At 40.2% G+C, this 144,179-nt stretch overlaps 1 protein-coding gene and 1 long non-coding RNA gene across 3 annotated transcripts; both read left to right on the top strand.

Moving 5' to 3' along the window:
- The first annotated feature begins 19,307 nt into the window (after positions 1-19,307).
- On the top strand, positions 19,308-27,639 carry LOC119657861. Of its 2 annotated transcripts, XR_005250178.1 has the most exons (4): positions 19,308-19,606; positions 19,680-19,757; positions 26,947-27,279; positions 27,345-27,639. It is a non-coding gene; the product is annotated as an uncharacterized LOC119657861 (long non-coding RNA). The 2 variants fall into 2 exon arrangements; XR_005250177.1 differs by having other exon boundaries at positions 19,308-19,757.
- A 13,227-nt stretch (positions 27,640-40,866) lies between these two features.
- Positions 40,867-128,566, top strand: LOC119656605 (dorsal-ventral patterning protein Sog). The gene is made up of 6 exons (XM_038063039.1): positions 40,867-43,740; positions 92,717-92,826; positions 110,970-111,102; positions 124,363-124,428; positions 124,517-126,777; positions 126,873-128,566. The coding sequence occupies exons 1-6, from the start codon at positions 43,581-43,583 to the stop codon at positions 127,089-127,091; spliced, it is 2,949 nt and encodes a 982-aa protein (XP_037918967.1). The 5' UTR covers positions 40,867-43,580; the 3' UTR covers positions 127,092-128,566.
- Positions 128,567-144,179: the final 15,613 nt, after the last annotated feature.

Genomic DNA, 144,179 nt, shown 5'->3' with positions numbered 1-144,179 from the left:
CCAGACAGCTTTTAGGGATATCGAATTGATGGACCTCGGCGCAAAACCGGGATGTCTGGAGTTCCTTATTAAGGCAGGTCTAGACCGGATGCCGGTTGTTGCGCCGTTGATGATGATGATCCATACAATTAGACAAAAAAAAGAAAGAAAGAAAATCGGCATTTAACTATTGTGAAAACAATATATTGATTTTTGAAAAAAACATTTTAGAATGGAAACTAACAATAAGGAATCAAATCTTAGAGCTTAATTTCAGATGTATTCCTCGCCAGCGCCACAGAATACATTATTCAAAAAGTCAGATTATATTGTGTCTACATACCCAAAGTTTTGTTACATTCGAAAATGTCCATTTTTTAAGGTTTTGTGTAAAGCAAAAGGTTTAAGGTTTTGTGCAAAACAAACATCTCCATAACTGACAACTTAAGGTTTTTGTGTAAAACAAAACCTTATTAGAATCGATTTGATGTCTATCTGTCTGTCTGTCTGGCACACCCCATTCATTCGGAAACGAAAAAAAAAATTCACGAAAGGGGGTGTACATTTTTATCTCACAATATGGTCGCGGTCGTCAAATGAAAGGGCTCAATTGGTACTTTTCGAAACAAATAATATTTTTATACTGAGTTAAGTGAGGGCTTAAAATGCTTGACCCAAAAGCGTAACAGGTTTCGTTCTCAGAACCTGTCCAGCAGAAAAATTCGCACAATGGTGCATCCACGTCACATTTCTTAGAGATGCATTGTGTAACATAGAGAGCTTTTTCCGTGGGGCCGCCAATCCTATTAAGAGGGTCATCCCGTGTGTCGGATCCGCGCAATCGATTTTTTTTGGCATGAATTGTATCTAGATATATTGTAGAATATATGGGCAAAGTGATTTTTTGATATTCGGAATCGTTCGGAAATTATAGTGTTAAACACGAGATAAGTCACATGCTAGATTTATGTCGAACGCCGTAATAAAGCTCGTATTTATTGATCCGAATGACGTTGGAATGACTTCGCTAAAAGGACAAGAATTCAAGCCAAGGCCGTACATATGTTTCTTCAAGAAACCTAAGGTTTATGGACCAAGTATAGCGGTTTAATGGTCAGTTGAGGTTTTATGACGAAAAATCGCATTCTACTTCTTAAATGCGTTTTTCTCGAAACTGCATGTTGAAAATCGGCTGCCACCATAGCGCGAAATCTATCCAACGAAATTCTTTGAAATTTTCACAACTTATTCAGGATATATTTCTACGGTCCGCAAACTAGGATAATTGCTATTCATTCAGTAGTTTTTTTTTATTCATTGAAGAAGCCGTAAGAAAACACCAAAATTCAAAAAAAAGTTCAACAAGGCATCAAAAATTTAGTTTTTAATATTTTTTAGTTTAATATTTTTGCGGACCGTAGTTAAGTCTGGACGTTAAAATGCCGTTTACTTTTTTCTTTAAGATGATCGCAGTGCCCTCTAACGTGGCAGCAGAAAAACACCTTTTTTGGAGATGGGTGTATAAATTGCTCTGTATTTCAATAACGAACTATGTGATCAGGCTGCAATTACTATGCACGCTCAAGATATTAATAAATCTATGGTAAAAAATTCGTATTTGTATCTTTCTCCAGTTCTTCACAAAAAATTTCTAAAAAAAGCCAAAAAAACGGCCTTCACACTGGATGACCCCCTTAAGTTGGTCCAGTCACTCTTCCATGAAGGTCTGCTCATCCAATGTCATTTCGCAGACCAGCCATATGTCCCCCTCGGCGTTGGGTATGTTAGTTGCCTACCGTGTGACTGTCTCCTTAGTTCGAAGATAATTGAGTGTAATTTTCGCTAACGTGCCAGGTCATACAACGTATCAGTGCAAGGCTAACAAAGGTCAGGATTGCGTATCAGTGCAAGGCTAACAAAGGTCAGGTCTACGATTGAAGCAGACCCTTCTTTCCGAAAGATACCTACGTTACCTTCGTTGATCAGAACAAAAGAAGTCCCATTGATTTACTGGACAGTATGGAGAAGTTATTGGAGGGCATTATATGCAACAGACTCCTGTCAGTTGTAAAGCAAGCAGGATGCATATCACCACAGCAGTACGGCTTTCGCGCCGGCCGATTAGCAGTGTACACTATCAACACAATGGTCAATCTGTCAGAGGAAACAATTGCAAGTACATGTGCTATCATTATCTTCGATGTGAGAAATGTTGCGCAGGCTGCATATCGTTTGAGCGCGAATAGTGCTCATTGATATTTTGGCCGAGGAGATGCAAAGACTGTACGACTGTAAGGAAAACGGTGACCACAATGCCAAAGAACGACAACTGGAGAAAAAAAGGCCCACAATCAGTGTGCGGCAGGAACATTGGGACAATTCTCATGAACATCAAACCATGGGGATGTCCATTACTACTTAACCCAGTTTCTGACCGGGCAGCGCGTATTTCGCCGATATTTACATTTTGGACATGACGTTTCGCCTTCTATACTGAATGCGTAAGTAGATTTGAGGAACCGGAGAGCATTCTCTACGATTTGTAAGTGAGAAAGAGCAGGTTGAATTTCTCTTGAGGAGACCCTTAAAAGTGGAGACGATCATTCCGCAAATGCTCGAATCCCAAGAAGCATGGAATGCTGTTAGTGGCACCATAAGCTGTATTTAGGAGGAGCAAGGAAAGGAAAGGTGGCAAGGAAAGAACAACTTTCACCCCAGGAGTAAGCCGGTAGGACTTTAACACCCTGCCCATGATGTAATGTCTATAGATACTTCCATGGGGCGGAACCGGTGAAGAGAGGTAGTTTTAATGGGTTAAAGTGCCACACTGTCGCTTTCCGTGCTTTTCACCTCTGTAAAAAAAATAAACAATAAACCGTTTTTAATAAGGTGTTGTATTCAATAAAAGCTTAAAAAATCATATAGCAAAAAACGTAATGCTCGCTACCGATTAAGTGCATTCTGCAGTGACGAAAAAGGAGCACATGCAAACATTAGAAATAACCTGGGATTTGGTGGAAAAAATCACGAAAGCAATCTGTAATGACAAAATTCCGATTGGCGATGGTAAAAAAAATAGCCAAAGTACCAAAGGACCAAAGGGCAGGACCTATGCCAAAAACCTAAAACGATGGCGAAAATGACCATGAAAGTCCGCCCGCAAATATTGAACCTCCATCGAAGTGCACGCCTCTGTGCTAGCCGAGCTCGCGAATGTGGGGGAGGGTCGCTCGACATTTCGATCCCTCACGTGTTATTTCACAAAATTTCACATGGCGTTTCCGGTGTGACGGGGGGATTCGTGCGACCGATCAAAATATTATCACGCGATCTAAATCTGAAAATGAAAATAAAAAAAATAACGGTATAATTGCCTTGACTTCCTCAGGTCATTATATTCGAGGACGCCCCTCTAATACTTACACAGCTCACGAAACGTACTAGCCTGAAAATAGAAAAGTTGCCTTTGAATATCGGGTCTAAATCCACGCTAAGAAATTTTCTAGCTTATTGGCTAGCATACGCACAACTTTATAGTTATTTGTGAGATCTTCGGGTTGACCTTACGTGCGGTCTCGCATCAGCTCAAGGATGTCCCAATCATCTAGAGAGTCCTTAAACTGCTGGCGAAGAGCCCCAAGAAAATAGGTTCACTCGATTTTTTCATTTGCAAAATAAAGAGAAGTTAAAGAAATTAAAATAAGAAGCAAACTTAAAAAGCAGAGATAAAAATAAAGATAATCGATAACAGCCTGAAAGCATGAAAAATCAAACAAACTAAAAAATAGCATGTGAAAGCTCAGATAAACTGAAATTACCCAACGAAAGTAAAGAATTAAAAAGAAAAAGAAAAAAAGCAACGAGAATAACCTGAAAAAAGTAAAAAAACATCAAAATAAATAATCAATAATCAAAAACAAACCAAATATCATCGAAGAGTCCTCTTTCCCTAACATTTTTGACTTAGTAAATCAAATCAAAACAAAAAGGCTCGCCGAGAATTTAGACTTCTTCGTTGGGCGTCAATTCCAATTTGTTATTACAAATAGTGTCCAACATGGGGGCCAAAACTTTCTAGGTTTCGAATACTCCCGTTGCTTTACTTACAGGGCATTAGAACTCAGTTGAGCTTGAGCACACTGCGACGGCTAACGATGGTATAAGGCCACGAAAAGAGATCATGTGGGTTGGATTGATTCTTCCACGCAGGATGCAAGGGCAACGGATGATTCACGGGTTGGAGAATTGTTTCCAAAGCGATTGTCTGCGCTTCGAGCCTCGAACCCGCAGACACACTCAGCGCATCTGGCACCACAACATCAGCCTACTTTAACTCGTATTGGGCACATAACAGACAGACGTAACGATTGTTTTTTGGGTTGGGAGCGCCGCACACAGCGCCGCATTCTTGTCTCAGACAAACTACTGACTAAAACACCCACTGGAAAGTCTAGGATTTTGACCTGAAACTGTTTGACACATTATCTCAGGCCATGCCAGTATAACAGGGACCCTCAGCTACCTTGGAATCTTCCCTATCCATCTTCCTTTTTTTTACCTTGGTATGCCTTAAGCGTAACGTGCCACTCGGTTCCAAATGTCTTCGCTCTGAAGCGGGGGCCCAAGACAGCCTTTCATCGAAAGGTGGTGGTGAAGGCGTTCCCACCTTTTGCAAAAGCATCATCCATCACATCTTTGCAATTAATACTGTTGGGCGACCGTGATTTGCCAATTGTTTGCAGGTTAGATTGAAAATATCCTTGTCGGTTGAGCAGCTGGGTTAAGTATAATAATAGTCAACCTCACCGTGCTTTCGGTTGAACCACGGCCGCAGGTTTTTTCGCGATCCATCTGCCTCTCGATTCTTTTTCCCTAGATTGCTGCCATGCGCATTACAGATGGCTCCAAAACGGTACAATAGGCGAACACAACTCAAAGAGCCCCTTGCTTTTGTAATTGTGCTAGGCACTTACGGTACAAAGTTTTGTACTGATGCTCACTCGTCCCATCACCATTCCCAGTGTAAGCTGAGCTTGCTGAACTGTGCGTGCGGTAAATAGTTCCGCAACATCGTCGTTTTTTACATTGAGACCACAGTAGATCTACTATAGGCAGTACCCTTACAAAAATGACCCCACTTGCAAATGTGCTTCCAGAAGCTTATCTGTACACATCAGAGATGCTAAACAAGGAAAAGGCATAATCTTCGTCAAATCGTATTGGTAAGAGAGAGATCGGTGAGCTTTTGCTATTCTGGTACTACGGCGTGCTCACCCATATAGCAAAAAGTTGTTTCACGTATTCACTTATACATAAGCAAAAACTTGCCAATCTCACCAATACATTGGCAAGTCCGGGCGGTATGTCAAACACAGCTGATCGGGTTTTCGGTACATCACGCTCATGCTCAAGAGCAAAACAGTTTGAAATCGTGTGTACTCGCAGCTGTCGTAGCTGTCTAGTATCTAACTGTGATTGAGACTAACAAGGAGCACCACTCACCGAGAGTGGTGACTGTGTGCCTCAGCCAATTCTACCGCTTGAACTACCTCCTCAATGGCTCAGTGGATCGCCCCGCTTTAAAACCATATTGTGTTGGTGAATAGTTTTCCGCAGCATGTATTGCGTCAGTAAGTCGTGGTTTGATGAGCTTCTCAGGCAGCTTCCACGCTATGTCCAACATACTGAACGGGCATACGCTGGCGGCGTCTCGCGTCTCTTGCCCTCGCTTATCAGCACAAGTCTCGCAACCTTTCAACGGGAAGGAAAAACATGCGTTGAATGCAACGAGTAGCAAGTCTGGCTTGTATTTACTATTTTCAACACTTTGCTAGGAATACCGTCCCGTCCTGTTGCGTTTTTGTCCTTCATGAACAGGGCCGTCTCCCCTAGTTCCTCTGCAGTGAAGAGTGGGCATTCTTCAGTACTCTCTCCTCCATCGACAGCGTCAGTTCGGATGGGGTGGTGGCCTCCACGATTTCTTCCATCTTCGCTCGTTCCATAGAACACGGCGACCGATGGGCACGGTTCTAATCGCCACTTCGTCTTGGCCCCTTGGACGCTGGGCAATCCGCTAAAGTCTGAGGCAGTTCCTTCGCAGGCCTGCAATTTCGGCCTTCCACCAGTCGAAGGAAATGTACTGATGATTGCTTACTGTGAAATATTCTAGAACCTTCCATCGTTAGACCGTTGACACTAAGGACTCCGTAGCAAAAGTTACGTCAGGGATAATGTCCTCACAACGAGTGCTGTCGGTATTTAGAACAATGAGTCCTGTCCTGGGGGCAATCACGAAAATTTGTGCGCCCCGAGAATCTGGTTGAGGCATACTCCATTCGAGGGCTCGGACGTTAAAATCTTCTCCGACTTCTGTGTTTCTAACTAACTAAGTAACTATTCTGACATATACAAAAAAAAAATCATAATCAGGGAAAAATTGTCCACCCAAGAGGGGCGTTCGCCTATTAGGGGTGCCTGCTAAAAGACTTTTCACTGTACTATGACCACTATGGTGGCCAAAAGGTAGTATAAGTCCCAGGGCGAAATGTGGATTGGTACTCACGATAGAGCATAAAACCTGCGAAAGGCCTGCTGAACCAACACCAACAGCTCTACTACCAAACCCTATCTCCACCTCCACGTGGTGACCGCTGGAAGCTCTTTCTTAACGAAAAGTTGCAGACGGAGAAGGATGAAGGCGAGTCTCCTCCGGGACAAATTGTACAAACTGGTCCTCCAGGTTAGGGGTTGGGTGGAGCTGACAACCCTACACGGAAAACCAAAGTTACGAAGCCACAGAAGGAGCCTCGGACAGGAAGGATTTCAAAACGACGAACTCGGCCACGACAACAGAATAACAATTTCCACATTTTCTCATGGAAGGTGTGGGACAGCGCATCAATGACTGACGACTGGCAAAGAGGCGTTATCTATCTCATACACAAAAAGGGAGATATCACGCAGTGCAGCAATTACAGAGGTGCCACGTTGCTGAGTATCCATTATCTTGGTAGGCCGGATAGCCCCATATGCCCAGAACATCATTGGCCCATACCAAAGAGGCTTCACTTCACGCAAGTCAGCAACAGACCAGATTTTCTCTCTGCGGCAAGCAATGGAAAAACTGTTGGAATATGGAGATCAGTTGCACCATCTTTTCATTGACTTTAAAGCCGCCTATGATAGCATAGCCAGGGTAAAACTGTACACGTCCATGAGAGAATTTGGAATCCCGACAAAATTGATAAGACTGACTAGGCTGACCCTGACCAATGTGCGAGGCCAGATAAAAGCAGCAGGATCACTCTCAAGGTCATTCGACATCAACAACGGTCTAAGACAAGGGGATGCCCTATCTTGCATCCTCTCTTTAACCTGGCCCTCGAAAAAGTGATCCGTGATGCTGAGGTAAATGCAAAAGGGGTACGATCCTCTTTAAGTTCCCCCTACAACTGGCCTATGCTGACGATAGCGAAATCATGGCTTCCCATGATGACGTATAAACTGCCTTCATCCAGATCGAGTAGGCGGCGCGAGATCTTGGGCTATATGGTGGCAACGTTAGCATCGAAAACCCACCAACCTATAACATCAAACCGCACTGGTCAAACGAAAAAATAAAGATAGAACTACAACTTTGAGACCGTTGATACTTCTCCTATTTAGGGTCAAAAATCACGACCGATAAAAGCTACGATAATGAAATTCGCGCACAGCTGCTGGCAGCTAGCAGAGTTTATTTCAGCTTTCAAAAACTGTTTCGCACGAAAGGTCTCCCCATAGGGTCAAAGCTCTTACTGTACAAGACTATGATGTTCCCAGTCCGTATGTATTCCTCGGAGACCTGAGTTCTTAGCAAGAAAAATTGCGAACTCTTGGCCGCGTTCGAGAGAAGAATCCTCCAAAGAATTTTTGGCCTCCTACATGAGGATGGACGATCCCGTAGCCTACATAACGACAAAATCTATGAGCGATACCATTACCGTCTGGTTGTGGATAAAATCCGGGTTAATAGATTACGGTGGGCGGGTCACTTAATCCGTATGGATGAAGATGATCCCACCCGGAAAATCTATAAGGGCAATATCTATGGTAGGAAAAGAAGGCAAAGCAGACCCTGCCTGAGATGGAGCGATCGCGAAGGTCAGGACGCCAAACAGCTTTTAGGGCTATCGAATTGGTGGACCTCGACGCAAAACGGGGATGTCTGGAGTTCGTTATTAAGGCAGGCCTAGACCGAATACCGGTTGTTGCGCCGTTGATGATGATGATGAAAAAAGTTCCTTAACGGAAGATAAATTGGAAGAGTTGCTACGTCGTGAACTTAAACTCAACTTTCCAGATGTAAAGCGAAGTTTTGGAGGGGCCTTCTCAATATAATGGCCAGAAGATGTCAAGCCAAGTTTCACTCACGCGATCGAATGGTTATTTTTTTTTATTTTCATTGTCATCTTTAGATGGTGTGATAATATGTCTATAGATCGCGCGAGGGATCAGAGTGTTCGAAGGACCCTCTCCCCCCCTCACATTTCCGAGCGTGACTAGCACAGGCATACAAGCCCGTGTCAAAAGAGCACTTCGTTGGAGCTTCAATATTTGCGGTCAATTCCGCCATGGTTTTAGGTTTTTGGGATAGCTATCCCCTCTTGGTTGTCGCCGGTCACTTAGAATGGTCTTTTGATCATCCGCAATCGCAATTTTGTCATTACAAAACTACAATGTACTGAGGAAAGAGGAGTTTTGAAAGAAAGATAGTAAATTACAACACGAGCTGCAGTTAATTCCTGATCCTGTCGCGCGGCGTGATAGCGCAATTTTAAATATGCTTAGCAAACGGTTGAGAAGGAGGTAGTTTTTAGGGAGTAGAAATCTTGCTTAACCATATGGCAGGAGCCAGCGGTATGTTTTGAATCTTTTCACTTCACAACGATTTAAACAAAAGTAGACGAAAAATCGATTGTAAGAAAGCTTTACATCAAGCCGTAAAAAAATTATTTCGTTCTTAATATTCTATATTAAGAATGTATGTTTGCTGCATAATTTTCAACTCGGGTCGTGATGGCAGACACTAGCGCAAGGTTATTCCCAGTTCAGTACTTTCCAGAGCAAACTCTGCATATAAATGGGTTTTGAAAAAAAATGTTGGCAATTGAATTTGTTGCTATGTGCTCATGGAACGATCGAGGGTCCAAAGTTTCTTCCATAAAAACATCGCTACACCTAAAGGACTGGGCTTGTAATTTCGGACATGTTTTAGTTCAATACTTCCTGAGACATCGCAGTACTCGTAATTCACCGGCTAAAAGAAATAACTCCTCCAAGTTATCATATTAACAAGCTGCGTCAATGCATCACAAATTCCGTTCTGACAGTCATAATAAAGTCCAGGCATAGGTTACCAGTTCAATTGATTAGAAGTTGGAACTTTAGATTTCCATTGCGGAGCAGGACTGCATCACAATAGTATTAATATTCATTCTGTCATCTATTAAGTATGTGGAACCTTTTTCAGCAAGTGATTTAATCTTTCCTCCTTCTAACGAATTCTTCGCAGTTGGGCCCAGCTCCATAATTCACTGTCTTGGAAGTAAATGATTTATTTGCTGGACACTAAATGCCATCAATGAAATTGTTTTAGCATCACGTAGAAGGTCATTTTAATTGTTTGCTTTTAAACAATGTGAAAAAATCTTGTGCATTTGCACAGTCGGAACAGAACAAAGTACATTAAAAACTGCGTTAGTCAGAGGCTCGCGGTAGAGGATCACGTCAAATTTTGGTCGAAATTTATTTCCTCTTACACCAGCTTCAGATAGATTAGCGTATTTACTATTAATACTACTGTCATAGGAAGAGAAATCTTAGAATTGTTGTGATTTTCAGTCTGAGGAAACTTGCCCATAATTCTATGACAAATATTTACTTACAATTTCAGGGGAATTATCTTAATAATGTTGTTGATTCAGTCACATATCACAGCGGTAGTGTTTGTCCACTTTTGATTACTCGATATTTCCACCCCTTATCGTTCTATTGCCAATGCCTGCTATGAGTAAATCTCAAGAAATCCATGAGCAACACGAACTTACGAATGGCCCAAATGCATCACCCTCCCCTACAATCATCAAATACCGCTTCAAATTATGTAGTGCCAAAGGCGTCAATATGTCTCGTAAGCACTCCAGTCGGAGGTTGAATTTATGGAAGCTTTCCGAGCAATTAGGCGATGCGGTAGTTGCAATTATTGCCATTACTCACTGCTTTTAATAGAACAAACTTTTGACCCAAGATTATCAAAGTTACCCAGTCATTGTGGCACGATATCATGCTTACGTCGACTATGAGCAGTTTTTGCAGCCTACTCCTTCCCATCATGACTTGTAGGTTCCATAGCGATGTTTGCAAGTTTCTTTTCAATTCAGCAGAGATCAACTACTGCGGATATCTTTTTTCCACGAAGTTTATTCTGTGATACTTTGATTACTCGGCACCGAGGAAAATTTCCATTAAAACTATGCCTAGTTAAAGACTGGAGAAACGATGATGATGGAACCTTGCTATCTCATCATTTTACAGGATTTTCCCAATAAAAATGTCGTCACTCCAACTTTTTATTTTTTTTCCGTGCAGCTGAGGGATGTGCGCAACCAGATCGTACCATGAGTATGAAGTACAGATCCATCACAGAGCTTACTTTATTAGTTAGGAAATTGAACCCCATCCCCGGAGGGCTGGAGAATTAAAGAAAGCGGGAAAGGGGGAGGTCCTTTCTCTTCAAATCCCCTGGTCACCCCCGTTTAAAAGTGTTGATGCCCCTCAAAGTGTTTTTTATAATGCCAGGGAGAGAGGATGGGGAGAGTATGTAGAAGGGAGAGGAAAGTAGCTTCCTTATAACTCGGTAAAGAATTGGGCCGGATACCCCCCCTCTCAAAAATCCCCTTAAAAAGTTATGTCCCTGCAAATGGAAAGTATTTTGATATCATGATGGTTATGTTGAATTTGTCAACCTCGGGCTAAAGGGACATGTAAGAGGAAGAAAAAGTTCCCCCTTTTTATCCACGCTAAAAACCAATAGCGATTACTATTTCTCAAAACACCTTTCAATCAAAAATGAAGAGGGGAAAGGTGTTGATCTCCACGACATTTCAATGCTTTTGTAAGAGAGATCCTTCCGCTTCTCCTTTTATTTCCTCCTTTATCCCTGCCGGAAAGGAGTTCAAAGTTGAATCCGATCATTAAGATATGAAAATACATTACGACACCTTGGGGGCCAAAACTTTGTATTACAGAATTTTCACCGAAATTCTTAACAAATTGGGAAACCGTGGGTGGGAACCGCTGGTTGCTTCAAGTATGGAAGGTTTTGTGTATTTCCTATATAAAAATATTAAAGTAGACATTTGGCCCATTAGTATCTAGTACATAATGTATTGCATATATTATGTCAGAATATTTATTTTTGCGTGTTACTGACATTCAAAGTTAGAATTTGCACTGGAGTAGCAATTTTACCGTATTATAACTTTGTTAGTAACATTGGGATTTCCACCAAACTGGATCATACTTTATATTATACCCTACATTACTGAAAAATTGTATGATTCTAGGATGAACTTAAGAGGGGATTTGCAGTAAATTATTAAAAATTATACTATAATATTTCGGAGCTCAGACACTGTATAGTGGCAGCTGGGTGACCCCCCCTCATTGAAGTTAGAATAATGTTACTCACTGTATATGTTCACAGTTCCAGCTTTCCCACCAAATTTAGGGTCAATCTATATAACCGTTTCTGAGGAAAATGTGTGTAACAGCTAAACAGAAACCCGCATGTTTAAACCAACCTAATAAAGCAGGCACCTCAGAAAGAGCTTTCCATTTGGCACAATGCATCGCCAAAGCATGCGATGAATCCATGCCTAAGAGGTGCACATTCTTTACTCAAAGGCGGACGTAAACCCGTGGGGTAAAGCTTATGAGACGGCTTAGAGGCGTTCATCTTCGCAGATCACGTACCCTCCTCTCTTATTGAAATTCATCAAGGGGTTATTCTCCCAGCTAGAGAGGGGCACCGATAACTTCCAGCGATTTCTGCACATGACGACGATTCTAACAGCCACTAGAGAGGACTTACTGAAGATTTGCAATAGAAAAGGCGAGCCCCTGTTCTGAATGGAGTACCGAATAAGGCCGCTAAGAGGCCGTGAAATCCGATTGTCGAGAGCCAGGAGTCATTGCAGATCGACAGTACGGGTTCGGTGGAGCCAGATCAACCATTGATGTCTAATTGGTGTCTAGCTTGGCCGAAGGTGCAATTCATAGAAAGGGCAGTATCCGCCAATATTGCGTGGTGGTGACACTAGGCGTGAGAAATGCATTCATTTCGGCCAATTGGAACCTGGGAGGGCCAAGGCATACCTCTAGGTTGCCTGAGCTCCATTTTGCTCAATACAGCCCCAGTTTAAGGAAATGCATTGCAGGTCGCAGCGAATGCTCGTAAACTGAGTGCAGTCTACTGGATGAGAGCGCTAAGGGTGTGTTCCGCCCTTAGGACTGCCTCAAATTATGTTGCGTTCGTCATCTCGGGAATGATGCCCATTAACATCTTGGCAGATGAGATGACGAACATACACAACGCGAAGTCTATCCTTCCATTGTCGCAGATGGCAAGAGCATTGGAAACGGTAGGGAAACGATCGGTGGACACAGAGGCTCATCCCTGCCTTCAAGGAGTGGTTGGAGAGACGACACGGTAAGGTTAATTGTAAACTTAACCAGTTTCTCACGGGGAATGGAGGATATGGCCAGTACTTGTACAGGTTTAAACTGGATACCTGATTGTCCACACTGCGATGAAGCCTCAAAAGACTCAGAACACATATTTTTCCACTGTCCAAGATTTGTGGAAGAAAGGAAAAGGAGACTCTAGGATAGGTGCTGGTGCCAGAAAATCTGGCGCAGAGAATGTCAGCACTTGGGGAAGATTGGGATGCGGTGAAGTCTATGATAGAATCTACCCACTGCAAACCACGAAAAACAGAGGAGACAAGAAAAAAGCGGTTACGTATCCCGTGTAAAGAAGATAGGTGATAAAGCTAGAATAAAGTGACTCCACCCCGTGATGTAATCGTATGGTGGTTCCGCGGGGCATGGAGGGGGTTGAGGTGGTTTTAGTGGGTAAAAATCCGACACGCCGGTGTGTCCAGGCCAATGTTTTCTGAAAGTTTCTACCTCATCCAAAACAAAAAGACAGACAAACGGACGGACAGTATACCGATTTTGATAAAGTTTTGTTTTAGACAAAACCTTAAAAAGGGATTAGAAGTGGAATCTTCCTCTCCCTAACTTTACAATGATGATTTAAAAAAAAAATTCACTTTGAAGGGCCATAGTTTTGAAAGGGGAGGATAACCAACAAGAGTTTTCTTCAGAGTTGAAGAAGGGGACGTCCCCCTCCTCCTCTATAATCCCCGAGGAATGGTGTTGAAAATTCAACCTTTACCACTTGCAATCTTGCATTCCGCAAATATTTCTTCGTATAATTTTTTATATTTCTAGGATAGCGGGCAGAAATTCAAACAGGTTTACAGCTTTTATTGCTTCAGCCGTTTTCACATAGTCCTCACATACTCGATTGGAACAGTCGTATGGTTTCCATCTGGCATGTCCCTTGTCCCTTGTTGTGTGCGGATAAAGAAAGGCTCGGCCAATGTTTTATGGGCGTGCACACATCTGAAGATGTACGTGTATGGATACTTATGCGTATCCCGAGTAGGTGGGAACAGCACACCCTTAAATGAAAATTGGCTACGGGAAAGATACCTAGAAATAAAACTGAAAATGGTGGAGAAGAGGAGAACAAATTTCAGTGCAGTGCTTCGGAAACCCAGTATCTGCGGTTTCTGGGAATGGGCAACCGGCTACCGATATCAAACACAGTCTCAGTAGTAGGAACCTTGGCTACTATGTCATCAAATATTACAAGTGCACGGGAGAGAGTCGACGAATCCGTTCAGCTAAATTGCGAACTGTACAAAAGGAAGGAACCGTCGGCATTTAGCGGAAAGCCGCAGGTGCTCAGAATAGCGGAAAGTGGCGTCCCCTCAACACAAATCGCAGGACTCGCTCTAGCGCACCATCCGTCAGAAAGATTTCAACGCGACCATAATTAGTGAGCCATATTGAATTAACGATAGTAGCACTTGAGACAAGGATTAAATAAGCCTTGCGATGAGCAAGCCGTAAACGAAATAATGGTGCACCCAGATGAGGCATTCATCAGAGCGAAAGTGAGAGGAAACCACATTTACAGTTGCTTTGCTCCACCCAGCGCCATATTTGCCAAGTATGAGCAAACACTGAGCGCTCTGTTTCCGGCCACGAGAGGATGTGAGCCGAGAACTATAGCAGAAGAAAACGAATGTGAGGAGACGTATGTTGCTCCAAACAGTCGCAGAGCTAGACATAATATTCGCGAATGTTGGGATCTCATACACTTCAACAGGATTTGAAAAAGGGGAATCGTGCTACAAAAAAAGCTCTGGTAGAGTGGTCAGTAACCGACCCATTTTCTGCGGCGCTCAAGCGCGACATATCCCAGAATGGTACGGACATAGAAAATGTTACCCAGATCATCCAATGGATTACGGAAGCGTGCGATACTTCTACCAGATATTCTACCCTCGATCCAGACCACGGCCCCTCAAGTTTTTCGAGGTGTTTATGGCTCTACGAGCCTCCTCTTCGGTAAGTTTCGTATAATGCATGCCCGGCATAATCGCATGGCGGGTGCCTTCAGCAGTAATTCACTTAGCGCGCTCAGTATGGTGGGCGGGTAACCACCAAAGTCCACCTCAATATTCCTTTGCTTCAGTCACCGAGAATTGAACTGTCTCGTCGATCTGTTGGGATTCATTGAGTCAAATGAAAAACTTCGCTAATGCCTCGCGTACGTTCTACCGTGAACATGTTTGGAGTGACCTTTGCCATATCGTCGTAATCGACTGCAAACGACAGAGAGTTTCTGCTTTAGTGTGTCCAGAATTTCAACTACCGAAAATTGTGTGGCTGATCGGTTTCGAGGCGATTTTATCAGACGCCGCTGCGCACAGTCAGTATACAATCTCATCATTGATTTGAAATAGCTAATCAAAGGATCTATTTACGAAAATTATGTACACGCTCTTTGAAATTCGTTCTGAACTTCAGCTAAGAATTTAACCGGACGTTGAACAAGAGTGCTTCGACGAGTACTGAAAATGTTGCGGGGTAATTGATGCCACCGCTTCTGCGCCCATCGACTCTTGGTCTACAGTTTCCACGATGATCCCAAGCCGAACGCGTTCCCTGATGACGGTTGGGATTGGTCTGCAACTTGTTACAGTCATGTACACGTATTGCGGGAAACGCTCGTCAAATCTCTTGTGGAACAGGGAGCGATTAGATTTTGCACCTGCCCCTGCTGTTGTTATTTCATAGTATGATAAAGATAAAGAAGTTCATTTCTTCAGCCCACTCCATCCGCTGCCTACGTGAACAGCTGCAGCAGGCGGCCTCATGCTCCTGGTCATCGTGGCGCCTAGAAGTTTAGCCGCCCCACGATTAGCGGTTTCGACGCCGTGCTGTTCATTATGGGAGCCTGACTCAGCCACCAAATCAGACGATTCCCGCCGGTTATCCATACCGGATCTCAAATTTCTCCTTCTTCTCATTCAATGGATTTGCTGCATCTTACACCTAACTGCCGGCTGTGGTAATAGTTTCCCCAGTGTGTAATCTGCAAGATTACAAAGTTCCTGCACTTTCCTCACCTACCCCGTGAAACGCTGCTGTGGTTTACAGCCTCCTTTCACAAGTGGCCTTGCGACCAGCTACGGCAGAATTATTCTTATTCTGACAACGTTACTAAAAATATGCAAAACGTCATCTGGACTATTTGACGAGTAGTTCGAAATGTTCGCCATCCTTCGATATTCCACCCATGCATACTCATACTTTAGGTAGCCGAGCATGCAGATTGATTCATTCATTGCTGCTGGTGCTCATCAATGATGACGAAACGAACACTGTATGCTGTACACTGGAGGTATTATGGCTAGCGCTAGTCAAATCACTTGCAATATTTAGATTACTATTAAGGAGCTACTACTCAAAACGGTGGAGAAAATCATAGACAACTACATTAGAACTAACGTTCTAAAGCATAATCCCTTACATCACTGTCAACACGCTTACCGGGCAGGACGGTCAACTGAAACTGTTCTGTATCAGCTGACAGAGGTATTACGGGATGCCATGGAAACAAAAGAAATTGCGCTGTGCGCGTTTTTGGATATCGAAGGAGCATTCGACAACACATCGCACACAGAGATACAAGATGCCCTGAGCCGGAAGGGAGTGGGAAACACCCTGGCACTCTGGATGGGCAAAATGCTAGAAAGCAGGCAAATAGAGGTACCGATAGGTACAAATTCTATTATCATGAACACCACTCAAGGCTGTCCACAGGGTGGGGTACTATCGCCGCTGATATGAATTATGGTAGTGGATGAACTCCTAGACTCGTTAACAAATACTGGAATACAAGTCCAGCGTTACACAGACGACATTGTTTTAATCTGTAGGGGCAAATATGAAGATACCCTATGTGATAGAATCCAAACTGGACTAATGGTTATTAGTGCCTGGTGCAGGAAGGTGGGACTGCGGAGCAACCCAGCGAAAACCACCATAGTACGATTCACTAGGAGGCGTAAGCTTGATCACCTGAGAGCCATAACACAACATGACATGGAGGTGAGACGAGAAACAGAGGTCAAATATTTGGGAGTTACGCTAGACCAAAAATCACTCTGGAAGACACATGTCGGAGACACTTGTCGGAAAGCCACGAGGGCTCTTATGACTTGCAGATCCATAGCAGGAAAAAAATTGGGTTGCATCCCGAAGAAACTACTTTGGATATATACTACAATAGTAAGACCAATGATTACCTATGGAGCGGTAATCTGGGCAGAAAGAACCGAACACAGTACACAAGCCAGGGAATTACATAAGCTCCAAAGGCTGGCTTGCGTGTGCATCAGTGGGGCAATGAGGACATGCCCAACGGCATCACTGGAGGTCTTTCTGGCATTAACCCCTCGCCATCTGCACATACAAATGCAGGCAAGGAGGGCAATATTCAGGATGGCTGGGAGTATGAGTGAGGCGGGGAGCTGCCTAAATCGAAGGAAAATTGATATTCTTTCTAGGCGGTATCCCGAATTACTGATACCAAGGGATAACATGTCAACGAGGCAAAGTGGGAGAGCGTGGTTGCGACTTACGGCTTAAACCAGCAACTGATTACTTGGTACATTGATGGATCTCTCATAGCAGAGGGAGCGGGTGCCGGTGTCATTGGTCCAAGGAAAATGTACTTTGAGCCAATGGGCAGGTACACTAGCATATTCCAGGCGGAAAGATACGCCATAGACAAATGTGCCTTCTTTAATCTGCAAAGGAACTATAGGGGGCAACTAGGCAAGGCACTTAGGTCCAACCAGGTGAACTCTAAACTGGTATGGGAATGCCTTGAGAGACTGAATACACTCGGCTCGTCAAGCAAGGACTGGATACTTTGGGTTCGAGGCCGTGCTGAGTTGGAAGGCAACGAGGCAGCGGATGAACTAGCCAAGAAGGAAGCAGGGACGCCTTTACACGGCCCAGAACCCTTCTGTGGAATCGGAAACGGTTTCATGGCTATGAATCTAAGAAATGAAGAGGAACGGTTGAGGAAACTATACTGGGCGGACCTACCAGGGATGGAGCAGTCCAGGGTGCTTATTGGGGGATACGAACCCATACGCACAAAGGATTGCTTAAACCTCACCAAAAAGAACCTCCAAATCATAGTGGGGATTCTCACTGGTCATTGTTGGCTGAACTATCACCTACGGAAGCTAGGGATATCTACGGACACTGCCTGCAGATTTTGTGAGAAGGAGGACGAAACCTCTACACACGTCCTGGGATAGTGTCCGGCAATTGTGCAAAGTAGGTCGAGGCATCTGGGAGAACACTTAATACCAGATGCAAAGCTGAAAGATCTGAAAGTAGGGAACATAGTAAAGTTTCTGACGGATATAGGCCTGTTTGAGATACTATGATCAAAAGGTACACTATAACCAGTAAAAGACGCACAATAGTTTTTTAAGGACGCAGTGCGACTTTCCCTTAACAAAATAATAATAATAAGGAGCTACTATTGCAAACCATTGACCGAACAGTCCAAGGTCAGGTTATCCTGACTATCAAAACCATATCTGAAATTGGCTTCCGTTACATAAGGGAGCAGCTGGGGATCGATAGAAGTATTACTATATTTCTGGAAGTAATGGAATTCAGCAACAGTTCCACGATCTGAAATAGTTTGGTAAATTATTTGAGCACGTGTTATGTGATCCTCCGATTTCTTTGAATTTAATATTGTCCAGAAGATGCTGGTCGGCTCTCGGAAAAGCATTGCAACAGTCCAACAAACTGTTCTGTGACCCGGCCAGCGTTCCTTCTTTGCTGCTGTTAATTGAAATATTATGCGCTCTTCTATAAATTGTAGCGCATTTGACTGGACGCAGATGTGTTAACGTCAATGGATGATCTTCGTCAAGTCGGTGCCATTTTATTACAAACGAATGCGAATGAATCATTAGCTAAGAATCTCATGTACAGTGCCGAATTGTCTATACCCCGTGCGGCCGAGTACATGTGTTTAATAGGCATGCATGCCTCCTCGTATGATCTTCAATTAAGATCGCCAGATAAATTCAGATGAATAGGAGTATTCCGGTAAAATACGAGCTGAAAGCAAAACTGGCTCGCAATGGAGGAAGATGCAAGATTTTAAACGGAGCTGACTGAGATATGAGTTGAATATATCATAAAAGCCGTACACTCGATTCCCGACCCGTACTCACATATGTACGTACATTCATTGCGGACGCTCAAGGGATTTTGCATTACGGCTGCCAAAGAAAACCAGAAAAAAATTAATGGAAATTATGCTGCTGCCGGCGGCCAGTCCGACATACGTCCCAACATGCAACTGTGAAAAGTATCAACTGAAGCCATTAATTCGTTTCGTAACCGACTTGGCTCCAATATTCCAGTATCGGATGTGTTGTCAGCAAGCATAATAATTGCAACCGCAAATAAAATCAAAATGCAAGGCAGAAGCCAGGGATCCGAGAACCAGCACGTATGTAGGTGACTTACCTGGCTGCAACGAAAACCAGTGACGTCAGGCAAGTATTCCGAATTTCTGCAGCACCCAACGAGACACATGTTAGCAATCACTCCCGGGGTTTCCCACCAATTAAGCTAATCACACCAAGCAACCAATTTAGACGGTCAGGTACCTTCCGAGGACGCAGGCTACAGGACGATTGTTTAGAGTCGTAAAGTCATCAGCTTAATCCTAGTGCTTAAGCTGATGGGTTTCTAAGACAAGCATATGGCGTTAATAAGATTTTTCAACTTCAAGAAAGTCAATAAAAGGGATCACGGTAGCCTTCTCAAACAGATCAGGCTGGAGAATGTTGAGGTGCATAAATGCACATAACTGTTGCCATCCTGGAGGGATGTGTATGTATGTAAATCGCCTTCCTTGAAGGCTTTGTTTTAAAAATATTGAATTAGCCTAATCAGTTTATTACAAGCAGAACCCCGATGTGGTTAGGTACTTGGAAAACAAATAGAAGGACTATGAATTGATACCATTGAATTTTCCAAGGACTCAGGTTCGTATATATTTTTTGTTTCAGTGTTTGTACTCTGGATGTAGATTTCCATATGTTAATTTAGTTTACTTTGTATTTGTGAACTTACTGATGCATACGTGACTTGATGATGACTATTTCTAATAAAACTTTCAACAGTTTGAATACATTGTACACATAATGGATGCAGTTATACATATATACATGTAGAAGACTCCACCCCGTCCATGATTGAGAATGGGTTGGTAGTTGAGAATGGAAAGGACTGAGAAGGATTTACTGCCAACAGATGGAAGTGGAAGGAATTCTGGACTTTTGATTGGGTCAAGTCTTAAGAATAACTTTAATAGAGAACCAATACGAAGCTAAAACGATCTCGTGTTAAGGACGAGTGGGACAAACTCCTTCGAATTAAGTTGATGAATGAAGATAGTTAGCATTCTAGTCTTCATAGAGTGGAATTAAAAGAATTATGTAAAGCGATGAAAGAAAGCTTATTAGCTTCTAGAAAAATAGGATCGCATACTATACAATCAAAGAGCGTAAAAATTAGTTGACTATTAAAGTAGACAAGGATTGACGCTTACCACGCACTAGTGAGACTATCTAAACTAACACTAATTTCTTTGCCGGTTATCTATTTATCATTCACTTTCGGCGATTCTAACCCTGTTCGAAACAGCAGAAGTCCAAAGTTTATACATTCTGAATCGCCGAGGAAAATGTAGATGTCTCAGGGAATAGATGGCGAAAATTACATATGTTTTTAATAATAAACAAATAAACCAGAACGAAAAGGGATGATTGTTAAGATACTTAGTGTCGGCATAATAAATAGAGTTCTTGTCCGTGCCCGTCGTCATCAACCACGACACAATAACCGGTGTCCAGTCTATGCCTCCCTTCCTAAAGAACTCCAAACTTCTCGGTCTTGCGTCGAGGTGCACTAATTCGATATCCCTTGTAGCTACCCGGTGGTTTGGTTTCCGGCATTGCTCCATCCAAGTTAGAGTCTGCCACGTTTTCCACCGCTTTCCGGATGGGATCTTCCTCACTCATATGAATTATGCTGCCCGCCCACCGCAGGATTTTATCTAAGTCTAAACAGTCGCGATTTTGCTCATACGTTTCTTCGTCTGTAGGGTAAAGAATCGTCCATCCTCCTGTAGGCGGCTATAGATTCTTCAAGATCTCACAACTTTGCTTGTTAAAAACCCAAGTTTTCAAGGATTATATACATGAAAACTGACAAGATCATTATCTTGCACAATAGGATCTTCGACCTTATAACGAAACGTTTCAGGGGAAGAATTTGTATTGGTTAAGTTAGGTTCTATTACTTGCCAAAAACAGTGTGAAGATTTTATCCCTATCATCATCAATAATAATAACAAGTCGGGAAACAAGAAGCTCGGCACTTCAGGTATAAAGGCTTCCATCATCAACGGCGCAACAACCGGTATCCGGTCTAGGCCTGCCTTAATAAGGAATTCCAGACATCCTGGTTTTGTTCCGAGGTCCACCAATTCGACATCCCTAAAAGCTGCCTGGCGTCTTAGGCAGGGTCTGCCTCGTCTTCTTTTTCTACCATAGATACTGCCCTTATAGACTTTTTGGGCTGGATCATCCTCATCCATACGGATTAAGTGATCCACCCACCGTAACCTATTGAGCCGGATTTTATCCACAACCTGACGGTCATGATATCGCTCATAGATTTCGTCATTGTGTAGGCTACGGAATCGTCCATCCTCATTCTTCTCTCGAACGCGGCCAAGAGTTCGCAATTTTTCTTGCTAAGTCTCCCAGGAATACATAAGGACTGGCAAGATCATAGTCTTGGACAGTAAGAGCTTTGACCCTATGGTGAGACGTTTCGAGCGGAACAGTTTTTGTATGCTGAAATAGGCTCTGTTGGCTGACAACAACCGTGCGCGCATTTCATCATCGTAGCTGTTATCGGTTGTGATTTTCGACCCTAGATGAGAAATTATCAACGGTCTCAAAGTTGTAGTCTTCTATCATTATTCTTCCCGTTTTACCAGTGCGGTTTGATGTTGTTGGTTCGTTGGTTTTCGGTGCTCACGTTGCCACAATATATTTTGTATTGCCTTCATTGATATGCACGCGAAGATCTCACGCCCATCGCCGCCTGCTCGATCTGGATGAAGACAGTTTGTACGTCTCGGGTCGTTCTTCCCACGATGTCAATATCGTCAGCATAGGCCAGTAGTTGGGTGGACTTAAAGAGCATCGTACCTCTTCCATTTACCTCATCATCACGGATCACTTTCTCGAGGGCCAGGTTAAAGAGAATGCAAGATAGGGCATCCACTTGTCGTAGACCGTTGTTGATGTCGAATGGTCTTGAGAGTGATCCTGCTGCTTTTATCTGGCCTCGCACATTGGTCAGGGTCAGCCTAGTCAGTCTTATTAATTTCGTCGGGATACCGAATTCTCTCATGGCCGTGTACAGTTTTACCCTGGCTATGCTATCATAGGCGGCTTTAAAGTCGATGAACAGATGGTGCAACTGTTGTCCATATTCCAACAGTTTCTCCATCGCCTGCCGCAGAGAGAAAATCTGATCTGTTGCTGATTTGCCTGGAGTGAAGCCTCTTTGGTAAGGGCCAATGTTGTTCTGGGCGTATGGGGCTATCCGGCCTAGCAAGATAGTGGAAAATATCTTATAGATGGTACTTAGCAACGTGATACCTCTATAATTGCTTCACTGTCGCCAAGTATTGATTTGCTGTCCCACGCCTTGAGCACAAGGTGATGAACCACTTGGTGTAATTCGTCGCCCCCATATTTAACCAATTCGGCTGTAATTTCATCGGCTCCTGCAGACTTCTGATTTTTAAACCGATGAAGTGCACGGATAGTTTCTTCCATTCTTGGTGGTGGCAATATTTCTCCATCGTGTTCAGTTGGGGGGACCTCCATCTCGCAGGCTTCCTTTTTCCGTCTGTGAAGTCACTTCTCCGCTCGCCGGAGTTCGTAATAAGTCTCCGCGAGTGCCACGTCGTTTGAAAATGCAGTATTACTCGGTATGCAGCATTCTTCTGTTCCGTTGCTAACTTACATTCATCGTCAAGTATGTTTGTGTCCGTATTTATGATAACGTCTACGTACTGAAGAAGGGAGTAAGTTGCTCCCGAAATATATATATACATAATAAAATAAAATTGTAGTTTGGAGTAAGCTACTGGTCTATCAATTTTAGTTCTTCAGGTGATTGTGAAGATCATTTGTTGATGCTTCATCTCCATGATCTCTGTTGACTGCTCGGAGCACCATGCCAAAGAGATAGTGATCCGAGTCTATATTGGCCCCCTATATGTTCTGACATTCATCAAGGCTGAGAGGTGGCGGCGTTCGATCAACACGTGGTCAATTTGTTTGAAAGTGGACCCGTCTGGAGAGGCCCACGTATGTTTGTGGACCACTTTCCGCGCAAACCAGGTACTTCCAACAACCATTTCGTGTGACACTTCTAATTGAATAATCCGCAGTCCGCTATCATTTGTATTTTGGTGTAAGCTATGGGAGCCCACGTATCGCCTGAATACAGGCTCCTTCGCTACTTAGCTGTTAAAATCCCCAAGTATGATTTTGATATTATATCTGGGGCGGGCTTCGAGGGTTCGTTCTACTGCCTCGTATTAGGTATCCGTCTCCGACTCTGCAATCTCCTCTGTAGGGGCGTGAACATTAATGAGGCTTATATTTCTAAATTTACCTCCTTGATTGTGATTTTGGATTCTAAACACGAGATCTTGGAAGGTATCAAGATTGACTCGGTTGCTTTTGTCTGGCTTCATACATTGGTCAGGATCAGCCTAGTAAACGATACTACTTTTGTCGAAATACAAAACTCTCCCATAGTCGCCTAAAGTTTTGCGCTGCCTATGTTATCATATATGGTTTTAAAGTCAATGAAAAGGTAATGCAAATGATGCCCATATATAAGTAGCCACATCTGATCTGTTATTATTTTGCCTGGAGGGCTCTGAGCATATGGAACTACCTGATTTATCAAGATGACTAATATCTTCTTTTTATCTATGCATCGTTGCCAATCTTCAGGCATTGGCTCGCTATTCCAAACCTTGAGCATAACTTGGCGAATTCCTTGGTAAGCTATGGGCTTCCATATTTAGCCAGCTTTAGAATTAAAATTCAATGGGCTCCTAGCGATTTACAACCGATAAATTGCATGAACCATTTCCTCCATGCTTGGTGGTGGCAGTATTGTCCGTCGTCTTCGGTTGATAGAACCTCAAATTCGCCGTTTTCTGGTCGGCAGTTTACCAAAATATTCAACCTATCGCTCCAATATGCCCATATGGTAGGAAATCGAATTTTCATTTTTGTCTCGACAATATAAGCTTTGAGGTATCTATATATGTACATATGACTTCATTTTACTAGCTTGTTGGTAAAGTTTTCGATCCTGGTGGGGGTTTTCTCAAAACTCCTCGAGTTCACAGGCCTTTTGCTTTCCTCAGCCTTGCTTCTTCTGCCCGTCAAGTCTCTGTTCCCCTCAACGGAGTTCAGGATAGGTCTCTACGCATGCACACATTCATTGAGATTCTGGCAATGCTCGTTAAGAAGCATTCTGACGTTCCGTTGTTAGCTTACAATTATTACCAAATTAGTTGTTCCGACTTTTCTTGTGACTGAGACAAAATATGTTTGCAGCCGTACCAATGATAATAATAATGATCGTTGGCTTAACAATCCAATTGGATCACTCATTCACAGCTGAGTCGACTCGTGTCCTCAAAGCCGTTCCCAATGCGATCATCGCACCTTAACATAGGCCGTTGATTGTTCCCTTTGCGAATCAAGCAACAGATAAAACGACGTGGCGAACGCACCTTCTCCTCACGCATTAAATGGTGGCGATTTCATGAGAAAAAAGTAGGAATAATGTCACTTACGTAATTACCCGTAATGTTTGGTAATTAGAACCAGATGGTATTCCAGCAGAGGTATACAAATTGGTATTCCAACGCCGGTCAGACATACTGCTCGGCGCATTCAACGCTTGCCTAAAAGAGGGCACTTTCCCTGCTCGTTGGAAGTTGGCGAAGCTTGCGCTGATCCATAAAGGGAAAGGCGACCCCGAGTTGCCGTCTTCATACCGCCCAGGTGCTGAAGGTACTCGAAAAGCTCATCAGAAGTAGACTAGCTGAAGCGATACGCGCTGCCGGAGAGATGGTCAAAGGAGAATGGAGGTCACGTCGGGGGTAGCACAGGGATCCATCCATCTGCAACGCTACTTATGATAGTATACTTAAACTCGACATGCAAGAAGAGTCGCGCCTGGTCGGCTATGCAGATTATGTCGCAGCGCTTGTTGCTGAACGCACTGTCGAACAGGCGTAAAGCAGACTCGGCATATTGATGCGACGGGTAAGCGGATGGATGCCTATTCATGGTTTCAACCTTGCACTTGCAATCGACGTAGTCATCCTGACTAAAAATTCCCACCCTGCGAGTCGATAATCGAGTCAAAATCAGCGGTAAAATACCTCGGGTTGACTCTTGACTCAAAGATGAGCTTTTTTGAGCAAATCAAAGCAGCAGCAAACAAGGCTACAGTTGGAGTTTCGGCGTTAAGTAGGTTAATGGCAAACATTGGGGGTCCAACGTCTAGCAGGCGACGTCTCCTAATGAGTTCAACGCAGTTTGTCCTGCTCCACGGCGCAAAGGTATGGGCTGACGCTCTTAACAAGGAGGTATATGGTAAACGTCTCGCGCAAGTACAGAGACGGGGAGTTTTGCGGGTAGCGTCTCCGTGCCGAACTGTCTCTGGGCCGGTCATGATGATGATCGCAGTGGTGATCCCCGTTGCCCATCTTGCTAAGAAGCGTCAAACCATATACAAGCGCAAGGAAGATGAGCCAAGGGAGGTGGTTGCTCGCGAAGAACGGCAACGCACTATAGACGAGTGGCAGCTCTCGTGGCAAAATAAAACTAAAGGCAGATGGACTGCGCGGCTCATTTGCAACTTAGGTGCGTGGCAGAATCGGAAGCATGGTGAGACTGACTATTTCCTTGCCCAATTTTTAAGTGGGCATGGAAGTTTTCCGTCTTACCTGTACAAGATTGGAAAGGCGCGATCTCCGGATTGTGTGTTTTGCAATGGAGTTGTGGACGTCGGTCGTCCACCACACTTTTTTTTCTTGTGGAAGGTGGGATGGGGTTTGGCAGCAGCTCTATTTATACACAGGGAATCTCTCTCCAGACAACATTGTCGAAGAGTGCTGTCAGGTGGAGCCGTGTTGTCCATTACGTTCGGGCCCTTCTTGTTGCTAAGAAGATAAAGCTCGAACAGTGGAGGAGCCGGATAGCAGGGGTTCCTTGAACTGACAGTTCCCTTTCTCCTCCCCCCTGTTGGTGAAAAGAATTCCCCGATTTGAAGGTTCCGCAAGGCGGGAGAGTTCGGGGACTACCCCGAAGTAATGCGACAAACGGTTCCAGGCTAGCTCTCTGGCGATGAGGAGAGAACCGGGAGTCCAACACTGTGTGCGTAAATGCATTCACCTACCCTACTCAAAAAAAAAAATATCTGCCTCCACCGATTGTTGAAAACGTACAATCTGAGAAATTAAATTCATGTAATTTCTCCACATATTGCTACATAATTGATTTGAAAGTCCAAACATAAAAGTTATGGAGACAATGCAGCGGGGAGAATTAATACACAAGGACAATGTTTGAACGGTTTTAGCGAAAATAACAATCGAAGACAAGGTGCACAAGAAATTAGATTCCTATCTTTACCTGGATGACGATAGAACGTACTTTCTTGGAGGATTCTTGGGCCGCAAAAAAAATCGGAAATACAGTGGGGGGGGGGGGGGTGAGTGTTCTAAGGAACTTCCTCCAACTTAAGCGTGGAAAATGAATACCAATGCAACCAAATCTAGCGCAGTCATATGTTATTAATTAAGCTTGTTCAAGTTTATAAAATGTTAACTCACATTCAAATGATCCTCACAACAAAATAAACCTGCCTTGAAAGAACGTTAAATTCCCTCCGACGATGGCGATGCACTAACACAGCTATAAAAGCTCTCACCGGGGTTTTACAGAATTATTTGTGCAGCAAGGGACGAAACAATATTTTACCAACTTTCTCGACATTTCACACCCAAAATTAACTTTGACACTTTCATGTTTTTCAAGGAACTGGCAGTTGCCGGTCTATCGAAGTCACTTGACTTGACTTGTGATATCGCACAACATTGCGCGGATTTTCAGTGCCTTTGAATTTGGTGATTGTCGTCATTATTAAAAATAAAGCGGGGAGTCTATTAATCAGATATTTTCAGTAGACCGATTGACCAGATATTAGCAATCAAACAAATTCTGGGGAAATGTTAGGAATATTATATTGGTGTCCATCAAGGTTTCGTTGACTTCAAACAAGCATACGACAGTATCGATCGTCGGGTAACTGTACAAAATACTGTCTGTCTGAGTTCCAGCGAGACTCATCAAAATGACAATGAGCTAGTCAGGTATTCAAGTAAGTATACAAAACCAGCTAACAAGATGTTTCGACATAAACTCCAAATAAAAACTTAACGATAGGTTGGTCCCAACATGGCCAGTGGATCTAAATGGCACATTACTGTACAAATCATCATGCATAGTGACCTATACTAATGATATAGATAAATATCCTAACACGATCAAATGGGAACGCAAAGGAATCCTTGATGAAGCTGAAGCGAGCCTAAAAGTGAAGAAGAGAAGACCAAAATCATGACACAAACCACAAGAAAGGAGGTTACCGGACAAAACGCCAAATTAAACTATCACAACTTTGAACAAGTCGACAGTTTTGTGTATTTAGCCGCAATTTTCACAAAGCACAACAATGAAGTGGACAAAATCAATAAACGGATCATGCCTGCCAGAGAAATATTTTACCTCCTGTTATCAATTGTTAAAAATAAAAATATGCATAGAAAAAAAAATTTGAGCAAATATAAAAATTGGTCCTTTGTTACGGCAGCGAGACGATGGATGATGAACCAGGTCGAACTTCGAAACTTTGGGAGGATCTTAGTCTCAGTAAGGGTGAATGGTGACTTCTACCTATTATGCGATGAACCAGAAGCCGGAAGCAGAGGACAGGCCATATGCAGTGAAAAATTACGAAGCGCCTAGTAAAAGGCAAAGTGGAAGGTAGACAACCACCTGGAAGATCTTGAAACAGATGGAAGCACTCAAAACAACGGAAAGTACACGCTGCCCGGTTTTCGAAATTGGAGGTAGTTTTAAGCGGGCGTGGAACTTTGGGTATACCACCCATTTTCTGTAAATCTTCTTCAATAGCCTACACTGAGAGAGTTGAAACCGTTAACAAGTTATCTTTTATATTTCATTGTGTTTATTCCTTAATTGCTCTATGAGATTTATAGTAGTACATCATGGTGGATTTTGTACAGATTTTTCCGATCATTCACTTTGCAATATTTGAATTGCATTTCTAAATTATGTGAGCGAATCAGCGGCCTATTGAACACATTATTACAATGTATACTATCTTGAGCAGCATAAAAATACGATTCACAGGACTCCAATGAGCAGTAATCCATAAGTGCCGATTGCAAACCCAGAAAATAACACCTCGCCTCAGTGAAGATGAGCGCTCGGCAATTCCCAGCATTGTCGGTGAAGCAGCAATAGGTTGTTGGTTCGTAATGTAATTTGAACTTTCCCAGGTACTACGCATGTAGATGGCTCCGCTGATAATAATTATATCCCAGGGCGCTAGGCCCACGAAGTACAGTTATCAACGATAAGATCAGATCCCATGTACCCATCCGTTCCTATGGACATCATTGAAATTGGACCCGGTGCTGTCTCTCAAAGAACACGCTGCGGTTTGAGACGTGGCCTCACCAATAATTCAGGGCTAGGCTTCACTTATGCACTGTTTGCTACATTGTGCATAATACTCAAACCTCATATGTGGTGCTGGGCATATAAGCATAAAAGTGACAGTTACCAAGTTACCAAGCATATACATAATTGCGTTCAGTGGTCTGATGATGGCCTGGCGGTATAATTAAAAGAGAAAATCTGCCTCGACGCACACCTCTTCTTCGCTGGCGTGGAAGGAGCTGGAGAACCGCAGCCTTCGCTCGATGGAGCGGTACCACGATATGGTGACCCAAGCACCCAGTGCAGCCCCTCGAAGCGCAGGCAGTGTAAATAGCATAACCAACGTAGATGGAAAACCGACGCTCACAAACGACCCAGTGGAGTGGTGCCTGCAATGGGGCTCCTTGGACTCTTTGCTGGTCATTATAATACGCACATTATTCGTTATGGAAGTTGCATTCTATCGATCGCACCAAATCAGTACCATGCCAATGACGGAGCCCATTTCCACACATCGACTCGGATCCGAAAGTTTGTGGGGCTTACGCCTAACTTCCATTTGAGGCGGTGGAGCTGCGTTGCTGTCTTCTTACCTCGAATGCTAAACGTCGAGCAATTTGGTGCCGTCTTCGCATATAGCATCGAAGCTATGCAGAATTGCAACTGCAAGTGGAAAATGGAAGAAAATGCTACAATCAACGGAGCCGCGCCATCTAAGAATAAATAAGAGAAGTAAGTGTCGAGAAAATCCATTTTAGACATGTTCAAAATAAATTGCAATAACAATAAATAATAAAAGTAAAGTACGGGGGGTTGAGTGCTCCATGTCTGTCTGAATGGCTAGTGAGCAACTGATTGCCCAGGTGCAGTAGAGATCAACTCCACTCGACTCACGGACGCCACTCTGGTTTTATCACCAGAAGGGCATATCCACGGACGCAGCATTTCAGGGCATCCTGAGAAAATTGGAAAGATAGCATCCAAGAAGCGATTCGTTCCGGAAACATTCATGAATATGGCAGGCGCTTTCAATTGCAGCTCATTCACAGCTATCTGTGAAGCAGCAAGACCGCGTGGAATCGATTCGTTGTTGATCATTTAAATTCTCCATATCCTAAAAGGGAGGAAGATCTACGTCGACATTGGATGGCATTCTATTTGAGCTCCGTATCCCAAGAGATATACACAGAAAGAATCCTCCTTTTTTGCAATGACTTCTGGTTATTAGTATCTTATTAGGACGAAGAAAGCTTTGTATTTATTAGTGAATTCGTCGACGTTAACACTTTGCTGCCTGCAAGAACCTATTCGAAAGAAGTTAACCGCTATGTTGCTTCTGGATTAGACCGATGTAAGCCCGTTTGGGGTTTGGACCGAACACATCGATACAGGAGCACAGAAATACCCGATCGGAGATGGGCACTTTCTCTGCTATGAGCCGTTTCGGTGTTTAATGACGAACGGGAATCCCTGAAGCTTCAATGCCTGACTGGTTCATCAGCCATTTGAGTGAATCGTGGCCAATTACCACTTCGAATATTGTGCCTTCAATGTACGCTCTTAATTTGCGCATTTCCCCCACCGCTGCCAATTATTCCTGTTCAATGGCACTGTAGATTCGTTGAGACTGAGTAAGTTCCTTTAACATGTACGCTATCGGAAATTCATCTCCTCCCTCATTGACTTGCGTCACAAAGGATGGCGAATGGTGTGGAGAAGTCGGGGTTGTGCAAGAGCGGAGCCAAAGAGAGACTGGTATTCGCCGAATTCCGAGACGGCTGCTTCAGACCAATAAAGCTGATGTTGCTTCTGAAGCAGGTCTGTCAACTGTACAGTTGGCGAAGCGTAATTTGGCACGATATCACCCACACATTCCCAGAAACCTCCGCAGCGGCAGAAAATTTTTAATGGCGCGCACCTTGCCGAGATTGGTACCAATCGTCCCATTTCCGATGAAGTGCCACAAGTATCGAACCTCCTTCATGACAAATTTGCTCTTCCGGATGGGAAATCTCAAGCCAGCGCGACACCAACGGTGTCTATGATAAGGAGCAAGTCATCTAAATATATGAAAACTTAATGGTGTAAGAAGTCAGAGCCCAAACGGCATGGTTACTAATTGATGAAGTGATCGCCTTATAATTGTGAAGGCATGGACGTTTTATCCATGTGGAATTTACCAGCACGGATCCTTCAGATTTAGACTCCTAATAAATTTAGCCTTGGGGGGACCGCTGAAAATCCTTTCGATAAGAACTAAAGGGTAAACGTCCTTCAGGGTAACGCTGTTCACCCTACGCGCAATAAAGCCAAAGACGCTTTTTACCAGGTTTCACCACAAGCATGACCGGCGAAGACCAGGCGCTTTTCGTTTCCTCGATGATCCACATCCAAAGACTTCTGGAAGGCAATCACCTACAATACTCTCAAAGTCAATAGTCTCAAAGGCAAAAACAAGAAACGATCAGCTTTTGTGTTATACTACCAAGGATAGGGCAGGGAACTCTACTCTACCAGGTGGGAAGGGAAATTGAGGCATAGGAATACTTAATTCTGGGGAAAGAGGCGTGAAACCCAACACTTGAAAAACGAAGTCAAGTGCACATGGAGCCTAGCCGGCAACAAATTTGAGAAACTTTTGCTTCTCTATCCCGCACAACAAAACGAAATTCCGAGCAACCAGAACCTAGGAAGGGCGCCATTTGTAATGACTTAATGGGATTACGGTTCTCAAAAGAGCTTCCCTCACATTCTCGAGCACAGCGGAGTGCAAACACGTGTTGACGGAACGCTTCAATATTTGCGGACGGTCACGTTCCATTTCGCCATCTTTTTAGGTTTTTGGGATATCTCTCCCCTCTTGGTCGTCTCCGGCCACTCAGGATGGTCCTCTGACCACCGTAATCCCATTAAGTCATTACAAAACCCAAAACACTAGATGCATGCTCTCTCCACATCGTCTTATGTGTCTGTTAGGCACCATGCGAAATATGTTGGAGAGGATGGTATATAACAAGCACAGGAATGGCAATATGGGTTTCAGTGAACCTGATCTACGGTCGACGCGGTTGTGATGATGGTAGATTTTTCTCAGTAGACATTGGCGGTTGATAAGCCCTGCGCGAAGGGTGGGATTAAGGGAACCTTCTCTAAACTTTGGGATTACTTATCTTGGAGAACTACCTCTCGCAGGAGCTTACCTGACACGACACGGACGACGGGCCAACATAATACGTTATGACAGCACTTATTCTCCGTGCTATGGAGCATTGTATATATGGCCCGCGCGTGACATTGATTAGTCTGGCAGATGACCTATAGGTGGTGTGAATTGCGACGTTCCTTGAAGATATGGAAATTTATAGAAGTGAAACCATTCACGCCACCAAATCATGGTTATAAATGATAAAACTGGACTTGGCTGACGAAAAAACGGAAGTGGTCCTTATGAACAACCGCAGGAAAAACAAAACTGTCACAATCTGAGTTAGCAATAACGAGGTCATTTCAAAATCTATAATTAAATACCTGGGGATAATGATCGATGCTAAAGGCAATTGGACTATGTACAAGGGAAAGCAGCAACGGCTAGTTCATGTCTAGTAAGGGTTATTACTAATACCGAAGGGCCAAAATATAGCTACTAGCTGCTTATAGTAGGGATAGTGAAATCTAACCGCACATACAGGTGCGGTTAATATCTGAGTAAGATAATACCCCACAGTAAACCAGAAGAGGGAAAGTTCGGCATAGGTAGGGCAACATCAGATGGGCAGCGGCTCCAAGCACTCAAGATGTTGTTAGGCCCATGGTACTGCTCACTAAAATCGCCTATAAAATGGCCTCTCGTCTGCGGTGTTCGTAGCGTTTTGCAAAACTGAGCACACGCAGGTTCTTCATTAACGAAAACCTTACCTTACATTGGCTATTTTTTTTTATTGGAGTAAAGTAGGCGAATGTGTTTGCGCATAGAGTGTTGGGCTTCCGCCGTTGGAATACCAGCTAAACATCTCCGCATTGTCAGAGAGCTAGCCTGGACCCGTTTGTCACATTACTTCGGGCTAGCCCACAAACTCTCCCGTCCTTCGGAGCACTCAAATCAGAAAGCTCCATTAATCAATGGGAGGGCATGCCTTTATTATAGATGCGGACCATCTCATCCGCGAAAATATCGTATGTCGCGTCATCGGAAACGATCATAAAGCCAAAAAGCTGTAAGCCGCAGCCCCTTCTGGGCATTGCTGTGATATGAAGTTTAGCTTCCCCAGATTGGCGTTTCTGAATATACCTCACCACTCTGGGTGCAAACAATTTACGGGTATATCTCGTGCCTTTGATATTTACCATTATTCTTGCCACGGCCTCACCAACACTGGATGCTTTAATGTAACCATATCGAAGATACTCTGCATCTTACTATATAGTTAGCTTTGCCCACTCTCTTCGCCTGTTCAATATCCGGGACATTAAAAGCACTATTGACATCGGTATTGTATCACAGCCTCCTATCTTTTAAATAGCTGTCGATAGGGGCAGCTGTCAATAGGGTGCATTTATTGCCAGTAGGTACCTAGGTTATTAAGCTTCAAAACGCTGCAAATTATGCTTTGCACCCTTTTATCTCGCCTCGCACATTGGTTAACGTCATTTAAGTCTCGCTGAGTGACTTTTCTTCTCTTATACAATATATTTGACATCATCAGACACTTGCTTTAAGCATAAGTTGATGAACTGCTTAAGCTGATTGATTGCACTAACCGTTTCTTCCATGGTTGATGGCGGCAGTATGTTATTTGTTAAGTACTTCGTCGAAATGCTTAGCCCATAGTTCCAATATGATCACACAGTCGAAAATTAGATTTCCCACTTTATCCCCGCAGGAGGATCATCAAGATGTACGTATATTGTTTCACCCTGTTGCTAACTTGCTATATTTATAAAGCTTCAGCGTCTGATGGGGTTCCTCCTGGTGGACGCGGAAGACCTGTGGCAGGTTTCAAGGGTTCGTTCTACCACCTCTTAGAAGGTATCTTTCTCTAACTTTGCAGTATCCTCTGTGAGCGTATGAACATTTATAAGGTTGATATTCGGAAATTTGGCAGGTGAGCAGGGTGTATAGTCGTTTCCTTATATTTTCGAAGCCATTAAGATTGGGCTTCATTTTTTAGCTGACTAAGAATCCTACTTCAAACGAATGATTTACAGCATAGCAGTTGCTGAGCAGCTTTTACCATCTACAGGAAGCGCATGTTCTATGGAAAAATACGTAATCGTTTGTATTATTTCTTTTCCGTGCGTCGCTGTATATCCAATCTATTCGGATTTTGAGGCTTTATGATAGATAGTAGATAGCTAGAATGGAAAAAGTACAAAATTGTCCCAACTACTCAAAGACGGTGATTCTTGAGCGTTCAGACGGAATCTTTGAAGGAGCTGGTGAGGTAACATGCGGTAGTTCACCATTGCACCAAAAGCCTCCAAACATTGAATATCGAAGTTAAGCATTTGTTCTCTTCGCGTGTAAGAAGGCATAAACTTGGAATCTTGTGACTCTAAGTTATCAAGTTGCGGCCAAGATGTGGATGGAAACCACATCAAGTTCATGTTTCCCCACGGAGATTTCCGTGGAACACATGCCCAAGGTTGTGACGCTCAGCATATTTGTTTGGGAAATAGTGAATACAATGCTTAAGAAGAGAAGTTATTCCATTTCATCACTTCAGTGGGAATCATTACTGCGAATAGGTGTCTTAACCTTCGTCGGACCAAGGGAAAGTTAACTAATTCGCCTCACAATTTGCACTTAAAGGATATTAGTGTTGGTTTGATTCTGGAGAGCGCCAAACGAAGTTTAACTGCCCAACCACCGTTCCTCAGGAATCATTTTGGATAAAACGGACGAACATACTTTAATATAAATGCGGAGTCCAAGGAAAGTTGATTGGAGGAAATTGAATGAGCTTCCTGGTAGTAAAGTGCAACTACATAGGCAATCAAGGATTCCGTTGGCGATTGAAACTCAATTGAAAACCCTGAATCACACATTTTTGGAGAACTTTGAAGAATAAGAATGCAAATCAATGCTAAATGGTCGGTGACACAAAGATTTGAATCGTGATTGGGAGTTCGGGCTGGGGAGATGCGAAAGGGCGCAATGCTGACCACATTATCTCCTAGTTTTGAATAAAGTGATCTAACACGCTTCAAGGTCTAATCCAATTGTATTGTTGCCACAACGATATTTCCGAGTTATTACAAACTCGGCGGATGCCGGTTTTACCTAATACTAGCACTAAATGTCAAGTATTTAGGCTTGGACGATCCTACCTACTCAAAATTTAAAAGGGCGCTGGTGGTGGTGGCCAAGGTTGGTTAATGGGAGAATCCGTCGATAACTCCCCGCAACATCGAGACGTGCTCGATGCAGAATGGTGTACTTTTGCATGGTTTGGTAAAAGAAAAGTGCAACATTTTTATTTTTCGCCAATATAGCCATGTGGGGTATCAGATGAAAGGCCTCGAGTAGCACATTCCGAAACGAATTTCAGTTTTAGCATTGGCTTCCAAAGGTAGGGATGGGGGTTCTGGAAGGGATCAATTACTTTCAGGACCCATTCTCGAAAACTACCCTACCGAAAAATCTACTGTGATGATAAGAATAGTATGTTATTAAAATTTAAAGATTAACTGCGAACCGGCCTTGAGTTCATCCTAGATCAGTGAAATTTAAATTTTAATATAGATTTTTGTATGAAGCATCACACTGGAAAATTCGAGCTGTGAATATTACTGTTACGTACTATTATTAGCAAAGTTATCGCAGCTCAAAGTTGCCTTTTTCGCGTCAAATTACTACTCCCTCAGAGATAAAATGTTAGTACCATATGGAATTGAATACCGACTATATTCACCATATACATACTACAAGCTATGTATAAATGTACCCAAATATTCTTACACAAAAGATCAGCAAACCCTTTATACCTGAAGTGCCGAGCTTCCTATTTCCCGACTTGTTATATTTATTAATTAAGGCCTTTAGCTTGTTTGACAGGAAATTTGAGACTTCTTCTTTTCCGTTGTTCGATTTCTTTGCTATAGTTTGCGTGCTCTACGTTTATCTGCAATTAGTTCGTTAACCTTTCCAGGACAGCCAGTATATTTCTAATTTAGTCGGTAGTGAGGAATAGTGCTTTTCGAAGCTACCCCTTGTATTTTCATCGTTAGCAGATCCTAGGATTATTAAGCAATGAAAAATACGGAGTCCTAAGTCTGCATCCACTTGATTTCGGACCGGATTAAATGGAAAGTAACTTATTCCCACTCTTTTTGGTCCACGGAAACCTCTTTTTGAGTGGGTATAGGCTGCCTCTGCCCTGTTACGAAACCGTTAGCCATCCTTGTCCCCCCTTTTAATTTTTGAACTTTGGGTGTTAAGCCTAAAAAGAGGAGTTCGTGGACCAAAAAGAGTGGGGTGAAATTGCTCTCAATTTGATCTTCCTCCATCACTGTTTTTTTTGTTTAGGATTTGAAGAGTCCTAAGTCCGCATTCACTTGATGTCGGACCGGGCCAAATTCAGAGTAACTTATTCTAACTCTTTTTGGTCGCCTTTTTCGGACTCGACTTTTTGGGTGGGTATAAGTTGCCTCTGCCCTGTTACGACACCGTAAGTCGTCTTCGTCTCCTTTTTAATTTTTGAACTTTGAGTGTTAAACCCAAAAAGAGGATTCCGTAAACCAGAAAGAGTGGGAGTAAGTTCCATTAGTTCCATTTGTTCCGATCCGACATCAAGTGGATGCGCACTTAGTTTAGGAATTGAGGAATCATTCCTAGACAAAAAAAAACTGTGATGATTTGGTAATTTACGTAAACGTTTTCTTTTGTCTATTAGTCAGCCTTCTCCAAGCAGCTCAATCCCGCTCATCGGAACTACAGCCACTATGATTGTGAGTTACTCGCTGCGTACCTCACAATTAAATACTTCTGGTATTCCCTTGAAGGCAGGCCGTTCACAGTGTTCACGGACCATGAACCACTCACTTTTGCTTTGAAACAAAAGCCAGACAACGCGTCCCCTCGCCAACTTCGACACTTGAGCTTTATCAGCCAGTTCACTTCCGATATTCAACACGTGTCTGGAAAAGATAACGTGGTTGTTGACATCTCGTCACGTGTTGCAAATGTCAAGATCCTCGCCACCGCCGATTTTCCAGCAATGGCGGAGCTGCAGAAGGACGACGCATTTTTCAGGGCTTAAGGATCATATATTCAGGGAGTTTCCTATTTTCGGCTCAACATCCGATAAATACTGCGAGACAATAGATCAAGGCCATATATTCCGGCCACGCCGTTCACGACCTGATGCACCCAGGCATTCGAACAATGAATCGGTTAGTCACCGCGAAGTATTTCTGGCCGTCCATGAACAAGGACATTATTTCTTGGGTCAGACAGTGCATCGCACGCCAGAAGTGCAAAACAACAAAGCATGCGAGGAAAGAGGTAGGAGTATTCCCTCGGTCCACCAAACGTCTCCACAAAATCCACCTCGACATCATTGACCCTTTGCGAGACTCGCAGGGTTTCAGATATTGCCCCGCAATCATCGATAGGTTCACGCGGTGGCCTGAGGTAATGGGATGCTTGAAATGTGGCACAGGACGCAAAAGCTCGCTATAATGGCCCAAGACAACCTCTCTTGGTCGTTGATCCTGCCACTTCTTCTTTTTGGCCTCCAAACAGCTAATCGAGAAGAGCTTTCTGAAAGTCCCGCGGAGCTGGTCTACGGGAGAAATTGGAGCTGTGCGTCTAGTTCCTCGCTAAAACTTCCGAACAACTTGCGTGTTGCACGCGCGCAAGGGTGAAGCAAGTTGGCCACGAGAGGAGGAGTGAAAAACTCCTTTCTTAGAATTTAGTGTCCGGGTAGCTGAGTGGTTAGAGCACAAGGCTATCGCACGGAAAGTCGCGCTTCAAATCTCACTGGTGGCAGAAGGATTTGTATCGTGATTTGACGTCGGATACTAGTCGACTCAGCTGTGAATGAGTTATATTACAGGAGTACTCAATAATTGCTCTAAGCCATAATGTGTCAAAAGTGCATACTGTACAAGCAGACCCCTATAGGTCTTCTCGAAAATGCTGAACATGGAAAAATCCAACGGTACATGTACGAAGACAAAAACAATACAGCTCTCAAGTTTATGCCTAGGGGATCCACCGAACGTGTCAAAAAAACAACATTGTGGAAGATCCAAGAGAAAAAGGTTTCAAAATCCTAGATGCAGTGAATATATTGAAAAAAGAGAGAAAAATCGAATGAAAAGGGCGAAATAAGAGTCAATAAGCGAAGATTCCCATTTTTCATGCTTACATTTAACAATATTGAAAACTCAGACAAATTCACAACTTCAGAGATATCCTTAATATTAAGGTCCAAGTAAAAGCACTGAGAAAAGTCAGCGACCTAATACTCCAGTGCAAAAGATGCCAGGGATTTAGCCACACACAAAGGTATTGTAATCGAAACCCAAGCTATATGAAATGTGCTGGTGATCACGAAGATGCCAGATCCCAGATTTGATTCACTTTTTGGTGAAGAGCAGTACCTATGGCATTGTCTGAGGCACTGACGAATGCGGCTAGGGGTGTATCTTGCTGAGGGAATGCTAGAAGTGTAGCATCCACCAGCTGTTGCTTGGTGGTCTCAAACGCCTGGACAGTCTCTGGAAACCACACAATCCGACGGGAGTTTTTGATTTTCGGCTCAGGCAAGAAGGCATTAGGGATTGATTGATGTTAGACGGCCTTGGGCATGTTAATCTGTATAAATGAGCAATCCTCTGATCAAAAGTCGTACAGGAATGTGGAATTATGAGACCTATATCTGAATATAGTGAAAAATGAAATCCAATTCTCCGGTGACGGGACCAGAACCAGAGATTAGACTGACTGACTATATCCTGTGTTCTGATATCAACTTGATTCGCACTACTGCCCTATTTTTCTTTATGAAGTTACACAGTTACACGGTTTTATATTTCAAGACTCATTGCGTTACACATCTCGGAACTAAGTTTTTTTCAAAATTTGTTGAAACCTCTCCAACATTCCAAAACAATATGGAATAGAAAGTTGTGTCAAGGGGTACTGAAATGGGTATGTTTCCCCAGGTCCTTTTCGCTAAATTCCACAATGAGGTCAAATGTAACTTTGGAGTGGTCGGGAGTCAGTCGGACTCATATTTACCACACTTTCCACACACGCCCCTTGCCATTCATTTTTAAGGTTTTGTTTGTAAAACAAAACCTTATTAAAATCGGTTCAATGTCTGTCTGTCCTTTTTTTTTCATCGTTGGAAAATGGAAAGGTTCAAAACCTACTGCTGGCTCCTGCCATACAGTTATGTGAGACTTCTACTCACTAAAACCACCTCCTTCTTCTTCCACTCTCCCCACGGGACTGCTATAAGCATTGCATCGTGGGGCTGGATCAGTTCTTAACTGCAACGCATTATTGTTCGCTCCCTTTCTTGCTCTCTTCGCAGTTCTTCATGCGTTAGCTGTTGATGAATCATTTTCAGCTCAATTACCACTTGATTCCAAGCCTCCGTTGATTCCAACATAAACTCCACTATATTTCCAGCTGTTAAGCGCCTGTCTGCGATCGCCTCCAGCCTAGTTCGGTGTGCTGTAAACCTTGGGCAATCAAACACAACATGCTTCGCATTCTCAGCCACGTTGGGCACCATGGTGACTCGTCGTGTCCAAATCGATAAAGATAAGCCCGATAACCTCCATGTCCACTTAAAAACTGCGTTAGCTCGTAGTTTAGTTCCTCGTGGTTCCTTTCAATCCATCTTCGAATGGGTGGAATGACGCGGTAGGTCCAGCGGCCAGTTTGTGCCTCGTTCCATCTCTTTTGCCATTTTGCGATGGATTCTCGCCGTGCTAGCCGTCGAAGTACAATAGACTCACCGATTGCATACATATTGTCGTAGAGACGCCGACCTTCATCCGCCAAGATGTCTATGGGGATTGTCCCTGCCAGTACATATGCTGCTTCTCCTGATATCGTTCGATAAGCACTGCATGTCCGGAGTGCACTTAGTCTCTGTCTGTCCGTCTGTCTGCCCGTCTGTCTGTCCGTCTGTCACAGGCACTTTTCTCAGAAACGGATATACCGATTGACACGAAATTTGTTGAGAAGGTGAACTGTGGACCCCCAGACATGCAGTGAGTGATATCCTCCTACGTTGAGATTTAGGGGAGGTCCCCATACATGTAAAAGGAGGGTGTCAAATTTTTTTTCACCAAATATAATCATGTGGGGTATCAAATGAAATGTCTCGATTAGTACTTTTCGAAGCCGGTCTTAGTTTTGAGATTTGTTAAAAAGGCGGGGAGTGGGAGGGGTGCAAAGTGATGATTTCTTTAAGGGAGCCATTCTCAGAAACTACCCAACCGAAAAATCTGAAAAAAATCATGAAGCTGCCTCTATACGGTATCCAGGCCTCAAAATACTCTCCATATCTCCATATCGATTATCTCCAAGTTTGATCAAAATCATACTATTAGTAACAAAGTTACAGTAGCTCAAAATTGTCTTTACCGTGTAAATTTACAACCCGAAGTACTAAATCTGATATGCTAAATGCATATTCTTAACGGGCTACGTACAAATGGGATAATTCTACACTCAAATATACTCACAGGAGAAGCAAACAAAACCTTACATACCTGAAGCGCCCAGCTTCCGGTTTCCCGACTTGTTCTATATTTTTATTTAAGATTTCATGCTAAGTCGTTTGCAGCAGCTGCTGGAGCATTGTGATGATAGGGCCAACACCGCCAACACACTGGAAATCTTTGTGAATAAAACTTCTCACGTGAGAAAACCACAAAACCTTCCACATCTGAAACGTCCAGTTTCAGACTTCGTACTGTCTCAAAATATTTGTTTCGAGTACGGGTAATTTCATTAAAGTTCAATTCAGATTTTCCTCAACTTCTACTGATCGCATAAACAAAAAATATGTTAATCTTGTCAATCTTTGAGATAATCTTAACCATTTCGGAGGAGATTTTTCTGGCCGTTTCCAGCTCGTCTGATACTAGTTCGAAGCCGCTACCTTTGAGAATGCACTTCGTATTCGTTGGAGGTGTATTGAGTGGAGCAAACGTTACGAGCGGATGGGGCCCAAGTCCGCATTAGTGCAAACCATAGATACAGATTGTCGTTTGTCGGTTGCGCGTATTCGAGGAGTGAGTCTTCAGAGTATCTTTCGTGTATTGTACGTCCAAGACAAAATGCCGTGTGATATCAAAAGTTGGAAAACTTAGCGAAACAAGTCAAGTCTGAGTTTGGAGTCTTGGAAGTCGTCTTTTGAGAACACTAGTCGCTCCGCGGACATGTCTTGCAAGTTGCCGCAGAGCCCCTGCGAGCCAGCCAGCCAGCCGTAGAGTCGGTGCCGTGCCGCCCGATTCTTCGATTCTTCGAGGGAAAAGATTCCGCAGTTCGCGTCCGCGTACTTTACGCCCATTTGCGCCTCAGTGCGCCGAAGACTGTCAACGCGAATAATTCAGATCAGATTCAGATTGAGAATCGTTAATTCAACGTTTCCGCCGCTCAAAACGCGAGACGAGGACGTTCGTTACGAATTTGGTGGACCACAGAATTGGTACTGAAAAAGAGAGGAAAAAGCATAAATAAATAAATAAGAGCCGCGAAACGCATCGAGGCGAGTGATTTGTAGAGTAGGCGCGAGCTTTCTCGCTTCTGGTTTTCGGAGGCAGCCAGGTCTCCGTGGGACGGGGCCTGCAGCCAGTGTGCATCCAGGTCCAAGTGTGATGCAAATTTGCGGAAAATTGCATGCCGTCGGTCTGAAAAGTGCTGAGTTGGTGGACTCGATTGGTGTCGTCAGTTTCCCATTGATGAATCGGAAGAACCGCGTTCTGTAGCGAGCGAACGCAGAAACCGGGACGGTGCCACGGTTCGAGTGCCTTGAGCGTAGGCTCACCCTCGCCAACATAGCCAGCCAACGCTTGAATACCGCTCAAGTCCCATTTTCGCGCTTCAGCGGCGTCAAAGGCCTGATAAGGTGTACAAAATAATACAAATTGTTTTTTTCTGGTTTGGCTCTTTATCTCGGGTAATGGCTGTAGGTGTACTCTAAACCTGCCGAGTAACTCGGCCTCCCGACCGATCGCGGCGTCAATGACTACGACAATGCGCCAGATTTGAAGAATCGCTGGAGCCAGCCGCAGAAAACACACTTAGTTCGCCACAATCACGCCAGCAGAACCTCAGATACTCGCATGAATTATTAAAAATTATCTCGAGAAACGTAATACGTGCACGTACTCCCCGCGAGTCATACACGTATTCCGCGGACAGCACTCCACCGTGGATCCACTGGCGAGTGTACGCGCAGCGAGTAGTGTCCGCGAAAAGTTGCATCGCGCGATCGTGGAAATTGCACTGCGGAGAAAAACAGGTGTAAGTGCATTTCTGGAATTCTCAACTGCTAGATGTATCTGCAAATGCACCGAAGCGCACACTAAACTTTTACCGTGGGAACGAGCGCATGGTTCGATCTTTGGAGGTGTGTTGCAGGTCGTGTGATCTGTTCGAGACAATCACAGGCACACAGTAGCCTGCAGTTTGCAGTCGTCATTGGCAGGAATAATTAATCGCTACCAGGAAAAAAAAACGATAATATAATAATTAATTAGGAGAAGTGAGTGATATCATGAGAGCTGTCGATCAACCGCGGAAGAGGTCTTAAGGCGCGCGCAGACTAACCACCGACTGCTGCTTGGGGGCTTAGCGCAACGCGTTGCAGTGCGTGCGCACGAGTGATATTAGGGCAGGTCGCAAACTAGCCGGCTAACTTAATTTTGGGGGTGTTAAAAGTCCAATACATTGAAGCTGGCCCACAACCCATCTCAGCTCGCGAGGAGCCAACTTTTAGAGACACGATCGGGGGATCTTCTTCGTTTTTAACATTCTGAGTGCGATTCGCAAATTTTTTTTTCTTCCTTCGCTCAATAGACAAGATTTTTTTAAAAAAAAAATCGAATAGTAGTAATGTATCTTTAGGTGAGCTACGCCTGCGCAGGTTACTTTATCACATTTTACAATATATTTGGGTAGAGTGTGTATATCGGGCGGTCTTCACGCTAGATACGACCGTTTTAAAAACGACTGCATTTGTGTTAGCGTCCGTGTCGTATACGTACGCTGTGCGATTGTGTGCGTAAGTATCTATCGGACGGCTCACTGAAAAACGTACGTACACGTAATACTCATGTTCATATTGTAGTCACACATCCGAGTGTGACATGCTTCGCAGATGCTGATATATAAAAAGAACTTTCAACTAAATATTTCGTTATTTTATTCGACGATCGATCCCGCGTGCGGACACTTTACGGAACCTTAAAAAGATTTTTTTTTCAGTTTAAATCTCAGTATAAGTGTTAATGTTCAATTATTCGTTAATTAAGCGCGTTGCAAGGATTAAAAGGAATAGTGCAAGCAAGTTAATAACAATTTTTGTTTCATTCAGAAGTGCGAGTATCTGAACGTGGAGATAAAGTGTGTACTTAGTGTGTGAGGTAAATAGATATTTTTAAAAAAAAAAAATTGGTTTTCGCTGTGCAGTGTACTTAAAAATTGTTTCCGAGTTTTAATAAAATTTATTCAAAGTTTTGAAAATGGGTTCAGCCGATAGCGATGTTGTACACGACAGTTCCCGCCAAGAGTAAGGCTGAAAAGTTTATAACATTGAAAAGTCGTTGGTTTCATTGTGCTCAGATCTAATCTAATCTAACGGAAGTTTGTTGTTGTTTTTTTTTCGTGTTTTACATTTTATCTTCTATATCTCTACCGCTCTATCCAGTTGTTTCGAAAATCTAAAAATCAAATCCGAAATCATGATGTCCCCATACAAGTGGGATATTTCCAAATATCTTTCATTACAATTAGTGTTAGTTTTTGTGCTTTCCTTAGTGTTTAATAACGTTCAAATTGTGAATGGCAGACGTGCTTCACCTGCACTCATCGAGGACGATGGACGACGCAATCGGCCAGTCAGTAAGTACCCAATATTCAATATTAACTATATTAACTACTAGACTATAAGATGCTAAGATAATTTTATCTGTATCCAAAGATATCCAATTTTATTTTTTTCATTTGTGTCGATTCAGTGAAACAAACAACAAACTCCTCATTCTATCACACAGATATATCGCAATCTCAGTGTACATTTTAAATTAAGTCAAGATTCTGATTTAATGACACTATCAGTGTTTACTCCAGTATGAATTCAGTATACAATTATGTTTTTACTCATGTGGAAAATACTAAATCAGGAAAAAATGTGATGAACTGGAGTGAGTCGTTCAAGAAGAATTTAGGAATTTAAGGTAGATAGTCCTGAGAAGTGAGATTAGCATTAGTTTTAGTAGATTAATTAACTCTGAGGTGGTGCAGGTTGTTCATATGACTTTCATTGGAACGCTCCAATTCGTCCTTGGTTATAAAGTAATGCATGCCACTCCCCGCAATCATTTCCTAGGATAAACTTTGCGTCGGCAAACCTCATCCTGACCAGAAATTGATAGTTTAGGTATTAATGTCACAATACTGCTATGTGAACTTTCATACAGGATCCAATTTACAGCTTCACCTATTTTATATTCAATGTCTGGAGCCTCTAGTTTAGCTCTTCAAATGTTGGAAAACAATGCGAAAACCTTTTGCCTTCAAACAGACTGTGATCTGCAAGAATGTAGAAAAATTACTTATTTAAAATTCTCAACACATAATTGCCGGCGGAGCCGAGAACCACTCACTTAGCCAAGAAGATTTCCTAGTAGCTCAGGAATTCATGGAAATTGGTTGGAAGCTATTTTTCAAGATAAGCTTTATATGTTTAGTGACTGAGAATGCCCTCTTGTTTCTGAGTCAGATTTAATTCTTGGGTCATCTTCAAATGTTGCTATTTTGTTGGTTCGATCCAGTAGAGCTTAGAAGACCTCCCTTAGCGAAATTGTACTTGCCTGGTCTACCTATGTGGGCACTGAACCATGAAATTCTTGAAGACTGTTTGGAAGGGAGCAGCTTACGCCTTTCCTGACGACAAGACCGGCAGAAATCCGAAATGATCTCTAATTGGGATAGTATTATTACATTTTGTACAAATGATTAAATAAGAAGTTCCATAGTGCACGTCAGCCCACACCAGAGCCTTTACCAAGTAAAATTGCATTCGCGGTACCTATTAGCATTAGCATGAATTGTCGGCTTTTTTTGAGAGCAGAAGCTTAAAGTCTGAAAACACCGTGGCGCAAAGGAAAAATACCGGCAACCGGCGGGAATTTTTCCATATTAGCTCTAGACCAACAGCAACTACGTCTCTGAAGATACAGTAGGAATATGCCATCTTTCTCAAAAACGGTCTCTATTTCTGCAATATATCTCCGCATTTTTCTCTCTCTAAAGCCTCAGTATTCCTTTCTTCTCTTTTGTATGTTTCCTGTCCACTCCTCTGTGGAGTATTTTTTTTATTGGTTTTTTCTTTCACTTTCAAAAAAGTTGTACTTCAGTTTCATTGTCATCACACTTAATGCAATGCAAGTGCTAAGCCAACGGGAACAGTCCAGCACAAAGCTAACACAAAAATTCATGACGAACTATAATTCGAACCCGGTGCAACGGGAGGTCGGAGCCTAACCAACTGGAGCATCGCACCATCTCTTTTTTGTAGAAAATGTTTTTTTGAAGGTTTCTGCCGTAAATTCTGCTCCTAAACTTTTTAACTTCTTGCTTACTTCATTTCGGAAATAAAATGGGATAAGGGGCTTAAAAGTTTTTTTTATTTTCATACTAAAGGACGGACAGTTATCTTTCGGCAGCCACATGTTACCTCTTCCAGTTCATTTAACTTTTTTTAATGGTGATTTAATGTGAACGTTTAACAGTCCTAAAACTACCAGAAGCAATATTTTGACTGCCCTATAAATTAGGATCCTAAACAAATCCTTAGAAAAAAACAAACAGATTATCCTTAATTGAAAAGGTATTCAGGTTAAAAATCTAAATGAGGCAATTAAAATCAACAGAATATTAACGATTGGAAAAACCCCAAACATCCAGAAAGTTGGTCTTCAAATGATTCCCAAGAATGAACCCCAATATAACTCCACTATTAAGCATTCGTTGAAAAATACCAACCCTAAATGTACCTGCCTTCAAAAATCAACACATAAAAATCTATCTTTTAGCTGTGAAAAACTGTGATTGTATGGTTTGGAGTAGTCAGGGATTTGTAGATTTTAGTGAAATTTTTGATTTAGTATGTGTAGCTATATAAAACATATATTACCAAACCTTTCCAATTTATGGTTATGGTCATTAAACTACCTAGAAGAATTGCCAACAGCAATTCCCAAACACAAGCAATTTCAATGATGGAACGCCTGGTAGACTTTTTGGCTATAGGTTGAACATTGTTAAACATTACAAGCCAGGACTTTTCTTATTCCTGAAAATATGCGGAATATTTTTCATCCTGGTAAGGTTTTGACGAAAAAGTTTGAGTTTCAGATCAATTCTTCCCAGGCAACACAATGGGACAAGGGAATGATCCATTGAAACTTTTTGTTTAAAAAGGACAGAACCTGAAGGAAAATAGTACTTATTTTGCAAGGTCATAACTACAAAGCTATCCTAATTTTGGATCTGTCACAATTCCCAAATGCTTCAACGTCATTTCAGTTCACTTTTTGGCAGCATTTAACATATTTTTGGACATCATTGCAGCTTCATTCTAATTCTTTTAAAGAAATCACCTCAAATTCAGTTCATTCCTTCAGTCTAATTTTTGGTCAGGTCCACCATATATTTTAAGAATCCCCGCTGCAAATTCATTCTAAATTTTGGCCACATCCATCATATTTTCTAAACAAATCACTGTTCAGAAGAATCAGAAAAAATTTCCACTCTATTTGATTAGGCATTCGCAGTCGATGCCAGCATAAAGAAATACATGCATTCTGGCTTCTTTCCGAATCCATAAATCTTTTCATACGCATCTGCCCCTGTTAGCTCCATTCGAGAATTTGTTATAAAAAATAGAATAAGTCGGAAGAAATTCAACTAGACACGCCGTTTCCACCATAAAGCTGAAATGATTGGATGATTTTTCCTATTCACTAATATTTTTTAATTTTAACACGCATATATGTACCGATATTTCGGGAACCACTTGTACAGTGAAGAAGGGAAAATTTGGTCACCGAAAAGTCGGTGCTTACGAGTTAAAATAAAAATTAGTAACGAAAAAGAAACAACATCGACCAATCATTTCAACTAACTTAATCACTAGAAGCACCGGAAGAACACACCTCGACGCGTAAAGCTTCTATCATTGCATAACCCGATATTTCTGGAACAACTTGTTCTCTTGACACCTTGAATGGAGCAAGGGAACAAATTGTTCCCGCAATATCAGTATATACAATAATTAATACTTAACTATCAAAGGAAATCGTTCTTTCACTGAATTTCTTTACTTTCTTCACTGGTAATATTCTAAATTCAAATGAATGGTAGAAAAGGCTTCCTTTATAGCTTAAATGATGTCATTCATTTCGTAAGTACCTTATTTCGGGAACATGGAGAGAAAACTCCATCAGTACTAATTTCACTGTTTTTTTCAGTACGAATTCTTCTGAAATTTTCGGCTCTAAACACCTTAAAACGCAATTTAGTAGACCTTAGTGCAGGGTGGTATTTCCTTGAACTTTTTGTTTTAATTCATGTAGACACATATTTCAAGAGCTGCTTACTCCCTTTTTCAGTACTTCAACCAAAGTAGCTCTGGAAACCTAATTAGGTAATTATATTACTACATGCAAGGTTCCCCATCCTCAAGATCTAACCCTCAAATTAAATAGATGTTTTGAGAATTCCTCCCCAAATGGTGCCGGTGAAACTATCGCTGAGGACTTGGAGGCATCCCTGGAATCATTTTTGGATATTTGGTGACAAATCAAATTATTGGCTTTTTTCTGATTTTTGAGCACCTATTTCCCTGTTTACTAATTTAATCCTTAATCATTACATCCCAAACCTGCTTAATCTACTTTTAGGATTTTGTTTATTTTTAACATCTAAATCAATAAAATAATTATATAATCTCCTTCCATTCTTCCTTTTATTGTATGTTCACTTAACTAATCCAAAAAAATTGAAGAAATCCGATTTTTTATGCCAACATTATGTTTTCCTATTTTAGTAGTCTACACATTCCTTCCGTCTTCGTTTCTGGGTTGTTTGGGTTTTGGGGTATTTCTTAGGTATCAACCTTCTTTCATATTTTTTTTCTGATCTCCTGGCTATCAGTTTTTTGAGCTGTCTGTAGGCCTAAGGCGGGTTGTCCTTCAAAAACGCTTGACAATCTTATCATTGAATCCTCATGAAGGATTGATAAATTGTCTTCCTGGATTTCATTCTCTCATTTCCACTTCTTTGGCCCCCTCCAATTCCAAATATCCCAGGGATTGGTCTCAAAATATTTTGGGGCTGCTACTCGCAATACTTTGTATACTTGAATATCTTACCATTATTTTTTAGGTAGATACTAAATCTAAATAATTGTGAAAGAAACATTTCTGACTAAAAACTACTGTCGGGTTACTGGATCCCTTTAAAAACATTTGAAGACCAACTAGGAGTCGCTTTAATATATTTTTTTAAGAATGTCTTTTCTTCTGGAAGAAGAAGTGTCCATAGAACCTTTTTTTTAAGATTTAAAAGAACAACAGCTAAAGTTCTTTAGAACGAAAAGAAGAAAACTTCCCAAATTCCCCAACTGAATGAAGTAAGAAGTTTCCGCTTTTGGTTGTAGGGTTTTTTATTTTCAGAGATAGCGTATTTGGGAACCAGTTGCTCCTTATATCAGTGCTGTGCCTTCCGAAAATAGACAACTTCCAAGCCAAGAAAAAACAAAAAATCGTCTTGGTTTCCCGATTTCTTGTAGTTTAGTTCTAATAAAACCGGTATCACAATGCTACTTGCAGTTGTATTGAAAAGGGATCTAGTCGCTCTCGTAATGCATATACTTACACTGGTTTTCAGTATTCAAGAAGAGACAACTTCTTCCATTAATACTTAAACTTTGGAAATTGGCAAATCATGATTGGTCTACTGCACACAATGTCACCTATGCCCATGCACCTTTTTCGAGCTGTTTAAAAACTTTTTTTTTCATATCTTGGCTTTACTTTGGGTACCTTTTTTGGAGACCTCGAGTACAGCTTTGCCAGCCTAATATGCCTTCGAATGGTCTTCTTTTTGGGACTTTTAACATATTAACCAACTGGTGAATGGTTGGGGTTGTCTAAAGCCTGGCAGTGGTTCGTACTCATTGAAAGTGATTACCACCGAAGCTAGAAGGTAGAGTCACCAGACTAACAAGCCACGAAATTAAACAACAAAAATGCCGGCCGGAACAACGATGGTGCGATTCAATCCAGATCAGGCCTTTGATTGAGCAAAATGGCGCAACCAATCAAGACGAGCCGACGTCGCCTCTGAAAAAGGCTGAAGAAGAAGATGTGCCATTTTTCAGGGAATTTTTCGTCTGTGGCATTTTTTGTGAATGTAAAGGCTGTTTTATAAGTAATGAACACGTAGCACCTTCGTTGAACAAAAACCCTTTCATGACGCCTTTCTATCAAATCTGAGGAAATCTAGCAATTGGATATGGTCTTTCTCTACTCCCCATTGAAGCTGCAGATGGTCGAATACACTTCAAGGGTACACTTTTTATGCTAATTAACCCAAGGGGAACAAATTCTCAAAGATGTTGTTACAGTAGGCAGCATCCTTGAGCTGCTTCCTGTCCAATTGGATCAAGAACTTTTCCTGCCTGGTGTTAATTTTCGAGTAATTCAATCTAATACATTTGACCGCTTTGAATTTTATTGCATTTGTCCTTTGACACAAACGTATATTCGCGATATTTCCAGCAGATCACCAGCATTGAAGAGAGTTACAATGATTCCAGAAACATCGACATATCTAATAAAAATAAATAAACTAACGAAAGGAAACTGCCCCTGTTTAATTTATTTATTTTTTTTATTGATTTCTCCTTTGATTATCTCTTTACCTGTTGACAGTATTTACGGTGTAAACAGTATTTATATTTATTTATCACCCGCAGTGCTTCGATAAGCAAAAAGGCTATTCATGATGTTATCGTCATAAGTCTTCAAATTTGATCTAATCTTCAATTAGGATTGGATTAGAGTCGTCAACATGCAATCGAGAAATATAATAAAATAGAAAATGAAAAATAAAATATAAAATATAATAAAAATTCGAATGAAGTCCATGTGTCGGTTAAAGAATGTTTTCAAGATTCGTTATTTCCGCCCAGCGGTTGTTACAGGCTCAGGAGTTCAATCCTTTTTATTACAGAAGAATTCTTCATTTATATCTTTATTTACGTTTGAAGTCATACCGGATTCTGTGTATCTACAAGAGTAGAGGTGGTAGCTCCTAGTGAGTTATTATTATAGTGCTAGATGAACCACTAGTCCAAGAAATATATTCCTTCGTTAAATGTTTGGAACTTTTTTAATAATTGTTCGCTTCATAAGCTTACCTATTGGTTTTATCATTGAGAATATACATTTCTAACATCTGGAGTTGACTTTAGCCAACCATTAGATCAGAGTATGGGGAGGCAGTAAATAGTTATCCTAAAACTCAGCCACAAAAAAAACTACTAGCAACTGCTGATTCCTAAAAATCCTTTTTCTAAAGTACAAATATATAGCGAACGCTGTACCTTTCAATATAGATCTGCGTGAACATGCCTACGAAAAAACTCTTCGCCCTCTGAGGAATTATAGTTCACTCTAGGTTAGCACGCAGTGGTGATAAAAACCTGGATCTCCTCTCATTGCTATTTTAACCGTCAAACCATAATCCAAAAACCATAAGCTACAATCTGATCATGTTACACTTGAATCTCCACGATAACTTGTCAATCACTTGCTATTATAAAGTTTAACGCTTTCCTTTTTGGTAATGGTCGTAGGGGAGAAAGTGGTATACCCTCACGCCAAGAATTATCTCAGGGGCCCAGAATAGAGAAACTAGTTATGTAATTGGAAAGCCAACACGGTTTTCACAACGGGCCCAGTGTTTCATTCCTATGACCCTGCAAACCGGATCTCTACCTCCCCTGGATAAAATTACTGATGTAATCCGCAATGTAAATAAATATCCGTAGAAAACACAATAACCAATCTGGGCTAGAGTTATAAATAGGAAATGCATAAATATATCAAATGCAGGCACTTAATTCATCGAGTTGGGCCAAGGATTCGAAAAATAAAAGTAGGTTGTCAAATTACAAAATTTCCTGCGCCGACCATGGAAGAAATCTAGTTAACAGAATTCGGCGAAAGGAAAGTTTTAGGGAAAGACGAATGAATAATACGTTTTGCTCTGGTAAGATGACAGATGGAGGAATGTGGTAAAAATGCAACAGAAGAACTGAGGTGGTGTCAAAATGAACTTTCGGTCAATATAGGCATAAGTTCGTTCAGTGAAATGGGACACATCAAAAATCGTGGGGCATTCGATTATTATTCGGAGAATATTAACTAAAGTAAATTCTATATTTCAAGGTCGAATGTTGCACTTTTTTTTACTAAACCGCTAAAACACAGAGAGAACTCTCGGCTATATTATATACATATATGAGTATTATCTTCCAAGCAGTCAAAATCCATGTCAATCAGGCTATATTCCAAAACAGTAACTCTTTCTTCCATAGCATTTTCACATTCCAAATGTCCATTATGAGTCCACCTTATCGTCATCACTTGTTCGTTTTTAAGGTTTTGTGTAAACACAAAACCTTATTAAAATCGGTTTACCGTCTGTCTGTCTGTCTGTCTGTCTGTCTGTCCGTCACACGCATTTTTCTCGGAGACGGTTATAGCGATTGACACCAAATTTGGTAGAAAGGTGGGAACAGTGAACGCTCACGCATACAGTGAATTACATCCTTTTACGTTGAATTTAAGGGGGGGTCCCCATACATGCAAAAGGGGGGTGTAAAATTTTTTTTCATCAAATATAGTCATGTGGGGTATCAAATTAAAGGTCTCGATTAGTACTTTTCGAAACCGGTCTTAGTTTTGACATTTCTTGGAAACGTGGGGAGTGCGGGGGGTTGAAAGTGATCATTTCTTTAAGGGGGCCATTCTCAAAAACTACCCAACCGAAAAATCTGAAAAAAATCAAGAGGCTGCCAATATATGGTACCTGGGCTCCGAAATACCTTCCACACTGATATCTGCACAAATAAAGTTAATAATAGTATATTACTATAATTTTTAGTAATTCGCTGCAAAACCCCCCTTATGTTATTGCTAGGACCACCAAATTTCTCAACAATATAGGGTGTAACATAGAGCATGATGTTACCAAGTTTGGTGGAAATCGCACTATTGCTAACAAAGTTATAATACGTCAAAGTTGTCGCTTCTTTGCAAATTAAAGGCTATAAATGTCAATATCATCCGAAAGTGGATATTCTCACATAATATTGTATATGCATATATTACGTGCTACGTACTAAGAAATGCACAAAACCTTTCGTACCTGAAGCGTCCAGCTTCCGGTTTCCCGACTTGTTTTAAAAGGTTATGGGCTGATTTACCCTCATTACGTAGGTGGAAGAGCTAGAAATCGCCAACTGTATTTTTATCAATAGTTGTAGCATAGTATGCTGTTTTATCATCGGTAAATTCACTTTGAAATATTCACCACTTTCAACGTGTTAACATTGCTAAAGCCATAAAAATTGCTGAGGCTACTACGTAATGTGGTATTGAGCCATGCTCAGGGGAGCCACAAATCATGATGACAGACTGAAAAACTATGCTTAGCTATTATTTTCTACACATTCGCTCATATGACGGATCTGAAAGAACAATTGGTTTATTTTTGTCACCAACTCAGTATTCGATAAGCCAGCCGAACTTTGATTAACCCGCAGGAATCAGGTGGGACCGCTACGCAACGCTTGACGCATTGAGACTTCCAATGTTGGAGCTTTTATCTAACATACTCGTATATATTAGCACTGATTTGAATTCAGTTGATTGATTTTGAAACATCTGAATAAAGGGAGTATCCGGGACATATTGGTATATCCAAACAACGAGTTCCTCGCTTTTCTTAGATCATACTAAGCAATCTAATCTTAGAAATGAAAGTAATCCAAAATAGAAAGCATTTACATTTGATTTGTGACACAAAATATTCTTGAGCAAATAATTCTATTTGATCTAGTTTTTTCCCGTGTCTGATTGTGTACAGTTGCCGGCACTTTTGGATAACATGATATCATCTTCATCGAGCTCTCTGATAGCTATTTAGTTTTATTATACTTCCCAAACTTAAGTCTCAATAAAACGTCGTATTTTTTTACTGAATCATTCCTTCTAGGTTGTGCATTGAAGATAATAGATACAAAGATAGTCTCATTTTCATCAATTTTGATGGCTTCTACACAAGCATAAAACCATTTTAATTCCAATTCATTCGATTCTTTTTCTCAAGTCATATGAAAACGACGTTGATTGCTTGTTGACACATGACATTCTATGTACACAAGATTAACTCAAAAATCAATAATGCATGACACTTTTATAGTTATGTACATATTATAGAATCGAGCCGTACAGCAAAGTTATATCTTACAAAATGAAAGTGTTAACCTGTCTCGTATGTAGGTACTTATCGCGGCAAGCTGTGAAAATACAATAAAAGGAAACATACAAAGCTACATATCGATATGTGTATAAGGCTATAAATATACAAGAGTGTAGCATTCAAAAATACGCGCCCCTTCAATAGCGGCTGTTATTATTTTATTTGGAAAGTGTCATATTTTGATTCGATTTCGATATTGTTCCGTTGTTTTTTTTTACCTTTTTCTTGTTGCCATTGTAGATACATTATCGGTACAATTTGTTGATAACGCCAAGACCGCGTGGAGAATTTAAGCGCCAATTGGGTGATTTCAAAAGAAATTTGAAGGAAATATGAAGGGTGTGATCATGTCCTAGATAAGACGCAAGCATCAATCAGAATTTGGATGGAAATCAAACCTGAATGGTTTCAAATCTATTTTTTTTATATAATATTTAGCATTTTCCATCACTTAACAAGTAGTTTAAAAAAAACTCAAAGCAACATCATCAAATGAAATAATTATTTTTCAAAAATACTCTACACACATTTGAATGCAGAGCAATGTATATATGATCACCATTTGCCCGTTATTACGATATAGGGTGTCGCTCCGTCGTTGGTTGAAATGCGTTTTAGCTCCCCCAGGACTTTTCGAAAACCTTATATTCCTCATCTGTTGTTCTGCACCAAGTAATCTTCGCGACCCACTCGTCGGCCATGTGTGGGGAGTGGGTTCCATTGCATGGCGTAGTAGCAATGCAATTGTCGCCCCTCTTTAATATGTGACCTATCCACTGCCACTTCCACCTTCCGATCCACAGAAATTTATACTCTTCTTCAACTGTTCTGCGCCATGCATCACTTAATAGTTCATAGTCACCACAAAACGCTCTTTCAAGTGCAAGGGTAACCTGTACATCAACCAACACAGCAATTGATTCAAATCCAGCTACTGTCAAAATCATTCCGACATTTGCTGAATTTGCAGTGCTGCGTAAGTAACGCTTTTCAGCTGATTTAATTGGTATCTAGCAGTGAGTCAATGTTTTTCGTTAATTTATTGCCGATGTAAATGTTTTGAATGCAATTAATTCGTGATTGTTATTACTGGCTGGTTTACTGACGTAAATGTTCCGAATGCACTTGAATCATGGAAACGTCCACAGCTATGATGGGAATTAACAACAAAAAAAATGTTAGAAGGGAACTTCCGCTTCCGTCTTAGAACAAAGATTGAGAACAATTTGACATAAAAAAATAATGAAAAAGTTTCCCTTACCTATTTCATTCTCAAAGGTTCATTACTTACATTCCTTGCCTTTAGGGCTGCACCAGGAATAAAGGGTTTCACTTTGCCCTTTATTAAAATACGCAGGAATTCGAAAAAAGCAAAAAACTCCGGGCTTACGCCATAGAAACCTATTTTTCCTCTCTAATTTGAATTTTCTTTCAATATCATTTACCTATTTCGATTGTTCCAAATTCCGTCTGCGTACAAATCATGGAATCTACTTTTGTAGCAATGGACAATCATGAGCGCGCGTTGGAATTTAAATTTTCTAATAATATTGCGATTTATATTGTTCAAGAAAATGAGAAGAATATACAAACAATGCAAATGAAATTAAGCTCTGAACTTTGAGATTTTCATTCACAGTCAGCTACGATACAAATGGGAATTTTTTTACTATATTGCTGCGTAGTATTGAACGATATAATAGTATTATTTGGGGCTTGGCTACACAATTTATTCTGTTTATGACTCGTATAATATCCGGATTGCGAGCTGATTTAAATAACGGCGAAATATTTTGAGTGAGTAATAATGGTAATTTTTAGAGTACGCCTTTATGAGAGATGATGGAATTGCATTCTTTTCTACGTAGATTTTGTTATAGATTCGATTTTAAGGGAGTCGTCTGCTTTCGGAGTTTCAAGAAATCGTTTTTTTTTTTGTTTTATATATTTTGAATCCAAAAATATATGTATTACATGGTACCTGAAACATAGCTATCTTGAGCCTCTTTGACCCCCTTGGCTTACTTTTCCAGAAGGGTTTAACTTCCGATTATTGAGAAAACCGAAAATAACTCCGCATCGAAGAAGGAGAACTCTACAAACCTGATACTGAAAATTCAATTTTAAAGTTTACCAGTAACGTTTTTCAACTGTGATTTATCGTTAAACACGATTTCGCAAAAGTTGTCTTCTTTCTAATCTTGTGGCAGAACTTCTACTGGAAACATTCATATAATCTGATCACTTTCTTTTTCGTTAGTCGGTAGATATGTCGCTATGTTTACCCGGGAATGAATTGCTAATTTTTGTTTGGTTCCATCTTTGTAACCTCTTGCAAGCAGAAAATATTGGTTAGTTAAAATTCGGTTTTTTTTAAAAATCACTACGAAATTTTAAAGAATTTCAAAATAAAAAAGCTATGTCGGGCAAGCATGGCCAACCTAACACTGATTAAAGACATATTTCATTTTTTTGATTTCATAAAACTCAGATAACTGTTTTCTTACCACCAAGCCGCCTGTGACACTTCTATAACAACCAGGTCAAGGACGCTCCACGATGTCAAGAGCAATTATTCTTAATTTGCAAAAATATATTTTTCAAAACGGATCATGCATGAAAAAAATTAGCAATTCAAAATAAAGCCTGGATTAAAAAAAATCTTAAGCTCGAAAGTAGGCAACCCCCTTAAGGTAGTTTTTTTTCTATAGCTTGGTCTTCCACTGAAAGCTTTGCTTTTTGGGTAGGCGCTATCTCACTCGTACAAAATTTTTAAAAAACGACTTATTTCGCTGAAATAACATTCCTGCTAATTTCAATATCTAAGGACATCCATTGATTACTCCTTGTCTTGTTTTATCCTTATTTTCAAAAGTGATAAAACGGCAAACTTTTTTTGGAATTTTTTCTACTGAAAATGTTCACAATGCATGAGTGTGCAAGTAAGTTCGCTTGGATTGTGAGTTCTACTGTATGATACAACCAATAATGGAGTATCACTTTTTTAAATCTTGGCACTCTATCCTTAAATCCGATCAGTTTGCGACCTAGCCATCAACGTTTTCCTCAAAGGATTTCAAGTTCGTAGGTATCTGGAAGATACACCAACTTAGTAGTTTCTTCATTGCTAGGAAGACATTTCTTTTATGTTGATCGAAAACAGGGCTAATGATTTTTTGTATAAATCCCTAGGTAGGATATACAGATTCGTCCACCCCTACGCATCATTGCTGCCAGATTTTGCCAAGGTGCCTCAACCACTTAAAAAAAAAATAAAAAATAATGATCCTGCTGTGTAAGATCTATTCCTAAAAAGCGTTACAAAAAATAGCATAGAAGACTGAGGATATGACTTCCATCCACAGACGTGAATATCAAGCGTTTATTTGGCATGGGCTGGTACTTTCATTTGAAGGTGACATGGCTCTGATAAATGTCTCCAATCCTAGATTTTTACTTCCTTTCATGAGAATGAAATTCGTCATTCGGGCAGGACTTTAACGAAATCCCATTGTTCTACTTCTCCTCCTCTCTCTTCGATTGATGCCACAAGAGTTTGAATTTAAGGGCTTGAACCCTGTTAGAGTTATCCTGTTAGTTCAAGGCTATAACATAATTCAGAGCGGCTAATATAGTGCATGCAGTGCTTTCTTCAAAATATGGCCTTTTAGCCCTCAGGTACGATTTTAGGAAGGAACACAAATCAGAGCCATTTGCCAATCAAAGTTGTAGGGCTGTCGAATTCTATATCGAAGAGGATCATTTTCTAGTTTGAACAAGCATTCAAGTTTGGTTGTTTATTGAATTGACCTTCACAAGCTTCAAGCGGGAAACTCTCCTCGCTTTACCCCATATTAATAACATCCCCCATGTGTGCACCTAATTGGACTCAGTCCTCTGCAAAGTCAAAAGACATGACATTCAATCGACATCCATTTAAAAGAACATCACATGCATTATCTTTCCATTCAAAAAGGAAGTGTCTCACAAAGGCAAAGTATAGATAAGTAAATCCATTCAACTTCCTCAAAGGCATATTGAATTTCAATAAAAACCAAAAAGAAAATATCATCGCAGTACGCATTCCATTTCGCTAAAAATATTATTTCATGCGAGCAATGGTGGCAATAGTAGGAATCGATGGTTATTTTTATGTGATTTTATGAACAAATGTTTCTTGTCATCAATTCCGATTTTTATAAACGCACTTCCGCTGCTATGTACGTTGGTCTTTTCATTTGGGGATTTTATTTTCTCTCTCCTCCATCGTATGCTTATTCTAAAAGCATATTGAAAGGAGTATTTTCAGCTTGGAGGCTTGCTCAAGTCAGGTGGAAGGAGCGCCTGTCTATTGTAAGTGACGATTGTGCTACACATTTTCAATAGCGACCTTCAAGGCCAAGGTTTTGAACAAAATTAAAGTAAATTCGTCAATCATTTTAGATTTTTAAAATTCGTTTTATATTTTTGAAATTGGGTATCGAAAAAAAATGAATAGACAAATAGATCCCCCAAGTGCACAGTTCATCGACTCACTGACGGATCTTTTTTTTAGTCTTCCTCATCCGGTTAGCTTTTATATGAATTATCTAATCATATTTACTCCATCCCTGTATTATGAAAGGAACTGTTGACGTACTTAAGATACACCCAGGAAATGACACTAGATCTTCTACAAGGTCTATTTTTGACCAGGTAGCTACCAAGTTTCGGCTCGAAGCTTCTCGAGACTGACCAGACTTTTCCTGTCTCTTTTAAAAATACAATTTTGCGTCCGAGTTGAATAAAACCTCAAGATCGTCTGGCGCCACTGTCAATCGCCTTCCTGAATATCGACTGTAGGAATGCTGTTTCGGGGAATAGTTTGAAGATTTTGGGCCATTTTGACGATGAACTTTTACAGATGTGGTATGTGGAAAGTCTTGATAAATATGCTTAATTCATGGAATTTTTTGAAGGAAGTAATCTTGCTTTTTGAAATTGAAGGGACTGTTTGGAGTTTTCTATTTGAAGTATTTGTTCGTTGCTGTAAATTAGCAGTAGTTAGGAACTGGAGGAAACATATAGTGGTTATTAGTCGAGAAGTATTTACTTTTGACTCCGATAATAGCGCAATAGCATTGGCATCAGCTTGCTTGCTGCTGGAAAATTTTCTTGCTCTAGTTGCCGAACATTTCAATTCCGCCCAGAAATTTAGCTTGGAACTTGCGCTCACTTATATTTCAGCTCCTATCGGTATGTTACGTTTTGTTAGGAGCATAAGCATAATTTTTCTATGACGAGGTTCAACCGCGGTCCTCTACTCATGACCGAGTGCTTAACATAATTTAATTTAGCTTTCGCTTATTGTTTTCCGTGTTACACGCAAACAGGATGCATTTCTCTGCCTAGAGTCTCATTTTACGTTATATTCCAGCAGTTGGAATGAACCCCCGGGGTCCAACCGGCCTCATTTGTATTCTTTGCTCGCGATCACTTCTCTCAGATATACCTTTCAAATAACTCTGCAGTCTCTTTTTGGTCTTTTAACGAAAGGGACCCCATTAAGCCTATTCATCCGAACGGATAAATTCATGCAAAGACTAGCATGGTTTACAGGCATAAGTCTCAATTACTTCTGACTTGGGCGGCATATATCACAGAACAAAAGTTGATAAGTTCCACTTCAACAGCCACTGCCTTAATGTCATTAATAGTGCTTCCAAAATATCTGGCTCCATAATGCACTCCTTCTCTGAGTTAGGCTCTGCTTACCTTTCCTTACTCTTCAATTCTCTTGTTTCTCTCGTTCAAAGCAATTTTGAGTATTACTCTTTTCCAATTCCCGGATTTCCAGGGCTATAATGCTATAACGTGATCCCGCGAGAAATACCGCCCCCCCCCCCCCCCCGAAGCGTACAAAAAATTAGTCATAAAGGGACAATTTGGTTGGGTTTTTTTTTGTTAAAAAGGCATTAATTTTTGAAACCTGTAGCCACATTATTAGCAGCTTTGAATGCATGCCAAACGGACCTTAAATATGTATCAAAGCAATTTTTGTAACGAATTCAGGTACCTAGATACCAATTGAATTCCTGAAATGAGATGCGAGAGCCAAATTGGTTCTCTATCAGACTCGTTCCTGGGCCCAGGGTTCGAATCCCGTGTGTTGATAATGAAACTAAAGTACGTTCAAAATAAAATGTTGTTGAGGGGGGGGGGGGGGGGGGGGGATAAGAAATCAGTGTACAGACTACACAATCAATTAACTTGAATAAGAAATGAACGACTGAGTCTTAGTACCCATAATGGTACATCTCGTCATATCTATGTAGAAAGAGTTGCCAATTGATTCTGACCACGTTTTGTGCTCCAGATACGGATTTAATTCTATTTCAATTAATTTCACTTTGCTTAATTCCAACAGAACCTGTGAACTATATATGATTTAGCTAGGCATGCATATTTCATTCAGACTAGAAACTCGTTGAGTTCCTAATTGTGATCAATTGAGTTTGTAAAATAGCGCAACAGAAAGTCGGCAACAACAAACTGAAAATTCTAAATCAAAGCCATTTGAAAGCCGGTTTCGTACTTCTAAAATCTTACAAAATGCTGGAGAAAATTGCCCGTGCATTGAGTTCAATAACATATCGACAACAATGCTTCCACCCCTACAATAATCTCGTTAGCACCCTATCATATTACGATTCTTCCCATCCCGGCAAATATGTACTTAGAATTAAATGCAATTGAGCTTTGTATTTACCACCAACACGCCAAGTAAAAGTCGGGGCAAGCTCCATGAACACTAAAGGATAATCCTTTTTCTATTTTGCTTTTCTTTCCTTCCCACAACCAGGTATTCTGTTGTGACTTTATGACCAAAGGCTGGAAAGTCTTACTTTTATACATAAACATGCGAACGTAAAACTGGAGACCCTGAAATAAAAATTTATCACATTTATATGACACCAACCGCAATAAAAATATTTGTAGGATCAAATTTTGATCGGAAACAATAGAAAATCCACAATTGGCTAATAATTGTGACCTTTCTTCTCATAAATGTTGTTAAAACTCACCTCCCACAGCCAGAAATGCACGGCTTGGTACCGTCTCTAAACGGTCACCAGTTCATGGTACCTAGGATTATACCTAATACTCTTCAATGCCGACCAGATGTCTGGGCTCATTGGGAAAATCCCGCAATGAATTCACCCTCCCAATCCATCCTAGGCTCTGAAAACTGCGAAAACTGCTCCGAAGGGAAATGTCTTTTTCACACAGGACTAGTAAGAAACGTAGGAGGTGGACCAGAAAAAAAATATCGTCTACCTGTCGGCGGAACTACGCCTCATATAGGTAGCTCCGGTAATTGCTACCAGATGGGAGAAGACACAGAGTCCTGGAGATACAACCAAACAATCTGAGTCACACCACCAACAAGCAAACCTCAAACATAACAAACAAAAACTCAGCTTGAGTCCGTTTGTAGTTTGGCTCAGTTTCCTCCTGGCTGTGATTATTTAGGCTTTGGTGTGTGAGGTAAATCACCCTTTTTTGGGATAATCGCACCAATAATACGGGACTGGACTTTGAACGCAACATTGAAGGGAGATCGGAGTAGAAAATGATGCTTCGAAATCCTCTTCATTGATGTGTGTTGAAATAGAAGTTTTACAAATATGGGATTGGGTTTAATTTTGAATGCACTGTCTCACCTTCCAGGTGCAAATAGAGATTTGTAAGATTACTCGGGGTCTGTGAATTGGCAATTACACGATCATTTATTATTGAAAGAAAAGCCGTTGAGAGGGACGTAGAAAACAGATTAGGAGATAGAATTGATTAGTTTTGGTTCGATGTAGCCATTCTCGGAAGAGCTGGTGAATGGACTGGCTCAGAGTTTATTGAGCGCTAAATTATATTGCATCCGCGAAGCGGTTACATAAGTTTAAGCGCTTTCCAATGCGACTCCGAGTGTATAATTAAAGATCCTAAAATCTCGTCTGCTATTTCCAATTTACTGTCCATTTCTAGTGGTTACGTTAGTGTACAACGTCTTGCACCTTTTAATACCTCAATTATGGCCATAAAAGTGAAAAGCGAGTCCATATAAATGCATAAAAATGCATTGAATGCATATTACATCTCCTATTTGAAAAAGTCCAGTCTGCTGGCAATTTCTATGAAGTTTCCAGAGGACATTAAAATCTACATAAATGGAAACAATAAAACCGGTCAAAGTAAATACTGTAACTAACTAAAATAGCATTCCCTTGGTTTTTCGTTGCCAACTGACGTCGTCGCCGTAGCGCTCTTTCGACAACAATATTTGACTCCAAATCGGGGCATGGCGTTTTCTGATCGCATTCCACATTGTTGCAGTATTTTGCGGTATATGCGCTATTTAGAATGTGCACCATTTACATTCGCCGCTTCCATTACCATTACCATTTCGAACGTTGTTATGTTATGATTGTGACGCCAGGTCACCATTCCAACGTAAAAAGCGAACCTAGAACTTTTACATTCAGCCTTTATCAAACGAGCAAGCATCGAGGTATGCACAAGGTATACTAACCCATTAAGGGTATTACACTCTACAGAATGCAACAAGCATTCTATAAGTTGCTTTGTCTCAAGGATCTTGTCTTTCTACACATGCGAATTCATAGATACATCTATGTAGATTTAAGTACGAAGAAAATGGGCAATAAAGATCGATCGTTGACCCATACGTGGACCATATTATATGATTCATAAAGTGTAGAGTTTTCGCTTCATTTCAGATTCAGGAGGAAAACATGCAAAAAAGTTAGAAAAAGTGTAAAAAGCCAATAAAACATTATTTGTTGCATGGATACACGAATTCTCGCGGAGCCACATAATAGGTGCAAAAATTGGTTGCACCCACAGGAAATTTACATTGTCGTTTCTTTAGGAAGATATAATAGCGTCTAATGTAAACGCTTGCAATGCAGGTTATACAGATACGAATAGTATCCACATATATCAGAGATAGATTGTGTCTTTTGTGGATACAAATTGAAGACACAGCGGAAATTTATTGTTGATTTACTTTAACTTCAGCCGCGAAGCTCTTCTTCCACCTACGCTTGAATAGAAAGGAGGAACTTCTTTATTGGGAATGGAGACAAATACATAAATTAAAGTATTTTCTTGCATTTTTGGAAGTTGGTAGTAAATTCGACGACTTTTCTAATCAGATTTCGCTATCCTGAAGTCCATTATTGTTTTTCTATTTAACTCTAGAAACCTACCCTAGCAAGATATCGCTCCTTCCGCTCATAAAGATTGTTTTGGATAATATAAATTATTTATGATGATTTAACCTTAATATGAACGTTTTTCTCTGATAACTAGCAAATCTTTGAGGGTAAAATCAAACATAAGGCTGCAATCCAGCCAGGCTTCAAAGTAGAGCTTCAGGATTAAAATTTGGAGACTGCTGTTAAATTAAAAATACGGGGTAGGTTAGGTTACACAAATGGGGTGAACACAGTCATCTTTTGCTCCTAGTCAGAGAATTCGCTGCGTACCTTTCGTAGGCAAAGCAGTGAGTTCGTTGGGAAGGGCGCCAAAAATGTATCGTCATCTTAAGCCTGAGGAAATCGAGCAGTTGTTTAAAAAATGCAGGAACGCTTACACTGCCTCTTTACATTTGCTCTGCCATTTCAACATTTTGAAAATTATAGGCTAGGAACTTTACTAGGATTCTTAGGTCTCCCTTCTTCAAGGACAGTAATAATACCACTTCACAAGGGGGGGGGGGGGGGGGGGTTTCTGCGAAAACGGATTCCAGACCGACCCTTTTTGCCTCAATATTGGAGTAGTTGTATCGAATACAATGGTATCATAATATGAGATAACATGGTATTCGCGGTAGAATAAGTTCCTAGAAGAGTTGACTTAATCCTGAACCTATAATCGACGATTGCATTGCTAGAGGTACTAATTAAATCGGCATATCGTGAAACTAGCCTCAACCGCACCAACTATGTGACAACAACGCCGGATATCTTATGCTACCTCTGCAGCCTAACTTACTCCCATGGCTTTGTTGGCAACCATTTTAACCTTCTTTGACCACTTTCCAAACAGCCTTGCCAAAGCTATTCACCATATCGCGGTTTTCCAAATCGGGCCTCAACCTCCAGCAACTTATGTCGGCTTTGCGGCGGTATTCTGCCTCTGCTTTAACAAATGAAACCGACAACAACCACTTTTTTAAAAATTGTATATAATATATAATAATAAGGAGCTTCGCAAAATTAGAATGATCCGCCACCCTGCAGAGTTGGCATTTTCAAGTTAACAAAGCCTACTGTGGTTTTCTTGTTAGCATCGAAATACATATATAGTTATCCCAGCGTTATCTCAGTTTTGCACCGCGGACACTTTCCTTAAGCTTTACTTCTAGTTAAAGTTTTTGTTTTTTAGTTTAATGACAATCGAAACAGTCCATATCGCAGGTATACAATTTGCTATTGCAGTATATTCCCCAAGAGTTCCGAAATTCTCTGCGTAATTCTTGTGTTCAAAACGTCCAATTCCCTTTTGGAAGCTTGCCTGAGAAGCTGACTTCCAACGGCACATAAGATCGAACTTTGAATGCGAAACTTATTTTTTTCTGGACTCCTTTTGGGATTTCATTATGATGGTGACTGGGCAATAGCTTGCGTGCCTCGTTAATTGGCCCTATTACTCCTTTTCTTATTTCTTCTTATTTTCACAGTTGCCGTCTAGGTATGACATACAGGACATCATCAAAAAGAATAAAGATAACATCCGATAATAATACCGTTAAGTGTTGAAGAATTAGCTTTATCAGGGTGTAGAAAGAATGACAGGTATTCCTTCTAAAATGGGTACTCCTGTGTAGTACGTTGTCTTCAGAATCTAAGGAGTCACACGGAGCCGTCTGGTGAATTCAGTGGTGGAAGACATAGTGCTCGATATATAATTACCTTTGAGTGTGGCCTTAACTGTCGCTTTGTTTATATTATTCTGTAAAATCTTTGAATTATTATTCCATAAATGCCCAGATTTTCGCATAGAAGTGCTCCTATTGTCTACCCCTTTAGAATGCACTAGTGATACACTAAGTCACAAAATTTCGCAGAAGGCGATGAGCAAAATTTTTCTTTCTGGTTCATCTGATCTTATGCTCTTTAACTATGACCCTACCATGGGAATAAGTCAAAAATGGCTAAATTTCTTATATGTCACGTTCCAAAGGGATGAGATGAAACCGAAAAACCCAAAGTCATATTCTGATGATTTTCAACATCTCTTTGCATGTCAGACCCGTTTAGTCAAGTTGTTTAATCATGGTCAAAAAGTACCAGAGAAAATTTATTTGTTTCGTTTTTGTTTTTGTTGTTATTTTGATTCTGGCCTTTAGTCGTGAATCTCATTGGCATTATAATTTCTGTGAGATCTACTAAAGATGCCGAAACAATTTTTGCGAAAGATTAACCTCTTTAAGTCTAGGAATTTCCTGGTGTCACTCCTAAACGTGGTTTATCCTTATGCCTGAGTCCTACAACGGCAGAGTCACTCACGGGTATATGTACGGTCACACTTTTTTTCATTGAGGCGTAAGCAAATGTTGGTGGAGCAGGCCTTTTTTTTCGTTTCTCGTAATTCCTGCCTTCAATTTGTCAGTCTGCTTCCCCCTGCTTATTCGTTTATCCCTTTCGAGAAAATTGAAAAACAGTTCCATTCGGTCTCACCTTACCAAGCATTGCAAGCGTCTCCGTTTTTTCAAAACCCTTCGGAATCTATTATTTAAATTATTCTTTCATCCCGGGAATGAAATGATGCGCACATCGGCAAATCGATGCCCGACTCATTTTGCTTAAAGTGTTCTAATAATGGCTAATGTTATCTAAATGTGTCTCTCAATCAACTCTATTTTCTATTCTTCATCATATTCGGTGGAACGTCATATCTTCTGGATCGGATCCATCACTTTTCGCAGTCATAGACTGTTTCGACCCATCGACTTCGACTTTCAGGCTAATTTCAATTTTCGCCAACGCGAATTATATGACTATACCAGCGAAAACCCCTTCCTCGCAGAGGTCCCCAATACGCATTCAATTAGAGACCACACCAATTGGGTTCACACGTTTTTAAAGAATTCGACATCGTCTTTCTCCAAAGCAGCGACAACTTGTCAGACGCTGCGTCACCTCTAACCTGGAACCATCATGACCCTCAACCGCATCCAGGTCATCAGGATGTATAAAGGGATTATCTGAACCTGACCTGAAGTAAAACTTGTCGGACGTTATCTAGTCTCTGGAGAGTCGGTGAAACTCCCTAAAGGGTTTTGCTTTGACAAGTACGTAGGTGATGCCTTCTATAGGCAGGAATTACTTAAAGTGCGTTTGACAGAAATAGCCTGACGGAAAGACATTAAACTGATTTTTTTCCATAAAGTCTGCATCATTCGTCACCTAATTTGTAGAGTAGAGTTTACTATCCTTTCCTTTCTTGGGATACCGCAAAAGCTCGTTATTTTTATGTTCCTTTTAGAACTTACTGTCTGATAGGCGATTGGCTTGCAGAAGTCTCTGGATTTACACAGCTATGAAGCTATGTAAAGAATTGCATTCCAAGGTTCTGAAGAGTGTCTTTCCGATCATCTATGTCTATATTCTTTCTTTTTCGTCGGGATAAAGGAACGAATAGGTGTGAGCTGTTGATGGAAACACAGAAGCAAAAGGAGCCGCGCCGTTAACTTATGAGTTGAAAATTTGATTCGAGATTGGCTGCAATTCAATCTCTGAACTCCTACGACGCTTATTACAGATTTTTCTGTCAGTTTCCAGAATGCTGAAACTGGAAAGGAATTGACGAAAGGCACTACCAGGAAGAGAGCGTTTGGTTTAGTTTGACTTAATTCGAACAATTTACTAGGTCTCAACATGTGATATGGGGGTAAGATCTTCGGAGTTAGGTATTCCCGGCAAGAACAAAAACCTTGTGTCTACTCTCAGTTTGAATTGATATCTATGTTTTGTTGCAATGTAAAATCGTTACTTAGTTCGTGGGCATGAGTTTATGTCTACTCGTTAGGTCTACAACAAAGTGACAAAGATTAATATCTTAAACCAGGCTCATTTTGACAAAAAAACTGCTCGCAACAGAATTTACCGCACGAGACGTTTGTCACACGTGGCTATAGAAGGCACAATTAGCGTGACTCGAAGTATCTTATATAACGAAAAAATGGAACCTCATAGACGATAAGATGTTAAATTAATAAATATGAATTATTCTTCCTGCAATTTGACCACTCACTCTGTCTAACATTTTCTCCATGCGCTAATCACAATTAATTCAGGTACTGTTTCCATGCAACACTCCAAATTTTCATAAATTGACGCAGCCATAAAACGAAAAATTTCTTCTATTTGCAAAAATCACATGCATACGAGTTAGCACTTATTGCTTTCAATTTTTCCTTATCGCTAACAGTCACAAGCGCAATCTTCATGCAATTCAAATCGCCATAATAGTTTATTGAAAATAATTATTAACTGGAAAACCTTCGAGTTAATATTGATAGGTGGTTTGTCAGGCATTAAAAAGATCTTCGCACATGTAATGTGTGAGTTTTAAATGTTTTGCGTCAACAAATACTTTCTTTTCCTATAAAAGTTATTGCTATTCTATCATATGAGCAATGGAGGTCTGTAATCATGGGCATATGTGTAGTCTTTGCCTATTAGCAACGGAGCGTTACCAAAGTTGTGTCCAGATTGCGACCAAGGTCAGATATGATATTAATTTGCATTAAGCCTCTAAAATACATGGCGTTGGGTGTTACGCAGGAAGTAAATACAAAAAATTAAAAAACATCTGGTGGGGGTAGGAATAGTATTAGAAAGTGAACGTTCAGGACAGTTCGACTTAGGAGCTACACTTGGTGGGAAAAGTGCAGCAAACCCAGAATTTTCTTTGCCTTTCAGTTTTTTTGTATATATGCCATATTTTCACCTATTTTCGCTATTCCTTACGTATTAAACTAAATTTAGAATGACATTCGACCAAGGTTCTAAGTAGACTTTGTCCACAAAGTATAGTCCTGTGGTGTGACCGACAGAGAATGCACGTTTGCATGTCAAAAAGTGGAACTGTATTATTATATATCCAACCCATCAATCATGTCCTGATTTTGAGTTTTCCGCTTTTCTCGGAAAAATTGAGATTGAAATCGTAAGCGCAAATAACATCAGCGAAAAATATAAATTTGTGATTATATTTATGTGCATAATTTCGCGGAGAAAACACCTAAATTAACTTAAAAGAAATACTTTTACTATGAGAAAGGAAATCCTGAGCTATTTCTGACAGTCAATTACATTAAATAATATCGCTGAAACACAGACAGGGTATGACACCGTATACTACGTGAAATCTAGCATTTTATTTTATTCTGTTTCAATAAACTAAATATAGTTTGCCTGACAACGACGACGGGACCGACTACCACAACTATGACCGCCATGCCGAAAACGATGCTCATGACGATGACGAGAATTCTAGAGATGAGACTTACAAAACAAAAAAAATAAAACGAAATAAAATAGATTCGCCTGACACACGACTTTGCTAAAATATCGACTCTTACCTTGGTAAATATTTAGCTTTCTCGCCTTTTGAATTGGATGATGTCAAATCACGAGATCAGAATATATAATAAACTCTTCACATTCTACACGACATGCTCGGGTCGAGTACGTTAGTAATACCAGCGACTTGGGGGTATACCGCTTAGCGTTTGGTACTGCCGAGCTCTGAAAATACCAAGTGCTGGCAGCGTGTTCTTGGAAAGGGGCTTGTTTGTCGCATTTTTGTGCACATTGTTCCCTGCCCAGTGCTCAGAATCGGCATTTCAGTCTCAAAAATCCACAGTGGAATTGTAGAATTGGACGATTCGCGTTAAACTAATTAACTTACAGATCAGATGCCAGATCGCGAATTTTGATAGCGGTCAATATTCGCGTTCTGAGACGACGGTTTTTGCTTGTTTCCTTGGTGGGCGAGGCATTTCATCATCATCAGTCGCATGTGAACAGAATGGGGCTCGCATCACAGACTAGCGGGTGTCAATCAAATGAGTCTTCCCGCAAGCATCTCTCCTCCCGAACAAGCCGGCCGATGGGGTTTTGGCAAAACAATTACACTTTCGCCACAGCTGCAAGTGTACGCGGAGCGCGAATGCACTTAAATGTTCCCCGATTAACCATGTATGCGCGGAATTCGCCAATTGATTCGAGTCATCTATCATTTGTACAGTTGAGAAATGTAATTTCTCTCTTATTTGGATATTTTACAAATTATAAATAAACCTGAAAGAGTTCACAACTATTTGTGGGACTGAATTCATCGTCGTTTCAACGAGACTTGCTTTCGTCGCACGCCTTTCATCCCACCTTCGACTGTGCGGGTGTCTATGTGCGATCTAATTGATTTGAAATGTTTTTAATGAAATACCGTGTAAAAATAAATGATGAAATTTCAGAATGTTGATGATACACCGCGAACTATTTCGTTTGCCCGCTCCTTTCCCCGTTTCCCCATACTCGCTCTTGTGACTATCTGAAACATCACGTGTTCGACCACGCCAATTATTCATACACACCCATCAGATCGCAACGTATCGAATCTCTTCTAAATTATTCGAATTGCTGAATCGAGCGATCAGAAATGTAGACTAATAAAGGTTGGGGTGTTTTCTTTTCATTCTTTCACTTTGCCGGCCAGATTTCCGGTTCGGAAGACGAGAACGTGCGTTGAGACATTCATCTTGGCAAGGATTCCGCGGAAAAATTGAAAATAACAAGATTGAGTGCATACACAAACGGTCGCAGCCCAACCGGACGAACGGAAGCAACAATAGATGCAAACGAGTGCATCAACAAAAGGGTCACATAGTGGCGAGCTAAAAATACCATCTTTTTATAGCTTTCGTTACACCACCATCAGCCGCTTCTATCCTATTTTTACTACCGCTCGCCAGTAATGTGCAAACTATGTTGAAATTTCTTTTGAAAATTTGCGATAAAAGCAAATGTCACTATCCTTTTTGCTTGATTTTCATACAGTGGTTTTCAGAATTCCAAGACGCGACTCATGCACCAACACATGGAACCTCCTGTACGGCACAGATTTATTTGCTAGCATAAATCATGATTATCCTAAAATAAGTTTTATGAATTTATCGGCGTCAATTTCGTCAACAAAGTGTGCCAAAATGTAGAAAGCAAACGAATCCGAATACAAGAGAATATATCTCATGAAATTCATTCAACAACATCGTAAAATGGTTTTTATTTGACAAAGTGGTTCCTTATTAGAAAAAAATTTAATAGACTGACAAAAAATGGACCGCCATGAGGAGATTCGGTGAAAGTGACTTTGTGCAGAATTCAAATTTCTTTCTTTATCTGCGGTTGGGTCGTTAAAGTCATAACTTTGATGATAAAATGCGATGAGATTAGCTTCCTACGTCTGGAAAGTATTAAGTATAAAAGCAGAAAGTGGTTACCATGGACGTCGCAACGATGCGGTGCTGTGTGTCGTTTTAATGGAACAGCGATTTCTTACTTTCAAATTGAGACCGATTATTTTCCGCACTTTCTGCCTCCAGCTTGTTAAGTAATGATACATAATGTACCCCGGATTCCATTACCTTTTTCAAGATAAATAATAAAGCTGTTACCATAACCTCACCGTCCGCCGGATAAACCTTTACTTTTCCGGAGCAAACTCACCCTTCACAGTCTGGCAGTTATGGGTCGTGGCAGTCTCAGTTATGTCCTTTTGAATACGCTTTCCTCCTTCCTATCACGATCAGTCTGATCCCACTCAGCCCATGAACATTTTTCCTTTTTCCGACGGTCAACGGTTCCTTTTGGCTTGGTTCGCAAAAACTTTCCCCTCCAGGTTCATGTCTCCTGTTCACTCATTTGTAATGAATAGGACATCACACAGTTTTTTTTTTCATATTTGTCTTTCTTCCTATTTGATTGACGGAGGAGACGGTGCTTCAGTTCAATCATCATTACACTTACTGCTCTACAAATGGATAAGTCTAGAGCAGGGGGGAACACAAAGACAAACACCAACATCCATGACGAACTGGGATTTAAACCCGAGCCAACGAGATCGAGAGACTGACTCTGAGGATCACAAAGAAATAATGGATTAACTCAAGTATTCCACATAATATCTCCATAACTTATGTTACTACGAATTGTATAAAACCAGGCAGTCGACAATAAACCTGTTCTACTAGCCAGTAACTACACAGTACTGGTTGAAATCAATCCAAACTGTAAATTTTACAGAGACAGTACTTTTGGTTAAATCATAAAAATTATAAATTTATGAAGCTAAACCATCTTCTCTACCTTAATTTTAGATAAGAATACGCAGGGACATGTCCAAACCCCCGCACACATGAAAGCCGACCGTAATACCTAAACTACCTATTCTGTATATAGTCAACATCTTGTTAAACCTATTTAAACTCAATGAGCCAAACAACCCATTAATTTGCGGAATTGAAATGCCAAGGACCCGCCGCTACCTGCCGAAGTGACAAGGAAGCGCGTGTTGATTAGGAAAAGCTGGACTTAACTATTGATAGACATGGTAGGTCAAAAATTCGTCAAGTTTCCGGGTTGGCTAATAGATTTGGTAACAGTGATCAACTCGGCTATTTATTCATTTGAACGTCCTCCAGTCCCAATTCTTTGGTCGAATCTAAACTAAAACCAGTCTTTATTATTGTTTTTTCTTCGTTGTATCTTTAGACCCCTGACCGCCCTAATTTTACTACCAAATGCGTTCATGTAACGATCAAATTCAGCGGAAAAGGCTCTTTCAATAAATAGCGCCCAATGTGGGGTCCAAAAGCTCTTTCTTAAATATAAAAACTAGAAATCGAAATTTTTGATTTTAAACTGGTGTTTCAAAACTAACTACGAGAACTAAGTTATCCTAAGATTTGCGAAATATTAGGTTTTTTTTTGGTCATAAGTAATATATCAAAAAATCTTTTAAAACCAACACTTAGTTTCTTTCCTGAAAACTCTTTACTTTAGACGAAGGCTTTAATGTTTGGAAAACTTGTTTCCTTCTTCAGGCTGCTCATTGTATTTAGAACAGCTATGCACTGAAGGAGGAAACCAATAACTTCTGAAAATAATGAATGTGGTTAAAGACTGCATCTAAAATAAAGACATTTTAGCAAAGGAATCAAGTGTTGGTTTTCCACATTTTTTTAAAACTATCCTACGCGCGCATAATCTGGTCTTTTCCTACCTCTAATGTATTTTTTTTATTTTCTTCATAAGAATTACAAATTTAAATAAGGGCCCAATCGCCCACGAAAACTCTATGTCAATAAGCGGGTTCCTCATAAGAAGGAAAGATATTCTAAATTACGTATTACAAAAAATCGATTACAATCAAGTTGCTGGGCTTAACATAGTTACAAGCAAAATGGTTATAAAGTGTCAAAAAAAATGCTTTCAAATATCTAACCCTACCTTTCATGATAATTTTTCAGTCCGGTTACTGCCCATAGAACTGGAAAACATCGTTAGCCACGATGATTCCTAAGGTTAGCAAGGATTTAAATCTAGCCACTATGGCCCAATCAGTTTTTTCTAAAAACTCAAAATCTTTCGAGATCCTCCTTCTGCATCATTCCTTATCAACGAAAACATACGTACAGACAATGAAAAGACATGTATCGACGATAGATAGATATGCAGGATGAAGCAAGTGCATAGAGTCGTGGTGGAAATCAAACGAACATTGAAGGATAAAAGGTATTATTTCAGGTTTCCTAGTGGTCGACATACAAAACCAAGAAATTGTTGTTTGCTAATATTCACAAGGTTCTCAAATCGAACTTAGTTGAGCAAAAATTCACAGTTCGATAAAAAAATTTCACCACGCATTACCGCGACCTTAATAATGGCATACCACAAGGAAGCATTCTAGGGTCAGTATTATAACTAACATACACATCAGATATACCAATCAGCAGTAATGTAGTTAGGTCTATCTTTGCAGATGGTGCTTCGCATCTGATTACCTATATCGAACCTCAATCAATATGTTATTCAAATTGAGAATTAACAAAAGAGCATAGTCAACCGACCGGATGAATGGATTGCTTACTAAACAAGATAGATTTTAAAAAATAAATGCCATAGATTGTCCTTTCGAATGTTAACAAAATATTCACCATAATGTTCGATTTTGTGTCTTTTGTTTGAATTTAAAAAGGTCTAAATGAATTACCCTTGATATTTATTAGTTCCCTTCTAACTTGCTGGTTTCCATAGAATCGTCACCTAGTCTTTAATTTTATTGGAAGTAAGGTGTGGAGTCTGGTGGTTATTAATCCTTACTAGGCTGTTCATCAGATCATTCTTTCTGATCCTACTTGAATAAGAAATAGGCTTGATTAAACACTCACAGATAAAAGTAAAGTGGGTTTTGGTGGAAACACTTGGAGCCATGTCCCTCGTCTTTGCGTTCATCGGGGTCGCATGCGGCACAGTTTTCTCGGATACATTCTGAATGCCTATATCGTGCCTATAAGTAATTATTTAAATAGGAAAGTGTGATGTGATGTAGAAGATATCTACCTCTAGTGAACGACATTCCGGATAAAATTAACAATTTTCCAAATCAAATTAACGTCTTTTCACATTAAATTCACGTCCTTCTGAATGAAATCCACATTTTTCCAAATGAAGTTAACTTTCTCTAAGTCAACTTAACGACTTTGCAAGTAAAATTAACATTTTTTCAAATTAAGTTTACAGAATCAAATTATTTCATAATCTAAAGTGAAAATTATGATGAAAGGGGAGTATAGTTTTCACTTTTCACACACTTCTCCTTTTAGATTATTTCATAATTTGATCCTGTAAATTTAATTTGGAGAATTGTTAATTTTATTTCCAAATAAAATCGTCAATTTAATTTGGAAAAAATTAATTTCATTTAGAAAATCGTGAGTTTGATTCGGAAGGACGTGAATTTGGTCAGAACAGCCGTTAATTTGATTTGCAAAATTGTTGATTTCATCTGGAAGACCATATATAGATTACTAGCAATTTTGTGTTCCCTAAAAACTTTCCAATTTTACGGAAATACTAAATATATGGAGTTAGAACTACAATTTTTCTACAAATGCGTGCTACTCATCCTGCTGTCATATTTCACTGGACCTCTCACTTCTACCGCCTTTTCGTCCCTTAAATGTAAATCGTCCATATCTAGGTAAGACCAAACAGTATGGTATTATTTGCTCTCAGCTTCCTGGACTCACGTTTGAATTAAATAGAAAAACACCCTCATTTATTCGAAAAATGTCCATGCCCCACTTCAATGGTATATCATAAGGGCGTTTGCGCACGGGGCTCTTTTTATCGTCGCGGTGGTTGCCCACATTCTCAACGAGATGGTTAACTCCCGAGTCGGATTGTGTGCGATTACCGCGACAGATAAGACCATTTCGTCTGCCAATTGTAATCCTAGGATTCCAATTCTTATCCTAGGCTTCTCCCTATAGTTCGGCATTAATACAAAAATGTTCGATGCTTTATCAAGTACACTTATTTTTACTGTCCTTGACCTTGCCTTGATTTTGCCCAGCTTTATATACGTTTTACTTCAACTGAAAAATTAATTTAATTGAGAGAAGGAAAGGCAAGGATTTCTACCATTACTATTATAGTCAAATTATTATAGTCAAAACCAACACATACTTTTTCCGAATAATTTCGCTTGGATTGGTTACTCCAATCACATTTTTTGGAAAAGATTTGGTTCCGTAGTAACCTTTAAATTCACTAATTGGAAACTCAGCAAAGGACTAGATTTTACTTTCGGTACCCAATTGAAACCAGACGAAGCTTATCGTTTTAATCATATCATTTATCGTTAACAATATATGTAGTTTATCAGTCATCTGCACATGCTATGCTTCGAATCCAATAATCGTCACAATTTACTAATCCATATCTTATTTGTTATCACCTTGCGAATTTCGTTTTTGCTTTAAAACGCAAAACCACATTTTCGTACGAATGATGCCATAAATGAAATGGGTTTTCTTCGTTCTTATGAGTTTGTAGCATTTTCGGGGAATTATTTTTGTCAATGAATGGCGTAGAATTTTTTTATGGGCTCAAGTTGAAATTTACTATCTGTGACTGGAACACCTTTTTCATGAGAAATACTAGCCCATTTTCATTGGCGACTCCTCATAGGGATCTAGAATGCTAAATGTTATCTATTATTTTATTTTGGAAGAAATATGAACTTGACCGAATGGGAGGATGAGGTCTCTAGATAGGATTGGGATATTGAGTGGACCAAAAATTTATGTATCTTTGAGCTTCTCGATACAAGAGGCGCTCAAGTAATCGTCCTAAAAAGAGATTTTTTTAACTAATAGCGAACTATTTATTACTAATGTTAAGTTATACTTTCCCTTTCTTGGCTTTGAGCACCATCTACCAAATATATATATAGTTGTTGTAGACCCCTTTGTAGGCATTGCTCATCGACAATTGCCACCGCCCTATCGATTTGTGACAATATATTTCTCTTTAGGACTTTCCAAAAATCTTAAGCACTTATCAAATGTTCTATGTCTTGAAGTTCTAGGGTTCTGCTGAAAAAGCTAGTTCTACAGAATGTCATAGCCACTAATAACATATTATCTGAGTGGTTCGTTTCAACTATTACCCGCCTATTTGAATCGTTTTCTAGTTCTAATTTCTAGTTCTAGATTGTTGATTGCATTTCAGAGGCGAATGATGCGAAACACGGTGTTATACTTATACATGCGAGAATAGTGACTCACGGGTGACGGAAGGGGATGAGAACCTTTGCTCCAGATGAAAATTGTTGCCGCCCTCTCCAAAAATTTCCCAGTCACCCTAACTCTGTCAAAGTCTCCCTATCCCAAGCCTAGCAGAAATTACCCTCTTTCCCCTCTCAACAATTCCGATAGTGATAAAGTCTTCCATAACTAAGCAGCCACAATTACCCGGCGTTTAAAAAAAAGATATTTGACACATTAGACAGCGGCATGCGTTCCTCTTCAAAAATATAAATACATAATAAATCTAATGTATAATTATGCACGCGTCGAATACAAGAAAAAAAATTAAAACACTAGATAGGCGCAAGACAACTAGCTAAGCTGAGCCAAACGCGAAGAATAAGAAGACCAAACCGAAGAAGATGGACGCGCTTCAAAGACGTCCGCACGGCAGAAACGCCTGAGCATTTGAACATTTTGAGACCATATTTTCGATGACTAAACCTGACTGGCGTGCAAAGAAACAGCCATCCATCCATTGCCATTCCCATTCTATTCGATGTCATACAGCTTATTATTATATGTAAACGTGTATCTGCTTTTAGTGGGTGCTAGGCTTGGCTAATTTAACAAAATGACGTAACCTGATTTTAACGTTTTTTTCCGTTTCATTTCAATCAATTAAATTCGCAATCAATAATCAAGAAATAGAATAGAAGGGGAAAAAAATACCTAAGAACATACGCTTAATTGTGTTCATATTTTATACCATGAAATGTGATGGATTTCCAGGCTTTTCAGTGTATCTGAAGTGTTCAGATTCAATCTAATTAGGAAAAGGATTTAGATCAAACATGGCGGCGCGTATTGCAAAAAAAAATCAATATGGCGTCGTTGACTTACCCGCCGCCATACTGAACTGAAACTATATAAGCAATCGCACCGGTAGGCATACGTGAAAGGCACGCATTTCAGCTTCCAAATTTAAATTTGGAAGTGAATATAAGATGCAGCGTTGCAGTGCGAGTGCAATCAAAAGTAATTATTGTTGTCTGTGTCCCGCATCGTGGCGAACTCATCGTTGATTCGTTCATTCGGAAGGCAACGCGTTCCTATTTTTGATTTGCGAAACGCGTACTAAATTTAAATTTTACAGTTGAACAGATGGTTGTCGGTAAATCGCACAAACTATAAACCCAAAGAAACGCACCAAACTATACATTATGTATGGATAGACGCTTACCCATGTATTACGCATATTCTCATGGCCTAAAGTCTAGCCTATCATACATTACCAAGCGATCGAACCGTAATTAATTTGTTTGCAAAAGTTAATAAAAAAATGCAATCAGTATTCGGCACGTTGAATAAGTTATTGTCTTTTTTTCAGTCACGAATGTCTGGTTATTTTTATGATTAGCAAATATGCAATTAGCAACATTTTACGCATACCGTGAACCAGACGATGGATATCATTGAGAATTTGTATATGAAAAGTTCTGAGCTACGTTTTGCGCCCCCCAATATAACTTAAGCGGTCATGATCCCGTGTCGCCCAAAATCGCCACCGCCATGGAGACCATGTAAAAGACGAAAACGAATTTAAATGATGCGTTAATATCTCGCTAGTCGAGCTTCTATTTATATTTAGTAAGTGGAAGCGTAGACTATGACTAGGCACTGGGAAATGAGATGGATCGAGAGCAGGACGCCCGAAAAGAAGCAAAACCAACCTCCAGCAAATAGTGCAATTCGGTGCAGACATACGACGTGTCTGATGCACTCAGAAATTCTGCAACGCCTTCCCATCTCTTGGCCGAGTTTTTCGTCCCTCACCCCGATTACATCACACGCTCTTCTAGACATCGAGTCTACGTAGCTCCTTTTGGGATCATGGCAGACCTTTTCTTATTTGAAAATATTATATGAATGAATATACACAGCCTAAATGTGTGCACGGATTACTTTGACTCCCCAAAATGAATATTGTCTACTTGTATATATTCTGTTCGACATGTTTTCGTACAACAAGAAGACAGTCCGTAATATACACATCATATATGTATATCTTTTCGTGGCAGATCCGCATGTTTATAAAATATTTTCATCTGTTTGACTTTTTGTTGGCAATAGATTTGAATTTAGTGACGCACGAAAGCTATACATTCAGAATGTGTTGATATCAGCGACATGGTTTGCCGCGCAGGGAACAAATGTATCATTTTCTGTGTTCAAGTGATATAACTTGGAGAGAGCTTATTATTCACGACAGGATATTTTTCTAAAGTATTCAAATATTCGTGACTAATCTTGATAGTATTCTGAAAAGTTTTCATCCAGTAAAAAGCGACTTGCCCAATAAGGTCGAATGCAGCCGGTTTCCCCCAACCTACTGCTCAGCCCATTTGCAAGTTTTTTGTTCCTCTGCTCGTAGTTTCGAAGCAGCACCTCCCCATAGCTATGTTCTACCAAAGCTAGCAGGAGACAGTTGAAAATTGCCCACGGGTCGCACAGGATCCTTCTGACGCTATGCACCCAAATTCCTTGCAGAGAATTCCTTTATTTCAAGGACAAGCTACTCTCCCATTGGTAACATCATGCCTCGTTTCGATAGCTAAAGAGGCTTCTCTCAATGTCCGATCTTATTCATTTCGTTATTTGCCATAAAATTAAATCATCTGTTTACTTTTGTTGTTTCCATCTTCATATTATCTCCTGGATAATTAGTACGATATAAACAAATAATTATGGCCAATGGTAGATAGTCATGTCAATGGGATCGGCAATGCGGGGTCGATGATGTAAGCGAAAGCTAAACTTGGCGCACGTGCTTATCGTGGTCAAAGTGAACCATTAATTCGATACGCTCTTCGTAGATAATGAATATACAAATTAGTTGGGTCTATTTTCAAAAAAGATTTCGGCTGTTTTGAGCACACAGATGATTTTAATTTTCTTCTTTTTCTATAGTCTTTGTACTGCTCACAAGCGGGGTCGACTTGTGATCGGTTGCGCCATTTTGTTTTGTCATTTGCCTGATCCGACCGGTCTTTTGGTTTCTTGCCATTGACTTCGATGTTCAGACCAATCCTGACAAGTGAATTTTAGTTAGCGCGAATTACGTGACCATACCATCGAAGACGCCTCTGCCGCAATTTTTTTCACGATCGGTGCAACCCCATTTCGTTCGCGAATATCCTAATTTCGGAAGTGATCGGCACTAGTCCAACACAACCTCTTCGTCTCCATTACCGCGAAACGACGTTCATTGCCTTTTATAATAAGCCAACAAACACCAAAAAGGACGTAACTGCGGTTAATTTTAGATTTGAGATGTTCGTTGATATGTCGTTCACAAAGAACACCAGTTGTGGAACGCCACTTCATCCAGGTTGCGCTAATGCGTAAAGCAATTTTATAACACAGTTCTCTATTGCCTGATAGCGTTGACAGATGGTTTTGCATATTTTTTTAGAAATAACCGTTTTTATTTTTTACTTGACATCAACTACATAAAATATATAGCGCCTCTAGCGGCATTAGGATTAAAGTTTCAAGGCTGCCAAACTACTTCTGGTAGGATGTAGGTGTCGGATACAATTTCTTCCTTCGTGAAAAATTCACTAGAAACTCCAAGAGATACACCGCAGACTATATCGACTGCTACAGTGTTTAAGTCCTTTTTGAATACAGTTCCGAGTTCAAAATGAGCTGGAAGAGCTATGTAGGTTGGTCCAAACTTGTAAGTTGTTGCACATTAAACCTATTTGCCAACGTCCCAGAATTCCATTGGTTACCAGATGACCGTTTTTTGCTCCCGTTAGATTAGCTAGAGCTTTAAACAAAGTTATTCAAATGGCGCTCCCTGATCTGTTTTGTGTTGTCCATGGTGCACTGAAACAGAAAATCTAGATTGCTGACGTGACAGCCTCAGTGGTGATGTTTTTGAGAATACGGACTCTGGCCAACGGATAACTCCCGGATTCCCCATGCGTTCGAATCGGTTGATGGGAACAACCAATTTTTGTGGAATGTTTCTCATGGGGCGGTGAATCTTTGTTTCGCTGACATGCCAAACAAGCTCTTGTCCATTATGAAATATCTCCCTCGCTTAGACAAATTTGGTGTGGCATCTTGCCCTTTCGCTAGGATGAGAAAGATTGTGAAATGCATGGAAGATTCTTCTCTGCGACTGTTAGTGGACGAAAAGCCTTATAATATCAGTCGTATAACATCGCCATACAGAAACCCGTTTGTATCAACAGTTACTTCTGCTGGAAAACTAACTTTCAATATTCTTGTTGTGTATCTCTCAGCTCTCATTCTATAGCAACTGTCGGCATTGATTTGTTCCAAATGAGACACTGTGTCCGCAAATGAGTTCTCACTTCCCAACAGATGCGCAAACTGTGTTGAGAAATGACCCAAATGACACAACTGACGAAGTTACTCATATAAAACTCTCAAAAAAATTTAAAGAACTTTAAGATCGCATAAACCACCAAAGGTTCACGATTACCGGCGCTATAATACTGCTCAGTCTGAGGAAGCTTATTGGAAAAGAAATGTGGACAATAAGTTATAGATTAGATACGGTAACTGTACTTAACCGACGGTAGTCCTCGCATGGATTCCCATGCCCATATTTCTATGCTACCATGAGGAGCGATTTGGGCCAGGGATCCTATGTTTGCGCTACTTTTAATTTCCTGACCCCGTCTTATGATATGATGGACGATGCTGTTACGTGTACTAAGTCTGATATCAGGCTACTGATATAAGGTTTGTCTTCACTCAATTCTGTTGTCTACAAAGAAGATTCCATACTCCGGTTCAAAGGTGGGGGTGACATTTTATGACCTATGAGAACCTGTCGATCGCTTACCCGGGACAATCGCTGCCATTAACCAGAACATACATGGTTCGAAAATCATGGTCCGAATCTGATGTGTCCAAAAAGGTGGTGTTTACTATGAGCTGCTGAATTCTGACAGTTTCATTACCGGCGATTGATATCGATTACAATTGGTTTATTTGGGCTGCATATTACGAGAAAAATGGCCAGAATACGAGCCTAATAAACTTATCCTTTTTCCCGGCACCCCATAAATCGCAAAAGTCGAAAAAAAGGGTAAGCGATCAAATTGGATATTTAACCGACCTAGCTGTATTTTCCAGAGATTGTTTCTTCTGATTAATGGTTTTTCCGAGAGATACAATACCATTTGACAGGTCAACGGTTTAGTTCTTCTTTGCAAGAAGTAAAAGGATGAATGCACGAAAAAATCCATACAATTCCAGCGAATCGACAAAGGAAGTGATTCAAACCAAACACCTTGGTTGACCATTGATTTTGAGATTTAAGGCGTAGCAGACATGATTCTGGTACTTAGAAGAGCATTTCTGTTAAGATCTAGGTAGACGTTTTTTTCTGGCCGTACACTCTTGAAAATATTCGCATTCCCAAAAAGAAGCTTTAATCTCGATGATATCGATCAGAATTCGTCCTTTACCTGCCTGTAGAACTCTGGAGGGTGGTCATTCTGGCCATCCCTAAACCGCAGCCATCACAATCTAACTTATTGCTGAATCCAACCCCGTAACCTCATCAACCCACAACTACATTCATGTCGACCCACAACATTGTCGTAATTTTCAATACTCAGCATTAAACCATAGTTCCCATCAGTAATCTATAAACCATAATTTACCCACCAAAAATAAAGCCCCGAAATCTTATATTTTCCATCTTAAAATTAAGCCTATAAGATTGATATCTGCACACATTGTAAAACTGATCCAGCCTTTGGCCCATAGTAGTGTAATAGATATGTTTTATCGCGTTCTGCACATAAAAAAATAGCACTTTTGTTTGCTTATCATCATCTAATTGATTGAAGCTTCATAAATTTACTTTTTTTCAATAGAAATTTCGATTTTAATAAGGTGGAAAGATGTATGAAAAAATAATGAATTTGAAAAAAAGCGGGGGAATAAGCGTACATTCAGATATTGAGGGATATTAAGAAAATGGAAATTTACATTTTCTGGCTTCTTTAAATGGTGGTGACCCTATTCATATTCGTGGATATGTCATTAAAAAGGCCTTGCATATGTGACTTCCAGAGGAAAAACCTTGGTTCGGACTTGTGAGGATAAGATGGGTAGGTAGGTAGGTATCAGTGGCCGCTCCGAGGAGCCCAATTAGGAGGATAAGATACAATACCTAGTTCTTTTAAGCCATATCGGTTGCCAATTTTTGTAGGCCAGGACCTTCCGCAAACTGCATCTCTTCTTGTTGCACTGTCAGTTCTACAGAATAAAGGAATAGAATGCATCTTCTGGAACCCTTTTGATAATGGATTTCCTAAAAGGAGTAGAATTTTCCCAGATTGCACTAAGGTTCCTTATAATGCCTCTACAAATAATGCGGCTCAGAACTGATTTTTCTCAATATTTTACTACTAAAAGTTTCCCTTGAACCCAACAAGTCTGTTGCAATAATTTTCCCATTGTATTCTTCCATCTCCTCAACTCCACCCAAAACCATGCATTCTGCGTCCAAAGTGAGCGCTTGCATGTACATACTTCTGTTTCTACAAACTGCAACCTTGTTAGACGCTTATTTGTTTAACACCTTTTTCTCCTGTCAGTTCACCAATTCTTCCAATCCTGAAAACAATCTTTACGCGGCGGCGTCGTCGTTATTGTCGCCATTCTTTGCAAATCCATGCACCAAATCTTGCTCCTCTGAGTATACCCCAGCAGCTATACAATTTCTGCTGGATGTCTGGCTCAAGACAGTGTCCAAAAAGGTGTAGTTCCTCTCGAAAGGAACGGGAGATAAAATCGATTTCGTGTAGAAGTCAAGTTAACAAAAAACACTATAAAAACAGAATGGATTGTTGGGTATGCAATACGTGAGAAAAAAACATTATCCTGTTGAATCGGAACGGTATTTCATTATAACACTTTGCTGTCTCCTTCTTTGCGCGATGTCTTATGTAGTTGCATTTCTTATTCTTGAGAAGAGGCTTTGAGAGGCTTTAGGTGGACTGGACTGGAGACCAGCCCAAACAGCCGGAATGCGGTACACATAATGCATAAGGTCTGTAGAAGTGCATACATGTGTATGTTCCTATATGTTAGGGGTATGCATTCCGTACGCTGACCATGCATCAATATGTATGCTTGCCGAAGAATGGACAGAGGCAGTTCCACGGAGGAACTAAGCAAGAAACCCATCTTCATCTACAATGTGTAGTATTTATAAAAGTTCTTGGAATAAATGAATAATACCAGCCCCCATAACACGTTGCATATAAATAAGGTGCTAAGCGGATTAAGATGGACAAAGGAAAAACAACGAAATCTTCTCTCCTTTCCCATATTCGTCCGAGCGGTCGACATTGGTGTGTAGTGTTTACTGGCCCTAAACTACCGTCTCCTTCAATTTATTTTATTTCATTTGGATTATTGTATTTTCTGGTTCTGTTAATATTATCGGCATTGTTGGCAGTTTCGTTGAGGATATGGCGCGCTCTTTAAATTTATACATTTTCCCACAAAAGATGTGAAAGGGGAGTCGGATGTCTCGGTATCAGCACTTCGGACACTCAGTTGGCTGCCGCCGCGATTATTTTCAATGCAACCCGAGCTGTGAGAGGTTCCTATACAATAAATTCACAGAAGTATTCAAGAATGTCTCGTTTAATATGAGAGGATTAAAAGTTATGGTTATATTCCTTAATTACAAACGGAGAAGCACCACTTGTATCTGGCTGTGATGATACCGGTGCAGATTGGTGATGAGATGAAAGGAACCTGTATCTGCCGGTGGACTCGGTGGACAGACTATACTGCTCGAGGATGAAAAATCAAGAACCATTTCGAAGAGGATACTTTTGCATATCTTTTACATGATCTGCTAGAATGAGGGATTTATCGATTAAAAATATGCTGATGCGTTCTTTTGGGCCATTTCAGCTTGCTTGAAGGAGGCTCGATGGTTAAATGATTTTCTGGTTCCAATTTTTATAAATCACCACTACTCCTGTATGCTGCTTTTCTCAATTCATATTCGAGGACCCGATTTCAAGACTACAGAATTTACTGCGCTACATATATTGAAGGGTAGTTCAGCGCTTCGCACATCACTCTTTGAAAATGGCCGCCATTTTGTTCCCTGATGGAAACTAAAGGGAAAACCTGGAGGGTTATGTTGCCATCGAAGGCAGGAAAACATATTGTTTCAATTCAATTGAATATTATTGATCATTTATTAATTTAGGATATTTTTTAAGGAAGACAAAAATATAGACAGAACTTTCAAAAGCTGCACTAAAGTAAGTGGCTGATTACGATTCCTCCCCCGAATAAAAGTTATTAGCTCTTCATTGTAACTGACACGCTTACCACATGTCTAGCACGAGCCGCTAACAAATAGCGATGATGTCAATTAAGCATTCTTTTTCAAGTGGATATAAATTTTGATTTGTTGACGAGCATACAAGTGGAGGAAGCCGTGGTGCTGATTTTCCTCCCCTTCCCAGTTGGCTCAGTGCATTAACCATCTATAATGCAACTGAATCGTTAGTCAAATTAATTTATTCACTTTTTGAAGGTCTATGCACGTTGGTCTCTTCCTTCTCATCACTATAGCAAGCTTAGCCTTTGTCTGGTGAATAAATGAATGATATCTGCTTTAATTTGACACAGCCGACGCCATTACTTATATTATTGTGACCATCATCATGATCATCGGCGTCAGCGAAACGCGCCATTCATTTATTAATTTGCGCTAGTATGAACAATCCATCATCTAGTTATCTGGTCTGTATACATATGTGTGTAGTCGATCGGCCTGAAAAGTGGCTTTTGAAGAATCACACAAAAGCAGGTAATCGGTCTTTTGAAGAAAAAAAAAACATTCAACGTTTTTGTTATTGTTACTATTATTATGTCTTTGGACATATTTAGGTATTAGCTTATATCTCCGACACTTTTTTGAAGGCATAACGCCGTGTGAATATCTCATGAAGAGAAAAAAAAATGACTTGCATTGTACGTTGGTATGAATATTGAATGGAAATTCAGGCATTTGTGAATGGGACCTCGGAAGGTGATTGCGTCATAGGGTGCTGGAAGCGCTAGAGGTTTGCTCTGGGTATACTCATAATAACTCTGGGAATGATTTAACACCCCCAAAAAAGAATAATGTCTCAGGAGTTCAACTGAAATATTCTTAGATCAGCGAATTTGTAGATCCGTAGATCAGAGCTAACAGTCATTGAGGGATGGATTCATTACCTTCCGATTAGCTCCCTGCCGATTGTACAGGCATAGCAACATGACGAATACAGATGGTGCGTTAGCCGAAATGGTTGAGAAACCAGCTTTGCGATTTGAACTATATGCCCTCGTCGGAATCTCAATACTGCCCTGAATACTTGAGGTTGTCTAAAGGGGATAGACAGCACAAAGGGCCTAACAAAAACCTGAATGCTGGAACTTTTGGTTGACAGGTCAGATCAGGGGAAGAAATAAATAAAGTATAATTGGAGTTACTCCACTACTGCTCTCTCTTAGTGACAAGTTTCGCGACAGGCGGACCAAGCAAATGCATTCAATATGGATAAAAACAAAAATGATCGCGTGCATCCTCTGTGATTCTGAGTGTTGGCCGACTATAGAAGGTTATAAACCGTGCCCCTCGACCTAGAGGTGAAAATTCAATGGCTTTGTTTGATTCCGCCAATATACCATCACACCAAGTTATCCAATGAATGTTTAGATCGTATTGGTTGATCATCAACAGTTTCTTAAAAAGCTTGTGCGATAATCACAGCTGCTTATTATCACAATTTCAAGTCGGGAATCTCTCTAGCTCTATCTTTTCTAGATTGTCAGCTAATATTGCCACCTTCTATATTATCTACAAATTTGATTGTTATTACCTTCTCAGGGAACTTGTAGTTAATGTAGTGTTTTGAGCAGTCATCGCAGTCGTGCCATTATAACATATTTTACCGCTGAAGTGAGTTAGGATTAACTTAATTAAATAAAAAAAAACACAAAAAGCACAATAATTTTTTAATTGTTGTAAACTCGAACCTTTACAATTTTTTTAATAATTTTTTGAAAATAATATCTGGCAAATGTGCTCCAGCTGTAGCAACGCAATGATCATCAGTTTTGTTAGCGTTTCTGGTTCAATTCTAGCAATTTCGGTGTGTTTGTTCAAGTTCATCTGCAAGAATGCTTTATATGTTTAGACCGTATTGAACGCAACGAGGCTTTTCAGATGGCATTAATTTTTGTGCCATTTGCATTTTGTATGGAAAAACCTGCAAATCGACTGTATACTTTTTTATCTCTTAAAATCATCTAGATCATCACTGGAAGGTCTCACGTTTTGGCATCAGCCGCAGAGTGAGAAGGGGTTACAAAGAGATCATTTAAATTAATTGATTTTATCCTTGAAGGGCAAAAAGATGCTATTGTCAAATCGGAAATCCTTCAGATGGTGAATATCACAAAGGATATTGTCTACAATGAAAGTTAATAAAGGCAATTAACGGTTGAGTACTGAGGGATGTCGAGCTGGAGGTATTTTGAACAGTAGGCGGTTCACGTGAATTGAACCAGTGAATCCGACAATATCACAGCTCTTAGAATATCTGCGCAACGTACTATAGCAATCATATCGGACGATACTGGTTGCCTTCGGATAGTCCGCTGATTTTCTTTAGTAGTAGTAAATCATTCTGAAAAAGCTGGGAAATTTGGAGGTTGTTTCTCAGCTCCTGGTTTTACAGAAACACACTTTTACTAATATTTTTTCTTTCAAATTTTAAATTTCTAATCAAAGGTCGAAAATAGGAGACCCAACTTTTTCGACATATCCCCGACACCTTTTCGAAATGCTCCATTGGCTAAGTATCAGTTTGATACCCCATTTCCTGACCCAACTGAATATCTCGTGTGACCCGAATAGTGGAGATGTACATTTTGGCGGTGTTCGGACTTTCCAACCAATTTGGTGGAAAGCCTACTTCCACTGGAGGATAAATCAAATGGCTCACGGATCTCTTGGCCAAAGAGAGTCTTTTTTCTATTGACTGACATTCCACGTGTTAATTTAAAAACGAAAGCGGCAGTGAATAGGTGACAGATTAAGAATGGAGACATTTCAATTGTTGATTATATTAGGCATTGGATCGACTATTCCAGAATGCCGTACCAGCGAATTCCTTTAGAAGTACGTGGCGTTGAATGCCAAGAAGGTATGTATGCTTCTTGGAAAGTTGTGGCAAGAGCTAAAACACGTTGCCAGAAACCGGTTAACCCATTATATCCGGCATAGGGATCTACAGCAACTTGATAATTACTCCGTATTAACACAGTCACTCTATGTAAAGAAGCAAATTCATAATTAATGACCACCAAAAGGAAGTTTCCACAACAAGGCAATTATACTATTAAAAATTCCCCTGTTCGACATTACATTGTAAATTTATTCTAACGAGTACCGCTTGCATCATCAACGAGCGGAACTGAGCTAAAGTAAATAATCTTAGCATAACAATAAACGTCTTCCTGATAGAAAAAAATAATGAAATTCGAATATGCTCCAAAACAAATCCCGAATGGGAGCTTTTATCCAAACTCCAGCGCCGTATTCCTTCCTTGCTTCAATATTGCACTTTTTTGGCGACTAGCTTGCTTTGCATACTGATCCGGTTTCTGGCCATTTAATGTTCATTGAATACGTGTAGCATAAACAAAAAATGTGTTATCGCTAACAGAAAAAAAAAACAAAACTCGGGGAAAAAACATGGTTCTAGAGTATAAAACACAGAAGCTTGTGCCGATGTTGTTGTTAGCGTTTCAAATTCACTACCCGCTCTTGTACACCCTTGGCTCTCGTAATAAGACGCCGGGCCGGCCAGGCAGGCGTCCATGTGCTCTGGCGTCTTGTCTTATTTCGCATAAAACACACATACAAAATTGTCGTAAATAAATTTATTTACGATGCGAATTTAATAATGTTTATTAATAAGGTGGCGCCATCCATCCAATCCATCGCAATCGGTCAAAATGAATAACGAATAATATTGGATTGTATATGGACAGAAAGGAGGTTTTGTAGATTTTATTTAGTCTCTTTAACCCGGTCTCGTTTATTCCATACTTTTTTTCAAATAGACTTTTGCAAATAACGAAGAATAATTGCCCTGATTGGGATTGGCGACTTAAATGATTCTTAAATCGGATTTAATGGCAAACATAGACGAGACAACGAACGACGTCGAATGCCCATGGCAAATGATATATTCATGTGTATATTTTATTTTAAAATTATTCAACAAATAACGCAAATTCAATTCGATTTATTGATTGCATATTATGCCTATTTGTTACAATTTTAAATTGAGGCTATGCATAGGGTTGCTTTGTGGCAATCATGAAACGGGGTCGGAATAGTGAATCGATGTTTGCATATGATCTTCTGCTAGAACATGACATCTTGAGAACCACTTAAATTCAAGAAATATGTTGCTTTCCAAGGATTGCTAGTTTTAACTTGCTGTTAGATACACGGTTGCTTGGGTAGACTATGGCACAATAAGTTCTTTGTGAAACAACATGATTTCCAATCTTTCAACTTAGCCAGACGCACTACTGGTCCACTAGCCAGTAGCATGCCTCGAATCTACACCTTTAAAGATGCTCGACATGTTCCGTCCTATTTTTCCCTAGTCAATTTCTAATAAGGTTTAGTTTCTATTTCATTAGTGCCGCACTTAATGCTCTGTAGTTGCTAAACCCACAGTGGCAGGACAAGCACGTAACGTAACATGACCGGAACCTGAGGTCGAAAAGCTGATCCTCAACCACCTCGAATATGACGCCTTGTCAATATTTCATAGTCCTAAAGTTGATGCGGTCAATTCAATGTATCAAATGAAGAAACATCATTGTCTGCCAAGACTGACACATCCAAATAGTAGCTGCTAGCAGGATAGACTAAAAAACTCTCTAAACAAAACTCATCTAAAAACGTATTGAGATCGAAGCTCCACTAAAGTCAAAGTTTGGCTTGCTCCGATCCCTCGTAGGGCACTACCAGCCCTAACTGCTATCGTTAACTAGAGCGAGAGCAGCCGTGATAGCAAAAACGAACTAGATTCAAGCGAGCCGTTTTCAATGGGGGTACGAATGCGAACTTCGTTCAGGATCATTTCCAATCTATTAAAATGAATTAAACTGGAAAGACGAACGGATCCCGATTCAGATTACCCCCCTCGTAGATACATCCTCTACTACTCATTGTTCCGAGACAATTGTTTCAATGATTTCTCCATTTCCCCAATGAGTTTTTCCATCGATACCTTTTTTTGCAATGATTAGAGTAGTTTATCGAGCGGGGAAAATTCATTGACCTTCAACTCTTCAGTATAAGTATCTTCAATTTCGATCTGAATCCGATGGAATTTGAAACGGAGAAATGCATACTGGGATGATGTCATGGCTTTGTAGTGCTCTGCGAAGTATCATTTCAATATATAATACCTCTGAATGTGATATGATTGTTAGTAAGTTTTTCGCTGCTGATTTATACAATGGACGTTGGCGCAAGTCGTCATTTAAGGCAAAATGATCATCATCACAAAACGTACGACTTTCTGGTTTGATGATAATCAAAATCATATTTATGGGCTTCAAGATGTTTTATCTAGGCATCACGTTCAACTCTTAGCAGCAACGGCAGCTAGCAGCCAACCAACCAGCCCAGTCAGCCAGTATAGCATCACCCACAACAATCTTTTTTCTTTTATTAGACATCTTTTGATGAGAGATTATTTTCTATATGACTTTTGTGACTTGTGACTCCTCCGCAACAGCCATTCAAAATACAATCAGGCACAGTCACAGTTAAAGCATCAACCAGACAACAATCATTCAAATCTTTCGGCAAATCAATAATTTTTTTGCTGGTTAACATTTGTGACATTCAATGATCTTCAAGATACATCGATCCAAGCTAATATGATTAAATGAACGCGCCTCCTTATAATTTTTGCGAAAATTTTATGATACTCTGTTGGTTGATTGAATCTTTTCGATGATGGTTTGATGATTTTTTATTTGGCAAGCATCATTTTATTGAATTTTTTTCTTGTGGCTGCCTAATTTTCGGAAGACATGTGGAAGCATAGTGAATGAAAGAAGATATATTGCAATTGTGTCACGCAAAAATGATTTCAATTCACTATGGGCTTACGTGAATTTACTGAACTTAGTTAGCTTCAACCTTAACCATGATCCAATTTCATGGAACCCTGATTGAGGGCAGCACCCACATTGGACTACATATTTCAAGACTATCTAGTAACCTACATAATCTTGAAAGTTATTCAGACATATTTTTCCGCCCTTGTTTATAACAAGATCCATCATCTATAAATCTAAATGTACTAAATAACTTGAAACCACTTCAGCTCAGGCAACATAAATCACAGTAGAAGATTAAAAGAACCAATTATATGTGGACCTGATACGAGAGGGACCACGAAAATAATTCAAAATAAATGATTTTCCTTGAATTTGTTGAAACTTGTGAAAAGTCTAGTATATAAACAAGGTATCCAAAATCCAAAGCATAAGAGCGTAAACCACTTCACTGAGGCAAGGAAGAGTATCTATCAAAGGAATGGATCAATGGTTTGAAGAGATGGCGACCACCTTGGAATCCACATCGCCAAGCTCGGACAACTCACCTACGGAATGAAAACCTCATTTGAGATGTTTTATTTAAAGATTGAACGTTCCTGAATCTACATACCCTTGATGTTGGGTCGGAGCAATTGGAGAGGTCTACTCTTTTCGGGCTAAATCTCTTTCTCAAAAAGACAAGTTGCGGGGGGAGGGCGCCCCTGCAGCGAAAATTGAGAAGAAAGTTCCTCTCCATTTGGTTAAATTACAGACAGTTTGTCTATTTTTGGCTGCAATTTATTTTATTAACATCAATCCTGTATTTCGGGAATTAGTTGGCTTTGCTTTCACTTTTGATCACTTCGTTCCCAAAACATCATCTGACGAGTTGACTTCGTCCTGGAGGAAATTGCAAATATTAAGATCATTATAATCTCGCTGAACACCATAGGATACCTCATTAGCTTTTAGAAATCAACAATCTCAGCCAATTGAACACAACAGAACCTTATTTCGTGTCGCTCTACCTAGAAGGCTCTATTTTGAAAAATGAAACTTTTCCACAGATAAACGCTGGAGAAAATAGATAGATAGGAATATGCAATTACTGTCGTAAACCTAGACATTGGACTCTGGAGACTGCCGGAAGAGGATGTTGGTTTTCAAAAGAGATTTCTTTTGAGGGGATAGAAGATATGAACTCGAAACCAAAGGTCAGAGCCAAATGAAACCTTTGAAACCAAAAGCAGGCTACAGGTTATATTGCGTTGACTTTAAATTAGAGAAAAATATTTCGAAGGAACAAAGGATAAAGTTCATAAATGACACCACATCTGATCTTAGAGCCCTTCCAGGCATTGGAAAGGAATGTTATGCATGGCTACATATCTTTAATTTTTACACAGTCAAAAATTTTCCCACCAAAGTAAATTTTTCTTCTCATTTTAATATTTTAATATCCAGAAATTAATAATGAAAAACAGAAAATTTTTCCCTTTTTTGACTAAAAACAGTGGGGGGAGCCTTCTATCCCTTCTTCTGTAGTTGAAGAAGTTAATAACTGATTCTCGGAATATTATATTTGTTGAAATAATTCGGTTTGTAGCCAAAAAAGGAAAACCTTCTTTGTTTCAGTACTACTTATTTTTCTTCTCATTGGCGGTAAATTGTTAGCTTCTGTGCACGAAATAGAGTTGATCGAGACTCGGGCTCATTCGTCTGTAACCTTTTTATCGTTGCCAGAACTAGAGGACATAACATATCTACATAGAATAGAATTCTGGGACTGTGTGTTCCACTAGTGTAAGTGATTTACCCACTCTTGCTTCAATTTTCGCCTTGTGGGACCTTCCCCTTAATTTCAAGTATAAAATTTCCTTTTGCAAGACGTTGCCAGGTTTTTGTATAGCTCAGTATTTTTCGTCCATTCAGCTGTTATTCCGTTCCTGTCATATTATTAATTCAACAAACACCGTATTTCGGGAATCTGTTATTCCCTTTTTCACTGGAAAACGGAAAATCACACTGTAGCCAAAAAATTCAATTTCATCGCAAGTTTATGGGGATGGATGCTGGATTTTGAATTAATCCACCCTCCGTTGATCAGTGTAAACCCTGGAGCACGGAAATTTTCTTAGCTATGTAGTTGGTCTTAAAAGTCGAATTTCAAGTTTAAATTGGTTATAATTCCTAAAATTTGCACCTGCAACATCTGGGCCACTTTGTTTCCCTTGGGTCTTTTAATCGGAAGTAATTTCTACACTCCTCCAGCGGTATGACCACCCTTTCTTCACCTTTTAATTGTACTCCCGTCCTTTTGGCTGTTTAGTCAAGCAAGGTGTCTGAAACAGGAGCATCCTGTTTTTCGAAGATTGTCCTTGGACCTTCTAAAGAGAAAGTTGAGAATGATCTCAATATTGTCAGGATTTCGTTTTTTCGTTTTTTGGTTCCTAAATTGTGAAGGCCAGCTTCTTGTATTGAGAAATAATGCTGCCATTGATGATTCTTCGTTTTAGCCTTACCTTAAAATGTGCCGTAATGCAGAAGGCTTCTTTTCATTTTGCGGGGCAATGAATTTAGCTGTCCATTAAGGCGACTCAATTTTATTCAAACCACAAGCGTTTGATTAGTACAAAATATTGAAGGACGGGCATTAAATCGTCAGTGATTTTCCCCCTTCTGGTCAGTAGCAAAAGAAAGCTCACATTCAATGCTCACTCTGTCAACAACCATTTAATGTATTTTTGTCGACTACGACTACATAAGGGAAATCCTTTCCTGAAAATTTTGTTTATTTGGAATGAGTTTCGCTGACAGACACCTCATTGTCAAAGCAACGACTACAATCTGGAAAAATCTGCATCCTAAAGGCAGCCGAAATTTAATACACTTTTGATCTATAAATTTTTCAAATTAAAAGGAATCTTCCTTTCCTTCTAAAAATGTATACCACATGCGGTCAAATCCCTCAAGAAAAAAGCCATTTATGCCGTTTATATGTACAGCATTTCGGGAACCAGTTGTTCCCTTCATCAGTACAACATCTTAATTAAGAACACTTTACATTACACCTTTCAAAATAATTTTCAAAAAAAACATTTTATAATATGATTTTATATATATTTTCAATATAACTAATTTCTCTATTTTTCATTTCAGTTTCAGAATGCCAGTTTGGAAAAACCGTCCGTGAACTTGGTACAACGTGGTATGCGGATTTAGGCCCACCTTTCGGCGTCATGTACTGCATCAAATGCGAATGCGTTTCGGTAAGTAATTTTTTCAATTATTGGATATTGACTAACATCAACCAATTGTTTTGACTTGCTTCGCAACAAAACCGATCTTTTTTCAAAATGAATTGATAAAGAATAATTTATAAATTGTAGAATATTCAAAAAAGGAAAGAATCAATTGTTTTTTTTATCGCAATACATTGTGAATGATTTTGATAATTTAAATCAAAACTGATTACGCCTGGATGCACAGCAATAATCAATTCTAGATCGTTCTCTCAGTTTATTATTTGAAATAAAAAAGAAAAAAATAATTTGGTTGAAACTCCCAAAATTAGCCTTTTCCAAACGGATGCATTATTCCTCAAACAAAATCAAAGCAATCTGAAAACCAAGAAAATTAGCGAACATGTGTTCCTACAGAAATCACCAAACAATAGGCACTGAATTTTCCACAGATTGGATTTATTAAAGAATCGCATTACGACCGGAAATCATAAAATAAATTCAAATTCATTGCCGTCCAATTGAATGCTAATTTCTCATGATTACAAGGATAGCTTTCAGTGATTTTATGCAATCATTTAGCTTTCGGTTCTCCTAATTTTTTCATGTCTAATTTCCCAAGCCAAAAAAAGTTTATGAACCGCATCGCATGTGTGTGAAAAACGCCAAGCATATATATAAATTTTTATTATGAAGATGATTGCGTCTTTTGAATGATTGGCGTTATACATTTTTTTAGGGATGGTGCTCGTTGGAGATATTTAATCTAAAAACGGTGGTAGTAGCCTGGAAGATCTGTTCGTTCCTAAACGGTTTCAAATGAGGAAGATTATACGCGTATATTTAAAATTAGTAACATAATCCCTCAAATGAAGCCGCGCAACCAACTCTAAAGACTAAAGATCAATAAAAATAAATCTTTCTTTGTTAATTATGCAAAAGTGTGTACACATTTTTGTTGTGTCTGAAGAAAATCCATACTAAATTAGTTTTCCGAAGATGACTAACCACCTTGCCCAAGGCGACTCTTCGGTTGATATAGGGGCGGGAAATATCAAATTTGAATTTAATTTATTTGAAAATAAAAATGAAAGACAACTTCTGAAATCCAAACACTAAAATCAAGCTTGAAAGCAACTAAAATTTGAATATCACCACCCGCTTGACACCTTGTCTAGGATGGGTGCAACTTTTCGGGGACAAAAAAGAAAACTAAATTATTCATCGAATGATGATGATCAGCACCTAATCAATTAGGCACTACATGCAAATTGATGTAATTTGATGACTCTGCTTCTGTCCTCGTCTGTCTTTTATTCTTCCTCTCTTCCTCCTATTGTTAGTTTTTAATTTAAAATTCTGAAATCCACACTAAAAAAATAATCAACAAACGATGATTCATCCACATTATCCTATACTAATATATCACGCATCAATTATATAACAAAAGATCTTGTTAAAATTTAATTTTTTTTATGCAAAATATTTCGGTGTCTATTAGAAACATTTCAAAAGGAAATTTAGAAATAAAATGAAAGAAAGAAAGGCATTTTAAAATGTCATTTATTATAAAAATTTGACATTCTACACAGAACTTTTATCAAAAAAGAATTTTAACGTAAAACCAACATCATCATCTTCATCATCATCCCCGTGATCATTACCGCTTGGACTAATCTAAAGAGACAGAAATATGAATACGGAGAAAGAAATGAGAATATTTCGAGCGAATAACTTTATTATAATATCTATAATTGCTCGGAAATAGCATTCTAAATTGGTTGCGCATTACGGTTGGAACTAAAAATGAAAGGAAATGCTTTTGTAGGAATTCCTTGCTTTGGTTTAGAACAAACGTGAAAACCACTTTCATTTGTCACCCATTTTTTAAAAATTATTCTAATTTTGATATAGGAGTTAAATATTTTGGGATTATTTTCTTGGTAGTAATAAATTAATTATAAATGAATAAAAATTTGTAGGAATGAGTAAGGTCTGACGAGATTTGCTGAAATGCTAGCGTAAAAAATTGTATATTGAATTTGGCTTTTTTCGAGGAATCTCGCCTTTTGATTCTAAATCTAGCTTAAGATTTTTTTCTTATTGGTAGGAATTTTAGATTCTACTCGTTTTTCACATTATTCACACATTTCGCGTCATAAGAAACGTGCGTTGTCCCTGCACAATTACTGTCTATATTGGCCCAATAATGATACAAAAGTAGTTAATGAGAGGAAAGAGGAACCTTGCTCTAATAATTCATAACTTTTACTTTAAATTGTAAAAAGAAATATACAAAAGATTCCATGTTAGTTTTTGGAGTCATCCTTCCATAAAAATTTCTAACACTGCAATTTGTGGCCAAAATAACCGCCATTCTCAGTGCTATTACGCATCCGTTTACGTCTAGAGATTCTGTAGACTATTGTTCGCATTACTTTCTATATTACTTGAATGTAGCCGGTGGATTTTTAGTTTAAGGATTGAGAGATCCTAAGTCCCCATACATTTGATATCGGACCAGACTAAATGGGAAGCAATTTGCAATTTCCACGAGAGATCCTAAGTCCGTTGCTTCGCATTTTTCTCAGTCCGATAACAAGTGGATATTAGAGCATATAATAACAAGTACTTAATCTTTCAATACATAGGTATAATCCGGAACTACAAACGCAAAACTGAAACGAGTAAGACGCCCAAAATGTGATGAAAAACGGAGATCAGAAAAAATGCTTTAAAAAGAAAGTACCCAAGGAATTCCACGTTAATTATTTTACTAACCAGAATTAGCTCCAACCGGTGGTTATCGCTCTTAATTTGATGTGGAGGGGGCTACATTATTTTCGAGCCCAGATCTTTTTTTAATCAAAGTAGTCCCCGTGTGATTCTAACGACGCCGACGCTAAATTGATTAGCAAGTCTTGATCAAAAACTTAATCCCTTGAAGAAGTCCTCTGGCTCTGGCTGCGTAGGCGTTCTAGCCATCTTCGTTTTGAACAACTAATATTTTCGTGAGTTCTCCTCTTTTACTAAAGTAACCTCCTGGCTGTTGCTTTGATTTTGGTCCAAAATGAATTTTTAGATTTAACATAGCTTCATTACCTTCTTTTTCCCTATGATTGTTTTCCTTGCTTTTTCCTCTTCTCCGCTTCTATTGCTACTTTCTCTGGAACATCTATGAGTATAATCTCTTGGATGTCGTCCGTTGCCTAGTTCTTCGACAAAGTCTCAAGTTTTCTGGGTATATCGTGGTGGCAAACTATGTGGGGTATCAAATGAGGAGTTGGAATTGGTATTTTTCGGAGCACATCTTAATTCTGAAGTCTGTGGTAAATACGGGGGAGTGAGAGATTAAAAAATGCAATGTTGAATCAACAACTTATTCTCAAAAACTACCCAACTGGAAAATCTAAAAAATCAGGATCAGAAATGCGGAATATTTTAAGGCGGAGATTCCATATAGGAGTAGGTGACATCTCTTTCTTAAAATACCTCCCATCCTAACATCTGTTCAAATGCAGTGAAGAATTTATTACTTTACTACTATTATATTTTGGACTTTTACCCCTCCTCTTAACTTCATTCTAGAAGTTCAAAATATCGCCCATGAATGGAGCCACAATTTTCGAAAGTTTGGTTGAAATGCTACCAATGTTAGCAAAATTATAATTAGTCAAAATTTTTCTCACGCTGAACTTTACGCTATGATCTACACTACCCTGCTACATACTAACAGAACCGTCGTGGACCTAAATATTCTATGGTGAGAAATTCATTCTCAAAAACTGATGAGCCGAGATTCTGGCTTCCGAGTTGCATGTGCATAAATACGGATGTTGGTTTCTTCCACCATGCCCGAATGTTTTCACTTAGAATTCTGTTAAAAGGTTCAATGAAAAGAAAATATTACCAAAGGGGAAAGGACCAATAAATTCAACGCATAGGCGTTATATTGCTGGAAAAATCTAGTGAGACTTAAGATAATCGTTAACCATTCGAATGGGTTTAACTTCGTTAGGTCTATGGCCGATTGATCGATAATCTTTTCCGACAATATCTCCCTAATCGCCAATTCAGAAAATCTTCTATGAAAAAGCTCGTGTGTTTTCACTCAAACCACGCATTCTGCTATTGATTGGTTGTTTTCTTTAGGGTAAACTTCTATCTGTCAATAACAGCTTATCACTTTTCTATGGACTTGAGATAATTATGAGGAAAATAATCATATCCAAAAATATAGGAAAAAGGTAATCAACCCCTCAAACAACAAATATAACTAGTAGCCTGCTAAATCAAAGGATTTGCATACATTATCCATCTTCCATTCTGTCTGGGAAGTCGGTCGTCTAATGTGAAATTAAGCAGACTCTTATCAGTTATTTAGGAATTATAGCCTATTGATCGGAAAGTTGTAAGGCGTTTTTGCACAACTTCGATGTACATTACTGAAAAAACCATCAAATGATAGAACCTGTCTATTTTTGGTGTAAGCTGACACAAAGGGTTTAAAAAAAATCATCTGTGTTTTTCCACTTTTTTCTTTAATATTCGTTTGAAGGGTTTCATCTTAAATTTGGAAATTGCTTTAACAATCTAACTGAAGTTGTATCTACTAGATATGATACAGGTCGATCAATCGAAACTGGTATTCCGCGGAACTGAACATTGGGCGCATTAATTTTTTGTCTATTGAGGACGGTAGCCACTGAAAATATCATGAATGGGTGATGGAGCGCCCTTAATGGTCAATAGTAATCCTCATGCCATCCTTAAACAATTTGATTGAAACCCCAAAATCTATAAAGCTTGAACTAGACTCACCTATTCAACTCTTCCTCATTTTTAATATATCAACACACGTTTACTTACAGATAGTTTCCCTCTAATCTTTCGGCTCAATCACCATGTCCTCCAGTTAGACAAATTCAAAAACAACCTTCTGATCACGTAATTTGACTGAGTAAGGTCCTTATTTCGGCAATTTTTCTTGGACTTTCCTTTTTAGTCTAGAGTTAGGGATTTTAAGATCATCCTTATGTTGCACGTGTTCAGTCCATTGCAAGTGATACATCAAAGAGAAAATTACTGATATTACTTGCAAATTATCCTGAAAAAAAGGCAACCATCCTCCCAATAAAACATTTTTTATGAAATTTAGCACAGAATTTCCATATTTTATCCTGGGCTCATTTCTTAGGAATCTACACATCTCAGAGCTATCCAATCATTGACCTTAACAGTCCATCGCCCCAATAGGAAATTTTATGAACCCAAATATTATGTAAAATGGCAGAAAACCTTCATGGGGCTATCAGGATCTGTTTCATGATAATTTACTTCGTTTTTGATAAAACAGTTTTTTGCATCCACAAAGCAAAGCGTAGAAGAAATGGCCGAGGATCATGAATATGAGATAATGAAGTCTGTGCGATAGAAAGAAAATCGGTTACCTGTAAAGAGTGATTAAGTCCATTTTCTACGATGTTGTTTGTAATATTCACTTGTTTCGCCATGAACTCGCTTAAAATGTAGTAATTTGAACCCCACGATCGGTGCCCAGATTCATATTTTTATTTTGTGAGAATTGTGGGGTCCTAAGTCCGCATCAACTTAATGCCGAACCGGACCAAGGAACACTAAACATCTCCGAGCCGCTTCGGTCGCGGTGCTTACTTGGGATTATTGTCTATAAAATCAGGATCTTCTCCAATTGCCTTTTCTTCTTATACAAATCGAACTAGAAATTCAGTGACATTATTAAACAAGGAACTGAAGGCTTTGTATGGAATGAAATTGTTTTGTAATTGCCGTGTAAATTATCTTTTTCATGCAAAAGTCATAATCTACAAAAAGGTTTGTCGAGCTACGCCGTATCTAAATAGCGAAAGACATTAAATTTGCACAATATGCCTTCTAGAAAAAACACCCTAGAAAGCGTCGAATTGATTGAAAAAATATTTCCTTACTGACGGTTTTGTCTCCACTTTGAATTACTATGATTGAAGCAAGTCAAGGGACCCGATCCTGTTTTCGGATTCAATTTGAAGTTTCCAATATTTATCGCCTTCTTTTCAAGCCAAGTAGAAAACAAGAGGACAATTCTTAATTTTGCGCCCAATGTGGATTCTCAGCTTTTGCAGAAACTCAAGCCTTTCACAAAGGAGTAATGAGGATTGTATCATCAAGGCATAAATTATGGAAAATTTCTCCTCAAAGAAGTTAAAAGTGAAAAAAAAGTTAAAATTCAAAATATTTGTATTTTTGATAAATTATACTCAATATTGAAACAAAATAATCAATTGGCGCCCAATGTGGGTGTATTTTCTTAGCAATTATATTGAACAAAGTTCTTTATATTTTTTTTTTTTTTTGAGAATGATGGGGTCCCAAGTCCGCATCAACTTAATGCTGGACCGGACCAAATGAGGAGCAACTTACTCCCTCTTTCCTGGTCCACGGACCCCTCGCTTAAGGCTTGCACCCAAACTTTTCAAAAATTTCAAGCGATTATCTCAAAACATTATTCCTTAACATCAATGTCAGGTGTGTGATCTAAAAAGAATCAACTACCTTTCGAAAACATCCTCTGCAAACCGTCAAAACCAAAACTATCCCAGCTTATTCTTATCAACTTTCCTCAATGCCACGATTAGGCCAAATACAATGTCTCGCACGGGATACATCTCATTATCACAAGTCGCTCCAGTAAATCCTATGCATGTATGACGCAATTTCAGATACTCTATCTACGAGCACTCTGGTACCAATAGTACGCTGGTGCAATGAGCGCCGTAAATTTAGCAGGAAAAAAAACACGGCAACAATAAAAAAAAAGTGAAATCTTGAAGTACGTACTGATAACTACTTTATCAATAACCATTTCAAATCTTTCTAGTGATCCAATTCAAATGTGTGTATATATTGAGCCCAACAACAACAATAGTAAAGCAAAAAAAGCTGGAACAATTATTATTTCATGATAATGATAAAACACATGATATAACGAATGAAAACAATAAATGCGAACGAAATAACCAGAATATATTGCTCACCTATTTTTTTTTGTATATTTCTATTGTTATCTGCGCGTTATCTGTACGTTATTGCAATCTATGTACATACGTACTTACAGATTTCCATATATACAGACGCATACAAGGTGGCCTAGCGCCATGATAACGAATTGTAGCAAACTCAATGAGAAATAATAATAAAAGCGATAATAACCTACTCGGAAACTTGTGGGAAAAAAGAAGAAAAGTTTAATGCTCATCTCTATGCATGTATTGTATGTATGTGTACTCTAGACGCCAATTTGTCGTGTTAGGGTTATTAAAATATATTTTCCAGACTTTTTGAATGGCGCTCTTTTAATGTCATATGTCGGGTACGCTGCCGGAATTCCAATGGATTGGCTCCTTTCATTAAAAGCTTTTTTTTCCTGAAAAACAGCTAACAATACGCTAAATATTTATACGCAACAATACACAAATAAACAGAAAGATACAGACACAGATAAATCTCAATAAGTGCATAGTGCAAATTTTGTTTTTCAAATTATCAAAAGCGCCGTTTTAAATATAGCCTGACATATTTTTCTCGCTTGTTAATGTTTTGCGATGATGATGCTCGATAATAAACTCCAAAATAGAAGCACAGTTTCGGTGTAATCAGAAAATAAGATGGAATTTGAATTATTTTATTTGTAGATAAAAACATACGCAAATCAAGCGAACGTGACTTACATGCTCTGCATAAGATTTCAACGAGGAGCATCGAAAAAATTGGGATTTGTTCATACCACGCGATTAGGGGGGTCAACTAATATAAATATAAATCCTATCATTTCTTCTAATCACCTAAAAGTTATAATTTTTGAAACTCTCCAAAATACATGCCTAACTCGATGATAACCTTCTAATGTGAGCTTAACTTTCTTCCGTGTTAGGGGCAGGGAAGCAGGCAGAGGAAGTGCAGTCGGGTCGACTATGGATTTACATTGAGTGAACATTTGGGTTGATGTAATAAGGAAACAGTAAATTTTTCCTAAATAGGACTATCTCCTCTTCGCTTCCTGGAAGAAAATACTCAATAACTGTCTACAGTACTACTCCGTGGTCACGCTCCTTTTTTCTAAAAAGCAAATGGGGATTATTCTCTTCGGATATTAGACAAAAACGTCATCGCTACCATATATACTCCCGTCTACAACATTTCTCCAGCAACTGCCCCACGTGATGCATAGCACGTCAACCATACCTACGCGTCTCGTCGCTTCAGCTCCATCCAAAACCTGAAATAGTAAATTCCACTGCATGGCATAACCAGCGATAAGGTTGTCACCTTCTGTTGATTTAGAGCATATCCGCTGCCACTTCTGCCTTCAAATCAACATGTTTACGGGTACCAGGTTTGTACGCGAAAGTCGCTCTTCGTCCTTCACCAGAGTACTCTAATGATTTGCTTGCAATGCCTCAATCCGTAGTAAATCGCAGGCTTTTGGCATAGAAGCATTTCAATTTTGAAAATAACTAAACAGCAGCATTGCCCCCCCCCCCCTCCCCTGGCATCAGGTCTGCTGACAAGTTAGAGAAGAATTTAATATTATCGAGAATGGGTTTGCCGCAGCATTGAAAATCAAATCTGTCATTTTCTGATGATATTTTTTTTTTTTGAAATTGAGGCCAAACCAAATGGGGTCTTCCACTTTTCTGGACCATAATTCATCGTTCTGGGCTAATACCCAAAGTTAAAATTTCAGGGCGAATACCATTTGAGCAGGGGCCCTCATCAGATGCTGCCTCCGCTTCTTCCTTGGGAGCAGCGTGGCCGAAAATTTAGTTCGTTCCCTTATATCATTACGCAAATACGTCATGGGTGCGAATTATATCCATGGGAAAACGCCTTGTATTTCTGGAATAAACCGGCCCAAACAGACATTTTTTTTTGGAATTAAGGGAACCCTGCTCAGCTCTGCGGTTTAAGCCTGAAATATAAGGTGATTTTCCCATGGATATAATTCGCACAAACTACATGAAGAAATAACTAAGAGTTAAAAGATATATTCGTTGACCTTGGTTTCCAAACTATGACTGTGAATTTGAAGAACCCAATAGTGTATTTGCAGAAAAGGTTTCCCAACAGAATTGGTCCTCTCATGAGGGAAAATATTATTGGAAGGACTGCATTTTGGCTGACAAATTTACCAATATTGTAATCGAGCTTCCTGTATTTCTCTGGATATACCCCTTGGTATATGGCACAGTTCTATATAAATTATATAGGCGTCAGGTATTGACCTCTCCAAGATATGAATTTCAGGTTCGAAATGAGCGGACTGAGAATAGTGTTTATCTCGAAAACTTGTGAACTCCGCAACCTAAAAATCAGAAACTGCAGGCCTCAGTTGGGATCCTTGGTATTCGCTTATATCCTTATGTTGGCCCGCTTTTGTTAGTTTTTCACTTATTCACCATTTAGCGAGAAGGATATAATACAGAAACATAGTCTAATAATTATCCAAATAAGAATAGACATAATCAACAATTGGCATGCCCACATCTTCATTTTGGTGAAAGCTATGAACTTAATTAAAGTTGGGGAGGGGGGAGTTACTTCGACTACAGCCCGTACTTGTGTAAATATCGTCTTTTGCATCCTGAAGTTGCTTAGAGCGACCTGCTTGACAATTTCTTCATCCCTTATAATAAACTGATTTATTTGCAAACATCTAATCCTTCATTGTATCTCGCTTTATGTTGGTCTTGCGGAAGAAGGCTGCTATCATCTGATATTCAATTTACAGTACTGGCCATATATTGCTCCTTTTAACTGTATTTCAAGCTCGATAAATGCTCTTTGAGTACCTGCGAATAGTAAGAGCTCCGATACCATTTCTATGTTCCTCCGCATTAGAAGCACCAAGTCTACAGACTTTCTAAACATTTCTCAAAACTGCAAACTAGCAGATGCACTAAACAACATGGTATTGCCTTTCACAAAAAAAGAGTCGACATTTGATTGATCTCCACCATAATATGCTTTGAAAGTTCCATTTCAATGAGATTGATATCACTTAGCCACCCTGAGAATGGAATGCAGATATCATGAGTTGAAGAGAGAGACGAGAACTCTTCAAGAAATAAGTTGGCCTGGGATCACACCACTTGAATCGCTGATGACCAATTAATATCTGGTTATATCGTGCTAAAATCAAATTGAATTGTTCTGAGGAGTCATCAACAGATCATTTATTTGCACTTAATAGAAGTTGTCTCAAGACTTGTATGCTTTCTTGGGAGTCAGAGGCCCTCTTGGCCCATCTATGGTCAACACTGTCATGCTTCTCACCGTTGAGTGATTGACTTGTAATACGAAAATAATGGAAAAATTATAATTTGAGGTCTATTCAGCTATGAGAACTCGACAAACTCTGAGATAAGTTCAACGACATATAAGAAATGCAGGCGACGTTAGCGTAAGTTTTCCGAAGATAGAAAAGTGATCAGTGCTTTCGAGGCGTTTAAAAGAATAAATATTTTCAAAATATACAAGCTTCAAATGTGAAGTAATCCTTGAAAAATACAAAAAAAATTAAATTAAAATTTAATGATAGTGATGATTTATTCTTTGCTACATTCCTGCAGAAATAACGTAAGTACTGGTAAAGCTCGTCCGTTTGTTTGAATCCTGGCCGGGTACAATATCCTTCGTAAAAGTCTCAACGTTGCGATCACCGGCATATTGAAAGAAAGAAAAGACGAAGTTCTGTGGGATTAAAGTAAAACTATTATACGGGGAGGATAGCTGTCGCCGCTTTCACCCGGGGTTCCCGCGTTTCTACTTAAGGATTAGCTTAGTTGCGGCTGGAGTCGGAATCTTTCTTTATATCAAGGCGATAGGCTATTGTTAGTATCTTGCAATTCAATCCGAATAAGACACCAATTTTAGGGATGCAAAGGACATGTGCGATCGCATCACCAGGTCCAAACTAGAAGTCCTTGAAAGAATTCTTTCTATCACTCGCTCTCGTTCGAAAAGATTGAGAGAATGAAGAAACGTCTGCAGCTATTAGGAATAAAAGGATTTTAATTTTCCTAGAGACAGATATCTACAGGATTGTGGTTGCAAGCAGCAAGCAGAGCCGACTTATTTTTATTCTGCTTAATATAATTTGTGACCGTTTTGAGGTTGACGAAATTGAGTATACAATCATGCCAGGTCAATTTGATTGAGAGGAGTAGGTGATGGAATAGTTCAGTCTAGTTGGTTGTTTGGGAGTATGTTTACGTAGATTTGAAAGAGGCGATTGATGCATTGACCTCGGCTTCAAAATCGTGATTAAGCGTGCGAAGTGTGGAAAATTAAAAATTTCTTCATAAGAATGGAAGGAAGGCTCCTCGAGAGAGTGATTTTTTTGAGGAAGGATACCACTGTGACTGACAGGCGTTGAATGTGTATGTCGACAGAAGTTCCCCACATGCTTCCTGAAATATTTCAGGGTACTGACGAACTATGTTGTTTATGGTAACGATGAGCTCACAAATAAGTTAGTTTTATCCATGGCCCGATTTCCAATTTTAAATTTTTCAATTCTAGAATTACCAATAAATATCAAGCCATATGCACCTTTAGGTTGTAAACAAATTCGGTTATCAAAAGCAAATTAACAGATTTTATCTTCTTGCTTCAATGCGGATTAAATTTAATTAAAATTATTTAAAATTATGAGAGCTTTCATTTTATCAGAAGATTTGTTAGACTTTCAATGAAAAGATATCGCCTTGAAACTGGTCCATTCCAATCTGATTGTGTCAAAGTTCTCTCAAAATTATCAACAATCTTATCACATAAACAAAACTTTCAAAGTATTGTAATAATTCAAGTCATCATTTATGTCATCTCACCTCTGCGATATCTCGAAAAGTTTAAAAATACAAACGTGTTGCGTGGCAGATATCGTAGAGAATCTACAGATATTCATTCATTTTCAAAACAAAGATAAGTGACTACTTTTTTTATATATTTATAACTGATTGCAATCATAAATCGAAATTTCTTTGGAAAAGCTCAAACAATAGGCACCCTCATGCCGCCATGGCGGCAATATCTCCAGCTGCGTAGACTTTTCACTTCCGTAACGTTAATTATTTATTCTTTCGTCAGATACTTTTCCACATAAAAAGTTCTGTCGTAATCGGCTTGCAGACTACAATTCAAGTACGATTCGTATCAGAGTTATTAATATCATTACAACATATGAGCCTGAAATCACGCTCAAGTTATAAACGTGTTTGTGTTACCTTTTCGCGGTGTGGCGCTAATTACACGTACATAACTGCCCTTAAAAGAAGTCTGTAGGAGCCAGAAGGAAAGCTTTTTTTCAGAGAATTTTGCAAATTGCTTTTGCAAATTATAGAAAGATACCCCACAAGCACATCCAGATTACCATGGAGTTGCGCCACATCTTGTGCTGCTGATCTCTGGTAGCATGAAAATAAGATACGTCGGCGCCTACTTTATCGCTAATTGTCCATGCTTATTTCGAAAGTAGCGAAGGCAAAAGATAAAAAGAAGCCCAACTACATCCGAAAAAAAAGATAAACCATTCGTAGCATATATAATAAGTTGGATTTAAATTTTTTTCTCATTTTGTTGGCGCTGAGGCGCGTCGCCCGTTGATTCAACTGACACCCAAAAAAAGATTTGATTCTTGAATGGCATTACTTTTTGGCGTCTTAATGACCACTTGATCTTTTCTTTTCGATAAGTTTTTTTCCTCGTCTGATGTTTTTCTACTGATTTACGCTTTTTTTCGGGTCTTTTTTAAGTGAAGGAGAATCCAATTATTGTTTGTTTTTGCGCTTTGTCGAAAGGATTGAATATATCTACTATATCAACTATCTGAGATGTTTTTTCTGGGCATGTACAGACATAGTAGGTACGAAGATTCAATCATGTTTAACTTTTGCAACTTTTTCTACGTTCAGTCAGGCTTTTTATTCGATGTCGCCAAATTAAAATGGAAATTTATTCATTTCACACCTCATATTTGAAAAATTTGGCATTAAAATTACACCTAGCCACCCATTTCCATAGTAAAATAGATGGGACGTGATGATGATTTTCTAGTATATGGGAGACGATTGAATCTTCGGAAGTTGATATCTTGCTTGTTTTCTAGCTAGTAAATATTATGTTATGAGAACAGTCGGAACAAACAATAGAAAGCAAGACGTCAAACTTTGGAGTTCGTCGAGCAATACAGTGCTTGCTAACCAATGAAACCGAAGGAATTTTGAGTTCGCGCTGCATTTTTGGGGTTGCATTTCTACCTGAACGACTGACTGCTCTTCATGTTATCAAATTTGCTATTTTATTTTTCTGATAGGACTTTGAATTAAAATGATGAAACAGTTTCCAAAAAAACCTCAATTAACTCCTCTCCCCCCATTATCGTGAATTTAGAATTCCATTTATGAGTTCTAAGATACTAGCAGGTTTCAACATCTACTCTAAAGTAGCACCGTGTCACACATCAGAGCTACATCAAATATAATAATAGACATTCAGATATCTAGGGCCAGACTCGTAGAGGAAATCCGAACTCATGATGAAAATTATTATTACGCGACATCCATTAGATTTTCTTACCTAGCAAAAATTCTACACTAAATGGATCGTATCACAACAGTGATTTGATACCCACGGAGAGTAAATCATCCAGCCAGAGCCGTCTTTCCACTGACCAGCTGTCGACAATAGCAACGATATGACTGCGCGTATCAATCGTCACTGTGAACCTTCCGATTTAGTTCCAGTTGGGACAGAAAGAAGGAGGGTCGCCTGAAGATTGATCAGCTTTGAGTCTAACACCAACTTCCGCCACTCCGCAATGCATGTTCCGTACCAGTTAATAAACGTGGGCTTATTGGATTTGCTTTCCAGGCTCGACGCTTCGTTTCCTCATTTCCTATTTCAGTAGCTCTTCTCTGGTTAATCTCCCAAGTCCGTTAATGCAATTAGGATCCATACTTCGCTAAAATAATAAACTATGGTTTTCAAATGAATCGATCGCAACCCTGAACTTATATTCTCGTAGTAGCAAATTATGATACTTTCAAGGGTGTCCTTCACTTCGCTACACAACTAACTTGAAATTTCTCCAGACTTGTTCCTGCTTTCTTAATTAAACTTAGCTTCTGCCATTTTGGCAATCGTTCGCTACGATAACCCGAACGAAGTTTAGACTGTTCACTAGTTCATAAATGGTTAGGTTCTCTGCTGTTCTCTGTGCTCATCGTAACATTGATTTATATTTTGTTCTGTAGAAGACCCTTTTTGTGTGGCGAATCGGAATTAACCATAGCTCTTTAAAGTGTTACTGATCCATCGCTGATTTCTCCGAAAAGCTTGACGCTTTCTCCATTTTGGGTCCTACAAGTTTCCTGCAGGCTTCCTCTCTTTAGCAACAAATCGGTCAATATCTTTTGCATACCTTGGCGTAGTAGTCATTCATAAGCCGAACATTAAAGAGAAAATTCAGGCCCAAGGCGAGAATATCTATCTAATATTTTTTGAATCTCTATCGGCGATCAACCCCCTCTAAAAAGTTATAGCTCTTTGAATGGGGGTACTTTAGTATCAACATGGTAAAGTTTGATTTGCTAGCGCGACCTTCGGAGAGGGAGGCATGAACAGGTCATGAAAGAGGAAGAAGAAGGTCCCCCCGAAAATAACATGTTTTCCGGGTGCCGTAACTGTTTAACAATTAGTGACAGGGTTTCATTGCAATTACAAAAGGGCGGGTCTTCATCGTAACTCTCTCATGCCCTCTTTACAGCCTCCATCTCCGAAAGTGGCGCCGACAAATCAAAATTTACCATGGTGACACCAAAATATCCCCCATTTGAAGCGCCATAACTTTTTAAGCGGGGGAGGGGATGACCCCCGCGCATCTTTAAAGGAGCTTGAGAGAGAAGATCCTGCTCTTCTCTTTTCATATACTCCTTTCTGCCTGCGGGGATGGGGTTCGAAGGGAGAAGTGACCACAAAAGGTTTTCCTCGGATTTGAAAAAGGAAACGTGCCCCTCTCCTCTATAAACTTTCCACCCCCTCCAGAGATAGGGTTACAAGTTCAACCTTTACTACGAATTATATGCACGGGGAAATCGGGAAATCCATAAATTAAAGTTTTTCCTTTAGAAAATGGGTTTACGAAAACAGTGGCTTGAAAGTGCAAACCTAAAATGTTGCGTGCTGGCAAGGAGTTCATTTACCTAGAATCTCAACCTAATCCACTGATCCCCTTAAAATCTTAATCGTATATCAAATCTAATCCGACAACTTTACCTTTAGTTGATGATATAAGTACTGCAAACTTGATAGGAAAATCTTATCTACGATTTTTGTATCCGCCACTTGAAATCCACTATCGCACTGTTATCACATCTCTCAGCTCTTCTCATGTACTTTTGAACACCGCCAAACATATATGATTGCAATTTAGAAAAAAAAATATTGTATACTTCCCTAATTAATAATTTCCTTTTGATTTCATTATTTTAACAAGAAAGATAAAACAATCTTTCAAAAATCAATCTAATAGCAACCGGTAAAAATTGGTGCAAAGCGGTTGATTGATTCTATCTGAAAGATCGATTCCAAGAATTAAAAGTTGCAAACCATTAATTCGTGTGAAAATCGCTTATTTTAGATGAACTTTCATATCAACATTTTCTCAGATAGTCAACGTGTACTTTTGCACGTGTACACAACAAAATATGTTACCATGTGTAGGTATTTACACATATGTGGGTGGTTGCAAAAATAGCAACAATATATGACTTATGCCTTATAATAATCATTTCAGCTCCATGGCGCCACTATTGACAGCTTTTGATAAATGTTAGATATTATCACACATTTATTGCTCTCGCAATAATATCAGCAAACAGAATGTACGATAATGTAATGATGGAGAAGACATGCATTTAAATTTAATAAGTGTAGATAGATCATGGAGTGAGGGAGAAATGCGTTAGTGTAGCTGTACTGGAAGCCAAATTTATATTAAATATTGACATTTTTAGGGGAATGAATCAAAAGTGAATTAGATTTTCCATAAGAATGCTATTTGAAGATAAATTAGCTTCTAATTGAAAAAAAGAATAGCAATGAATTTGCAAAACTGGATTGATTGTCTAAATCAGTCAAGGAGAGGTCAACTGATTCCCGAGACACCGGATCTAAGACTATGGATTTACTTAGGCAATTCCTCATCTTAGCATGCTCAGCAAACCAATACTTCTTAACTTGAATCCCCGAGCGATAGATGATGGCTTTCTTTCATTTCAATAGCGCCTCTGTCATCGGGTGATCTTTACGGGTGATATCATTGGGAAGAAAAAAACGCAACTTTGACTTATCATTCTTAAGATTTGCTAAAACTTTTCAGATTCATTTCTCTTATTACGCTGATAAGACAAATCGTATTTCTGACAAGAATTTATGACAGGTTTTAGCTGATTTTCAGAGTAATAAGAAATATTTTCATCAATTTAATTTATATAAATACAAGCACGGTTTGATGACTACTTTTTTTATAGAAATTCCATCATAACTTGAATAAAACTTGTCATCCTCCGCTCGTACGATGGATTTTTTAGTCTGTTATTTTCAACTAATGTGAGAGAGAGTGAGAATATCTTCAGCAAATATAAACTGATATTTTAATGTAATAACTAAATCAAATTCAGAATTCCTCTGTCGCATCTAAATGCAACTTTTTCCTCCTTTAGCGGCGACACTCGTGTGGCTTGAAGATATTTTTGGCTCTTTTATTGACGCTTTTGTTAAGCATAACCTATTCTTCTTAGATTATACTAACATTGATACCTCGTTATAATATTTTATCATTTACGTACGAGGTACCCCGAGTATTAATCTGATCATCTTCATGATCGTTAAATTATTACAAAATAGGATTTTTCGTCTGGTCCTAAAAACTGTATTCCGTACGACCAGATTATCTTTAGCACTAGTCAAGTCGACCCTTTATGGAGTATAGCACTCCCGCGAGAGTGCGATCAAACCCAAGTCTGCAAGGGACTCATCTGAAGTGACTCTTGCCACGAAACCTGGTAACATAAAAACCGGGATGGCCTTCTGAGGTGCAATTCCTGAGCGATATGCTCTTGGCCTGTTTATTTGCTGTTGGCCCCCTAGTGAGAGTTTCATGATGGTTGTGGTTTTACCCATATCACTCTCGGAGCTCCTTGTGGGCTCAAAGGTGGATTTCCCCTGTACAACTCCGGTGCCTGGTTCCTTAGTTCCGGTAAAGGCTTAAGGTAGACCTTGCATCCAGCAAGGTGAACGTTGAGCCTGCACTCAGTAAAACTAGTACCGTTATGCCAATCACCACGCGGTTTTAATTGTCGTCTCAAAATCAATCCGTATCGGCAGAGGATCGTGGAATTATGCCTAAATGACATGGACCTCCATGTTCACTGTTCCTGCTAATCAAACTGTTCTGCTGAAGTTCTTTGTTTGCAGTGACTAGAAATTGCCCCAACACAAATATCTCAAAGCTATCCTTGATGTTAACTGGATATTTTGGAACTGTTACGCATAATTAGGAAATCGATCTTGTTTCTCCAAAGGAATTATGTGCCTCCATATGGTTTATCTTCCAAGTGATAGAAATTATAACAAATGAAACCATTAATTCTGAAAAAAATGGGAGAACTCTCCGGGCTTGAAATTTTCTTAGAGGCCGTGGAGTGGAAATTTCAATGAACACCGCATAATGTTCACCCCGGGCTTGAATTTTCTCTTTTTCAACGCAACACAGAAAATATTAAAAAACTCAACGCAATCTTCCACCATCTGGCTATTGAATTAAAGAGAATTCTTCTTCTCCTGGCTACAAAGTGATTTGTTATATAAAAACCATATTTCGGGAATCAGTTGTTTCTTTTTTCAATGCTTTTCCTTCAACTGACTCTTAAAGTGTGCTTTTTGTTTAGGTAATAAATGAGAACTTCTACCACTCTTTGATAAAAGCTCCAAAAAGTAGTAATTGATTGGAGATGCCTATTTTATTATTTTTATTTATTATAATTTTCTGGTCTACTTATATTTATATATATTTTTATTTCTTTATATTTCAGGTGCAAAAGAAACGTCGAATAGTTGGCAGAGTGCAATGTCGAAATATTAAAAGTGAATGTCCGCCGGTAACATGTGACGAACCAATATTATTACCTGGAAAATGTTGTAAAACATGCCCGAATGAAGCACAAGGTATGTACTTGCTCCTTATATTGTATAATACTTTTAAAATAGCAATAAGAAACCCTTAAAATACCGCAAAAAAACTATTATTCATTTTTAAGATAATTAAAAAATTATTCGTTGTATGCTTGTCCTTTTCAACATGACAATTGTGGTCTCATAGAAGAAAGTGATCGATCACTTTTTTTAAAAATAAATCCAAATACCATGGTTTGAATACCAACGGTTATCTTTACACTTACCTACTGCATATTCATTTGAAATTATTCTGAACCTATGCCTCTCTCTACATATTTATTCAAAGTTACTACGAACCTCCTTTCCTAGAAATTCTTTAAATTATAATTTATGTGCACAAATTAATACAGATAAGATCTGGAAGTTCTGGGTGGCAAAGAAATATTCAAAGAAAACACATTAAATATTAAAATCTATTACAAATAATTAAAATAATTATCAGAATTATTTCATAACCAATTATTTAAATACAAACTCGAAATTGCCAAGCATATTTCTGCTTAAAAATAATGCAATATCCACATTCCCATGTTGTCCTAGAAAATTCAAGCCTCTAAAGACAGTAAGAATCGCATAATGCTTACAATTTATTCTTAAAACGTCTGTCTCCGCCAATACCTTACTTATTTGTATATTTATAAACTCTACATATTTATGTAGATATTTATGGAGCTATTTCAGAATTTCTCACTATTTCATAGTTTAATGCATGCAATCGTAATGATACAGTTTTATTATCAGGCCGGTTCTCAAGAGACCCAACGTATTCCCCGTTTACCTTGCCTATACCTTCGGAGCCACTTGGATAAGATTCACATGGCAATTGTCGTTATCTCTACGATGTCAATCATGTTTAAATCGTTTCGAGTACTTACCAATAATATATCCAATAATCCAGCTTTTATTGTAACAGGTTAAAAATAAAAAGTGAAAATAATATCACCCTATTTGGAATCTAGTTCAGGTCGGATGTTGGCATTTTATATATGTTTGGACAGCTACGGGACCAGGTTGGGAATTGTAGCTTGCATAATGTATAGGCATATGTGGAAAATGCTTGTGGAAGACGCTCAGCAGAATCGATAATGCTACATATTTATATATAGATACGCACTGTGGTATGGATGAATGATGCATTCGTATTGAAAGACATACAAAGACCTTGTGAACGCAGTGCTAATTATATTTGCAAAAAATTAGCTCGCTGGGAAAACACATGTTGTTCGACTATACATATATTCCCACCCTCTTCAGCTCGAGAGTCATTCCCAGGAGACGGCAAAGAATAAAGGGTTTTTGCTATGAAAAAGAATATGGAATAGCTTGCGTGAATCAAGAACCAGATTAAACCACAAATGAAACAAAGTATTAAGCGGATGTTCAGTCTTAAGGTCATGGTGACATTATCAGATTTAGCTTGTAAAGAGATTTCAAATTGTTCAGGCCCGCATGATCGTAAAAGAGCTTTCAAAAGACGCGTTCTTTCAAACCACCTGCAATGCATCAAAGGTTTGGTGGAATTTAAATAACGTGGTCCTTAAATTCATTATTAATCCAAAAGCCCAATCCTATGACAATTAGATAATATCCTAAACGGACTTATTAGTTTCATTTCTAACCGCACCACACAAAGCATTCAAAAGATTAACATCTGCTATATTATACATACTTTTGGCATCTTTTTTGCTGCACATATACACACTATAATTAACAATCAAATATAAAAGTAAAATGACAGTGCAAAATAAGAAGCTATGCGGTTGTCCTATAAAGGGGTAAAAAAAGACATACCATATTTATATTTTGGTAAGGCAGAAGCATATCTAAAGAGACGTGGTAGACCCTGCCTCAGATGGAGCGATAGCGTCCGCCAGTACGAATTGGTGGGCCTTGGGTTGTTTGTTGATGATGATGAAAATAGAAGCCTGCACCTCAAACGGTGACCTTAAAAAGCATCACCAACATCATAGTTGAAGTATGGAGTGCTTAGAAAAATTTTCTGTTATTTTGCTGGAATCTTTGTAGAACTGCATTCGAGATTGGAATATGGTTCTCGAAATACTAAATACACATATTAACAAATATTTTAACCAAGAGCAGAAAATTGTTCTTTTATTTCTTCTTAATCATCATCAAGATTCAACGGACATATGAAAACTCTTTCCCTATACCGCCCCTTTCTTTCTGTTAGAACGCAACAGTCCAACCGTATCTAAGCCCGGTCGACGCGGAAAGAGAATACTAAACAGTAACATTTTGGGAATGGTAGCCGCTAATCATTTGGGGCGGGATTGGTGAAGTTATCGGCATTTCTGCTCGTCATGTCATTATAGAAAAATGTGTGTGCTTTAGCCGCAATTATCCTCATATAGATGCATTTCCCTTACCACTCACGCCTTGAGAATTCCCCCTCAGGCAAAACATAAGAGGGAACTTCTGATAGTAGTTCTTATTTCTTAGAGTTACTGATGTTTCTTTTCGATCACTCAGAACTTGAATGAAGCTAGTCCAGGAACTACCTATTCTCTTGATACTAACCCAAAACTATCTAAAAATTTGAACTGCTTCATTCTATCCACCGTCAACCAACATAGCTCTTCTGATAGATCTAGATTTAATGTCAATTTCTAAATGTGAATCGAGAGAAAAAGTTCGATTTTTCCGGAAATTTGTTTTTTTATTATATTGGCTTTAAAACGGTGTTTCGAGAACCAGTTTATCCTTTTGTAAGTGCGGGATCTCCGGAATTGAGTGGCACTGCCCTAAAAAAGGCATCAAATGCTTCCATCTGAGCTGTTTCTGATTTTTGGATTTAATTAATTTGAGCTTCCAGATCCCAAAACTTAAATCCTTCCAAACATATGAACCGTGCCCTTTTAATTCTTCTTCATTTCCCGTAGTGAATTTTGTCCTTATTTTCCTTCCTTTCAATTATCATTTGGGTAATCTATCAGTCTTCATTCATTCTATGCTTATACACAACTATTACCACTAAATTGAGTAACCGTCGGAATAACTGACAAAACTTGTTCAGAATTTTCACAAAACTAGAGGAAGAGAAGCATGAAAACAACATAGAGGAATCCTATAGTATGAAACACCTTTTCCATACTGATCCTGGATGGTACCGCGAGAATACCAGGGCTTTTCGGCATCTGATAGACCCTGCACTTTACTCTTCTATACAAGGTATTGTGACTCACCTGATATAGACAATGAGTTCACCCGTTAACTGTCCTGGTGGCCGGTCTTTCTTTTTCTTCAGCCTTTGTCCCGTTCAGAAGCGGGGTTGACTCGTCGTGATCGGTTTTGCCATTTGGTTCTATCCATTGTCTGATGCTGCTAGAGTCTTTTAAATCCCTGGTATCGCCTGATTTGAAGGAAACAACTAAACAAAGAAGAATACTTTACTAAAGGAAAAATAGACGAAACCCCAATTTTCAATTGTAGATCAATCTAATAGTATAATTATAATACTGCAACTGTCCAATTTTATCTGGGTTTCCAGGTTGAATATTTTCCGGTTTAAGGACCATGTGGCCGTTTTTGCCAGCAACCTATCAGTCCTCGCATTTAAATTGGAATAGTTTTTTTCCTATCAACTGTAATCGATTTATTAAAAAAATGTCCTCTATTCAAATGAAACTGTACTTTTATATGATCCATTACGGAGGAATTACAAACTCTTCACTTCGAGAGAAGAATTCTCCGAAGAATTATTGGCCCCCTACATGACGATGGACGATGACCGTCAGGTTGTGGATAAAATCCGGCTCAATAGGTTACGCTGGGCAGGCCACTTAATCCGTATGGATAAGGATGATCCACCCCGGAAAGTTTATAAGGACAATATCTATGGTAGAAAGAAACGACGAGGCAGACCCTGCCTGATATGGAAGGATGGCGTAGGTCAGGACGCCAGACAGCTTTTAGGGATATCGAATTGGTGGACCTCGGCGCAAAACCGGGATGTCTAGAGTTTCTTATTAAGGCAGGCCTAGACCGGATACCGGTTGTTGCGCCGTTGTTGATGACGTTACAGAGGAAAATGCAGACAAACGTACACAAAGGGTATTTTTCAGAAAAATATAATTCCATGCTCCTTTTCCTACCTACCTATTATATGCACAGTGGGACTGAAAAATCAAGCTCTGTAAACCTCAAAAAACTGTTTCACCTACTTCTAATATACCGATTTCGACAGGACTTAAAGCAAGCGATGTGGGATTACACGTAACATAAGAAAAAAATTAAAGGGAAATGGATTCTCTGGACCTCAAAATGGTGATAAATACTTCCCTTAAGTGCTGAGAAAGGAAATCATCTAGTATAAAATAGTCCGTCCGTTTGGTAGGAAAGAAATGTTTGCTTTTGCCGTAGCATGTGTACCCTTTATAGCACTCATTTTAGTCATATTTTTTGACTACATATAAAATGCTTAAAGTCAAGGAGAATCAAATAAACCAAAAATTAAATATAAAAGATACTTTCTCAAACTTGAATTTAGACCAAAAAAATCTTTTCTCCACATAGATCAAGCTGATGGTTCGTGACTTTTCAGTATCGTCTAGATGATTCAATTTCCTTCAAATCTGAATTTAAATATTATTTAGCAAAGCAGAAAACGCCAAAACAAAATAAACAAAAAACAAAATCGAAATCTTACTTCCAAAAAGTTTTCAAATTACGATACACACAATTTCTCGTCTAGATCGCAAGACGATGGCAGTGTACCATGGTCGTTTTTGTCGCGGTCATCGCTGTCGCATTTTTATTTTATAATTGTTTAGGCAAAAGGTGAAAATCTAAAATGAAAGTCTAAAATCAAAAAGAACACATTCAACACGATTTGGCAATCCGCCAAAAATCAAATACTTCCTGAGAGAAGACGAGACACAACAACAGCAACTTCGACTACTAATACTACCGTTGACAGCCTTCCTTAGGTCTGAGGCTTGGAGGTTGATATAGGATAAATATGTACATATGTTTCTGTCTTGACAAATGTACATGGGTGAACAATTTAAACATTATACGTGACCTTTCCCCGACAGAGTTGCATTGGAAACGCTAGACAAGTCAGTAGCCTTACATGTGTTTCATATGTATGTCTGCTCCCGTTTTGGTCAAAAATTCAGTCTGTCTCCAGATTAAATTGGAAGTTTGGTTGCGCCAGCCATCCTAGGTTGCGACATTCTGCCTCTAGTATCAGTCATACACATATAAGCAACATTCTCTTTTTGTTGTCTACAAAATCCTTCCCGATATATTTATTTCTGCTGGGATTTTATCGTTTTCTTTCTCGTCTTTGATATATGGCGGTCCATATATACTTAATTTATTTTGACTGTTTCGATGGCTTTCTTTTTCAACGTGATGATTTTTGTCTGAAAGTTTCCAAGTCGATCGAAATAGCACACGCGTGATATAAAAAGTGCGGATGTAGACATAAACTGTAATAAAAATGATGGATAAAGTTTTAAAAAAGTCAAATTCAAGTTCCCAAAACTAAATCTACGCATTATGCCTGCGATGCTTCTAATTTCACGAAGCTGGGACATATTTTATTTAGTGATCTGAAACGAGCCATTCAGCATCTATATTGACTCCCCTAGAGCAATTCACTAGTTTAGTTTATATTGTTCTGGGGCGAGAGCCTAGTGCGGACTAGAGCGACCGTGAGGCGGTCAGTCAGTCACACGACTGGATGAAGTCATTCATTATTATCGGATTATATAAATAATTTTACAATATAGTGGAAGCCCATTCAGCGCGGATTAAAAAACAAACAAGTGTTCATGGCATGTCATAACAATTGAGCGAGCACATGTAAACAATTTGTGCGGCTTTATTGAGGAAAATTGGTAATACACACAGCAACAAGTTGGATACCATCAGTGAGCCATGCCAAATTCGGATTAATACGAAATAAATGTGGGATGGGATGTTCTATTTGCTGTTTGAAGATTTCTGTATTGACCATAAAATTGCCTTAGTTTCTATGCATGAATCTATCTTCCAGAAAGCTTTGCAACATGGGAAAACCCATGGTGGTTAACCTTATCAGGCTTGACCATAAAAACACGTGATAAGTCTATATTCTTCGAAAAATCTTTTAAATTTGGATTAGGGAACGGCTAGGGGTCGAAACCCCACGTAAATAAACTAACTATTGGACTATTACCAAATATCATTGGAAAATTAGACATACTGGGATTTCCTAGGAGCGAGAAATTCTGCGACAGCTACTCGAAATTTCTTAATTTAATTTCTTATATTTCTGTCTAAAACAAAATAAAATTTGCCTAATAAACGTTAGATATATTTGTAGGAAGGGAAAACCGTAGTGAAAGCGGTGTTTTGTTTTAGTTTTATATAAAACCTTAAGGAGAATTTAACACTCTCTTTCTTAATTTGTCGTTCGAATTATTTAAATTTTTGTTGAATATTTCCAACAATTCAACATATCGGAAAGAGGATATTTTGAGGTCTATATTTTATACAAGAGAAGTTTCTGAGGGTAGTTTCCTTTTTAGCCCCCTCCCCTCCTTTTTGCAACCAACCAGAATTAGGGGCTACAGGAATCCTTTGACATCTATGGGGCACCTGACCTTTAACCTCAAGATAGAATAATGTCATTTACTGCGTATTTGAGCGTTTTCAGTTCCAACGTTTCCGCCACATCTCATGTCCATTTGAAGAGAACTTATAGATGAAAAACTACGCAGCCTTCACAGTTTCATATGAACTTGGAATAAACTTTTTCCAACCTTTTCCAAGGGTTTTTTCATTTGATTTTCGCGCACCATAGAACATTTGGAGGGTTTGTCTCTCTAATATTTTTCTCTTCTATTCATTGCGGGGACTTTTGCTCCGGAATCGCTACTGGAAGCGGTTAGCATATGTGTGGGGTGTAGCCTTTCTGAGTACTTCACAATCACGAAGTATTCCTACAGAATTAGTTTAAAAATTTCTCTCATTGGTTGTCCGGTTCCGAATCATTTCCAAAAGTCATCACATCACATTTTTGATCAAGATTGTCTATAATACCTTTCATCCAATTAATTATAAAATTCTATCAGGCTGTACTCAACCTTTGCCAGGATGGTTCTACCATATAGTCAACGACCGGCTAGAGTGCCAAATCCTGGGGCGGACAACAGGACAAATCTAAAGAAATATATTGTTGTTCATAGGAGCTTTGCAAAACTTCAATGGACAAAACTCTTCGATCTGCAAGAGCTTTTATAATCATCTTTTTACTGTGGAATGAAATAACATTCCTGAATATTATCGCTTATCTAGCAGATATAATTTACAACCCCCTATTATCAAATTCCATCGAAAGTTTCCTTTGATTACAAAAAAATTATTGGATACAGAAAACAACCATGGAGGCGGGCGTCAAATTTCATGACCTCCGCTCTTAAAAAAATCTTCAATACTCGGTTTACCACATTTTCAATTTTCTGTTTGATTTACTACCAACTTTTGTGCTAACAAAATAAACTAATTCAAAGCGGGTTTTCCTTTAAAGTCACAAATACGGATATTGTTGAAGAAGGCAGTGGTTCCCGAAATACAGTATTTATGATTCGAAACAAATAAAAATTATCGAGTAAGGGAAAATTCTCCTCCGTTTTTTTTAACCATTGGCTAACAAATAACCTCCACCGTTTGTGTCTTCAACTTATCACAACCTTCTTTGATTAAGCATGAAGCTTGTACTGAATCAACTACACCTCGGACATCGGCAGGAGTAGAGGACTGATCTTACCAGGAACTTTTAAATTCAAATTTTCCCATAAAATTTATTCGATTATTTAGGCGATTTGGGGTTTAAATGAAGTCCAGAAGGTCTTCCTTAGTAGGTATTCTTTCAATCTCTCGAAACGACTTTTCATATACGCTTTCACGAGCCAAAAAATTTGACATCTAGTGCTAAGACACATGGGTAGAGGTGAGTGAATATGAAACAAACGTCGCATTATTTTTGTCACATAATTTGATAACATCCGAGCTCGTGAGAGAGCTTAGATTATCACCGAGAAGAATCTTAGCGCCGATTCAAATTGCGTCACGGTTTCTCGATACAACAATGATACAACAAGTAAACAGAATGACCTACGAAAATAGTAATCCGATTCCAATTCCAAAGTGAAATCTATAGGATATAGAAATATGGCAATGTTGAAGAATCGATAACAACTGCAACTATGTATATCAGAAAAGAGAGTTTCAGGAGAAGTTAGAAAGATCCAAAAACTTGTTAGGTACTATCAAGCTTTTTCTATCACGAAATTTCATTGATTAGATTGAAAACTATATCACCTAATTTTTGGAAGCTGTAAGTTCACTACTAGAACAACTGAATGCGCTTTTATCGAAATTGCTGTAGTACCTTTAGCTTAGACTTTCGAGAACCTGCACCGTCCAATAATACACCGACCGTGGACTAGAAATTCGTTTTAGAAACTCAAATGGTGCTAACTGTCCCAAAGGTTGTTAGATGAATTTCCTCTGGTACCGCCGTTGTCAGTTACGCTTGAAGAGTTCGCAGTTGACCGACGGCCGTAACATGAATGGGATGCAGTTGGTCTGTCAGTTTTGAGTAATTCAGGCGGCCGGAGATCGAACGGAGAATGATTGGGCCACCGGCCAGACAAATGTGCTTATGCTGTGAGCGAGAATTTTATGGGCATCTTCATCGTTGATAAACATTTTCTATAAGTGCTCACGCATAAATATATTTCAAATTTGCATTTCAGCACCTTCCACGTCCAGATGTCGCTTGGCTTGCCGGTACGTGACTGGTACTTTCAGTTCAACTGGCAGCCGCGTGCACTACAGTCTCTTCCGGCGTAACTAACAGGTCGAACTAAACGTGGATGACGGGCTTTAGGAAGGGAAAACCGGGCCCAGCATGGAAGTGGTAGAGGCTGTCCAAAATCACATAATTTATCTAATATTATTCAAGTACCCTTCTCTAGATAGACTCGATACTGGAAAGTATACTAGATGCCTACCTTTCTAATGAGTAAACTCTTTCGCCTCCTCCTTAAGCAAGAACGTGAATTTTCCCCCCATCATTCATGTCGGCCATAAATTTTGTATATTGGATATATGATATACTTCCGCTTAATCCAAACATTTCTTCTTACTAAAGTGAAATTGAACTACATTTCTTTTTCCGAATTGAAAGCTTATAACACAGAAAATTGAAAAATGTAAACTACTCGCGGAAATATAAATAAATAACAATAACAAACTAAGCAGAACTTGAAATGAGAACGGAAAGTTCTAAAATAAACTATTTTCAGTAATAAAAGTGTCGAATTCTAATTTAAATTTTAATTGAACATTCCTATCGAAAAATTCCTCTAGAAGTGAATAAATGACGCTTTGATTGTTTGGAATTAAAATGTGAATACAAACCAATAGCAACTCCTGGTGCTGACGAGTATAGTATAATACATTTTAATTTAGAGGAACTAGTGGAATTGTGTTCTACTGTAAACAAAGCATGAAGTAAATAATTGATGAATTCTTTCAAAATATAATTTGGGGTAGCGACGGCAATCACTTATAGCACATTAAACGAAATTGTCGACGGAAGGACGGATCAACTTAACTTTGAAATGAGGACTTCCTTAAAATATTTATTGAGTTTATAGCAGCAATTCATAATAAGCCACATTTTCTGGGTTCTATCAGATGAATAACATAACCTAATAAACTTGGACTTACATTTAGACAAACCTGGTCTACGGAGCCCCATCGACAATTTCACTTTGAGAGTCAGATTCCTAAAAGATTCCCATGTGGACTGGTAGATTTAACCAATAACCAATTTCAAAATGGTCACAATATATCATAAGTTGAAACACGCCAAGCAACAGCTTGCCACCTCATGGTTTTTTCAAGAAAGAAATAAAACTCCGTTTTATTTATTGAGCTTCGGTGATATTATCCAGCAAGACCGCCGTGCTTAGCAAGTATACACAGATTGATGTATCGTCAGTAAACAAAAAAAAGCTATTCATTGCAATTTGATAATGACGTTCCATGATATCTTAAGTAATAACTACTAAAACTTTACTAAAACAATAATTGCAGAATTCGCACCAAACTTTTTAAATTCTGTTCTTATATTATTATTTGTCTTATTTCTCCACCAAATAGTTCCTAACCCATTCCCAGTCCTGCTTCCCTTTGAGTCTCTGCTTTTTGCCACCACCTTGTGTGTTAACCACCTACCACCTCGTGTATTAACCACCTAACATAGAAACACGTCACCACTGCCTTTTTTAAGTTCAGTAAAGCGCAAAAGACGGTGAATTTGTGCTTCCTGAAAGGCATCATGACAAAGAGATGAATCTCAACTGGAATCATAATTTGGTTGCTAAGGTCAGTGAAATGTAGGTTGAGTCCGATTCACCTTAATATATACATAGAATCCCTACACTTTGAAATCGCAGCCAAGGGGGACATAGCCCAGTACGCCGATGAGTTCCTCGTCATAGTATCCGGTAACTCAAGGGAGGAGGCAGAAAATTTGATTGTGTTAAACTCAAACCGTCGTTAAATCTAGAGAAATCCGGTACTATAACTTTTGCTAGCAAACAGACTTCTTCCGACTTATCACTAAGAGCTCAAGTCTGAAATACAAGAAAGCCATCACCTTCCTCGGGAGGGTAATAAATAACAACACCCGCTGATAATTGGGGACTATATAGACTACATCCCGCACGTGAAAAATAATGGAAAGTTGCATCTGGGTCCAACTACGGTCTACACCCCCAGGAGGCCCTTAGACTGTGTAGAGGAGGCATTAGGTTAATCCTTGATTACGTTTCCTCCTCCACACAAGTTACTCCCAACTATCTCGCTAAGAACACTAAATTATTCAACAGCTCTTCTAAGGTATCTGGACATGCCCCCCCCCTTTCATGTAGTATTTGCCTTTGCCAACGAGCCTTCCCTACCCTACAGAAGATCTCTGCACGCAGCAAGAAAAATGACAAGTGATAAACCGAATAATTTCGCTACATTCTCCCTCGTCAGTCATGACGATCAACAAAAAAAACGTATAGTTACTTTTAATGCGGGGAATCTATTTGGAGAAGTCATTGCTTTGTATGCTTCAAAAAATTCTTGGAATGTTTCAATCATGCTTCTCGATAAAAGGATGATATCAATAACCTACTTAAATTAACAATTGAAAATCTCCAGACCACAATAGCCCATTTAACCCAGCATATCATCGCCAATTCCCTCTGCTTTGAAAACATTTCATAATTCAACTTCCAAATGAACACATTCAATTGAAAATAGCAAAATTATTTAAAATGTACGAGCATGGATTACATGTGGTCTATACGCTTCCTGTTACTTGCGGTCATCGATTGAATCATTATTCGGTCAACGGCCACCACATATTGTATCATTGCAAGTACAAAAACCTAATAAATTGCATCACTTTTAATTCAATGATCATTGCTTACAGCCGTATTGAATTTCATTTATGATCCCATTATTTGGCGTCAAAACGAGCGCATACTGTCAGTACCACAGTTGGTTGGGAAAGTGTCATAAATTCCATGTACGTCTCCACCGACCTCGCACACATTCATTACGCCTGGAGTCGCCTCTATTTGAAAAAATCCCAGTAAATCTCTACTGATCAATTTTGATGAAAGTTTTCGAATTTAATAGCATTTCGGGGCAATGGTTTTTTCCCACCGCGGAAATAATCAATGAATTGGACCTCTTGATCTTGTAATCCTCCAATGCATGCCGATCTGTGCCTTTTCGTTCGACACAAAGAATACCCATTTATTATCTCCTCAATCAAATTCTTAAATCACCCATGATCATCTCATTAGGCTTTCGGGCCACAAGAATAAATCCGAAAGGGAATGGTAAGGAATGGAATGTCTTGCATTCGTCTATAAGCAACGCGCATCATCATCATTTTCGAAGAAAATAGCGTGGTCGTTTCATTTTTATCTGATCCCAGAACGGGCAAGTACCCAAAGCAGCAGCCAAGGATCAGCAATCATACGCTCTCGTCTCGAGTCAAGCCCACATCGAAAAGCAAGCAACCTCCAAAGATTCCGAAGAAGAATCGAGTTCCAGTTGCAATCTTGTGTGATCTGTGTGCACCAGCCAACCAAACACCATTCTACATATATTATTTGACCGCACATCTATTTGCCGATACCTCGACGGTGTGCTCGTCAATTTTCCAGGTCGTTGGTACCCGTGTGTCTCTTCTGTTGTGTTGAAAAGATAAAGATCACCGAAGGTGTCAAATTTGTCGCCCTGTCGATGTGTTCTTTCTTCCCTTGGCCTCTGCTCTTCTGCCTATTTTTTATGATTATTATTCCAGCGACGCTGATCTTAACTGATCCTCAACGAAGGCCGTAGCCATTGAGTCGCATACTGAGCTCGTGAATAAATGAAGCACTGGGCGAGGGTTCTGGCATATCTTATTTAGTTGATAGGCACGATAATTAATGTAATTTTAAAGCGCCGAACCTGGAATTGATGTCAAAGCGGACATGACATGGGCCGATCGTTCAAAAGGCGGTCTTACCCTCTATACTGGCCGAGTTCAAGAAGATACAGCGTATCGGACCAATTTTCGACCACTGTAATGAAAAACACAAGTTTGTACCTTACATTTAGATCCCTCTATTTGAAATCTTAGACCTTCAATTTAGACCCCCTTGTAGCAAGACAGGCTAAGGCCCTATGCTTCGTACGACCACAATTTATGTCGCGTAACGCCTAATCCAAGATTAAATCCAATCCCCTATTCCAACCGAATATTTCTAAACTCCACTGTCCCAAGTATTATTCAAAATCGGGACACAATACGTTCCGATCTCTATAAAACGTCTTAATGGTCGCCTATAACGATCAACAGATTTAACCAAAAGAATCTCTCCTCTGGACACTATATACAATGTCACACCTTCCGACTCTTCTTAGAATTTGGGTCCCCGGACCAGCTCAAATTCTCATCGTTTGCACTTAAGCCCGGTCATAGTTTGAATCGTCACAAGCACCATTGGAATGCAAAGGAATCATCTTAGTTAACATTCCATTCATTGTTACTCTTTTGAATGGCCCAAAACTCTGTCTTTTCTCGTAATTGTTGCTTATTGTGTTAAAAGATTTTCTGTACAAAAAAAGATGAACAAAAAATATCTCATTTATGACTTCTTCCTTTCTTCTCACCTACAGGTACGGAAATAGCTCAGGTGGTTCCACATCAAGTCGCGGCCGAGGAAGAAGAGCGCAACATGAAACGTAAGTATCTACGCCTTGAACAAAGCACATTGAAATATAATATATCCCTTTTGAGCGTGAAATCTCATTCATATTTATTCTTTTGTAGATTTCGCTGCTCTATTGACCGGACGGACGTCACATTTCCTAAAAGAAGATGAAATGAAGCCGGCATACTCAACCAACAATCCGCAGAACATCGTTGCAACCGGAAGATTTACGTTCACCAAGAAGAACCTCTACTACTCGTTCTATATCTCGGACAAGGCAATTCGCCCACGTTCCGTTCAATTCATAAACAGCGTCGGCATGATCATTGAAGAGCACAATCTGGAGACACCGTTTAATGGGCCATTGAACCTGTACCAGAACAAGACTGGAAAGATATGCGGTGTATGGCGCAGGGTGCCGAAGGAGTATAGGAAACTGTTGAGGGAGGAGAGAATGTCGGTAGTGCTGCTTTGGGGTGGAAACTATCAAGCCGAGCTGGCTCTAGCTGGACGCATTGCAAGATATACCGCCCTATCCACTGAACTGTTCAGCTCTTTGCTGGAGCCAGCATCAGACACAAAGCCAGACCAGATGTCAGGCGCCGGCGGAACCGCGATAGTCTCCACAAGCAACGGGGTTACATCATCCATTCATCTGACTCTTGTCTTTACTGGTCTCTTCGTCCCCGATGAGATAATGGACGCACTAATCAATATTCGCATCGAATCGCTGGAGCGCAAACAAATCATCCTCGAGGACACGCAGAGAATCAAAGATCCCGATCCATATGTGAATGTTCTCGAGATTTCCTCGCCAGTCTCCACCCATGACCTACGACTTTTGAGCCGCGGCAAGCTTGTCCTAACCATTGAATCACGCAAGAACCCAGCTCTGAAGATTCAAGGGCACATCGTGACCCGCGTCGTTTGCGAGCTGTTCCAAACACTCTTAACGCCCAGCAATATTGGCTCCAACACCACCACAAGTGGGCTGGCATGGATGTATCTTAATCGCGAAGGCTCATTAATTTATAACATTCAAACTGATGAGCTTAGTCTACAGAAGAATCCCACAATTAAACTCGTCGATGATGGCACCAAACGGCGCGCGACACTTGAAGACTTGACGCCCTCGTTTAATTTCAATCAAGCAATTGGAAGCATTGACAAATTAAGCCCACGTGTTTTGGAGCCACTTTATAATGAAGAATTGGCCATAAATATTGCGACAGATGATGAGCCAAATTTGGTGCGCGGGCGACTGATCGCACGACCAGTTGCTGACGCCCGAGATTCGATTGAGCCGATACTCCTCAAGCGGATGGAGAATAACACGCCAGCACATCTGATGGGCATGGCGTGGATTGCGATCGATAATGAATGCAATTTACATTACGAAGTCACGATCAGTGCATTGTTCGGGATACAGCAGACATTCTCCATTTATCTGGAGGAGAAACCTATCGAAGCGCCGGGAGCTCCTGTGACGAGGCAACTTCTCCGCGACTTCAATGGTTCATATGTGGAAGACTTTACCATGGAGATTCCGTCGGCAGAACTCGCGAAGCTTGAGACTAGCGTCTGCTACTTGGAAATCGAGTCAAAAGATGCAAATAAGATCCTCCTACGCGGGAAACTAAAGTCTACGAAGGTACCAAACCACTGCTTCCCTCATTATACAGACAACAATGTACCGAGTGTGGTATCTGCTTTGGAGCAAAACGATAACACGCTGCTTCCTCCGGATTCCAAATGCTACCATTCAGGCCGTTTCTACGACGAAGGCGAACAGTGGAAGAGCAGTATGGTTCCATGCACTGTCTGCTCCTGTCAGCATGGACGGGTCAATTGTGACAGCATTAAATGTCCTGAAATCAAGTGTAAACCGAACGAGGAGCGCGTCATGAATAAAGGTGAATGTTGCAATATGTGCAAACCGATCAAAACAGTCAACGAATCGAGTAATTCGGCCCAGCGCGGATGCTACTTGGGGGAACAATTCCACATGGCTGGAGCCAGCTGGCATCCTTATTTGCCTCCAAACGGATTCGATACTTGCACCACATGCACTTGTGATTACACCACCCTCGACACCAACTGCATCCGAATGGAATGTCCTCCACTTACATGCTCAGAACGGGTGGCATACCGTCCAAATAAGAAGGCGTGCTGCAAAGTTTGCCCCGAAGCTAAACCACATGTCGTCGAGAAAGACGTCATGCAGGACGAGCGATCGAGGACTCCGACCACGAAAACCAGTGATGAGGTCCTAGCGAACGGTGGGTGCAAGGTCGTCAACACAGTCTACGAGAACGGACAGGAATGGCATCCGATAGTCGCATCGCACGGCGAGCAGAAATGTGTAAAATGTCGTTGCAAGGTAAGTTTGAATGAAAATTATCCCCACGTATTAGTCCAAATCCCACTAGGATTCTTATTTCCATTTACTTATTGTTTCCTCATTGCATTTTTCAGGACTCACAAATATCCTGCGACCGTAAGCGCTGCACACGGTCTGTGTGCAATAGTCGCATTGCGGCCAAACGAAAAGGTCTGCCTGTATCCGAAGGATCCGAATGCTGCACTTCGAGTCAATGCAAGCGAACGCGAAGGCATCAGAACAGTCGTCGAATGCACCGGGATCGAGACGAAAAGCAACAGTCGCAATCGCTAACGAAAGCAATCCGAAGCTGAAAGGAACACGCATCATTTAGTACAACTGCCTCTCAATTTTTGTTTTTAGCTTGAAAAAAGTTTGAAAGATACCGCATCTACGTACATCTACCAGAAATAGTTAATAGGCCGCCGCAGGTGTTGCAGCCTGCAGCCTACAAATGAAACGGCGAGCCTTGCTACGTCGAATTCTTCTGCACAACTACCAAAACACACATTCGTCACCTTTATTCAGAGAATCAACTGTGTTAACGAATGAATGGTATATTGAATGGTTCTGTGCGAGCTCACATCTTTGACATCATCTTTCCACCATCCGCCATAGTGAATTCCTGCATACAACTCAGCAACTGGGAATGGACAAACGGAGTAGACACCACTTTAGAAATAACTTACTTTATTCAGGGTTAGACCGGCCATCATTCGAACCACATTATATGCACGTAAACCTGAACCCATCATTAAGCTCTTGTCCTAACACAAGAACCCAGAGAAACGCAACATAGCACACACACTTAGCATAATAAACTGAAAAACTAACATTCTTAAGTTTACTTTAGTAATGATGATTATTATTATTATTTTTATGTAATATTTATTACGCTCATGGCGAATTTGCAAAAATTCAGCTCTCCTCCAGTAAGGAGGATTCATTAAGCTAACAACTAAGTACTAAAAGTATAATAAGTTAAATCTATTATACGATTTTTAATTTTTTTAATTAATTTACGTTATATTACGTTGAGAATTAAAACAAAGTATGTTTTGTTACCAAGTACCAAAGACTGACTAGAAAGAGTGATAGCGCGAAGTGGAGGTGTTTCGAAGTACTGAAAGTGAAGGACTTGTTTACTTTCAAAGCGATTTAAATTAAACTTATCCAAAAACGGTGATTTTCAATGTAATGTCCTTTTGTGTGTACAAAAGATTGTAAATTCGATTAATCATGCAAAACTTTAGATTCAATCAGGACAGCGATATGTAGTTGGCCACATGCGCCGATTCCTACTATGTACGTCCTGTGGAGTATTTGTGAAGCCAAACATTGTAAAACATTTGTAAATTGACAATTACAAAAAAAATCAGTTTCTTTTTGTATTATTAGTGGAAAAATGAGAATATGCGATTTTCGAAAGTGTTTCGACCCATGTAAATGATGACAATTTGATAATGCTCTGTCGCGGCGCGGATAAAGCAAATGATCACTTTTATGAATGAAATAATCACTAACACTATGATATGATGTTGGATTATTTTATGAAAATGAAGGGAAATGTATAAACTTGAATGCAGCTTTTTGTAATAATTGATATATCCACACTATTTTATGATATGTAACACTTGTGCCTTGTATACTTAACTAGAAACTGAAAAATCACTTGAAGTATGTAAATGTTAATTTATAGAACATTTAAATTTTCTATGGATAATTGTAATTATATTATATATTATTATATATTATTACTATTGGTATAATAAACAGTATATTATATTTATGACATCAAACTCCAGTTTTATTATTCGAATAAAGAGGAACGTTGCCACACTACAAACCTTGCAACGAGAATATTCCACCCAATGGACGTCATTTAATTCAATTCAATTTTTATTTCTTTCCCCTATCTTCCCTGCTTGTCGTAAGAGGCGATTAAAAGGGATAAACATTCGGGGGCTAGCAACTGCAAATTTTGAAACTTTATAGCTACCGAAACGTCCTGAGTAAAGTTGCCAAATCTCCCATCAGGCGCGTCTCTTCGTGCGGATAAGGGACCGCTCGGTTGATGCGTTATGGGTAGGCCAGGTAGGTGCGAAGTAAACGCCCACCCGTGGATAAAAATTGGCTATTGGAAGGACACCCAGAAATCAAACCAAATATGGAGGATGAAAACTGTAGTTTTTTTACGGTACAGCGCTTCGGAAACCCAGTACCGGCGGTGTTTAGGAGTGGGCAAGCGGACTCCCGACCGTCGATTTCCAGCGACCGCAGTGCCTCAGTAGTGGAAAACTTGGCTGCTTTGGCATCTAATGCTACAAGAGATCTTAGTGGAATGGGAATGAGATCTACACGGGATCCTTTTCGAAAAAGCTCAAAACTTGGGAGGTCACCATTGAAGGCTACTTTACCCCTAGGCAGTCGAGATTCGTCAAGGAACTCGGAAAAGAACTTGGAGAGTCCCCAGATTAACATAACTATCGATACTGTAAAAGGCGATCGTGGAAAGCAGCAAACTGCAACAGCGTTTGTTTCAGCATTGGGGAACGCATAAATGGACTCTGTGAGTTCATTAAAGAGAGGCGGAATATCCACCAAAATATCAGGGCTCTGATATGAGGTATTAAGTTGTCCTATATTAGGGCGCTGGAGGAGAAAAACGTCCAAGCGTCATGTGGGAAAGTCACACGGGAGACGCAACATAAGATAGGTGAAAACGCGGGCAAACGGAGTAGGGACGGAATAGTGAACCCCTTTATGTCCACCAAGCTGCCAAGGAGAAAAAGCCTCATCACTAAAGAAAGTTGCGCCGGCGAAAGTTCCGAGTAGTTAGAAGAAAAAGAAAACAAAGAATCATCGGAAAGTGATCATTATTTCCAAGAAAGGAGCCGATATCCTTCGGAAAGTAAAAGCCGATCCGGAACTGATAGACCTGGGTGGCAGTATGAGCCATATCAGGCGTACGGGAAAGGGGGCCAGGTGGAGAAGGTGATAGGTGAGCAAGCTGACGTGAAAGTTCAGAAGCAAATAGTGATTGAGTGCAAAGACCTAAACCAGGTCACCTCACAAGAGGATATCTGTGCTGTCCTAAGGGAACAATTCAACCTTAACGAAATACAAGAAAGTGTCATCAAAAGGGTGAAGAAGGCATATGGAGGTGCACAGACCGCTGTTATTAGCTTGCCGGGGGAATCAAGGACTCAGGGACAACTGATTACCGCGGGTAAGGTAAGATTAGATTGGGTCGTCTTAAGTAGCAAATATCTCCCAAGAGATGCTTTTCAGCAGCAGGTACTAGCGAGCAAGATAAGTCGAGAAGGTGCAGGAAGTGAGGACAGGCAATGCATGTTGCAGGTGGCGGTAGGTGCCCGGCATATAGGAGGGAGCTGAATTGTAAGGCTAAAGGAGGTTGATACAAATCAACCTAAACCATTACGAGGCAGCTTAAGTCTTGCTCTCGCAAACCATTCGACAGTCAAATATGGACGTGGTAATATGTGAACCATACCGAAATTAGGTTAGTGCTACGTGGATGAAAGACACATCGGGAAACGCGGCGATATGGGCATATGGACAGCAAACCATTCAAGAAATAAAGGCATTCCCGGGAGCCGGCTTTGGACGGCGAAAGTCAGGGGCGTCCATATCTACATTTTCTATGCTAAATAAGATGGTGGGATACTGAAGGGAGGCAATGTACTTTGTACTCTGAAAAGCCAAGTAGTAGCAGATATGAATCCGGCGTGGGCTTGTTTCTGACGACTACCGCAGGCAGCGGTTTCTTGACCTGGGAGCCGGTTTCCGACAAACTTCTGACTGCAAGATTCCGATCCACATTAATTTACATCACAATTGTACAATGCTACGCACCAGCGAAGACTTCCGATATCTATCTTCCGGATCTAACAACACAAGTGGTTGGAAAACACGGTGTTAGCGGCCGCAATGACAATTTTAGGAGGTTCGGGGATTTCTGCAACTTCCATGGCATATTGTTCGATCACAGGCCGTACGAGCAATCAGATCGCCCACTTTGGGATTAGCAGTAGATTCAGCAGTTATCTCGTGGATGTGCGTAATAAGAAAGGCGCTGACATCGGCCCCGAAAGCTGATAGTCGCTTACGTGCGCTTACGTGTTGCGTCCGCCACTTCTCGCAGCTTCAGGCAACTGCAACCGCCAAGTTGTATAATCCGGCTGCCGCTCGACAGTAGGAGATGGCCGATACCGAGCGAAATCCCGAGAATTTCTGCGTAGTGAACGCCATGACAAGAGAGAATTTGCTATTGCGCTGGTCAGGGAAGCGGAACATTCCGCAGATTACAATGACTTCAGAAACGTATAGCGCATCACGAAAAAGCTTGTATGTGGTCGCAAATCTCTCAATAGTCCTATAAAGGACGTCACCGGTCCACTTTTCATCCACGATGATGAACAACTGAAGAGGTGGAAAAAGCACTTCACCATGATTCTTGACCATATCACATCCGGTGAGGTTCCTCCCCTTGTGAATGAAATGGCTAGTTACCGCAGCAGAGGGATAAAGGCTGCTCCAACAAGCAGAAGAGAAATTATTTCGAGTTATTTATCGCTGCACCAACAGTTTCTACAGATCTACTGCTTCTACTCGTACGGAAATTTTGGGAATTCGAGACCTTTCTTAGAAAGTGGTAGCAGCGGGTCAGGCTGGTTTCCGATCAGAATCCTCCTGCATTGATCACATCAACACCCTACGGACTATTTTGAAACAGTGCACGAAATTTAGATCTTCGCTGCTCCTAATCTTCATTTATTTCCAGAAAACTTCCGAAAGTGTGACAGGGAGTTTATCTCGAATGCTCTACGCTATTGCTAATAGCTATTATCAGAGCGGCATATCACCAATGGCGTAATAAACGGTATCCGGTCTAGGCCTGCCTTAATAAGGAACTCCAGACATCCGAATTTTGCGCCGAGATCTACCAATCGGACATCCCAAAAAGCTGGTTGGCGTCCTGACCTACGCCATCGCTCCATCTCAGGAAAGGTCTGCCTCGTCTTCTTTTTCTACCGTAAATATTGCGCTTATAGATTTTTGGGCTGGATCATCCTCATCCATACGAATTAAGTGACCCGCCCACCGCAGCCTATTGACCGGGATTTTATACACAACCAGATTGTCATGGAATCGCTCATAGATTTTGTCGTTATGTTAGCTATGGTATCGTCCATTCTTATGTATTGGGCCAAAAATTTTTCGAAGGATTCTTCCCTTGAACGCGGCCAGGAGTACGTAATTTTTCTTGCTAAGAACCCAAGTCTCCGAAGAATACACAAAGACTGGCAAGATCAATGTCTTGTACAGTAAGAGATTTGATCCCATGGTGAGGCATTTCGAGCAGAACAGTTTTTGTAAGCTGAAATAGGCTCTATTGGCTGCCAACAACCGTGCAAAGAAATAGAATAAGCTTGTCCCTAATCAAAAAAACAATCTTTTGGTTTCGTTAAAATTGTGCTAGTATTGTTTCTGTGCTGCCATGAGGGGGTAAACATAGAAAGTGACGACCACTGTCACTTGAAAACTGCAGTCCTTCGTGAACACCTGTTTGCGACGTATCATCGGAGTACGCTGGTCTGAAACTGGTGAATATTAAATATATATTTGCTATATGCGCCCGCATTAAAATCATTTTGCATAAAACAAAATCAATTTATATATAGAAGTTGGGAATCTTCAAAAGAGATTGTATTATATTTTGTATGGCACAGTGTAACAACTTAGGTGATTGTATGATAGACAAAAGGCCATCTGAGCTGATTGCAGGGTAGAGCTATCGTAAAAACCCAAAGAAATGGCGAAATTGGCCCTGAAGTTCCGTCTGCAAATACTGCAGTTCCACTGAAGTATCTCATCAACACGCACTTGCATGCTTCTGTTTTCGCTAGAGTGGGAAATGTGAGGGGAGGTCCTTTATGGCACTGCAGTTCCTCTCATGCTCTCACTGAATGGGACTGAATCAAAATTTGAAGCTGAGTGCCAAGACCACGACGTATCGTATCCTCAATCGATGTTTCTCATGACTCAGATCTTCAGAAGGTGCAACCTTTGTAATTCCCAGAATTACTTGGCATCGTTAAGTCATTTACTTGACAGCATTCAAACATAGTTTAAGTTACCGAATAATACGAATGCGCCAAAAAGGATAGAACAGCAACTTTCTTAATGATAGGAACTGGAAACCTGACTACAGCCGGCCTGTGGGTGATACTATTGCTAAACTGTTCTAAAATACGGGGAAGGAAGGCTCGGCACAAGGAAACTTTATCCTCAAAGCAGAAGGGACTATAGAATTGCCTGTCATAACCTTTTCCTCCGCCTGTACCCGGACACACAGAAAAAAGGGAAACTGGTAATGTAGGCGCAACTGGTCGCACGCCGGTATGTCGAAACAGATTCATGCAACCCCGAAACCGTGAACTGGGGAAGGCTCCTAGCCAACGACAACGCAAGGAACTGCGAAAGAAGGCGAAGTTTCTTGGGAATGAGGACATGGACGTTACTACACCACTAAGTGTGGCGATATCCAGAGAAATGGGACACTGGTAACTCCAGTGAGACCCATACTGAATGCAGCAGACTTTTCAGTTAACGGCGGTTTTCATATTAGGCTGCACTTATGTCTACAACATAAGAATTAGTCAAATTAACCTGCAGCATGCCAAAGCTTCTTTCTATTTACTGGCGGCAAGACTGGCAAAGTTGCAGGACTCCCCTTATATATTTCTGCTTCAAGAGCCATGGGTTCGTTTTAACAAAATCTGTGGTATTGGATCAGTGAAGGGGACTAGAATCTTCTTCGATGAAAGATCCTCGAGACCGAGGTCCTGCGTTCTGATGTCAAAATTGGTAGAGGCAACCAACCTGAGACAATTCTGTTCCCAGGACCTTGTTGCGGCCAACTTACAATACCAGGTTAATGGTAAGAGGAGAAGCATCATAGTTGCCTCTACTTATCTACCCTATGATTCTTTGTGCCTTCCGCTGACGCAAAAACTAAGGGATCTGGTAGTGTATGCAGAAGTGGCCTTGAACTCTAAATAGGTTGTAATGCAAACGCTCAGCATATTTGTTGGGCGGTAGCAAATGCAATCCTAGAGGAGAGAAGCTGTTTGATTTTATCACTTCACTGATGATCGCGAACTTAGGGTGTGCCCCTACGTTCATGGGGCCAAGAAGAAGTGAAGTAATTGACCTAACACTCCGCACTTCAAAGATTAGAAACTGGCGAGTACTAGATGAAGTCTCACTCTCAAATCATGCTTACAATTTAGTCTGCCTATTGCAGGCGTACTACCTATAATACAAAGAGAGAATCCTAGGATGGATTGAACAAAATTCAATGAACTTCTTGGCGGCAAAGTTGAACTCGCCAAGCCACTAAGCACTTCTTTTGCGATAGAACGTCGGTTGAAAACGCAGAATCATACACTTTTAGAGTGCTTTGAAGAGGCTTGCCCTATTTCCCGGGGCCAACGTGGTAAATGCGGCGATGGGAGTGTTCTTGGACATTGACGGGGCGTTTGACTGTGCTCCTTTTCAAAACCCCATGATGCCGCCAGAGAGTATGGCGTTGATAAAGCCTTAATTAAGTGGATCTTTGATATACTAACGCAGAGAATCCTGTGTGCTGAGGTGGGGGTTAGCCGCTATCTTATAACGGAAGCAACGAAAGACTGCCCTCAAGGAATTGTGCTATCGCCACTTTTGTGGGGTATGTGGATCAACTCACTACTGTACTTATGTGAAAGTCGTAGCTGTGCTAGTTGTTGGGCGATATCTCGGTGTATGGAAATACCAAAATGGTATTATTTACAAAAGCAGGAAACTAAATGGTCTTTGCCTTCCAGAGATGAGCGGTACAACCCTTCAACTCTCCGGAGAAGTGAAATATCTGGGAGTTATTCTAGACAAGAAACATGTAGAGGAAACCATATATATATATATGGACTGTGTAGGCACTTTACCTCTACGAGGGGATTTAGGCCTCAGTTAGTAATGTGGATATGTGTTGCTATCATTAGGCCGATGTGTGTATTATGCATTACCCAATTTGCAGCTCGTGGATTTGTTTATTCAAAGCACTGCAATGAGAGCAGGTTATAGAGTAATTCGATTAGATCTATGGGGAAATAAAGGATGTGGCGAACACAGAAAGGGTTCTACGAAAACCACCCCCATTTCTCCTTCCATATCCCTGCAAGACCATCGTGAAGTATTACTTCGCTAGGAGGGCTCTGATTTGCATAATTAAATCACACATCCGTCACGCTTTCCAGGCTCGATTCAGTTCCTGCAGCTTTATCTCACTCAAATTTGCTTCCGGCCTCATCACCTCACCCACAAAATTATAGAGCCCGATAACTGCGTTGAGGGCGTCGTTTAACATCCCTCTTTCAATCGCGAATCTCTAGGTTCCATGATTAAGTTAAAATCTATTGTTTGTTGAAATAAAGGCTTAATTATAGATTAATATATTTATATTATATGTATCCACCGAGTCCCATAAGAAACTGTGTTAATTAGTAATTACATTCTTCATGTTTTCGCTCGCGAGTGTCCGGATAGCTGAGTGGTTAGAGCGCAAGGCTGTCGTACGGAAGGTCGCGGTTCAAATCTCACTGGTGGCAGTGGAATTTGTATCGTGATTTGACGTCGGATACCAGTCGACTCAGCTGTGAATCAGGGTAATAATCTCGGGCGAGCGCAATGCTGACCACATTGCCTCCTAGTGTACCGTTACGGTCTTAAATGAAGTGCTCTAACACGCTTCAAGGCCCTGATCCAACATGGATTGTTGCGCCAACGATTATTATTATTATTATTATGTTTTCGCTCAGCCCATTTCACCACCCCTGCGATAAACAGCCGGCGACTAAATTGTGGCCCTCCAATATTAAGCATCATCCTTGCATTCTGAGATGAAGTAGCCTTTGCTGCCTTTTCGCGCGCATATTTTAGGTGCCCCTTGAAACTCAACTTGGCATCGATCACTACCCTCAGGTATCTAATGATCGATTTTGAAAGGGTCGCGTGATTACCAGCCCAAATTTTGATGGCATTTTTGGTTTGATTTAGTTTGCGATTGGTAATTAGACCCGCCGGAATCTTATCTTCGCCAGGTCCAGTTTCATCATTTAGAGCCATGCTTCGATAGCCTGCAAAGCCAATCCACGTTGCCTCCTCTAACACGCAAAGGCCAAACACTACGTCATATATTATGTTCCACAGCAGGGGCCCCAATACAGAGCGTTGGGGAACACCCGTTGTTCGCCTCGTACCGGGTTCTGACTTTCCTCTTGCCCTTTGGCAAAACCTCCTTGTTGGCAGACACAATGCTCTTAACAGCAAGATTTCTGGGTTCCACCTGTACTTCGGTCTCCTTCTGGGGTGGAACTTCCGTCGCGGCATTGCAGAGTCGAATGCCTCACTTACCCGCTGAAATAGCTGGTTCACCTTTTCCAGCCTTCAGTGGGCTACCCCGCTATCCTGATTTCTGCTCACTCGACCGCCGTCTAATCCATTTCTGATGTCGAGCAAGATAGATGTGTACACAATTATCCTTTATGATGTAACCTCATCTAGATCCTTGCACTCGATGATTATCTATTGCTTTCGAGCTTCCACTTCCGCTTACACCACCTAGCCGCGAAAGCGATCCACTGACTTCTCGCTGGATTTGTTAACTTCCAAGATCTGATCCCTTTCCGCGTACTATCCACGCTAACGTCAAAGTCTGTCGATTCCGGATCACTTTCACTTTCCGAAGGGTATCGGCGTAAGACATATCTCCTTTCTTTTAAATTATGATTATTTCCGGATGAATCTCCGTTGTCTGCTTCTGCCACTTCTTGCTGCTCCCCGTAATCCATTGCTCGGGTTTGCCGATTCCTCTTTTGTCAATGTTGAGGCCGTAATCGAGGAACTATTAACTTTCCCCGGTTCAGTTTTATTCTGCGAAGAAACTTTTTGCTTCTTAGCTGCTTGCCGGACACTATCAAGTTCACTAATTCCGCCTCTCCTCCGTTTCACCGCGTTCTCACCTACCTTATATTGAGAAGGTATCCCTTGCGTTTCTCGTGTGACTTTGCCACATGACGCTCATTTACTACCCTAATATAGGACAACTTAATGCCTCGTATCTAAGTCCTGATATTTTCGTGGATATTCCGCCTCTGCTTGATGAACTCACATGCATTCTCCCAGTAAAAGAAATGCTGCTCCAATTACAATCTATCAGACATAAGTTGATGGAAGCTTGGAATTTTCGACAAAAAGTGGTCACTTTTCATATGCCTCTCCCATGTAACTCATTTTTGATCATCATCATCATCAACAGCGCAACAGCCGGTATCCGGTCTAGGCCTGCCTTAATAAGGAATTCCAGACATCCCGGTTTTGCGCCAAGGTCCACCAATCCAATATCCCTAAAATCTGTCTGGTGTGCTGATCTACGCCATCGCTCCATCTTAAGCAGGGTCTTGCTCGTCTTCTTTTTCTACCATAGATATTGGTCTTATAGACTTTGCGGGCTGGATCATCCTCATCCATATGGATTAAGTGACCCGCCCAACGTAACCTATTGAGCCGGATTTTATCCTCAATCTGAGGGTCATGGTATCGCTCATAGATTCCGTTGTTATGTTAGCTATGGTATCGTCCATCCTCATACAAGGGCCAAACATTTTTCGAAGGATTCTTCTCTCGGACGAGCCCAGGAGTTCGTAATTATTCTTGCTAAGAAGTCTCCGAAGAATACACGAAGACTTGCAAGATCAATATCTAGTACAGTAAGTGACCCTATGATGAGACGTTTCGAGCGGCACAGTTTTTGTAAGTTTAATTAGGCTCTGTTGGCTGCCAACATCCTTGCGCGGATTTCATCATCGTAGCTCTTATCGGACATCATGAGAAGAACGCGGGTCGTTCTTCTCATGATGTCCGATACCGTACCAACTTCCTTCATACAGATCGAGCAAACGGCACGAGACTTTGGGCTGAAGATCAATGAAGGCAAGACAAAATATATGGTGGCAACGTCAGCACCAAAAACCAACCAACCAACAACATCAAACCGCACTGTTCAAACGGGAAGAATAAAGATACGAGACTACAACTTTGAGACCGTTGATAATTTCTCCTATCTAGGGTCAAAAATCATATTTTTGATGCTTTTCGCAATTATAGCAGAAGTTACCATTTGAATGCTAGGTGCACCTCGTTACTAAACGCCACAAACAATCCTAGAGGGGTATTCCTCAAATCTTGGATAGAGCAATACCAGATAAAGTATAAATGCGAATTATACGGGTCAGATAGTCCAACCTGGCCCAAGGCAAATTCCTATTTGGATTTGGGTATTGCTGACGCGCACCTGAATTTTCATTTTAGAACTCCTCAACGGAAACTACAGACTCTTCCTTACGATAGCGACCATAAAGCTATTCGTATTGAGGTTCTGTTTGATAGACGAAGAGTTCGCCTTCTGCTGATGGACAGTGGCGTCCACAGGCTGAAATTTAAGCAAACAGAAGAAATTCCAAGAGAAGTTTATTCGGGGAAGGAAGAGGAAGAGGAATTCCCACCTTTTGAAGGGAAACTGATAGTACAATTGCGCCAGGTAACAGGAACTTAAGCAACGAGAAAATACTTCAGTATCTTCTCAAGAACGGACTTAGGACCAACGCGACTTTCGGAAATCCTGGAACGAGGTGTCCATAATTTCAAAAGCAGCCTAAACGGCACTAAAATTCTCCAGTGCAATCTTGCGTTGCAGGCTGATATCATATCATATAATCTGCTTGATTACTTTGTCTAGTGCGGGGAATTAGTCTCCATATTTAGACGGGTAAACAATAAGAGGTCATCCAGTATAGATGGCATTTCCAACATAGTTCTCAGGTATTTATCGGACATTGCTATTCGGAATTATGGCATCCTGTTCAATAATTTATTGAACAACTCCTTCTTTCCCGGACAATAGAAGAAAGCCCGGGTGTTCCCGGTCTTAAAGAGAGGGAAAGATTCAACCAGAGGGGGAAGGATTCAACCAGTCTCGAAGAGATTTTGGTATTGAAAGCCTTAAACGGATATATCAAGAGGAAGGAATTACTGGTGAATGTGCAATTTGGATTTTGACCTGGGCATTCGACAATACATGCAATAACGAAGGTGTCGTCTCGTATTTGCTGGCGGATTAACATTGGTGAGTACGGGTGCGTGCCTTATGGACATGGAGGAGTCCTTTGATACCGTCTGGTTGGATGGTCCCATCTTCAGACGCTTAGAGAACGAGTTTCCCAATCACCCCTACTGATAATATGTGGCATGCTGTACGGCAAGTGCTTTGTCATCACAGATGGAAATCTCACTACTAATATAGAATTTCATGTTCTGAATGAATTGCAGGAAGGAACAGTGACTCCGCCCACGCTTTTTGCAGTATTTGCCCGCGAATTATTTAACTTGTTTGAGTTCAATACATAAATCTCCGAAAAAGTGCCTACATGGCACATCAGAAGGTAACTGAGGTACAAGTTCAACTTCAGAAGATGTTCAATGACATTAAGTTCTTCACGAACAGCTGGCGAATGAAAATTAATACCCAAAAGAGTGAAACGATTCTGTTTCGAAATTCTGTGGTATACGCCAGCAGGAACTTGAAAAGGATTGGAGAGATTTCGTCGAACGAGGATGGTTCTGTGCGCATTCCTCATAAAAAGTGAGTTAAATACCTGGATGTGCGTCTTGACGAACGTCTCCGTTTTAATAAGCACGTTAAAGTTGCACTGAAAAGCCCTCGCAAGGCATTCATTTTTCTTCGAAGACTCTTTTATACTCCACATCTTAGTCGACAGGCTAAAATCATTTGCTACCTTACTCTGGTTAGGCTAGTACTCACTTTCTGGTGGCCTATTTGATTTAACTTAAGTGCTAGCCACGTTGAGAAAATAAGGATCTGTAGGAGCTTCCCCGGATCGGGCTAAATAAAAAGACTTAGTTTTGGAATTAATATAAAAAGGAATACCATTTAATATTCGCAACTCCGTTGCAAACTCCAAATACAATAAAGTAGCAATAACGACGCCAGTCGGTTAGCTGCTCCAATTCGACTGTTATGTTACTAACCAAATAAGCGCTTCTGGTGGTGAGAAGCACCTGAAGTGAGGTTCACTTGAGTCGCTACATAACTCCCCCTCGAGTGATGGAGTCACGTGAGATTAAGAACGCTATGCTGACGTTCCGAATTTCAGTTGGTACACATGTCGGATGTGCTGCGAACGCGGGTTGAATGAACTCAAGATAGCAGCTGACTGGAGCTAGGTCAAGTGTTCTGCGACTGCAGTCGGCACCGCTAACCGCACCGTTAACATCCACCTTGAACAGTACGGGCGAAATGCGGTGGATGACGCAATCAAGTCCATTTATGACGCGGGGGGGCTTTTCCAACGATCTTTTTATGGCATCCACTCTTACGAAGAAGTGTGTGCGAGACTTTAATTCCTTGTACATAAATGGTGTTCGGTTGTTGGGGTGGGCGATGGTCTTTAGACGAACCTGTCTGAGGGAGCTGATGGATTTTGCTGAGAAATACGCTGGGATCACTCTTGACTTCCGAATCCAGGAACCACTCACTTCGCAACCATAATGGGGTGCCGAATAACAGCTCTGCTGATGACGTGTTCAGGTCTTGTTTGACACTTGCCCGGAGGCCAAGGAGAACCATAGGCAAGACCTCTACCCAGCTACGATTGTTTTCCAAGCACATGATGGCGGCTTTAGGAGAACGCTTGATGCCGGATGATGTAGGGATGTCCGGGTCCGCATGAATCATAGTATTTTGGTAAAGGTAGTAAAAAGTGATGATTCAAACTGAGTGCCCTGATCCGTGGTTATAATCCTAGTGCAACGAATGCTTGAGCAACAGAATCGGCAGACTGGTCTGCCCGTGGTGTGGCTTCCGTCCAACGGGAGAATCTGTCCAACATCGTCAAACAATACCTGTACCCACATGAAAGGGGACGGGGACGCACAATGTCCAAGTGAACCTATTGTAATCTTCCGTCGGCCACCTTGAATGGTTGGTACGGATGTTTTGTGTACCGGCCGATTTTGGCGCGCTGAAAAAGTAGCAGTTACGAGTCCATTGCATTACGTCCTTTCACATGCCTGGCCACACGAACTTTCTGTTAATCGCATTAAGCGTGGCACGCTCAACCAACCAGCCAACCCCCCCCCCCCCCCCCACAGCACTTCGTTCATAAAGCGCTAAAAGATCTGGACGTCGCTCCGTAGGCCAAACGTCATTACGGTGAACTCGTAAAGGCCAAATTGGGTTGAAACAGCGATTTTGAGGATATCCACCGCGGCGATTGGTATTTGGTGAAACGCTCTGTGAAGGTTATCCTTGAAGAAAACGCGTTTTTTGCTTAGTCCGGGGACGATATCCTGGATGAGCCGCATTAGATATCAATCCGGAGCTATTACCGCGTTTAATCTGCGGAAATCCCCACATGGCCTAAAAGTTCCGCCTTTTTGGGGGCCAAATGTAGGGGACTGGCCCAAGGACTGTTCGATGGGCAATAACCCATCTTGGCAATGTACTCAAACTCCTTTCCCGTTACCTCAAGTCGATCGGGCTTCAGACGTCGAGGTCTCTCTGCAACGGACGGTCCATTGGTAACAATGTGGCGTTCGACTCCACGTTGGCAATTGGTTTGAACGCAAGGGTTCATTATGTTGGGGAACTCTTTGAGTAGCTGGTGGTACGTTGAATTACCTGCCACTGTAAAAACGGATCGATACTCCACCAGGCCAAGAACCCATGCGATAACAACTTAGTGCGCGGGTCAACGATTCGTTGATTTCTGATGTCGATTTTTAAGCCGAATTTCTTAACAAAATAGGCACCAATGTTGGCCGCTGGACAGCGCAGGCCAAGGCTAACTGTGATCACTTGCTCGCGTACCTGTTAGTACACGATCGAAAAGTTTGGTGTCGCCGGCTTTCAGTTTGCCGATATTTCGCGGTGGCGAGATAGCTGATGCGTCCGCGCCAGTATCTATTAAAAACTTCAGTCCGGTATGTTCGTCAAGGATATGGAAACGACTTTGTTTGACGGCGCTTCGATCCGGCGAATCTGCAGCGCCGTAACTAGTTTTTCGGTGATTCGCCCCTGGAAACTCAAGGACAAGGTCAGGGATCTGTCAGCAAGTGGCGGTGACTCAATGAAGTCGGCCACTTGACCATAAACCTCCGAATCTAATTTGCTTATTACTTTGCCGAACTGGGCGTCGTCCTTTGTCACCCGATGTATGCGGAATTCCGCTTCCATACGCGCAAACCAGCAGAAAAGCAGTCAGGCTGTTGATATCACTCTCCTGCTGGTCACTTGGAGAGCTGCGTCGTCATTGAGCTTCTCCTCCGCTATGTTGAATTACGCTGTGGACATGCAGAGCAGTAAGGCTGACGCGGAGAACCTGTGCCGAATTGCTCACGAACTGCGCAAATGATGCGTTTGATTCGCATTATTTCCCTCGTCGGGAGGTCACCAATGCGCCCTACATTGGTGGTGGCCACTGGATCCGTATAAATAAAAAGACTTAGTTTTGTAATTAACATGAAAAGGAATACCATTTAATATTCGCAACTCCGTTACAACTCCAAATACAATAAAGTATGCAGTAACGACGCCAGCCGGTTGGCTGCTCCAATTCGGCTGTTATGTTGCTGGTGGTTAGAGTTTTTGGCACTTGAAGTAAGGTGCAGTTGAGTCGCTACAGATCTTTGAAAGGAAATGGCTGCGCGCTTGCACTGAGCTTAACAGAACTGCTTGCTCAAATTATGGGTTTAGCAGACGTTCTACTCAAATGACGGGTGTTTCTAAAAAATTCTCACCACACGCTTCATTCCTTTCGAAGCTTTCGTGTGTCTGAATAGGAACGGTTTAGTTTTTGATTCTGCTGGTGACTCGGTTATGTTTCAGATATATAGGCGAGTCGCCGACAAGAAGATAGAATATCCGCAGAACTTGACTGCGGGGGCTCCGGGATTCCAGTGGAGATACTCCAGAGCGAGAACAATTGATGTTAAGCGAGATAGGTAGGTAGGTAGGTATCAGTGGCCGCTCCGAGGAGCCCAATTAGCGCTTTGGTGCGCCGTTTTGATGCCACAAACTCCTAAGACCGTGACTGTTGTTATAGGAACAGGGAAGCAGAGTCCAGCTGGCTCGGATCTTTAGAGCCAGCCCGTAGCATTCACGAAGGAAAGCAGCTCTCCGACCCTGCAGCTAGAAATCTCACTAAGGTCCCCAAAGAATGGTTTACCCAGTGTCCGCAGCCTGACTCGAGCCAGAGCCGGGCAATCGCAGAGAAAATGCATGAGGGTTTCCCTTCCTTCTCCGCAGCTTCGACAATGCGAGTTGTAGGGTAAGCCGAGCCTAGCGGCATGGTCCCCATGGGCCAGTGCCCCGTGCAGACCGCCGTAACCTTGAATGCATTTGCACGCGTCTGGCACAGCAGCTCTCGTGATCGGGCTATGTTGTAAGCGGGCCAAATTCTCCTTGATTTGGCACAGCTTGTAAGCCTTCGCCATCTCAGGCCCGCGGCTGCTAGGTAGTGCGAGTAGACTCGGCCCCCGACAGCCGCCAGCGGAATACCGACTGTATTCCCCGAGGGACTGCCAAGAGCAGAGCCTTGCCTGGCCAATCCGTCAGCCTCATTCCCCTCTATGTTCCTATGCCCGGGAACCCAGAGGAGAATGATCTCGAGTGTGCCGCCCAGATGGTTCAGCGTGTCTCTGCACCGCCCCACCAACCGGGAAGATGAAATGAAAAGTAGAAATTCTGGTACTGGTGGCTTCGAGATACCAATTAACGGCAGCCGTACTCAGTTCTGCGATTTGTCTCATAGCGGGACTGTGTAAATAATGTAAATATCAAACCATTTATGTGAAACAAAACCTTATTGGAATCGACTCGGTGTCTGTCTGTCACATTCGATTTATTCGGAAACGGTTGGACCGATTGTCATGTGGGGTATCAAGAAAAGGGCTCAATCAGTACTTTTCAAAACTGGTTCCACATTTGATAACGGGTGAAAAATAGGGGAACGAGGGTTCAATATATGATCATCAAAAAGTGTAACAGGTCTCGTTTTTAGAACCTATCCAATCGAAAAGTCTGAAAAAAAATCACAGTGGTGAATCTCTACGAAATCTAGGCCCCAAAATACATCCGGTTCCGATATCTACACAAATAAAGTTAATAATAGTATATTTCCACATTTTAGAAATTTACCCGGCAACCCCCCTTATGTCCATCCCAGAAGTATGCGTGTAATGAAGAACATAATGCAGAATCT

Source organism: Hermetia illucens, chromosome 5, assembly GCF_905115235.1.
Source record: "Hermetia illucens chromosome 5, iHerIll2.2.curated.20191125, whole genome shotgun sequence".
NCBI classification, from domain to species: Eukaryota; Metazoa; Arthropoda; class Insecta; order Diptera; family Stratiomyidae; genus Hermetia; species Hermetia illucens.
The sequence above is the reverse complement of the archived record's forward strand: the minus strand, read 5'-3'. Positions and strand labels throughout refer to the sequence as shown.

Excerpts from the sequence above, each read along its gene's own strand:
- LOC119656605 (XM_038063039.1), top strand. The coding sequence starts at position 43,581 with ATGATGTCCCCATACAAGTGGGATATTTCCAAATATCTTTCATTACAA. Across the intron at positions 124,429-124,516 it reads AGAAGAGCGCAACATGAAAC|ATTTCGCTGCTCTATTGACC; the intron begins GTAAGTATCTAC and ends ATTCTTTTGTAG. Across the intron at positions 126,778-126,872 it reads GTGTAAAATGTCGTTGCAAG|GACTCACAAATATCCTGCGA; the intron begins GTAAGTTTGAAT and ends TGCATTTTTCAG.